This window comes from Hypanus sabinus, chromosome 2 (assembly GCF_030144855.1).
Source record: "Hypanus sabinus isolate sHypSab1 chromosome 2, sHypSab1.hap1, whole genome shotgun sequence".
Taxonomy (NCBI): domain Eukaryota; kingdom Metazoa; phylum Chordata; class Chondrichthyes; order Myliobatiformes; family Dasyatidae; genus Hypanus; species Hypanus sabinus.
Genome location: NC_082707.1, coordinates 73845644 through 73989822, shown reverse-complemented (window position 1 = coordinate 73989822; position 144179 = coordinate 73845644). Strand labels below are relative to the sequence as shown.

Here is a 144179-nt window from a genome sequence, read left to right as displayed (position 1 = left end):
ATGTTTAATAATGTCTAATAGAATTAAAATGCAAGAGTGGCATGTGGTGGTAATCATACTCAGGATTAAATGACATATATGGATTAGTAGTTGATGCCCAATTTCTCAACATAAATGATGTTTGCAATATCTAATCTGGCAGAGCAGCTGGGAACGAGCTGGGCGAGGCTGCAGGAGTTAGATAAGTGGGTGTCTGTCAGGGAAGGGAAGGGAAGTGCTCAGCTTGAGAGCAACCCTGTGACCATCCCCCTCGGTAATCGTTATCTCGTTTTGGATGCTGTTGAGGGGGTGACCTGACAGAGGACGACCACAGTGATCGGATCTCTGGCACTGAGCCTGGTTCTGTGGTGCAGAAGGGAGAGAAGAGGATGAGGAATGCTGTAGTTAAAGGGGATTCTGTAGTGAGAGGAACAGACAGGAGGTTCTGTCAGCCTGATAGAGATAACCGCATGGTGTGTTGCCTCCCAGGTGCCGGGGTACAGGATGTCTCGGACTGGGAGCAGAGTATTCTGAAGGGAGAGGTTGAACAGCCAGAACTCATGGAACACTTTGCTACCAATGACATAGGTAGAAAAAGGGAGGAGGTCCTGAAGAGACAATTCGGGGAGTTGTGTAGGAGGCTGAAAAGCAGGACCTCCAGGGCAGTAATCTTGGGATTGATGCCTGTGCCAGGTGCTAACGAGTGCAAGAATAGCATGATCAGGCATATTGTTGCGTGATTGGTCTGGGGGGCAGGGCCTCCAGTTCCAAGATCATTGGGGCATCTTCTGGGGGAGGTACGACTTGTACAACAAAGACGAGTTACACCTGAACCCAAAGGGGTCCAATATCCCAGCAAGCAGGTCTAATAGCTCTGTTCGGGAGGGTTTAAACTAATTTGACAGAGGGATAAGAACTGGAGTGATAGCGCTGAGAAAGGGGAAAACAGAAATAAACCAAAGGTAGCATGCAACAGAGATGATAGAAAGGACAGATAGGGGATGAGGCATAATCACAGTCAGAGGGATGAGTTACAGGGCAATAGAAGCATGGTGAAGTAACTAATACTGGATGGAAAGTGTTGTATTTGAATACATGCAGCATAAGAAATAAAATGGACGATCTAGAAATTCAGATACAGATTGGCAAGTATGACGTTGTGGCCATCTCTGAAACTTCGCTAAAGGATGGCTGCAATTGGGAGCTGAGCATCCAAGGATGCACAGTGTATCGGAAAGATAGGTTAGTAAGCAGTAAGTTGTGGCCCTGTGTGTAAGAAACAATTTTAAATCATTGGAAATGGATAACATAGGATTAGAAGGTGTAGAGTCTCTCTGGGTTGAGTAAAGAAATGGCAAGGGTAAAAGGACCCTAATGGCAGTTACATACAGGGCTCCAAACAGCAGCCAGGATGTGGATTACAACTTACAGCAGGAGTTAGAAAAGGCATGTCAGAAAGGTAATGTCATAATAATCGTTGAGGATTTTATCATGAAAGTGGATTGCGAAAACCAGGCCAGTACTGGACCTCAAAGGAGAGAATTTGTAGTATGTATAAGGGATGGCTTTTTAGAACAATTTGTCATTGAATCCACCAGGGAATTGGTTGTGTTGGATTGGATGTTGTGCAATGATCTGGAGGTGATAAGAGCACTTAAGTTAGGTTACTAGTTTGGTGCCTTTTATCCACTAGGCCACGCGCCAACACAAGTTGGGAGCTGAGTGTTCAAGGATATATGGTGTATCGCAAAGGTAGATTAGTAGGCAGATGGTGTGGCACTATGTATAAGAAATAATATTAAATCATTAGAAGGGGATGACATGGGATTGGATGGTGTAGAGTCTCTATGGGTTGAGTTAAGAAATGGCAAGGGTAAAAGGACCCTAATGGTAGTATACAGGCCTCCAAATAGCAGCCGGAATGTGGATTACAAATTACAGCAGGAGATAGAAAAGCTGTGTCAGAAGGGCAATGTCATGATAATCATTGGGAATTTTATTATGAATGTGGATTGGGAAAACCATGCCAGTACTAGACCTCAGAAGAGAGAATTTGCAGAATATCTAAGTGATTCCTTTTTAGAACAGCTTGTTGTTGAGCCCAGTAGGGGATCGGCTGAGCTGAAATGGATGTTCTGCAATGATACGGAGGTGATAAGTGAGCTTAAGGTGAAGGAACTCATGGGGAACTGTGATCATAATACGATCCAGTTCACTTTGAAATTTGAGAAGGAGGAACTAAATTTCATTATGTCGGTATTCTGGTTGAATAAAGGAAATTACAATGGCATGAGAAGGGAACAGACCAAGGTTAAATGGAAAAGGACACTGGCAGGAAAGACAGCAGAGCAGCAATGGCTGGAGTTTGTGCTAAAAAATGAGGGAAGTCAAGAAAAATATATTCCAGATAAGAAGAAATTTTGAAAGGGAAGAAGGACACTACCATGGCTGACAAGTGAAGTCAGAGCCAAAGTTAAAGCAAAACAGAGGGCATGCAATAAAGCTAAAGTTATTGGGAAGATAGGGGATTGGGAAGCTTTTAGAAACTTACAGAAGGAAACTAAGAAGGTCATTCAGAAGGAAAAGATGAATTATGTGAGGAAGCTGGAAACTAATATCAAAGAAGATACTAAAAGTTTTTGAAGAATATAAAGGGTAAAAGAGAATTGAGGGTAGATATAGGACCAATACAAAATGACACTGGAGATATGGTAATGAGAGATGCAGAGATGACAGCAGAACCGAATGCATATTTTGCTTCACTCTTCACAGTGGAAGACATCTGCAGTATACCGGACTTTCAAGAGTGTCAGGGAAATGAAGTATGCGCAGTGAAAATTACAACTGAGAAAGTGCTCAGGAAGCTGAATGGTCTGAGGGTGGATAAATCTCCTGGACCTGATGGGTGCAACCTTGGGTTCTGAAGGAAGTAGCTGGAGAGATTGCAGAGGCAATAACAATGATCTTTCAGGAATCAATAGATTCTGGCATTGTACCAGATGACTGGAAAATTGCAAATGTTACACCACTATCAATAGTTGGGAAGCTTTTGGAGTCAATTGTTAGAGATGAGATTAATTATATCTGGAGGCAAGATAGGGCAAAGGCAGTATGGTTTCCTGAAAAGAAAATCCTGCCTGAATAACCTACTGAAATTTGTTTTGAGTATTTGGGTAGACAAAGGAGATGCAGTAGATGTGGGGTATTTCAATTTTCAAAAGGTCTTTCACAAGGTGCCGCACATGAGTCTGCTTAGCAAGGTAACAGCCCATGGAATTACAGGAAATTTATCAGCATAGGTGGACCATTGACTGATCGGCAAAAAACAGAGTGGGAATAAAGGGATCGTATTCTGGCTGGCTGCCCGTGACGAGTGGAGTCCCACAGAGGTCGGTGTTGAGACCGCCGCTTTTTACTATGTATGTCAATGATTTGGACTATGGGATTAATGGATTTGTGGTTAAATTAGATGATGATACAAAGATAGGTGAAAGAGTGGGTTGTGTTGAGGAAACAGAGAGCCTGCAGAGTGACTTAGATAGTTTAGGGGAATGAGCTAAGAAATGGCAAATGAAATACAATGTTAGAAATTGTATGGTCATCCACTTTTGTGAAAGAAATAAATGGGCAGACTATTATTTAGATGGGGAGGGAATTCAAAATGCAGAGATGCAAAGGGACTTGAGAGTCTTTGTGTAGGATATCCTAAAGGTTAACCTCCAGTTTGAGTCGGTGGTGAAGAAGGCAAATGCAATGTTGGCGTTCATTTCTGGAGATATATAATATAAGAGCAGGGATATGATGTTGAGGTTCTATAAGGCACTCGTGAGACCAAACTTGGAGTATTATGTGCCGTTTTAGGTTCCTTATTTTAGAAAGGATATACTGATATTGGAGAGGGATCAGAGAAGATTCATGAGAATGATTCCAGGCATGAAAGGGTTACCATATGAGGAGCGTCTGGCAGCTCCTGTGTTATATTCCCTGGAGTTCAGGAGAATGGATGGAGGGGGGGGGGGATATCATTAAAACATTCTGCATGTCAAAAGGAGATTAGATATGGCAAAGTTATTTCGCATGGTTGGGGAGTCTAGGACAATAGGGCACAACTTCGGGATTGAAGGACATCCATTTAGAGCAGAGATGTGGAGAAATTACTTTGGTCAGAGGGTGGTAAATCTGTATAATTTTTTGCCACAAATGGTTATGGAGGCCAAGTCATTGGGTGTATTTAAGGCAGAGATAGATAGGTTCTTGATTACCCAGGGCATCAAAGGGTATGGGGTGAAAGCAGGGGAGTGGAGATGACTGGATGAATTGGATCAGCCCATAATTGAATGGTAGAGCAGACTTGATAGGCTGAATGGCCCACTTCTGCTCCTATATCTCATGGTCTTTTGGTCTTTTGGCATAGTTTAGAAAGCTGTTGAAGGAAAAGATACTGCTGCCACATTGTTGGTGTTCCTTCCTACACCTTGTGGCACATTGGGTGGCATTTTTTGCTCTTTTTGTAGCATCTGACTGTTTTTTTTATGAGGCCAATTTGCTATCTGAAAGCTCAATGCAGCTCAGGTGGAAAGTGTTGAAAGAGCTGGCCAGATCTGAACTCAGGACCATTTACCTTAAAGTCCAGTGCTGATGCAACTACACCATTGGCCCAGCAATGCAACAGTTAAGTTTGTTGTCTCACAACTGAAGGGACCTGGCTTTGATCCTGACATCAGGTTACTGTGTGGGTGGATGCTCATCCTGTGAACACATAGTATTACGTACCAGCAGCAATAGATTATACATGAAGTCTGGTTTTGATGTTAAAACCATTATCTTTATTAGTAACTGCTTATGATCTAGTAACTTAAACAAGATAAACAAAAGTTAACAGTGTTATGTATATATATATATATGTGTGTGTATAAATATAATTCCCAAACTATTGAGCCTGGGGGAACAAGGCTTAGAGTCTTGAGATGATAAAGTAGGAAAATTCAGTTCATCCATGGAATAAATTATGGGAGAGAGAAATTTGTTATCCAAGGTAAATGTATAGAGAAAGAGATTACATTGAATTTCACAGGTCATTGAAGACCTTGTCCATTGAGTAATTCCAAAGTTCACTTAGATATATCACAAAAGTGACCTGTCACAGGAACATTGTCTTCGAGTGGAACCACACAACATACCCAGGCAAGGGTTAACCCAGGCTTTGAAATTAACCCCACTCACCTTAAATACACACCCTCTGCTATTAAACATTTCAACCCTGGGGAAAGTTACTGACTGTCTATTCTGCCTACGTCCCTCATAATATTATGAGCATCTGTCTGGTTTCCCCTCGGCATCCATCGCTCCAGAGAAAAGAGTCCAAGTTTGTCCAACCTCTCCTGAGAGCACATGCTCTCTAATCCAGGCAGCATCCTGATAAATCTCCTCTGCACACTTTTCAAAATATTAACTTCCTTCCTATGATGGGGCACTTGGAACTGAATGAAAAATTCCTGATGTGGAGTTTTATAACGCTACAGCATAACTTCTTGCCTCTTGAACTCAGTTCCTGAACTAATGAAGGCAAGATGCCGTAGGCCTTCTTTACCACCCTATCAACATGCATCCCCATTTTCAGGGATTGAAACTGAACTGAGATCCATCTGTAAATCAACACTGTGAAGCATCTTGCGATTAACAGTCTACTGTCCCTTTACATTCAATCTGCCAAAGTGCAACCCTCCACATTTGGCTGGGTTATACTCTGTCTGTCATTTCCCTGCCCATATCTGCAACTGATCTAATTCCACTGTATCTGTAGGTAGTCTTCTACGTTGTTTACAACACCAACATTCATATCATTTTACTAACCCACCCATCTATATCTCAATGCAGGTAGTTTATTGATCTGATGTCACAAACAGCAGAGGTCCAAGTACAGATCACTGTGGAACTCAACTAGTCACAGACATCCAGCCATAATAAGGCCCTTCAATTACCACCCTCTGTCCTCTACAGGCAAGAAAATTTTGCATTAAAACAGCCGATTAACCATGGATGTCATGCATCTTAATCTTGGGACTTGGGAGTCCTCATGCAGAATTCCATAAAGGTTAATATGCAGATTGACTCAGTAATGAGGGAGGCAAATACAATGTTAGTGTCCATTTTGAGAGGACTAGAATATGAAAGCATGGATGTAATGTTGAGGCCTTATAAAGCACTGGTGAGGCCTCACTTGGAGTATGGTGAGCAATTTTGGGTTCCTTATCTAAGAATGGATGTGCAGAATTTGGAGAGATTTCAAGGAAGTTCACAAAAATGATTCTGGAATTAAAAGGCTTGTCAAATGAGAAGTGTTTGATGGCACTGGGCTTCAGCTCACTGCAATTCAGAACAATGCTTGATGTCCTCGTTGAAACCTCTCACATGTTTAAAGGTCTCGATACATTGGATTTGGAGAGGACGTTTCCAATGGTGAGAGAGTCTAAGACTAGAGGACACGGCCTCAGGATGGAGAGGTATCATTTACAATGGAGATGAGAAGGAATTTCTTTAATCAGAGAGAGGTAAATCTGTGAAATTAATTGCCACAGAGGTGAAGGTCAAGTCGTTGGGTATACTTAAGTCAGAGGTTGATAGATTCTTGATAACCCAGGGCCTGTCGGGATTCAGGGAGAATGAAAGGGGATAATCTATGCCGAAATGGTGGAGCAGGCTTACTGGTCCAAGTGGCAAAGATATACTGGGTAGGTTAATTGGACCTTGTAAAAAATTGTCCCAATTAAGGTTTAATTGGGGTGGTTGGTGGTTGATGGGCACCACAGCTCGATGGACAGAAAGTGTCTATTCCACACGTTATCTCTAAATAAATTAATATATGTGGTCTAGGTCCAATGTATCATAATACACAAGGCCAAAAGATGAAGAAATGGCTCAATGTACTCTGATTAAATTAACCAGAGCCTGTGTACTGTACAGTATAAATGGACATCTGCCAATGGAAATCACAAGCTTTATGAACAGACTAGCATCTGCTGAATTTTATTCTAAAGGTAGAAATTCTAATTTTGAAAGCCTTTTGTCAATTTTCAATCTGGTTTTTGCAAAATAGAGATTGCAGAAGGTTCAATTTGCAAATATTGGCAACCAATAATGCAGTTACATGACGGTTAATTGGGTGACAGATTTGTACAGCACAGACACACATCCTTCAGCCCACAAAGTCAATGTCAACAAGAACCGAATTACACTGTAACACAGTGAAAATGCTGGAGGAACACAGCAGATCAGGCAGCACCCATGGAAATGAATAAAAAGTTTCTGTCTGAGACCATTCATCAGAAATGGAAAGGAAGGGAGGAGAAGCCAGAGTAAGAAGGCATGAGGGGTGGGGCAGTGGAAGGGGTACAAGCTAGAAAGTGATGGGTGAAGCCAGTTGGATGTAGAAGGGGGGTAAAGTAAGAAGCTGTGAGGTGATAGGTGAGAAAGGTAAAGTGTTGGAGAAAATGGAATTTGTTAGGAGAAGGTAAGTGTCAGGCTGGATATTTGTAGGGAGGGACAAATCCAAGGGAATCACAGAGAGTGGGTGGAGGTAGAGGTAAAGTTGTGTTTGGTGTATGGTCCTGTGTTTGTGTCTGGTGTATGGAAGCTGTGGAGAATGATGTGCTGGAGGTAGAGTCTTATAGGGTGGTAGGAGAGGGCAAGAGGGCCTCTGCCCCTGTTAAGGTGACAGGATGGTGAGGTGAGGGCAGATGTTCAGGAAATGGAGAAGATGAGGATGATTACTCCTGCATTGGTAATTTTGCCACTCCCCTTTCCCTCTTCTTCAATTCACGTCTCCAGCTTCCCTCTTTCATCTTCTCCTAACATTCTCCTGGTGTCCATCCTTCTTCTGATTTTCCCATGGTTTCCTCTCCTCTCCTATTGCATTCCTTCTTCTTCATCCCTTTATTTTTCACACTTATCACCTCCCCAGCTTCTTATTTCATCCATATCCCCCCCCCACCCACCTGGTTTCATTTATCACCCTCTCGCTTGTTCTCCTTCCCCTCTCTCTACCTTCTTATTCTGGTTTCTTCACCCACACTTCCCCATCCTGATGAAGGGCCTCAGCCCAAAACATCAACTGTTTATTCATTCCCATTGATGCTGCCTGACCTGAGTTTCTCCAGCATTGACTGTGTGTTTCTCTGGATGTTCAGCATCTGCAGAATCTCATGTGTTCCCTTCTATACTAATCCCTTTTATCAGCGTTTGGTTCACAAACTTCAGGAATTCAAGTGCTTATCTATTTCTTAACATTCAAGCAATCTGATCTCCAGCAGTCAGGTGGATCAATCCTTCGATTTATTTTTGTTTGGGGAAGAGCAGAATGTACTTCCTCCCCTCCCACTGTGGCAAAGAGATTGGCAAAAATATCTGGCTCTCAAACCAAGGACAAGGAAGTGCTTGCATAGATTAGCAGTGGAGGGCTCCAGGAAAATAGCAGTGCGTGCATAATGCAAAGCACAGAATGACACTAAGGCTGACAAGCGAAGAGCTGGTAAGCAAAGTAAATATAGAATAGGAAAACAAATTGAGCTGAGGCAGAGCTGAGAAGTCACTGGGGTGGATTCACTAAGTTAAATTGTTAAGGCATTTCCAGGAGGCTTAATATTGAGGCAGTTTAAAATAAACAACTTGAATGGGTTGGGAGACTGGATTTCCTCTTTCTGAGTGTGCTTACAGTAAATAGAAAGTGAACCTTTATTATACTTAGAAAAACATAATTGGACCATTTCCTTTCTGATGGGATTGGTCAAACATCCAGATTTCATTGCATTTGTTTGGGACAACCTGCATTTGACTGTTGTAAAGGCTCTGCTGAAAACATTCGACATATTAGTTGAGACTCAGGAACTAGAAATGGAATCAGCCAAAACCCATCATGACCTCAATGACAGTACACTGAAATTTGTACAGATAAATAGAATCATAGAGTCACAGAAAACTACAACACAGAAACAGGCCCTTTGGCCCATCTAGTCTGTTTCAAGCCATTTAAGATGCCCTATTGACCTGCACTGAAAACACAGCCCCCCATACCCAGATCATCACGTACCTATCCAAACTTCTTTTAAATATTGAAATGAAGCTTACATACACCACTTGAACAGTCGGTTCGTTCCACCCGCTCAAGACCCTCTGAGTGATGTTTCCCCTCATGTTCCCCTGAAATGTTCAGCTTTCACCATTAACACATGACCTCTAGTTGAAGTCCCAGCCAACCTCATTGGAAGAAGCCTGGTTACATTTACCCTATCTACACTGCACATAATTTTGTATAACTCTATCAAATCTCCCCTCTGTCTTCTACATTCCTTCTATTCAATCTTTCCTTATTACTCAAGTCCTCCAGAACTGGAAACATCCTTATAAATTTCCTCTGTGCTATTTTAACATTATACACATCTTTCCTGTATGAAGATGACCAAAACTGCACACAATACTCCCATCACAGACAAGAGAAAATCTGCAGATGCTGGAATAGGTTAGACCTAACCAGTTCCCCTCCACCACAACTCTCGTCCGCCTAGCGGAACTTGTCCTCACCCTAAATGATTTTCCGTTGGCTCCTCCCAATTCCTTCAAACAAAAGGGGTAGCCGTGGGCCTGCCTGTTTGTCGGCTACGTGGAACAGTCTATGTTCCAAGCCTACACCGGTGACCGTCCGGCACTTTTCATACGCTACATCGACGACTGGTTGGTGCTGTTTCCTGCACTCGTGCTGAACTTGTCGATTTCATCTACTTTGCTTCTAACTTCCACCCTACACTCAAATTCATCTGGTCCATTTCCAACACTTTCCTTCCCTTCCTCAATCTCACTGTCTCTATCTCCAGAGACAGCTAATCCACTGATGTCTATTACAAACACATGGTCTCTTGCAGCTACCTGGACTACACCTCATCCCACCCTGCTACTTGTAAAAACGCCATTCCTTTTTCTCAAGTCCTCCGTCTCTGCCATATCTGCTTTCAGGATGAGGCTTTTCATTCTAGAACAAAGAAGAAGTCCTCCTTTTTCAAAGAAAAGGGCTTCCCATCCTCCACCATCGACACTGCCCTCAATCGCATCTCTTCCATTTCATGTACGTCTGCTCTTACCCTATCTTCCCAACACCCTACCAGGGACAGGGTTCCTCTTGTCCTCACCTACCACCTAAGCAACATCCACATCCAGCACATAATTCTCTGAATCTTCTGCCATCTTTAATAGGATCCCACCACCAAGCACAACTTTCCCTCCTCTCCCCAACTGCCACAGGGTTCATTCCCTACACGAGCGTTCTGTCCATTTGTCCCTCCCCACTGATCTCCCTCCTGGCACTTATCCTTGAAAGGGGAACAAGTGCTACACATGCCCCTACACCTCCTCCCTTATTACCATTCAGGGGAAGGGGTACTTCACCTGTGAGACTGTTGGGGTCATATACTGTGTTCAGTGCTTCCGGTGTGGACTGCTGTATATCAGTGAGACACAATGTAGATTGGGAAACCCCTTCACCGAGCATCTATGCTCCATTTGCCAGAATAAGAGGGTTTTTTCAGTGGTCACCCATTTTAATTCCACTTCCCATTCCCATTCTGATACGTCCATCCATGGCCTCCTCCACTGTTGGGATAAGACCACACTTAGGTTAAAGAAACAACACCTTAATTTCTGTTTGGGTAGCCTTCAACTTGATGGCATGAACATCGATTTCTCAAAATTCTGGTAATGACCCCCAACACCCCCCACCTTCTCCATTTCCCATCCCCTTTTTCCCCTCTCTCACCTTATTTCCTTTCCCACCCATTGTCAACCTCTGGTGCTCCTTCCCCCTTTTTCTTTCTTCCATGATCTTCTGTCTCTTTTGCCAATCATCTTTCCAGCTCTTTACTTCATCCTTCCCCTCCAGGTCTCACCTGTCACCAGGTGTTTCTCTCTCTCCTCCCACCACCATTTAAATCTACACCTCTGCTGTTTTTCTCTCCAGACCTGCTGAAGGGTTTTGGCCCAAAATGTCGACTGTACTCTTTTCCTAGATGCTGCCTGGCCTGCTGAGTTCTTCCAGCATCTTGTGCGTGTTGCACACAATATTCCACATTAGGCATCACCAATGATGATAACATAACATCCCATCTCCTGTACTGAATAACACACACAAAATGTTTGAGGAACTCACCAGGCATCCCTGCTGGCCTCCTTTACTCAATACTTTGATTTATGAAGGCCTATGTGCCAAAAGCTTTCTTTATGACCCAGTCGATCTGTGACACCACTATCAATGATTTATGGACCCCTATTCCCAAATCCCTTTGTTCTACAGCACTCATCAGTGACCCATTGTTCACTGTGTTAGACCTTCCCTGGTTGATCCCACTGAAGTTCAACACCTTGCACTTGGCTGCATTAAATTCCATCTGCAGTTTTCAATTCAGATTTCCAGCTGGTCCAGATCCAGCTCAAGCTCTGATCATCTTCCTCACTGTCCATCTCACCCGATATCTTGGTGTCATTTCCATATTTGTTGATCCAGTTTACCACATTATCATCCAGATCATTGATATAGATGACAAACATCAATGGACCCAGCACAGATCCCTGCAGCTTACCACAAGTCACAGGTCTCAAGTCAGAGAGGCAGTCATCTACAACCACTCTCTGGCTTCTCCCACAAAGCCTCGTTATAGCTGGAGCTTCAATAAATCATTAATCAATATCGTCTCTCCTCCAGAGGTTTCACCCTGAGGATTTCCAGTGAATAAGTAGAAATACCAAATACTAATTCCACTTTTAATAATTTATGTCTTTAGTTAGTTTCTAATAGTTTATTGTGTTTCTGTCATTTGTCCACACCTGTGTCAACCATGCCTCGTTCTCTGATAGGTATCTTTATCAAGTTCTCTTTCTTTAAAAAATATTTTCATTTTCATCCATCCTAAGCTGGAGGTTTCTAACATTACATCTTTGGGTTGATGAACCTGGGTTACACCAGAAAATTTCCAGAGATGAATGGTGGAGAGCATTTTGAATGGTTGCATCACAGCCTGGTTTGGAGGGTCCAATGTGCAGAATCAAAAGGGGCTTCCAACATCATCATAGGCCAAAGCCTCTCCAACATCAAAGACATCTTCACAAGGCAGTGTCTCAATGCACCATCTATCATTAAGAGTCCTCACCATCCAGGACACGCCACCTTCTCATTACTACCATCAGGGAGGAGATCAGGAGCCTGAAGACACACACTGAATGTTTTTGGAACAACTTTTTCCCATCTGCCATCGATTTCTGACCCGTCCATGAGAACTACTTTACTATTTCTCATTTGCACGATTGATTTATTTTTTATTGCTGCCGTAAAATGTCAAATTCCATGATATATGTCAGTGATAATAAATTTGACTCTGATTAAGATGAAGTTGAAACACAAAATAACAGTAAAACAAAATTTTCAAATTTCATGTCTTTAAATAATTAGATGCAACTATAGATGTCTTATTTTCATCTGCTAGTGCAGTGGATTCTGGTTAATTGGGATATTGGAACCAGTACATATTGGCCGAATTTGCAGTTGCCCAGTTAAAACAGTATGAGAAAGACAGACCACCATTCGACTGAGTAACAAATTATGCATTTAATTGAAATACAGACCAAAGCAAAACTCCTCTAATACCACCACAGTAATATTAAACTGTCTATTAGTTCCCGGTAGTTATGGATGGAGGAATTCATCCAGTGTATATCACTACAGACCCCAACCGACAACCAATGAACAAAATCAGTGCAGACACTTAGTGCAGATAACGGACTATCTTCAATCATTGCGATGTGTAAACTTCCCTGTTTTTTGTGTATTTGGAACACAGGTTTGATTTTCATTCAATGATAATAAGGCTGATTTTCCAAAAAGACAACACTTGACATTCTGTCAATCAATAAAACAGTTATACTTCTTGTTTCTGACATTTTCTTTACCAAAACTGAAATGGGATTCTTGATACGAGGATTCAAACCATTCCTGATTTCCCATCATGTGTAAATGTGTAAAAGACACTAAAGGCCAGGGTTCAGAAATGGGCAATAGATATTTTTCAGACAATGTCAAGTACAAGTCAGCATCTTTAAGTGAAAAATAATGTAATAACAGAAACAGTATTGGATATACTCGGCAGGTCAGGCAACACCTGTGAGGAGAGAAACAATTCACAGTTCAGTTCAATGGTCTTTTATCAGGAACAGAGAGAAACAGTTCAGATGCAGGAAGAGGAAGGGGAGAAAAACAAAAGGGAAGGTATACGATTGGAAAGAGGAAAGATGTAAATTGGAGGAATGATCTAGTTAAAACACAAATGTAGAATAATCTGAAATTATCAAAGAAACTCAGATTATTTACATTTAGAAAGCTGTTATTTGACATCTTGCAAGGTGTGTTGTTCCTTTAGTTTACCGTGCACCTGATAAAGGAATGTAGGAGCCCATGAACAGATCAAAGTACAAAAGGGATGGAGAAGTAACTTGACAAATCATTGGAAGCTACATGCCACATGTGTGGTTCAATGGTTCAATGATTCCAATAAATATCAGAGAATGTAAGCAGAATACAACCTGAAATTCCTACTCTCCACAGGCATCCTCAAAACAGAAGAAAACTCCATGAACAAATGATAGAAAATGAATGGGTGTTTCTCAGAATGGCAGGTGGTGACTAGTGGGGTGCCACAGGGCTCGGTATTGGGACCACAGCTGTTTACAATTTACATCAACGATTTAGATGAAGGCATTGAGAATAACATCAGCAAGTTTGCTGATGATACTAAGCTGGGTGGCAGTGTGACATGTGATGAGGATGTTAAGAGAATTCAGGGTGACTTGGATAGGCTGGGTGAGTGGACAGATACTTGGCAGGTGATGTTTAATGTGAATAAGTGTGAAGTTGTCCACTTTGGGAGTAAGAACAGGAAGGCAGTTTATTATCTGTATGGTGTAGAGTTAGGTAAGGGAGAAATACAAAAAGATCTAGTAGTCCTTGTTCATCAGTCACTGAAGGTGAATGAGCAAGTGCAGCAGGCAGTGAAGAAGGCTAATGAAATGTTGGCCTTTATTACAAAGGGAATTGAGTACAAGAGTAAGGAAATCCTTTTGCATTTGTACAGGGCCTGGTGAGACCACACCTGGAGTATTGTGTACAGTTTTGGTCTCCAGGGTTAAGGAAGGACATCCTGGCTGTAGAGGAAGTGCAGCGTAGATTCACGAGGTTAATTCCTGGGATGTCCGGACTTTCTTATGCAGAGAGGTTAGAGAGACTGGGCTTGTACACGCTGGAATAAGGAGATTGAGAGGGGATCTGATTGCAACATATAAGATTATTAAGGGATCGGACAAGATAGAGGCAGGAAATATGTTCCAGATGCTGGGAGAGTCCAGTACAAGAGGGCATGATTTAAGAATAAGGGGTAGGTCATTTAGGACAGAGTTAAGGAAAATCTTCTTCTCCCAGAGAGTTGTGGGGTTCTGGAATGCACTGCCTCAGAATGACAGCACCCTGAAATCTGTACAGAGAGATGATGACATCAGTTAATACCTGCTGAGTGTTTAAGCCTGTTTCCATTTAAATGCCCAAATTTAGGATAGGTCAGTGACAAAACAGACAGGAGAGGTGATGTTTAAATGAGAGATTTCAGGAGTACTGTGATATAAATCATGGTGGGATTTCCCTGCTGTGAGATTGTGTAGACCTGATGGGCCAAGTGTCTCCTTAATTAAATAGCATCCTGTTTCTACAATAAACTCAAAGACAAGAAAGAAAGCTCTAATAGTCTGATAAACATAAGAGATTCTGCAGATCTAGAAATCCAGAGTAACATGCACAAAATGCTAATGGAATTTCACAGGTTAGGAAGCATCAATAGAGAGGAATAAAGAATCAATATTTCATGCTGAGACCCTTCATCCAACCTTCATAGACCCTTAATCTAATAGTATGAATTAATTTTTATATTTGCAGAAGTGGTGTTGACAAAGTGCTGAAGATTTGTAATCATACCTATAGTAGCTGGTAATGGTTTCTTTATGGAGGGGCTCAGCACAGAGCCACATGCAAATACAGAGAGGGCAAATTATATTAAGTAATTACATAACAAATTACAGTAATGAATTTGGTAATGACAATAAACCATTGAGCTCATCATTGGAATGCGCAGTAATTAGGAGAACGGACAAGTTCATAGCACAAGTGTACGAAGGGAAGATTCAAACTGGGCCCAGAAGAGCTGTGAGACAGCTCGGTACAGCTCCAGAATGTAGCTTTCTGCTTGTTGAGGAAGATCATCTTGCATGTCATCAGATCTGTACTTAACCCAGATCAGGAAGAATATTCCATCACTTTCCTCTGCCTTTCAATTGATAGAGAGATGGTGAACAGAGAGTAAGAGGTGTCATTTGCTGTCAATACCCAATCTCTGATTTTAAAGACAATGTATTTATCTGCTAGTTCAGGTTAAGTTTCTAATTAATGTCCAATATCCCAGGTTGTTGATAGAGAGGCACATTGGCTTTTGAAAGGATTTTACATGGTCAGACTTTACTTCATTGTAAGCCATCATTACCCAGCTCTTGCGGGATTTGAAAGCTTGTGTTCCCCAGACTAATTGTTGTTCAGTAATTCCTGAAAAGGGGGTCAGACCAGTCTGTTCTGTGGGGAGTTGTAAATGAAATTGAACATTATGCTACCAACTGCAAGCATCCCCATTCCAGATCTTATAACAAAGGGCAAAGCATTGATGAAACAACTGAAAGCAAATGGAACCAGGAGAATGCTCTGAAAACCAATTTTTACTGTGATATTGTTGGAGGGATGATGGCCCAGGGCAAAGCTATTCAATTCACAATAACCACCCCCTCTTTCCTTACTGCTGGTGTGGTTGCACCATTTCATTCCAATTGTCCTTACTTTTACTGAGATAACTTGATACTGCACTTGGTGATAAGTTATAGAATTGTAAATATGGTCATTCTCGCCTCCACTCTGGAATTCAGCTCTTTGTCTCTGCCTGGAACATATCTGGATTGCATGTGAAAGGCTTGGCAGAACCACACTAAGCAATAAATGCTGATGAAAAGCATTGTCCATGATACCTTCTTTGCTGGTGTTTGGGAGTATCTGACTTGAAAGTAGTACCTGCACTACCTGGGCTATACCTCTTCCCACCTTGTCACCTGTAAAAATTCCATCTCCTTCTCTCAGTTCCTCCTTCTACACCGGATCTGCTCTCAGGATGAGGCTTTTCATTCCAGAACATAATCAAACATTATTATGCAAAAGTCTTACACACATCTATAATTTATTTTAAAGTTTGGACAAAGGTACAGAGCATTTGAAACTAACTGAGGAGCTAAGAAGCAAAATAGAGATGCAATAAATTCAATATAAAGAAGAAGATGAAGAAGATGGCACCTCTGAAAAATCTATCACATACTCAAGATACTATCTGTACTCAAAATAACAGGAACTCTTTAGATGGAAACAATCTAGTTAATAGACTACACAATTAAATTAATTATAACACGTGCACAATGTGCTAACACTTAGCTAATTAAAAATGAAAACATAATTTGCAACTGGAATATCATCTTCTACCAGTGAGGTGGGGATGAACCACCAAGCTATGAAAAATACACGAGTTTATTAGAAGTAAAAACTATGGTTTCTTTTCACTGACACAATTAAAACATCAACTTTCCTGTTGCATTAATTGAATGAATAGCTTACAAATATTATGTTAAGAAAAGCAACCAATTCCGACAGAGTTGGAGACTGAGAGATCGAGAAAGGGGAGAGAAGAGTCCGAGATGGACCAAGTGAATTTGAGAGCTGGGTGAAAGTTAGAGGCAAAGTCGATGAAATTGACAAGCCCAGCATGGGTGCAGGAAGCAGCACCAATGTAGTCGTTAATGAAGCAAAGGAAAAGTTGGGGAGCAGTACCGGTATAGATTTGGAGCATAGACTGTTCCACATAACCCGCAAAGAGACAGGCATAGCTGGGGCCCATGCAAGTGCCCATAGCTACACCCTTGGTCTGAAGAAAGTGGGAAGAGCCAAAAGAGAAGTTATTAAGTGTGAGTACCAGTTCTGCCAACTGGAGGAGTATGGCTGTGTTGGGCATCTGCTCCTAGAATGAGGCTTTCCGTTCTAGGACATCTCAAATGTCTTCTTTCTTTAAGAACCATGTTTTCCCTTCTGCCGTCATCAATGATGCCCTCACCCGCATCTCCTCCATTTCATAGAACATAGAACATTGCACAGTACATAGAATAGTACAGCACAAGTTGAACAAGTTAGGTCTCTATTCATTGGAGCGTAGAAGGTTGAGGGGGGATTTGATCGAGTTATTTAAAATTTTGAGAGGGATAGATAGAGTTGACGTGAATAGGCTGTTTCCATTGAGAGTAGGGGAGATACAAACGAGAAGACATGATTTGAGAGTTAGGGGGCAGAAGTTTAAGGGAAACACGAGGGGGTATTTCTTTACTCAGAGAGTGATAGCTGTGTGGAATGAGCTTCCTGTGGAAGTAGTAGAGGCCAGTTCAGTAGTGTCATTTAAGGTAAAATTGGATAGGTATATGGACAGGAAAGAAGTGGAAGGTTATGGGCTGAGTGCGGGTAGGTGGGACTAGGTGACATTAAGAGTTTGGCACGGACTGGGAGGGCCGGGATGGCCTGTTTCCGTGCTGTGATTGTTATATGGTTATACGTTATATGGTTATTACAGGCCCTTCGGCCCACAATGTTGTGCCAACCCTCAAACCGTGCCTCCCATATAACCCCCCACCTTAAATTCCTCCATTTCCCACACTTTGGCTCTCACCCTATCCTCCCATCACCACAACAGGGACCATGTTCCCCTTGTCCTCACGTACCTCCCCACCAGCCTCCAGATCCAGCATATTATCCTCTGCAACTTCTGCCACCTTCAACAGGACCACACCACTAAGCACATCTTTCCCTCTTTACCCCTCTCTGCTTTTCACAGGGAGCGTTCCCTCCACGACTGCCTGGTCCACACATCCCTCCCCACAGATTTCCCACCTGGTACTTATCCCTTCAAGCATAAGTGCTACACCTGTCCCTACACCTCCTCTCTTACCACCATTCAGGGCCCCAAACAGTCCTTCCAGGTGAGGCAACGCTTCACTTGTGAGTCTTTTGGGGTAATCTATTGCATCCGGTGCTCCCGGTGCGGCCTCCTCTACATCGGCGAGAGCTGACGCAGGTTGTGGGAGCGCTTTGTTGAGCACCTCAGCTCCATCCGCCACAACACGTTCCCATTCAGATATGTCCATACATGGCCTCCTCTACTGCCATGATGAGGCCAAACTCAGGTTGGAGGAGTATAATATACCGTCTGGGTAGTCTCCAGCCCCTTGGTATGAACATTGAATTCTCCATCTTCCGGTAATTCCCTCCCTCTCCCTTCTCCATCCCACCTCTACTCTGTCTCCTCTTCTAGCTGCCTATCACCTCTCTCATGATTCTGCCTTCTTCTACTACCCATAGTGCTTTCCCTTCACACTCCTTCCACCTCTCCTGCCTATACACTCCCTGCTTCCCCTCCCCCCCTTGACCTTTCCTCTGATTGGTTTTTCACCTTGCACCTCCCCCCTCCCCCCACCTTCTTTATAGGAATCCTGCCCCCTCCTTCTACAGTCCTGACGAAGGGTCTTGGCCCAAAACATTGACTGCTCATTGACTGATCTGCTGATTTCATCCAGCTTTTGTACGTGTTGAAGGCATCTGTCAAAATAAACCAGATTCAAGGCATACTTTCTTTTTGCTGCTACCATCAGGAAGGAGGCAAAGGAGCCTTGGGTCTCAGGCTACCAGGCTCAATGACATTTATTACCACAAGTATCAGGCTCCGAACCGGTGTGGATAACTTCACTCAGAGCAAAACTGAACTGTTCACTGAACACACCTGATTCTCACTTTTCAAGGACCCTAAAACCTACGTTCTCAGTACTATTTGTTTATTTTTTATTATTTGGGTTTTTTGTATTTGCACAGTTTCTCTTTTGCACGTTGGCTGCTTGTTAGTCTTTGTGTGTAGTTTTTCCTTGATTCTATTGTTTTTCTTTGTTTTACTGTAAATAACTGCAAGAAAAAGGACCTCAAGATAGTGACACATAAATACTTAGATTATAAATGTACTTTGAACTTTGATCTTTACAGTGCATGGTGGTACAAGAGGTATTGCATGCTGTACCATTATTGAGGTAGGGTTAGGGTTGTGCAATTTACTTCAAGAATCAACTGGTTGTAGGAAAGTCCTTGAAGCTGGTGTTGTGAGACTTCGTGCTTCTGTGACCCCTTCACAATGATAACGGTTGGAAAAGTGCATGTTCCATATGGTGGGTTCTTGTTGATCGATGAGGCAGCATCTCATGTGGATGTTTCAGTGGTGGGGAGGGTTGCGCTAACATTGGCAGGTACTCGCGCTGAGCATCACGGACACAGTCTGGACACACGCTACCACTTATAGAGGGATGAAAGGCCTATCACCCAGTAGTTAGTGGTGTTGATGGTCACTTAATTGTTTATAAACATATGAATATGAAGCCTTTGACACCTTATCTAAATCATTGGGCATGGGTGAGTCAGCTGTCAAGTCAAGTCGATTTTTATTGTCATTTCGACCATAACTGCAGGTACAGTACACAGTTAAAATGAGACAACGTTTTTCAGGACCATGGTGCTACATGAAACAATACAAAAACTACACTGAACTACGTAAATTAACACAAAAAAACTACACTAGACTACAGACCTACCCAAGACTGCATAAAGTGTACAAAATAGTGCAGGCATTACAATAAATAATAAACAAGACAATAGGCACAGTAGAGGGTGGTAATTTGGTGTCAGTCCAGACTCTGGGTATTGAGGAGTCTGATAGCTTGGGGGAAGAAACTGTTACATAGTCTGGTCGTGAGAGCCCGAATGCTTCGGTACCTTTTCCCATACGGCAGGAGGGAGAAGAGTTTGTAAGAGGCATGCACGGGGTCCTTCATAATGCTGTTCGCTTTGCAGATGCAGCGTGTGATGTAAATGTCTGTAATGGCAGGAAGAGATACCCCGATGATCTTCTCAGCTGACATCACTGTCCGAGATGGTGCAATTTCCGAACCAGGCAGTGATGCAGCTGCTCAGGATGCTCTCAATACAACCTCTGTAGAATGTGGTGAGGATGGGGGGGGGGGGGGGGAGGGTGGAAAAAGGAATTTCCTCAGGCTTCACAGAAAGTAAAGATGCTGCTGGGCTTTCTTTGCTATGGAGCTCGTATTAGGGTTAGGGTTAGATTGAGATTCTCAGCTGAGATTCTCCACCAGGTGAACACCAAGAAATATGGTGCTCTTAATGATCACTACTGAGGAGCCGTCGATGGTCAGTGGGGAGTGGTTGCTCCATGCCCTCCTGAAGTCAACAATCATCTCTTTTGTCTTGTTCACACTCTGAGACAGGTTGTTGGCTGTGCACCAATCCGTTAGCCACTGCACCTCCTCTCTGTATGCTGACTCATCATTCTTGCTGATGAGACCCACCATGGTCGTGTCATCAGCGAACTTGATGATATGGTTCGAGCTGTGTGTTGCAGTACTGTCATGGGTCAGCAGAGTGAACAGCAGTGGACTGAGCACACAGTCCTGGGGCCCCCCCGTGCTCAGTGTGATTGTGTTGCCTTTTTTGTGGAGGTGGCGTCTAAACCTACCCACCCCCGTTTTCTCTGGTGAAAACATCAGAACACGAAGAAAGTTTTTTTTTATGTCGGGCTTTACTATGAGGGACTCAGACAGCTGGTCGTTGCGATTCATGGAAAAAACAGCAACAATTGGGAATTTTGATGTGATCAAATTGCTGATGGCCTTATCTTCATACAAGGCAGGACAAACTTCTTCATTCCTCTTTGACATTTAGCAGCTGATGTTGCTTAACTTAGTTTTCAATAACCCCACCCTGCACTGGGTCACTTCAATTTACTAGCTCTTGAGTAATTAACTTTGCTTTATTTCACTGCAGCTAGTAATCATAGATAACAAATTAGATGCCTTTCACCCATGCTCACACATAGAAATTTAGCACAATGATGCCCAATCCAACCACCTTGGAAATATTTTTAATTGTCGTACACTTTTTCAAGTATGTAAACAAGAGGTTTCCTTAAAATGTGTTTTGCATTTCCCATAACCCATCATATGGATTTACTTTCAGTTTTGTTTTCCAAGAACTGCCGATGAATTACAGCAACTGGGTTTGGCTTGTTGTGCATGCAAAATTGCGCAATTCAGCTCCTTAACCCTTTCACTGCACTCCAGGAGACAAGTTTGATCAGCACGACAAATATTTTCTTCTCATTTCCTACTTCACGTACTCCTTTTTAAAAAAAAATCAGCACAGTAAACTCATAGCATCTTAAATATATATGGTGTGGAGGTAGGTGCTTTAACCCATCGGGTACTGTCAACTATCAAACAGCTATTAACACTAATCTTATTCTAATCTCTTTTCATTCTACCCATAGTCCCTCTCACCAGAAGAGTTAGAAATGTACTCACCAAATACTTTGACCTATAACTTTCTGAATAAATAAGTATACTCACTTTGCCCTGTTTTCTGTCCTTGCTCGTATGAAGGTGGTTTACCTATTTATGCAAGTACTTCTCTGACAATAGATGTGTAACAGCCTAATGTAACATTGTATGGAAATGCAAGATAACACTGATGCAGACATGTTTTATACATTTAACAAGGTACTTTATTAATGCACCAGAGTTAGTCAGTTTTTCAATGTTCGTCATCAGCCGGGTCATACTATCCGTGAACTCCCTGTTTGTTGCCTCCATACGCTTCAGTATTTGATTTTTTTTCAGTTTTAAGTCCTCCTGCGCAAGAGCCAACAGCCGTCTGTCTTTTGGCAACTTCCTTTTAAGATTTTCTAGTCTACAACTGCACAAATGCGGACTTACACAGTAAGATTCGATACCAAACTTGTCGCTTGTTTTCTGTGGATGTGCCCTGTGCATGCCTAGTAGGAGAAAATTCGCCCAAATACCCATTTTAATGTAGACGGAGGTATTTTCAAAAACGCTTGGTGTGGATGCCTATCATTTTTACACTAAACCAGTGTTTTCAAAATTATCCAGTCTAGTGTGGACATAGCCCAAGAACCATCCTGGCCAGTTACAGAAACAGATCAATCCAACACCTTTCAGCATTCAGTCACCTACCAGAGATGGAAGGACATAGTTTATAAAAATGGGATTTGGATATAACTGAACTTCATTTACAAAGAAGATACTCTTAACATAAAATGTGTTTTATTAGGTAACAAAGTTGTCAATTTTCATATGGTTCTAATCAGAAAAAGATAATAGGCTCCAGTGAAATTTCAGCAACATCAATTTGCATCTATTATTTAAACATTCTGGAAAGGAAAATTAATTGTGGTTCCTACATAGATGAATGAACATTGGTCAATTTATTATTGACCATCTTTAGAAAGCAAACAAAGTAGGAAGGGTAGTCAATTTGAAGAGAGGATTTTTTTTAAAGTAACCATATTATGCTGTGTTCAATTTAACTGATTAAAAATTCAAAATGGAAATCATTCAATTCATTTCAAGTTTAATTGTCATTCAACCATACATGAATACAGCCAAACGAAGCAGCATTGCTCCAGGGTCAAGGTGCAAAACACAGTTCCAACGGTCTCACACACACATCAAAGTCCCCTTAGCACATATAAGATATATATATATATATACACACACACATAAGATATAATTCCACGCAGCTCCACACCCCCTCCACCAATAAATCGGTGAATCGAACACGCGGCATTTCATGCTAACAATGCCCAAAAGGGTCTTGCAGTCACAAGAAAAGCGAGCAAGATGGTCACTCACTGTTAGACTGCACATCTCCTTCGACTCAGGCAGCGGCACAATGCACAGCTCCTTCATCTTCTCCCCCTGTGAGCAACTCACTGATGGGGTAGGCCTGCAGTACTTTAAATTCCTAATGTTCAGCAGGATCATGTGATGCGTAAAAATGCACAATTGATACAAGTTCTTCAAATATTGTAAAGATTTAACATCAAATAATCAAAATGATACTTCATATGCTATTGAATAAACATGATCTTATTAATTATAAGCCAATCATTCACAGTGAATTCTTTTGGCTGTAGAAGTAACAAAATAAGCAATATTTTCCTTTGCATTGTTTCTCAAAATATTTGCATTGAACCTGATCTTAATGTGCAACCAACTATACGACATAAAAATGAAAAATGCTTTTCATTTCTATAGGAACAGATGTGTCATTGCAAGTCATTATAATGCCAGAAGTGTATTTAGTTAAGTGTAGTCACTGTTACTGCTTGGTAGATAGCAAGAATGAGATGTAAGACAGATTTTAATGACTTGTTGGCTGACAGTGAGGAAGTGATGAAAGTCAGCAATGTTCAGGAGGCTCATTTTAAAGTGAAGTCGGATATCTTGGGGGGGTTGTAAGGCAGGAGGAGGTTACAGAAAGAGGACAAGATCATTGAAAAGATTTGAAAATGATGAAAGCTTCAAAGTTAAGGAACTTAATTGCAATGTAACTGATGGGAATAATGCTGGTGCAAGTTGGGACATCGGCATCAGAGGCTTCATTGAGTACAAATTTACAGAGAGAAGAAGGTTGCAATCAAGTGTTCAGTATAACAGTGAATCTCACACATCACAAAGACATGGATCATAGGCAGAGGCAGAAATGTGTCATGTTACAGTTGTGGAAGTAGGTGACGGAAATGGTGGCATAGAGATATGAGATCTGAAAATCAACTCGAATCAGGCATAACAGCAAAGTTGCAAATTATCCAGTTTAGACACTGTTAGGGAGAAGCTTAGAGTGAGTGGCAAGGATCTGATGTCTCTGCTGGGGCTGAAGATTTTTGATTCAATATTTGAGCTGAGGATGAACGTTCAGATTAGAATGTCAAACAAAAGGTCCAACAATTTAAAGAGGACAAAAGTTTTGGAGGAGTGATAGCAGGTTAAAACCAAATTATATCAATATACAGGTGGAATCTTGTGCCACGTTTTCTATGGAATGTATTCTTTGAGAAGGATTTCGATTCCACTTCGGGATTGAAGTTTGCCTTGGTGCAATTGGTTTAGCACAGAGATCACCCCACGAGTTTGATTTTTTTGCCTGGCATACTTTCTTCAGCTCCAGACAGATAAAGCAAAATTCAACTTGACACCTTGAACAGATAATGTTTTTACATCCCGTTTGGTTGTGTTCGAGCAGCTTACCACATGTTGGGCAGGCTCGAATAGAAGGGCAATTCTTCACTACAGTACCTAAGAGGTTGACTAATGGACAACTGCGTAGTGTGTCCAGTTCCAAATTGGTGCACCCTTCATTATCACATCGGTCAGAACGTGGGACACGTCCCTTCCATGGTTTCAGGCACTGCCAACAGAACTCGTAAACATTCCCCTTTTCTGCAGTACAGATAGTGCAGCGGACACTCAAGTTACTCAGGACTGTGCGTTCAACAAATGTTCCACATCCAGGACACTGTGGATAAAAGATAAGCAAAAAAAATTGGCAAAATTAATTACTTCACACTGATAACCCTTATAATGCATGACCGAAATAAATATGCTTCAAATGTTATAGGCTGCTGTGACTAACTTTACCACAAAATGATCAAACTTTCTTTAATTTCTGATGAAGTCTGCTTCTTTACTTGGAATTTGCATTTGTAATCTTCCTAGGTTAGAGCTTAAATCTTTCCCCCATATCCTGCTAAACTGTGGGGCTCAGGAGTAGATTACAATTTTTAAAAATGCAATTTAGCTAATTAGAGAAATTTGTTTGTGATAAGAATATTGAGCATAGGAGCAAAATAAATTTGCTATTTCATAGAAATTTAGTTTCTAAATTGTTCATATATGGTTTCTACTCACAGAATGTAGACATGGACACATGTTTGATATGTAAGTCTATTGCATCAATTTGGACATGCTAATCAAAGAGGTAACTCACAATTAAATATTCATTATATGCTGACAACAAAGTATTTTCTATGAAGCAAATGTAGTGCAGACACAAACATTGAAACACACACTTTGTCAGACTTACTGATTTGTATTCACAGTACTCAGCTGCAGCCAGTACAGCAACTGTTTCCTCAAAATGCAGCTGCTCCTCTCTGGTCAGTACGGCCAGCTTGCGAACTTCATGGTAGGGCCATTCCTGTCCACATGCCTGTCCATCAGCTTTCACCGCTGGGCAGTGGAATTTGTACTGACCCTGTAATTTCAAATTTTATTAAAATTTAATGGTTTAAGTTGCCTTAGATAATGAGAATGGCAGAAATAACTTAGTCATTTTACCCAACTCCTCATTGCCATGTGCTCTCTCTTAAATCACTGCCTGAGCCCAGGAGTGTTGAACACTGATGTCCAATCCAGTGCAAGGAAGATTCACCACATTGTTTATTCCTCATGAAGAGAGACTAAGTTAACTATGTTTGTATTTACTGGAGCTTAGAAAAATGAGAAGGGATCGAAGTCACAATCAGGTTGAGTTGGTTGAAGGTAAACTTTTTTAAAGTTACACTCTCGACACCACCTGCACCCAAAATATTTTTACCAAATAGAGTGTGGTCAGGTACTTCTTGGTGGAGACACTAAAGATTATTACATTCTCTCTCACATCTTTGCAAAAGATTCTCCTGATAAAATGTAAAATCAAAATAATTATTGAAAATAAACCAGCAGTGTTGATCTATTTACAATTTTATAGTTATATGGCACTTTGAAGTTCTCAAATCTCAATTTCTTACCCGATCCAGAAGGCTTCAACACCATGCAGTCAGAGAGTTTGAATCTACTGCGTGTTTGTAGGACATTACTGCCCGCAAAATATTGGGATCATAGTCTCCTGAAATAACAAGTGATGCAGTCATTTCATCTTATGGAAATGGTGAGTCGCCAAGTATTTGCATCTAAATTCCAGTCAGAAAATGAAAAATAACTGAATCCACAGACTGCTATATTTCTTGGAAATCTAAATACGAAAATAGCCATGAGAAGCAAAAGCCATAATGGATTATTCTTTTAAGTATTCTTTCTACTAATGCCCCTATTCTATTCAGTAGTACCTTCCAATTGTATAGAATAACTATAAATATTGTCAAGGAAAAGACGCAATTGAGACTCATTTCCCAGAATATTGATTTCCATCCACCTGTATGTTTCACATATTGGCTGACAGCTGTGAGTGAATCAGATTGAAATGCCTGAAATAGGCTTGACAGAATAGGATTGGAATATCCTTCACAGTGGTCCTGGAGAAACAGGGATTTAAATGTTAATGGTCTTGAGTAATGGAAATACTAACTGAGCACCTTTATTCATTTCCTTGATGCTGGGACACATCAACAGTGATGTAACCTGGGGTCATTGTGTGCTTCGGGTCTTTCGATAGCAGACTCTCACCCAGGTGACCCAGCCAGGGTTGATCAGGCCCTGGCTTCTATCCCAATGGCACTGGTCCACCGGTCACACCTCCTGATCCAAAGCCTCCTGGAGGTTTGTTCAGCAGACACTGTGATGGTCCTGATGGTTCTTTTCATTGCAGCCCCCATAATTCCAAAGACAGAGTAAGTTCTGCCCAGCAAATGGCCAGCAAAATCTTTCCACCCCAACTCTACAGGCTCACATCATTCCCTTCAACCCTGCCTCTGGTACTGCTCTCCTAGCCCTTGGTATTTGACTTTCTTCGGTTCAAATGCCTCCTCATTCTGGTCTTCCCAAGGAATTGTCAGTTCCACCATTCATTGTTAAATCATATCGGAGATGATAATACAGACAGTTAAATGGACTGTTTTATTTGCAAAGTGCCTGGCTCCACCCCAATTCAGGTATTGGCTGTCCCAATGGAACAGTTCATTTTTCTCCATGTCTGTGTCCAGGGCGCCATGAATTGTGACCCATTTCTCCCACATCAGTACCTGAGCCAACCAATCAACTCCAGGTTCAAACTAAGGAATTGTTATACATATAGTGAGGCTTCTTTAGAACTTTTGCTCATGCGTGCAAGGAAGAGTATTTAGATCCCAATATACACTGTCCCTTATTACCACTACATGCACTTTCACTCTCGCATTCTCCTGTACATATGGACGACTGCTGACAGTATTTAGACAGGTTTTAGATATTGAAAGCTGGAGGTTCAGTGACCACAAAATCTTAGTGCACTATGAAACAAAAATGATCATATTCAATCCATGACCCTGTTTATTCCAGATTAGAAATTTGCATATGATTTGAATCTAGCAGTAAATTCAACTGTTTCAATCTTCCAAACTACTTCTGGCAATAAAAAAATTGTATTTATATTTACCTGTGATTTCACCTTTTCCTTTCACAAATTTTAGAGTGTGATCACTTTCATCGTAACTTTTCTCGTTCATTTCTTGTACAGTTGTCATCTTCCGAGCTGCGGAGCTGAAACTTTCTGTAATAGAACCCTCTCTGGAAAGTCCCTTCACCAACAACCCCGGAATAAGGCAACTACAACTATCAATCACATGATACTGCACTTTGGTACTTCATGTTTACTTGCAGGATGTAAGGCATACCCCTTCAGGAAAGGAAACTGCTCTGAATACATTAACACATTCCTTTCCACGTGGTAATGTTTACAGCCAATTCTTCACACTGTTCAGGGATGGGTTATGATTTTATGTAGGAGTTCTGCTTCCATGGGTGACACTGGTGACATGCACATCTTTGCTTGACATTAATTACACCAGGAATGTGCGTCAATTGATGTTACAGGTGCTCCCAAAAAGGGCCAATGGGGATTTTAGTAACCTGTGATGTTAAAAGAATGACAATGTTATGTAGGTCAAGGACCTGAAGGGCAACCTGCCCAGGGCAGTTACTGTTCATGTCCTTCTGCATCATAGCAATGAACCAGGAGGTTGGTACCTCCAAATCCCTTTGGGGACTTGTTGTCATGCATTGTGAATATTGTAACCATGCAGGGGTTTCTAATGGAGGAGATAAGTGTTATGCCCAACATTAAGAATGCCAGTTATTTGAACTTTTCTGCCTCTTTATGTTGCTGACATGTTGATACAGCTCCAGCCATCCACCCAAGTATTTCTCCAGCTTCCAGTCTCAAATAATCTAGTGCAAAGCCCTGGATAAGATTTCTACTAGGCAGTGAGGTGCTTTATTTTAGCAATTTTCTGTAAGAGCAGTGTGCCCTGCTGGAAAGAGTGTTTTGGCTTTGGCTAAAGATAAGTAGCCATATTGTCCTGTTTAGGAATGTTGTGTCAGTCACTTGGGACTGTCGGATGTGAAAGAAAGTTTTAGAGATCTGGGCAGAAGAGTTTTCTGAAACACAGTAGTCTGGTTTGTGGTCTTTTGGTGGGAGGTGCGCAGAGAAGAGCACCGGGGGAGACATCTAGAGGATCCAATCTCAAGGGGAGACCCAATGACAAGGAGCACTTCAAGAGGCGCAGGATTCCAAGAATGGAAGTTCTACCTGCAGCTGGGAAAGAAAAAATCAGCGCAATGAGTAAAGAGATACATCGCTGACCACTCCAGAATGAGCTCCAATGTTTATGTGGACTTTGGACTGGTTTAACTGTAATGGGTCCTTTCACTTTCTTTTCTTTTTCCTGTTAATTGTTCGATGAAGCTGAAATTGGTAAATCTATTGGTGCTCTTGGAGCATTATAAGAGGGCTTCAACAGATAGAGTACCAACTAGTCAGCTCTGTCCTGCTATCACAATCACAGATTTCAATAGGCAGCCAATGTTTTGCTCAATAGCAACGGGCAACTGTCAACTGCATGAGATTTTGTAATAGATGGTGCCCCAAGACCAAAGGAAACAGATCTGTTTCTTTATTTTTGCTGGCAACACAAACTAACAAGTTGTGAATACTGGCCCATTATCAGCTCCAATCAGATTGGTAGTAAAGTGGAAACTCAAGAGACTGCAGATGCTGATATCTACAGCAAAAATAAAAACAGCTGAAAGTAAGACACATCCTTTCTGAATTCATTTCCACATTTCAGATGCTGCCAAGTACAACTCCTATGCTACTTTCACCCTGCAGAAAAGTTTTCCAAAGGTATTCCAGTTTCACCCTACACTGCAAAGACATGTTGGTGAAGGGGTTCATTAGTTACTGTAAATTATCCAACATCATGTGAAGGGTAAGAGAATTGGAGTGGAGATAATGAGCATGTGAGAGAAAGTATGTCATATATGGGGAAACGTATATCAATGGGTTTACTCTGATAGCTGCCATAGACTCAATGAGACAAATAACCTCCTTCTAAATTGTTAAGAAAACAAATACCTTTTGGCACCATAAAGTCAGTGATATACATTTGAAGTATAGTGTTTATGTGAGAATTACAGCTGCCAACAAGGAAGGGTCTCACCTGCAAAGAGCATTGTGATAGTGACAGGATAATTATTATGTTCAGATTCATATTGTTATAAAAATTCCTTTATAAGCATTTAATTTCTCTCATTGCTCATTATAACAAACAGAAGTCTGTTTACAATTAATTGAGTTCAAATTTCTCGGTTCAGAAAGTCAGGAGGCAGGGGATCCAAGGGGACATTGCTTTGTGGATCCAGAACCAGCTTACCCACAGAAGGTGAAGGGTGAGTTGTAGGTTATTTGATTTCTGCATGGAGGTTGGTGACCAGTGGTGTTCTACAGGGATCTGTTCTGGGACCCCTTCTCTTAGTGATTTTTATAAATGACCTGGATGAAGAAGTAGAAGGGCGGGTTAGTAAGTTTGCAGATGACACAAGAGTTAGGCCTGTTGTGGATAGTCTGGAGGGGTGTCAGTGATTACACCAGGACTTCGATAGGATGCCGAACTGAGCAGAGGAGTGGCAGATGGAATTCAACCCAGATAAGTGTGAAGTTGTTCATTTTGGAAGGTCAAATTTGAAAGCAGAATATGATATTAATGGTAAGACTCTTGGTAGTGTGGGGTATCAGAAAGATCTTGGGGTCCATGTCCATAGGACACTCAAAGCTGCTGCATAGTTTGACAGTGTTGTTAAGAAGCGACATAGTGCGTTAGCATTCATTAACCATGGTATTGAGTTCAAGAGCCATGAGGTAATGTTACAGGTATATAAGACCTTGGTCAGACCCCACTTGGAGTACCCTTTTCCGTTCTGGTCACGTCACTACAGGAAGGATGTGGATGCTATAGAAAGAGTGCTGAAGAGATTTACAAAGAATTTGTCTGGATTGGAGAGCATGCCTCATGGGAATAAGTTGAGTGAACTTGGCCTTTTCTCTTGGAGTGACAGAGGATAGAGGTGACCTGATAGAGGTGTATAAGATAATGAGGGGCTTAGAATGTGTGGATAGCCAAAGGTTTTTTCCCAGGGCTGAAATGGCTAAAACAAGGGGGAATAGTTTTAAGCTGCTTGGAAGTAGATACAGAGGAGATGTCAGGGGTAGATTTTTCACACAGAGTGGTGGGTTTGTGGAATGCACTGCCAGTGACGGTGGTAGAGGCAGATACAATTGGGTCTGTTAAGAGACTCTTAAATAGGTACATGGAGCTTAGAAAAATAGAGGGCTATGCAGCAGGGAAATTCTAAGCTGTTTCTGGAGTAGGTTACATGGTTGGCACAACGTTGTGGGCTGGAAGACCTGTAATGACATGTAGATGTCTATGTTCTATCTGAACAGTTCACTGATGTTAGATTACATCCAGATCAGTGATAGTGGGAAATATGCAGTGGAAATCAGTTTGCTCACCACAGATACAAAAGGCACCCAAAAACATTACTTTTGCATCCTTCCTTGGGCTATTTATTTTTTATTTTGAGATATGGCATGGTGACAGGCCATTCTAGCCCATCGAGCCAGTGCTGACCAATTAACCTATTAACCCATACATCTTTGGAATGTGGGACCAGCCGAAGTAAATCATGTGGTCACGGGGAGAATGTATAAATTCCTTACAGACCACAGGAACTGAACCTGGGTCACCGGCACTGTAATAGCATTACACTAACTGCTGCACAACAGGGTGGGTTTTCTGAGGCCTTGACCCTGGATGTGTGTGCTGCATGTGGCAAGCAAATACCAGAAACCATTCGCTACACGGCTCAAACCTGATAAATTTAAACCACTGATTAAACCCTCAGAGCTGGATAGATTGGGGAAGATGCATGTAAAACCTATGCCATCAGCACATACAGAGATCAGTTTTATAGTGCTTATTGTCCACCACTGGATCCAGTTCTGCCTTTTGAATGCCACTCAACCTGACTGGCATGTTGCATCCAGAATTGCTGAACTCCATGGGAATTACACTTAAATCAAATATTACATTTTGCCTGGGTTGCCCTTCTGTTTTTTTTTGCATATATACTTTCCTCTGATGGAGCCCTTCTATAGTTCTATAGTGAATTATTTATCTATTAATGAAGTTATCTGTTTGTCTATTAGATTTGATCAAATTCATTTCCTGAATATTATGGTGAAATGATCTGCGCTTTTAGAAGGTGAAATGATTGTGTTTTCTGTTGCCACTGGCTTATGTTGATTAATGTACATTGAACCCGAAAGAAACCTTTAATGATTTCTATCATATTATGCAACACCTAAATCCATTAATTTCACTAGCTGCTGTCCAATTAAATATAATCTATAATAATTTTGCAAGGATACATTGAGAAGCAATTTACATGTGCTACATGTACATGTGATAGTTTTAGGCATATTTATTAGCAATGAGGTAAAAGCATGACGTCAATTTGCAAAGGCACATTATGTAAACTTTAAGTTATCATTTTCAATAATGGAAAGCGTTACAAAGATACATTTATTTTCAAAACAATGAAACAACTGCTGGAACATCATCAGGAATTTTCTTGCAATAACATAAATTTATGTTTATTACTTTGTGTAGATTTTCCCAGGAAAGCAAATACCATTTATGTATTTATTTATTGAGCTGCAGCATTGAATAGACCCTTCAAACCACTCTGCCCAGCAATCCCCAGACTTAGTCTGAGTTTAATCACAGGTCAATTTACAATGACCAATTAACCTACCAACATGTACATCTTTGACAGGTGGGAGGAAACCCATGCGATCATGGAGAGAATGTAAAAAATTCTTAGAGGCAGCAGTAGAAATTGAACCTGGGAATCCTGTAAAGCATTGTGCTAACCACTACAATACCATGTTGCACCAATAGACTGTAGACTGAAAGAGCCAGTTCTTGTACAGTTTTCGAATAAGGAAACTAAATAAAATTGATGGATTACACACACCTTGTAATTATCCTGGGCATAAAGTACAAACAGAGTTAATTTAAAGTATTTTTAAAAGAAAAAGCTGGTAAAGATATGACGCCTGTTCTTGGATTTTCATTCTGCCATTGTAGCATCAAGGTAAATATTCGCATTGCTGGAAGAGTGGCAGATCTGGTGTTGGCTCCAGCATTCTACGCATTCTTGGCATTATCTCTCTCCTCCAGGAAGATGCAGCACCATCATTATTGTGGATTTATCCTTGAGTTTGTAATCAGAGAATGTTTTATTATCTTCCAGTTGATCATTTGCAAAGAGAAGACGGAGATCACTGCCTGAACTAAACAAAAAAGAAAAGAGAAAAACAAACATAACTCCATCCGTGAAGATACAAGAGACGGCAGATGTTGAATTTCATCCCAAAATGTCAACTATCTATTTCTCTCCACTGATGCTGCCTGGCTCACTGAGTTCCTCCACAACTGCAGCCATCTTAAATACAAATATTAGGCAATTGTTTTAAATTTTAAAATTAAATAGTGCATTTAATGCTGAATTCCCTAAGTTAAACAAAGTCTGAGGTGTTCAGTAACACTCTAATCCAGTTCTGATTTAATACACTCAAGTGCAGATTTATGACAGTTAGGGGAAACTAGAGTGCAAATTTCAGTCAATGTAGTCTGACCTATTTTAATACTATTATTTTCAAAAGTGCACGTGTGGGACCTATAGTAATGTGAAGCATATTAATGGACACTGGATACCCCCCTTATTTTCTTATAGGATGGTTATATTATTTTTATTGCTTTGGTTTGTTATTTTGTTTATTACAATTTGATTAACGCTCAGTTGCACTAGCAACGGTAATATTATAGTAGGTTAATTGATGGTCATGAGGAGCAAAGCTTATACAGGCACCTGGGGCAGCTGAGGGGTCTTGGGGGACGGCAGTGCGCATGTGATAGGCTATTCGAGAATGGCCCCGCACCATGTTTGGTAAGCCTATGTGTTTGTGTTCTGGTATTTCCAGAAAGGTAAATAAAGATGTTATTTTAAACTTCTACACGCCTGGAGGTCCCTTTTGTGTCCAAGTGTGCAACACATGCTTTGGTCTTGTTACACTATCTCCTCAGATATCTGATAGGACAATTACATCTTTCAGCATTTCTTTGTTTAACTGTGCTCACCAATAACATACAAAGGAAGTAGTTCTATGACTGTGTCTACACTTAGATGTTGAAGGTAGAGCAGATAAAGTCTTCTGTTCTTGAGCTTGGAGTTTGAGTGTTCTAAGTTCAAAGTAAATATATTCTCAAAGTACAAATATGTAACTATATACTATCTTGAGATATGTTTTCTCTCAGGTATTTACCAGAAAATAAAGAAATACAGTAGAATTTATGGAAAAAACTATAAATAACAAAGATTGACAAACATCCTTCCCTCACCAGTAAGCTAGAAGCCACAAGAAAAATTCAAGAGCAATTGAGATACAGCACAGTCTAGCAGGCTGCTTGACTCACCAAGTCTTTACTACGTATCCAGCACCTATTTTTACACTAATCCTACCCTCATCCATGATATTCTTTCTGCATTCCCTTCAGTTCACACAAGATTCTATTGCTCACTGCAGCAGTACCGTTTTTGGAATGTTTCTGAAGAGAGTACAGTAACAGAGCTGTGACTGGAGTAAACTGCAGAAGTAAATGAGAACAAAGAATGCAGTGTGAGCCAGCAATTTATAGAGTATGGTTTCAGGGAAACCCGGTTACTTCAGTGACAAATAGAAACTGTCATGTTTTTACAATGCTGAACATTCTGCAGCCAGACTTTGTAACTAGTATTATTGTTCACACGATCAGGATTTTTACAAGAAAAATTGTGTTAGAAACCCTGATAAGGAATAAAAATACTAGTGCTGACATGCAGAAAATCACACAAAATAGTTCTACTCCGAGATTAGCTGATCTTTAATACTTTTTTAAAGAGTATGAATACATTTCTAACTTCCTGATTATATACCATTTTTGTGTGGCAATTTTTCCAGCAGTTTCTGTTTTAATGTCAGAACCTTCATCTCATTGAATTATTTTTCTGAATGTGAAATATCAATGGTGGTTGTTTCTACTCTAAGCCCCTTCACTAATATCTGATAGATTTTCCCCATTTTGTTCTTGCAAGTGTGTTTCAAGTTTTCGTTCTCTGTAGTCCTCCGAGCTTCTGGAAACAAATGTAATTAAGTTTCACGTTCAGTTTTGGAGGGTTTATGACATCACAACATTGAGCAATTTCTAGAGCAAACAATTGTAAATATCTTTCAATTTTTAATCCATAGTTTATTAACATGTAAAGCTGAATGCTTTGACATATAAGAATCGCAAAACATGTATGATTTTATCATGCTCAGTGGCCACTTTAATAGGTACACCAGTGTGCCAGCTCGTCAATGCAGATCACCCGGTCACAGGGCAGCAACTCAATGTACAAACGCAGGCAGATCTGGTCAAGAAGGTCAGTTGTTGTTCAGACCAAACATCAGAATGGGAAAGAAATATGATCTGTTACTTTGACCGTGGAATGCTTGTCGGCGCTAGATGGGGTGATTTACAGATAGTACCTAATAAAGTGGCCACTGAGGCAAAAAAGAAATGTCTCTCTCTAGAATCAATTTTTCTCCAAGTTACAGCCAACTCTGGACTGTTTTAAAGTAGAAATTATAGCTTACAGATTTTGTGTATTTGGAACAAACGACAACCCACAAGTGGAAAGACATTGGAAGACTTTAACTGAGTGATCAATTTTCTTCATGTGACCTGATTCTTGTAATTGTGGCATTGGTGTAACCGTGCCTGAACAATTCAAAAGTGCCCTCATTAGCTGGAAAGGGTAAATAATTGGTTTCTTCCCAAAGTTTAGGTTTTGAGATATTTCTTGTCTAGAATTATGTAATGGTCAAATATCACCTAAGGGTGATTATGTTTCATCTGCTGCAGTGACAGTCCAACCCTGGTAACTGATTGTCAATTCTGGGATCTAAAGTTGTTAGCACCTTTGAGATCTCAGCGCCAAGACTCAGCCATTGAAAATGCTACCCTATTCTCTGCTAAGTACAGGAAGACATTTTCTTGACCTTGTTATCAGGGAAACAATTTTTGAATTTGTCAGGAAAGAGCTCAAGAATGCACTTTAGAAGAGCTTGAAGAGAAAGTGAGAAGGCCTTAATGATTAGGATTAAGAAAAATGCCAAAGCATTTTCCATGTATGTGAACAACGGGAGGATGTCTAGAATGACAGTAGAAAATCCATATACACACCACATCAACTGATGTTCCTTCGTCAATTTGCTTTGCACTTCCTCAATGAATTCAATCAGATTTATGAGGTATTATCTGTCCATCACAAAGCCATGCTAACCATCTCTAACCAGATGATGCTTCTCCAAATGCTTGTAAATCCTGACTCTAAGAATTCTTACGGAAACTTTGCCCACCGATGATGTAACTCACACTGGTCTACGTATAATTCCCAGGGTTATGCAAAGGCATATCATTTGCTATCCTCCAGTCTTTTGGTTCTCTTCCTGTTACCAAAGAAGATGCAAAAATCACCAAGATGCAGCAACCTCTTTCCTCACTTCCTGTCGTAATGTGTGATATATCCCATCCAGCCTTAGGGACATCTATCCCAATGTTTTTCAAAAATTTGATGTCAATATATACTGGCCTATCAGCCTGTTCTACATTGACCTCACATTTATTAAGATCCCTCTTGTAGTGTGTGTTTCTATTTCTTTTAGAACAATGACTCCCCTTAGCACTATGTGTGATCTGTTGTCTACACATGCACATTGTTCTCTCTCTCTCTATTTTATTTAATTGTTTTTAATTGTTATTTAATTGTTTTCATTTAATTGTTACGTAGTTGCACAGGCACAACAATTTGGCAATGAGTATGAACCTGAAAGTCAGTAAATACCATGAACTGCACCAATAGTTACAGGACGAAACAGTGAGAAGAAAGAGTTAAACAGTACAGAGAAACCCATCATGGGTGGTAACAAAGGGACGCGTGAGTAACACTGCACAGTACACAGTGAAAGATGCAACTAGCAAATTTAAAGTGAAAATAACATGGTGATGGCTTCAGTCCGGAAAGTTGATGAATTTGATAGTGCTAATGAATGCTGTGAGTCGTGTATCGAGAGAGTGGAACTGCATTGTTATGTGAACAGCCCCCATACTTGACTTAATAGATCCTAGGATGTACAGCTTCTTACACAGCCTGAAAAGCCAGCAAACAAGACATTTAATGAAATTGTTACATTTTTATAAAGTCACTTGAGCCGTATGCCACTTGGAATAGATTCAGATTCAGTTTATTGTCATTTATAAACCACAAATGCAATGCAGTTAAAAAATGAGACAACATTCCCCCAGAATGATATCACAAAAGCATATGACAAAACAGACTACAACAGAAAATCCACGTAACGTTTGGCAATCCCCAATCCAGAGTCCGGAGAAGCTGCTGTGTATTAATATTGCGCTACCGTCTAGCGCGTTCCCTGGAAAGGAGCTCCAAATCCACCAGACAAAAACAAGACCAAAAACTAAAGCTACAAGACCTGCACAAAACCACATAGTTACAACAGTGCAAACAATAGCATAATTGATGAAAAAACAGACTATGGGCACAGTAAAAATAGTCCAAGATGTTAAAGGACTATTAGTTCAAAAGAAATCACCACAGTTTCCACAAGTCCCCAGGGTCCCGACAGACTCGCCATCCCACGCCGGCGGCAGAAGGGAATACCCCCGCTATGGGCTTCCAAGGCGCCGTCTGACTCAGCCTCGCAGACGCAGCATACAATGGAAGCTCTGTTGAAACCAGCCTCACAGATGCAGCACACACCAAAAGTGACCTGAGTCTGTCGAAAGGACTCCGAGTCCGTCGAACCTCCGAGCCGACGACCATCCCCTCCGACACAGCTTCTCCGAGCACCATCCTCTGCCGAGCATACTAAGATGGCCCCACCAATGGCCATCGGCAACGTGACCCCGAGGACTGGGGGCCTGTTCTTCCCAGCAGAGTCCCGGACCTCTCAGTAGCAGCAGCAACGAAGAAGGTCTTCCTGGAATTTCCCGATGTTTTTCCATGCTTCCACATCTGTTTTCAATCGATTATGATTGTGCATGGCACCCCACTTCACAAATAACAGATAATCAGTTCCGGAGTGGCCGCTGCAAGCTGCGTCACTCCGCCATCTTGGATCTTGGATAATCTCAGACAGATTTCAATTTTACAAGAGGAACCAAAGGATAGAAGCATTTCTGAATACACTACAAAACTGTGCAAGCTCTACCATTACTGTGACTTCAGAGCTGGACTTTCTGATGGATTAAGGGACAGGCTTGTATGTGGCAAGGATGTGGCCTGGATGGGGAGCATGCCTTAGGAGAATAGGTTGAGTGAACTCGGCCTTTTCTCCTTGGAGCGATGAAGGATGAGAGGTGACCTGATAGAGGTGTACAAGATGATGAGAGGCATTGATCATATGAATAGCCGGAGGCTTTTTCCCAGGACTCAAATGGCTAACACTAGAGGATGCAGGTTTAAGGTGCTTGGTACCAAGGAGATGTCAAGGGTAAGTTTTTTAAGCAGAGAGTTGTGAGTGCATGGAATGGACTGCTGGCGACGGTGGTGGAGGTGGATACAATAGGGTCTCTTAAGAGTCTCCTAGATAAGTGCATGGAGTTTAGAAAAATAGAGGGTTAAGGGTAACCCTAGGTAATTTCTAAGGTAAGAACATGTTTGACTCAGCTTTGTGGGCCGAAGGGCCTGTATTGTGCTGTAGATTTTCTATGTTTCTATGTACGACTCAAAAGAGGCTACTGGTAAGAAGAGACCTCCCCATGGAATAGGCATCGAACATTGCAATATCACTCGAGACTACAGCAAAGGATGCAGCAGAACAACAGAAAAAAAAGTTTATAATGTGGAATGTACAAAACTTCCCTGAATAGTGTAAAAAGCCCAAAATGTTATTGATGTGGCAAATCATCCCATGATGCAAATGACTGTTGGTTCAAAGGAAAAGTTTGCAGAAAGTGTCACAGACAAGGTCACATTGAGAGAGTGTGCAAGGCAATTGCACAACCGAGTGAAAAGTTCCAAACACAAAACGAAGCAAATGCATAAATGCATAAATGAAAAACAGAATCAGAAAACACAGAGTCTGTGAAATGTCAGCTGCCATGCCTAGAACTGCATAGTATTACTGAAGCAGCTCACGAAATCAAATGGATCACATTAGATGTATCTAGTGTAAAACTGAAAATGGATCTGAATCAGAGTCAGCTTTGTCCATAATTTCAGAGGCTGACTACAACAGACTGTTCTCTAAGATACCTTAGAGAAGACGTCAGTGATGCTAAATCCCTACACAGGTTGTACAGTATCTCCCAAAGACAAACTGAAGGTGAATGTGACATATGGAGGCCAAACAGTCCAGTTAGAAATTTATGTATTGAAAAGTGGAGGGCCAGCACTTTTCAGATGTGAATGGTGGAGAAAAATCCAACAAGACCAGCACCCAATCCTGAAGAGAGAATTCAGGGAAAAGCAGGACCTTAGGGTATTAATCTCAGGACTGCTGCCTGTGCCACGTGCTATCAACAGCAAAAGTAACATGATCAGGCGTATTACTGTGTGGCTGAGAGACTGGTGCGGAGACAGGGTTTCAGATTCCTGGATAATTGGGGCCACTTCTCGGGATGTACGACCTATACAAAAATGACGGGTTACACCTGAACCCAAAGGGGTCCAATATCCTAGCGGGCACATTCATTAGAGCTGTTGGGGGGGCTTAAATTAATTTGACAGGGGGGTGGGAACTAAAGTGATAGGGCTGAGGAAGGGGAAAACAGAAATAAATCAAAGATAAAGTGCAAAAGAGATTAGAGAAAGAACAGGCAGGAGATGAGGATTAATCAAAGCCAGTGGCATGAGTTACAGGACAATAGAGGCGTAGTGCAAGTAAAACAGAAAGCAACAAATACTGGACTGAGAGTGTTGTATTTGAATGCACACAGCATAAGGAATAAAATGTATGATCTTGAAATTCAGCTACAAATTGGCAATTATGATGTTGTGGCCACCTCTGAAACTTGGCTAAAGAAGGCTGTCATTGGGATCTGAATGTCCAGGGATATACAGTTTATTGGAAAGATAGGTGAGTAGGCAGAGGGGGTGGTTTGGCTCTGTATATAAGAAATCATATTAAATGATTGGAAAGAGATGACATAGGATTGAAAGGTATAGAGTCTCGATAGGTTGAGTAAAGAAATGGCAAGGGTAAAAGGACCCTAATGGCAGTTGTATACAGGTCTCCAAACAGCAGCCAGGATGTGGATTACAAATTACAGCAGGAAATTGAAAATGTGTGTCAGAAATGCAATGTCATGATAATCATTGGGGATTTTGACATGAAAGTGGATTGGGAAAAATCAGGACAGTACTGGACCTCAAGAGAGAATTTGTAGAATGTCTGATGGATAGCTTTTTAGATCAACTTGTTGTTGAACCCAGTAGGGGATCGGCTGGCTGGACTGGCTGTTGTGCAATGATCCGGAGGTAATAGAGGAACAGGTCAAGGTTGACTGGAAAGGGACATTTGGAGGAAAGGTAGCAGAGCAGCAATGGTTGGAGTTTCTGTGAAAAATGAGGGAAGTACAAGACAGATATATTCCAACAAACAACAAAAAAATTTCAAAGGGAAGAAAGACACTAGAGCTGACAAGTGAAGTCAGAGCCAAAGTAAAAGCAAAAGAGAGGGCATACAAGGAAGCCAGAGCTGGTGGGAAGATAAAGGATCGAAGACCTTTTAAAATCTTGCAGAAGGAAACTAAGAGTGGTCATTCAGAAGGAAAAGATTAATTATGACAGGAAGCTGGCAACTAATATCAAAGAAGATACCAAAAGCTTTTTAAGTATATAATGGGTAAAAGAGAGTTGAGGGTCAATATAGGACCAATACAAAATGATGCTGGAGATATTGTCATGAGAGATGCAGAGATGGCAGAGGAACTGAGTGTGTATTTTGCATCAGTCTAATGGTGGATAAATCTCCTGGACCTGATAGAAAGCACCCTTAGATTCTGAAGGAAGGAGCTAGAGGGATTGCGGAGTCATTAACGATGATCTTTCTAGAATTGATAGATTCTTGCATTGTACTGGATGACTGGAAAATTACAAATGTTACTCCGCTATTTAAGAAGGGAGGGAGGCAGCAGAAAGGAAACTGTAGACCTGTTAGCCTGACATCAGTGGTTGGGAAGCTGTTGGAATCGATAGTTAGGGATGAGATTACGGAGTACTTGAAGGTACATGACAAGATAGGCCAAAGCCAGCATGGTTTCCTGAAAGAAAAATCCTGCCTGACTAACCTACTGTAATTTTTTGAGGAAATTACAAGCAGAGTAGACAAAGGAGACATGGTGAACTTGGATTTTCAGAAGGCCTTTGACAAGGTACCACATATGAGGCTGCTTAGCAAGATAAGAGCCCAGAGAAGTTGCTAGCCTGGGTAAACCATTGGCAGGTCGGCAGAAACCAGTGAGTGGGAATAAAGGGATCATGTTCTGGTTGGCTGCCAGTTACTAGTGGAGTTCCACAGGGGTCGATATTGGGACCGCTGCTTTTATAGAGGTGCATAAGATGATGAGAGGTATTGATGGTGTGGATAGTCAGAGGCTTCTTCCCAGCTGAAGTAGCACAGTTTTGAGGTGCTTGGATGGGAATGTCTAGGGCAGGGTTTTTAAGCAGAGAGTGTTAGTGTGTGAAACCTGCTACTGACAATTGTGGCGGAGGTGGATACAATGGGGTCTTTTAAGAGATCCTTGAATGGGTACATGAAGCTTAGAAAAATAGAGGGTGATGAGTAACCCTAGGTGATTTGTACAATAAGTACATGTTCAGAACAGCATTGTGGGCCAAAGAGCCTGTATTGTGCTGTAGGTTGTCTATGTTTCTATGTAAATGTCAGAAAAACCAGGAAGTTTATTGTGGACTTCAGTTAGGGGAAGTTAGGAGAACACATATTAGGAACAGGAAGAGGTCAATAACTTTACTGGGTGTTTTTTATAGGCTGCCTAATAGTAACAGGAATATTAAGGAAAACAGGGAAACAGATCCTGGAAAAGTATAATAATAACAGAGTTGTCATGATGGGAGATTTTAATTTCCCAAATATCAATTGGCATCTCCCTAAAGCAAGGGGTTGAGATGGGGTAGAGTTTGTTAGGTGTGTTCAAGAAGGTTTCTTGACACAATAGGTAGATAAGCCTAACAGAGGAGAGACTGTACTTGATCTGGTATTGGGAAATGAACCTGGTCAGGTGTCAGGTCTCTCAGTGGGAGAGCGTTTTGGAGATAGTGATCATAATTCTATCTCCTTTACAATAACATTGGAGAGGGATAGGAACAGACAAGTTAGAAAAGCGTTTAATTGGAGTAAGGGGGATTATGAGACTATCAGGCAGGAAATTGGAAGCTTAAATTGGGAACGGTTGTTCTCAGGGAAAAGTACGGAAGAAAACTGGCAAATGTTCAGGGGATATTTATGTTGGGGTTCTGTGTGGGTACATTCCAATGAGACAGAGAAATTATGGTAGGGTATAGGAACCATGGCGTACAAAGGCTGTAAAAATTCTAGTCCAGAATGTTAGGTATCCGTGGGTACCTTGTACCTGTAAAGTGATCATGATGCAATTGAATGCTATGCTGGACATGAGGTAATGGTCTTGTGATGGGGGAGTGATGTCATTTTCCCGCCAGTAAGAGTTCATGTGATAGTTTTTTTCAAACGGGTATAAAAGAAGAACCCCTCCCTGTGATGGGGCAGTTCATGGTTGAAATCGCTAGTGACTCCATGTTGCTGTGTATTCCGATGTTATGACGCAGTTTCATTTAAAAGTGGTGTTTTACTTTCTGCCTTAAGTCCCAAAGGTTATTGCCGGCAGTTTCACTATAATACTGCCAGTTTGGTCAGTGGAGAGTGAAGATTCATTGGAGTTTGGAAATCCCGAAGGATAGGGAAAGTTGGTGTCGATGGTTAACCAGATTCGACCTTTTACTCTTCGTACGAAGAATTAGTAACGAGTATCCATGATAACTCCTGTTCTGCCAGAAGAGCAGGGAGTTGGATACAAAGTTTTGCCAAAGAAAAGTCAGTGCTTTTAAGCTGTTTTATTTCCTTTGATTGTAAATCCTCCAGGGAATAACATACTTCGTTTGGGATCAGCAGTAACTCCACTAAAGAGAATTTACATCATTTCCAGAAGTCTCACCTTTAACTGACTGTGTAAGCATTTGGACTTACGCATTACTACTTCCAAGAACTGTTTTTGCATTAATGCTTTAAGAACTGTTTCACATTCTTGCTTTAAGAACTATTTGAGCTGCCGCACAGCAGCCGACTTCCGGTTAAGTTAGTTGTTTGTTTACTTTTGGGGTATTTTTTTAGCAGTGTTTAGTAAATGTTTTATTTGTTATGAAAAAACCTGTCTCAATCATATATTCATTGTTGCTGGATTGTAACAAGAAGAAAAGAAAAGCTTATAAAAGGTTCAGAGAGCTAGATAATGTTAGAGATCTAGAAGATTATAAGGCTAACAGGAAGGAGCTTAAGAAGTAAATTAGGAGAGCCAGAAGGGGCCATGAGAAGGTCTTAGTGGGTAGGATTAAGGAAAACCCCAAGGCATTCTACAAGTATGTGAAGAGCAAGAGGATAAGACGTGAAAGAATAGGACCTATCAAGTGTGACAGTAGGAACGTGTGCATGGAACCAGAGGAACTAGCAGAGGTACTTAATGAATATTTACTTCAGTATTCACTATGGAAAAGGATCTTTGTAATTGTAGTGGACGGTACAGCTGGAGCCTGTAGATATTAAGAAAGAGGATGTGCTGGAGCTTTTGAAAAGCATCAAATTGAGTAAGTCACCGGGACCAGATGAGATGTAGCCCAGACTACTGTGGGAGGTGAGGGAGGAGATTGCTGAGCCTCTGGCGATGATCTGTGCATCATCAATGGGGACAGCAGAAGTTCCTGAGGGTTGGAGGGTTGCAGCTGTTGTTCCCTTATTCAGAAAAGGGAGTAGACATAGCCTAGGAAGTTATAGACCAGTGAGTATTACCTCAGTGGTTGGTAAGTTGATGGAGAAGATCCTGAGAAGCAGGATTTATGAACATTTGGAGAGGTATAATATGATTAGGAATAGTCAGCATGGCTTTGTCAAGGGCAGATCGTGCCTTACGAGCCTGATTGAATTTTTTGAGAATGTGACTAAATGCGTTGATGAAGGAAGAGCAGTGTATATGGATTTCAGCAAGGCTTTTGATAAGGTACCCCATGCAAGGTTTATTGAGAAAGTAAGGAGGCATGGGATCCAAGGGGACATTGCTTTGTGGATCGAGAACTGGCTTGCCCACAGAAGGCAAAGAGTGGTTGTAGATGGGTCATATTCTGCATGGAAGCTGATGAGGGATGGGTTAGTAAATTTGCTGATGATGCAAAGGTTGGGGGTGTTGTGGTTAGTGTGGACGGCTGTCAGAGGTTACAGCGGGACATTGATAGGATGCAAAACTGGGCTGTGAAGTGACAGATGGAGTTCAACTCAGATAAGTATGAAGTGGCTCATTTTGGTAGGTCAAATATGATAGCAGAATATAGTATTAATGGTAAGACTCTTGGCAGTGTGGAGGATCAGAGGGATCTTTGGGTCCGAGTCCATAGGATGCTCAAAGCAGCTGCGCAGGTTGACTCTGTGGTTAAGAAGGCATATGGTGTATTGGTCTTCATCAATCATGGAATTGAATTTAGGAGCTGAGAGGTAATGTTGCAGCTATTTAGGACCCTGGTCAGACCCCACTTGGAGTACTGTGCTCAGTTCTGGTCGCCTCACTACATGAAGGATGTGGAAACCATAAAAAGGGTGCAGAGGAGATTTACAAGGATGTTGCCTGGATTGGGGAGCATGCCTTATGAAAACAGGATGAGTAAACTTGTCCTTTTTTCCTTGGAGCGGCAGAGGATGAGAGGTGACCTGAGAGAGTTGTATCAGATGATGAGAGGGATTGATTGTGCGGATAGTCAAAGGCTTTTTCCCATGGCTGAAATGGTTGACACAAGAGGACACAGGTTTAAAGGGCTGGGGAAAAGTACAGAGGAAATGTCAAGGGTAAGTTTTTTATGCAGAGGGTGGTGAGTGCGTGGAACAGGCTGCCAGCAACGGTGGTGTAGGCGGATACGACAGGGTCTTTTAAAAGACTTTTGGATAGCTACATGGAACTTAGAATAATAGATGGCCATGGGTAACCTTAGTAATTTCTAAGGTAGGGGCATGTTCGGCACAACTTTGTGGGCCGAAGGGACTGGATTGTGCTGTAGGTTTTCCATGTTTCAATGTTTCTATATCAGTCTTCAGCGTCAGAATGAAAATGGTGAGCAACTTCCAGTTCCTGAACATCACCATCTCAGAGGATCTATACTGGGCCCAACACATTGATACAATCATGAAGAAGGCTGCAGAGTTTGAGGAGATTTGTTATGTCACCAAAGCCTTTATCAAATTTCTACATATGTACTGGGGAAAGCATTCTGACTGGTTGCATTGTCACCTGGTGTGGAGGCTCCAAGGTGCAGGATGGAAAGGGGCTGCAGAGGGTTATAAACTCAGCCAGCTCCATCACGGACACAAGCCTCCCACCATCATGGACATCTTCAAAAGGTGGTGCTTCACAAAGGTGCCATCCATCGTTCGGGACTCTTACCATTTAGAAGATGTCCTCTTCTCATTGCTACAATCAGAGTGGTGGTACAAGGGCCTGAAGACCACACTCAAAGCCTTAGATGCACCTTCTAGACAAACCAATCCTCAAAGAGGGATCAGAAGTGGAGAAAGTTAGCACTCTCAAGTTCCTAGGTGTCAGTATCTCTGAGGACCTAACCAGGACACTACGTATTGATACAGCTATCAAGAAGGCAAGCCAGCGGCTATATCTCCTTAGCAGTTTGAGGAGATTTGGTTTGTCAACGAAAGCACTCAAACTTCCACCAATGTACTATGAAGAGCATTCTGATTGGCTGCATCACCATCTGATATGGGTATAGGGAATGGTCGGATTCTGCACAAGATCAAAATAAGTTGCATCAACTAGGAAAATTAGTCAGCTCCATCATGGGTACCAGTCTTTGTAGTATCCAAGACATCTAAAAGGAGTGGTGCCCGAGGAAGGTGGAATCCATTATTAACAATCACCCCACCCAGGACATGCCCTGTTCACACTGTTACCATCAGGAAGGAGGTACTGAAGCCAGAAGTCACACACTCAGTGATTCAGGAACAGCTTCTTCCCCTTTGCCATCTGATTTCTAGATTGACATTGAACCCAGGAGCACTGCCTCACTACTTTTTAATTTCTGGAATTTTTTATGACTTATTTTAAAGTAACTATTAAATAGACATATACATATGGTAATTCAGTTTTTTCACAATATTTATTTATCATGTATTTCATTGTACTGCTGCTGTAAAACAACTATTTTCACAAGTATCAGTGATAATTAACCTGATTCTGATTCATGAGAGCAATGATTCCAGTGTCACAGGGAGAACGATGGCCGGTCACTTGCTCCTTGTGCCACACTCCTGTGAAGCTGAACAAGAGCAGCCAATCAGTGTTGTTGCCCAGGTATCATATTCACGTGGTGTTCATCCCTTAAGGATATTTATTGTACAACTTAATCAAACCAATGAGGAATCTGTATTTTTGAGCACAATTTATAAAGTATCAGTTTTCTTGTATTAAATTCCAACTGATGGATCACAGGCTCAGTTCTCATCTTGTAGATTTATCAGGTCACCATGGTTAACTCATTGAAGTGTTTAAAATGCGCACAATCCATGGATGAAGACACTGTTTTCCTGGATATACCTTTATCTGTTTGCTCAGCTAATGCTCTAATGAAGTTTGATTTAATGATAAGTTAAAAAGTACAAGGAAAATAAGGTAAACATTTCTTAAAAATTAGAGTGGTTGATTACCTTCCTGCAGTGAGTTTAACATCACATTTTTCATTTTGATTCCACGAAGATGAGTCTGGACAATTTGCAAATTAACTCTTCATTGTTTCACAATAATAATTCACAAAAATTGATGTTTAAAATAGTGTCAAATCTTTAGACTTCTAGTTTTGTAAATTCAAAAAGGATGGGATTGTTTACATGAGCAACTTTGGATGCCATGAGAGTGTAGCCGTTTGTGTGATGCTAATACAGCCCAGGACGTTTTCATTTCTGGTGCCGTTCTGTAAGTGTTGATATGCTCTCCCCATGGATTGTGTGGTTATTCCCTAGCTGCTCCTTGTTTCTCCCACAGTCTAAAGATCTATGGGGTAGTAGGTTACTTGCTCATTGTAAATTGTCCTGTGATTAAGTTATGGTTAATTGGGATTGTGGGATGGCCTACTCTGCACTGTAGTGCTAACTAACTAACTAACTGACTAATCACCTGCATTTTTGTTACCACAAAACATAAAATATTAATCCTAAAGGAAGAGAGTAGATTTATTTTAATAAGTTAAGGATACCTTATCTCTTTTGACCACAGAAAGATCTTGCATATTCATTCTTTTTTAAATTCATTTTTGACAAAGTGTTGAGAAATCAGTTGGCTAGCTTTGTTAACAAATTGGCAACTTGATGGTATCACCTTGACTGCATTCCAGCATAGAACCTACCCTGGTGAGTAGTGGCTGAATTGGAGTTTCCCAGTCATTATGGTGGAAAATCTAATCACTGACCTGCAGCAGTTTAGACTTGGGACAAACCTAAATATATCGAGTTACATTTTAAAGAAAAGGGACATCTCTGAGAGTTAGTATAAGCACGAATAATGGCCAATTTAAATATTTTGTAACATTTAATTATTTTAATAAGTTAGAATTAATTTCTAAAATAATTACTTCTCGTAATAGGATTTCTTGTTTATTAATAGTTTTTAACTGTAACTTGCTGTGAAATTCAATGTAGTTTCACACATTGAATTTCATACATCGAAGTTTTCAGATAACAATTGTGCCTCACCTGGGCCTTGTACAGGTCACCTTCAAGAAGGGAGGCCAACCATCTCATCTTGATATACAGTGGTATTGCCATTGACTAATTGCCTATTATTAATATATTTCTCCATGGATTGTCATCTTGCCATGGTGGAGAAACTTGTGTGGTCCTAAGGACCTGAGAGCGATGCTGTCTTGAGCTATGCTCCTGGTAGGGTCACCCATGGTGGTAAGGTCAAGGGTGAGGTCCCTGACAAAGAACAATCCAAACAAGACCTCAACGGTGGAACAGGCGGATGAAGACACTTCGAACTTGATGGCTGTGAAGGCGGATGAAGGCTGCAAAAAAACCATCAGCTCCAATCGTCATCGTTTCCATGCCACTGGGATCAGTTGGTTGATTTGTGAAATATTGTGTGCTTCTTGGAGTGCAACATCAAGTACAAGTTAAACAAATACATGCACAGGCGTCTTCACTCTGTACCACGGAATGAAGACCATCATCCTCCACTTTAAGGGATAGCCACGATGACAGCGATTGTTAATATACTAGGTTTTAGCATTGAGTAGTGAGTATATTTGTGCAGTACCTACCAGTCACAGCATGCATTGAAGCCAATACAACAGCTGACTAATTGTTTGAGAATTGGGACACCACGGTGGTGTAACGGTTAGTGCAACCCTACTACAGCTCGGGCATCAGAATTTGGAGTTCAGTTCTGATTCCATCTGTAAGATATTTGTACATCCTTCCTGTGAGCCTGTGGGATTCCTCCGGGTGCTCCGGTTCCTTCACATCCCAAAGGCATTCTGGGTAGTAGGTTAACTGGTCATGGTAAATTATCCTCTGGTCAGGCGAGGGTTAAACAGGTGGGTTGCCTGGTGGTGCAGCTCATTGGGCCGGAGGGGCCTGTTTCGAGCTGTATCTCTAAACAAAATGAACATGATCTGGTACCTTTTCTCTATCCTGTTCCTTTCTTCTTAAAGGAAAAGAGTCTTGAACAGTTTTTGAAGGAGGAAAGAATGGAAGGTGACAACAAATGTTATTGTAACAACTGTGATATGAAGACTGAAACATCATCAGTAAGTATTCCAATCAGTATTTCTGTAATTCTTCATGCTGCAAATCAGAGGATCAACAGAAGCAGCTGAATGGTAAAAATAATATTTTTTCATGGACAAATCATCTCCTTGAACCTTTCTGTAATGCCAGATGTCAGTGCAATGTCTTCACTGGTGAGACGTGTCAAGTACATACAATGTGGAATTCCATATGAAATGTATTCACATGAGGATTTACAACATGGAGAGTGAATGGCTGCAACATTTGAAATGTATAGCAAAGAGATCTGCTAATCTTCAGCTTTGTATTGATGAAACAGGAAAAGTAAAACTCATCTCTACCTTACATTTTTCAGAGATACTATTTTAAGCACTTGCCACAAATCCTTACATTTCAACTGAAACGCTTTGAATTTGAATACAACTACATTGCATTTCAGAAATTTATAGATTGCATTACTGTTCCCCCGGTTTGGAATTTACAAGATCTCAAGTAACATTTTTGTCATTAGTAACAATACTTTAGTATAAAATAATATTGAATTTTAAATTGTGATGCATTCCACAATGTAGTAATTTGCATAATTCATTTTCAGTATGATTAACTCAGCAACCCCAGCGGATTAAAAAGTATTAAACATAAAGTACACTGCAGATGCTATGGTCAAATCAACACGTACAAACAAGCTGGATGAACTCAGCAGGTCGGGCAGCATCCGTGGAAACGAGCAGTCAATATTTCAGGCCGAGACCCTTCATCAGGACTGAAGAAGGAGGGGACAGGGGCCCTATAAAGAATGTGGGGGGAAGGGGAAGGTGCAAGTGAAAAACCAATCAGAGGAAAGATCAAGGGGTGGGGGAGGGAAAGCAGGGAGGGGATAGGCAGGAGAGGTGAAGAAGGAATCCAAGGGGAAAGCACGATGGGTAGTAGAAGAAGGCAGAATCATGAGAGAGGTGATAGGCAACCAGAAGAACCTCTCCTGTCTATCCAATGTATTGTTTCTGTTGACGTCAGTGGTTGGACGGGTCTCTGTTCTCATCTAAGGGTACCTTCAGTGACAAAGTTGAAAATTTTCCCTGGTATTAATTTTATACCTTAATTAAAGTTTGCTTTTATTTACAGGATGGTCCTAATGAGTGGTGTCTAAGATTAACAGTGAACAGGGTAAGACATGCATATAAATGTTTTCATGTTGTAGGAATTTGTGGCTCACTTGGAGTGTAGTTTCTCAATTAGGTGGAGATTGCATCCACATCTTTAGTTGCCACAGTGCCACACGATGGCATAAATCCCTGTGCAAGATTAGGAGGAGAAAGGATATGGTAATTTTTTCCATACAAAAACATCTGTTGTTCAATATTTGGAGATGTAGCCTCGATTGTAGCATTCTGGGGGCAGCTATGCTTCAAGTGTTTGATCACAACAAACTACAATGTGAACCAGTGTTTGTACAGGGCTTGACAAACAGGGAGTCTTGTAGTCGGAAGTCTTCACCATCCCCACTATCAGCAGCAGTAAGGTATCATGATGACATTATTCATTTTAGCAGGTTGGTTATTAGCAGAAACATACTGAGGTAGTCTGCACATTGAATGATACCTAAGACCTGTGGTGAACTACATATACCTGTCTGGACACGCCCGCTGCTGACTGCTCCTGTGGCCCCTCCCACAGATCCAGGTATAAAGGTGGTTGAGGTCTGAGCCCAGCCTCTCTGTCTTAATGATGTAGTATGGTGGTCAACCACTGCTTGTTCTTTCTTCCAGTCAATAAAAGCCGATATCTCGCCTTCACGTCTCAGAGAGAGTTATTGATGGTGCATCAAGACCAAAGTCAATTGCACAATTTCTGACTACTGCCCTGTGACATATTATAATAATTAGAGTCATAGAAAAGGGCAGCACATAAACATGCCCTTCAACCCATCTACTCAATGTCAAAACCATTTAAGCTGCCAACTCCCATTGACCATGGCCCTCCCCTACCCCTACCATGCATGTATATATCCAGACTTGCCTTAAACATTGAAATTGGGCTCATCTGCACCAGTTGTGCTGGCAGTTCATTCCACGTGCTCACAACCTTCTGTGTGAAACGTTTGCCCTCAGTTTCCCTTAAACTTTCACCATTTCACCCTTGACCTCTGCCTGTAACAGAGTGAAAACAACTTTCCTGCCTCTATCTTATCTCGGGATTACTTCAGTGGTTGGTAAGTTGATGGAGAAGATCCTGAAAGGCAGGATTTATGAACATTTGGAGAGGTATAATATGATTAGGAATAATCAGCATGGCTTTGTCAAGGGCAGGTTGTGCCTTATGAGCCTGATTGAATTTTATGAGGATGTGACTAAACACATTGATGAAGAAAGAGCAGTAGATGTAGTGTATATGGATTTCAGCAAAGCATTTGATAAGGTACCCCATGCAAGGCTTATTGAGAAAAGTAAGGAGGCATGGGATCCAAGGGGAAATTGCTTTGCGGATCCAGAACTGGTTTGCCCACAGAAGACAAAGAGTGGTTGTAGACGGGTCATGGAGGTCAGTGACCAGTGGCGTGCCTCAAGGATCTGTTCTGGGACCCTTACTCTTCATGATTTTTATAAATGACTTGGATAAAGAAGTGGAGGGATGGGTTAGTAAATTTACTGATGACACAAAGATTGGATGTGTTGTGGATAGTGTGGAGGGTTGTCAGAGGTTACATCGGGACATTGATAGGATGCAAAACTGGGCTGAGAAGTCGTAGATGGAGTTCAACCCAGGTAAGTGTAAGGTCTTTTTTTTTGGGTTGATCAAATATGATGACAGAATATAGTATTAATAGTAACACTCTGGTGTGGAGGATCAGAGAGATCTTGGTGTCCATGACCACAGGACACTCAAAGCTGCTGCGCAGGTTGACTCTGTGGTTAAAAAAACAAACAGCGCAATCGTGGGGTTTAGCTTAGGAGCAGAGAGGTAATGTTGCAGCTTTTTAGGACCCTGGTCAGACCCCACTTGGAGTACTGTGCTCAGTTCTGGTCGCCTCACTATAGGAAAGATGTGGAAATGGGGATGGAGAGAGGTTCCGGAGTATTGCACAGTTGCAAATATTGTTCCTTTATTCAAGAAAGGAAGTAGACATAGCCCAGGAAGTTATAGACCAGTGAGTCTTACCTCAGTGGTTGGTAAGTTGATGGAGAAGATCCTGAAAGGCAGGATTTATGAACATTTGGAGAGGTATAATATGATTAGGAATAATCAGCATGGCTTTGTCAAGGGCAGGTCATGCCTTACAAGCCTGATTGAATTTTCTGAGGATGTGACTTTGATTAAAGGTAGAGATGTATATGTAGTGTACATGGATTTCAACAAGATATTTGAAGAGGTACCCCATGCAAGGCTTACTGAGAAAGCAAGGATGCATGGGATCCAAGGGGACATTGCTTTGTGGATCCAGAATTGGCTTGCCCACAGAAGGCAAAGAGTGGTTGTAGATGGGTCACATTCTGCATGGAGGTTGGTGACCAGTGATGTACCTCAGTGTTCTGTTCTGGAACCCCTACTCTTCGTGATTTTTATAAATGACCTGGATGAGGAAGTGGAGGGATGGGTTAATAAATTTGCTTATAACATCAAGGTTGAGGGTGTTCTGAATAGTGTGGATGGCTGTCAAAGGTTACAGCTGGACATTGATAGGATGCAAAACTGTATTGAGAAGTGGCAGATGGAGTTCAACCCAGATAAGTCTGAGGTGGTTCATTTTAGTAGGTCAAATATGATGGCAGAATATAGCATTAATGGTAAGACTCATGGCACTGTGGAGGATCAGAGGGATCTTGGTGTCCGAGGCCACTCAAAGCTGCTGTGCAGGTTGACTCTGTGGTTATGACTACAATTGATGCATTGGCCTTCATCAATCATGGGATTGAGTTTAAGAGCTGAGCGGAATGTTGCAGCTGTATAGGACCCTGGTCGGATCCCACTTGGAGTACTGTGCTTAATTCTGGTCGCCTCTCTACAGAAAGGACCTGGAAACCAGAGAAAGGGTGCAGAGGCAGATTACAAGGATGTTGCCTGGATTGGGGAGCATGCCTTATGAGAAACGGTTGAGTGAACTTGGCCTTTTCTCCTTGGAGCGATGGAAGGTGAGAGGTGACCTGTTAAAGATGTACAAGATAATGAAAGCCATTGATCATGTGGATAGTCAGAGGTTTTCTACCCAGGGTTGAAATCGCTAGTTTTGGGGTACTTGGAACTAGGTACAGAGGCAACGTCAGGGTTAAGTTTTTTACACTGAGTGTGGTGAGTTCATGGAATGGGCTGCTGCTGCTGGCTGTGGAGGCAGAAACAATAGGGTCTTTTAAGAGACTCCTGGACTGCTACAGGGAGCTTAGAAAAATAAAGGGCTCTGTGTAAAGCCTAGGTAGTTCTCAGGTAAGGACATGTTCGACACAGCGTTGTGGGCTGAATGGCCTATTGTCATGGTCCCCACCATTAATTCTCCATTTTACCATAAATTCTCTTTGATTGTGCCATTATCCTCACCGTTAATTCCTCATATTCTCCTAATTCCCTTTTCTCCGTGTTCTCTGGGCTCGATTGCAGCACCTGATTCTCCTGCAAACCTGCAGCATAAAACCTTTGGCTTTGCATCCACTCATTGCCAGATCGTTGATTCAGCCTGTATGGCTGTTCATATTCTCGGCCACTTAGAATTGTGTATTCCAAGTTTTGCTTCCGCACTGTTTGCCTGTGTTAACCCTGTCTCTTGGGAGCTTAGACTTGTGTATTCTAAGGTTAGTCTCTGTGCTGTTTGCCTGTGTTAACCCTGTGTCTCAGCCGCCTAGTATTGTGATTTCTAAGTTTTGTTTCAGCACTGTTGTTTGCTGGTGTAAACTCAGTCTCTTCATGTTAATAGGAGCATTGTATGCTGCCCATCTTCCCATTCATTCTCCCACCTGCTGTTCTCCACAAGCCACACTCACACCCTGGTCTGCATCCCTGTTCTGCCTTGTTCCACCGCTCGCCAACACCCTTCGTCAGCTTGGTGGTAAAACGCTGCGTTCCCACTGTAGTGACTCGAGTTCCATCCCCAGTCAAGCCTCAATCACTCCTTGGCTTTCCTCTGCCCAATCCTCACTCCCCGGCCTTCCCTGTAACTGTTAATAAACACTCTTTAGATTACTCTACCTCTATGTCTGTGTCCTGCATATGGGTTCACCTGCAACAGAATGATCTGGACAGACATGGACGCAGCGGACACAAACACCATCCTACAAGCCCTTGCCAGCCAGAGTTCCCTACTGGGACAGCACGACGAACTCCTCTGGGACGTCATAGAGAGCCTCACGTACCAGAGCCTGAGCACAAAGTCAATGATTATCAAAGGAAATTAGAAAAAGAGGAATGTTGTTTCATTTTCACTGTGTACTGCACCAGCAGTTTATGGTCCAAATAACAATAGATTTGACTGAACAAGAGGCGCAATTTGGAAGAGGAGGGTTCTATGTTAAAGGAGCAATGAAGATTGGAAGAAAGTGACTCAGAATGCCCAGGTATCAAATGAGAAAATTGTGCAATTAAAAATTCACGTTCCCGGCTGCTTAGGATTGTGTATTCTAAGTTTTACTTCTGAACCGAGGTTCACCTGTGTAACTCCATCCCTCCATGTCAAGGTAAGTATTGACTGCTGCCTGCCTTTCTGTTTGCCGTTCAGCTCCAGCAACGCTCCATGTCAGGAAATCAACTATCTCCTGTGATTTTAAAAAGGCGTAAAAAAAGAGAAGCAACTCCAGAATGCAAAAGAACAACATAAAACTCATGCTTCCCAGATCCACACGCATTCATCCCATGTTTCACATCTCCTAACTGAAACCTGTGTCTCTCAGCCAGTTGTGCCCTCCTGCCAAACCCCCTCCACCCGCTCAGGTCGGTGACAGTCAGGCTAGCCTGGTGGTTGAGGGGGAGGGTACTGTCGCAGTCCTGACCTTTAATTTCCCATTCTCTCCTAATTCACTTTAATTGTGTCACAGTCCAGACTGTTAATTCCTCATATTCTCCTAAATCCCTTTTCCCTGTGTTCTCCTGGGCTCGATTGCAGCATCTGATTCTCATCTAAACCTACAGCATAAAATAGCCGGCTTTACATCCACTCATCGTCAAATCGTTGATTACGTTCTTGGCTGCTTAGAATTGTGTATTCTAAGTTTTGGTCTCCGTTCTGCTTGCCAGTATTAACTCTGTGTCTCGGCCACCTAGTATTGTGATTTCTAAGTTTTGTTTCCGCACTGTTGTTTGCCAGTGTTAACTCTTTCTCTCCGTGTCAATAGGAGCGTTGCATCTGCTTGTCTTCCCATTCATCCTTCCACCTGCTGTTCTCCTCAAGCCACACTCATACCCTGGTCTGCATCCCTGCTCTGCCTCGTTCCTCCACCTGCCTACACTCTAATTGGCTCAGTGGTTAAACACCGTGTTCCCACTGTAGTGACCTGGGTTCGATCCCCGGTCAAGCCTCGCTCACTCCTTGGCTTTCCTCTGCCTAGTCCTCGCTCCCCAGCCTTCCCTGTAACAAGAAGTAAACACTCTTTAGATTACTGTACCTCCCTGTCTGTGTCCTGCATTTGGGTTCACCCGTTCTCAGCAACACCTAAATTGTGCTGTAGGTTTTCTATGTTTTCATCTATCCAGATGACGCACTTGTGTCTTTTTCACTTGCTGCCACCTTACTGGCCAAAATTCACTCGCGTTCAAGTTAATCTGAAGGACTGGAAATTAAATATTGATCTGAATGGAGATGGGCTTTAGGGAAAGCAGTAACACTTGTCATAACTCATTGCCTTTTTAACAAATCATAATGCGTGAGATACATTGATCTCAATAAACATGTCCCTCTGCTAATCTTCACCAGTGATTATAATCACTCCACATTGTGCCCATCTGCTACACATTGTGCCTTCATCTGCTACACTTTTAAAGAGCCTTGCACCTTATTTTAATCTTTCCATCCACATGTTAGAGCAAAAAACACTTGTCTTAACATTCAGGGTTCAATAGGTACATTTAATGTCAGAGAAATGTATACAATATTCATCGGGCAATTCCTTTTCTTTGCAAACACACATGAACACAGAAAGTGCCCCAAAGAATGAATGACAGTTAAAAGTTAGAACCACAAACTACCCCCCAGCTTCCCCCTTCCACACAAAAGCAACAGCAAGGCAATGACTTCCCCCCTACCCCACCACAGGGGCCAAAATGTCTGCATGTGTTCCTGTCAGCTCACTTTCTACACTTTCACGTATGTGGTTATTGAAAGGGATCGCAAGTTCCTGCTCTTTATGACTTGCTCATCTACCTATCCCATCTCTTCCCACCCACTCTTCTGAGTCCACTGGCATGTTTTCCTTTTACTGGAAGAGGTGTAATATCTCCCTTTACCTTCTCCTCCCTCACCAACACACCAGGGCACAAACAGCCCTTTCTGGTGAGCAAGATGTTCACCTCAAATCAAATCAAATCAAGTTTAATTATCATTCAGACCACACATGGACACAGTTGAATGAGACAGCTTGTGGGGCACAGGTGCATAGCATTCATTCAAAATAACCAGAGAGAGAAAAAAACACACACATCATTACGCAAGAAAACACATGTATAGTCCAAGTCCTTGAGCGACATTCAAATTGATGGTACAGCTCCCGGCAATCCAGTTTGTCATTCCACTGGTCGAACACTGGGGGGCAACACTGATGGGAGAGACTGGCTCCCACCTGAGCACAGACTCCACGCTGCACCACCTCACTCGGCCTGCAGCAGTAGGCAAGCCCACTTGAGGTCTTGTCCTCACTACAACCGTGGTTCTGCTGCTGCCTAGTTGCGTGTCTCACCACCAACAAGGGAAACAGGCCTGCGGCATCTCACACTATCAACGTCCAACAGGGACTTGTGATTGCAAGGGAACTGTCCAGGACAGTCACCCATGGTTACGCTGCACATGACTTTTGCACACCTACTTCAATGCTTTGAGTAGCAGGTGGCAACATGGTCTGCACCCGGGTCAGCTTCTCAGGACCTTTGCCCAGCCAAGTGCCGGCCAGTTTCCCCTTCCACCCGAGGGACTTTCGCTTTCCCTAACACCCAAGGGGCTTTCACGTCCTCTTCCGAGGAACGCCGTCTTCCCCTTCCGCTTGAGGGGTGTTCACATCCCCTTCTACACGAGAGGTGTTTGCTTCCCCTTCCACGGGAGGGGCGCGCATCTTCCCCTTGAATCGGAGAGCCAATGTCTTCGCTAACTTCCTGCTGGGCTTCAGCTTCTCCATCATGAGGCTGAATACTGGGTTTCCCGTTTCCGACTCGTCCACTGGTTCCTTTTGACCCTCCAGCTGGCGGCTCTGAAAAACGAACAAATCACTGATGCGGTAGACCTGCATTGTCCTTGGAGTGCAGTGTGGTCTTACATTCACAGAGAAACACTTTTTAAAAAGAACGGTGCATCTTTGGTTGGCCCCAGCAGGCCTCTCCATTTGAACATGCTGCCACCTTACTGGAAGTCACTTTGACGACACCTTTTCCAGCCTGTCTACTGCAGTCAGTGTTTCTCATGTGGCTTGCTCTACTCTGGAGAAACCAGGCATAGACTAAGAGATGCAAGAGCCATCTTCAGCTTCTATTTGCTTAACATTTTAGTTCTGCTTCCTACTGCCACACTATTCTGTCTGTCCTCAGCCTCCACCATTGTCTCTATAGAGAGGAAGAATATCAAATTGGAGGAAAATCATCTGATACTATGCTTATGTGATGAGCAGATTACGGAATCTGGAACAATGATAGGAGCGGTAAGTTTTCCTACTGCAGGTAACCACACTATGGTGCTCTTCCCTCACACACACTCACTTCTCCACTCAGTTTTCTTCCTGCGTTGATCCCATTTCCAGATCCCTCCTCCCTCCCCTTCCCTCACAGTTGCATCTGCCCTTCACCCCTCCCTGTCTGTTTCCACCTCTTACCTATCAGCCTCTGACCCTCCCTTTTACTACTAGATACCAGCAATCTTCCTCTTCCCTCAGTGCTGATACATGATCTTGACCCAAAATATTGACTTTTACCATTTGCCTCCACATATGTGGTTTGAGTTGCCGTTTTCTGCTGGAATTCTGTTTGGATGTTCCAGATTCCAGTACTTGCATTCTCTTGTCTTTTTTTAAAGAGATGATGAGAACATGCCGGAAGCTCGTTTTGAAGTGAATGAAGACCCAAGTGATGTATAATCCTTTGGTTCATTTTCAGACAGATTCTATGAAGAGCAGTGTTAGAAAACTGGAGGGTTATGGAGCCTGAAGACAGTGGCTTCAGTCTTCCCAATATATAGTCAGGACAGCATGGTAGCACAACGCTTTACCATACAGGTGAATCGGATTCCTGGAGATCTCCTGGAGTCCAAGAGATCTCAGATTGAGTCCTCAGTATTCTTAAGTGGGAGGGTGAACACCCAGAAATCGTGGTCTATTAGGTACCAATGACATGGGTTGGATGTGTGACGAGGTTCTGCAAAGGGAGTTCAGGGAGTTAGGTGCTACATTAAAGGGCAGGACCTCCAGAGCTGTGATCTCAGGATTGCTACCTGTGTCACATGCTAGTGAGGTTAGAACCAGCAAGATTATTCAGTTTAATACATGGCTAAGGAGTTGGTGAAGGAGAGCGGGCATAAGATTTTTGGATCATTGGGCTCTGTTTCAGGGAAGGTGGGACTTGTACAGAGGGAATGGTTTGCACCTTAACTGGAGGGGACTAATATCGTAGTTGGAAGGTTTGTTAATGCTTATGGTGGGTTTTAAACCAGAGTTGGAGGAGAACCAGAGTGCTAGAACAGATAGTGGAGAAGTTGTGGAGGCAGATGTTGGTAAGACTGCAGATGAAGTTAGGAATCAAAATATTGAACATGGCAACAAAATCAGAAAGGATGAATACAGGACTGAAGTTGTATCTGAATGCGTGCAGTATACAGAATAAAGTAGATGAACTTGCAGCACAGCTACAGACTGGCAGGTATGATGTCGTAGGCATCAGTGAATCATGGCTGAAAGATTAGAACTGGGAACTCAATGTCCAATGATACACTTTGTATCGAAAGGATAGGCAGGAAGGCAGAGGGGATGACTTTGTTGAGTTGGTTAAAAAATGAAATCAAATCATTAGAAAGAGGTGACATAGGGTTAGAAGGTGATGAATCTTTGTAAACAGAGCTAAGTGTAACACCCTGGATAAGATTATTACCGCAATGCTGTAGGTATTACTTTTTAGCAGTTCTATAAGAGTTTGTTCTGTTTTTAGTATGTTCAGATTTGAGCTAACGATAAGGGGTTATGTTGTTAAATTAAGGAACGTTGTGTCTGCCAATCTGGATGGTGGAAATGGGAGAAGGTTCTGGAGAAAACTGGGTGGAGAAGTCTTTTGATGGTCACTGGTATGGGTCGAGGTCTTTTTGGTGGAAGCTGGGAGAAGACAAGAGGGAAGATGTCTGGGGATGCTGTCCCTGTTGCACAAGGTGCTTTGTGCAGATGAATGGCTTCAAGCAGGAAGGACTAACGCTGCCGTGGGGGAGCCCGTCTGTTCAAGCAACATTCGGAAGGTGGAGTGTACTTTCACCCTAACCCTGGGTCCAGAGTGAGAGTCAAAGACAACTTCAAGACGAGCTCCAACACATGTGAACATTTGGACTGGGTTAACTGTAATGAACATTTTATTGTATTTTATTTTTTTACTGTTTGATAATGTTGAAATTTGGAAATATACTTTCTTTACAATTATATGCAGTGTGCAATCTGTAATTTCCTTCCAACTGCTAATTGCATGGGGCAGTATTTACACAGTATTCACACAGTTCAGGGTTCAGGTGATTGAGTCAACCCAAATTCCCGGTTTTGGTGGGACCCAAGTCATACCGACCAAGATGCATGGGGTTTGAAAAAAAAAGGCAGTTTTCTCACTACTTTGTCAAGTGGTTGTCCGTGAGGGGCAAACAAGTCGTGTGTCTAGAGAAGTCCAGTAAAAAGGGGGTTCAACAGGAACTGCGAGTGTAAAAAGACCCTAACGTGAGTTGTAGAGAAAATCCAAACAGTTGCAATGATGTGGCCTACAAATTACAATGGGAGGTAGAAAATGAATGCCAAATTTTCAAAGGGAAGAAGGACACTACCGTAGCTGACAAGTGAAGTCAGAGACAAAGTAAAAGCAAAAGAGAGGACATACAAAGAAGTCAGAGCTAGTGGGAAGATAGAGGATTGGGGAGCTTTTAAAAACTTGCAGAAGCAAATTAAGAAGGTTGTTGAGAAGGAAAAAATGAAAGAGTAAAACAGAGTCAAGGGTAGATATATGACCAATACAAAATAACGCTGGAGATACTGGAATGAGGGATGTCGAGATGGCAGAGAAACTGATTACGTACTTTGCATTAGTCTTCACACTGGAAGATGTCTGCAGTATACCGGACATTCAAGAGCGCTAAGAAAGTGAAGTTTGTGCAGTGAAAATTACAACTGAGAAGGTGCTCAGGAAGCTTAATGGTCTGAGGGTGGATAAATATCCTGGACCTGATGGAGTGCACCTTCGGGTTCGAAGGAAGTAGCTGGAGAGATTGCAGAGGCATTAACGATGACCTTTCAAGATTTGGTAAATTCTGACATTGTACCAGATGACTGGAAAATTAAAAATGTTACATTGCTATTTAAGAAGGGTGGGAGGCAGCAAGAAGGAAACTATAGACCTGTAAGCCTGACATCAGTGGCTGGGAAGTTGTTGGAATCAATTCTTAGAGATGAGATTCCAAAATACCTGGAGGCACATGACAAGATAGGCCAAAGTCAGAATGCTTTCCTGGAAGGAAAATTCTGCCTGAAAAACGTACTGCAATTGTTTCAGGAAATTACAAGCAGGGTAATTTACAAGGAGATTACAGGGAAATTACAAAGTACAAGGAGGTGAAGTAGACATGGTATACTTGGATTTTCAGAAGGCCTTTGACAAGGTGCCACACATGATGCTGCTTAGCCAGATAAGAGCCCATGGAATTACAGGGAAGTTACTAGCATGGGTGGGGCATTGGCTGGTTGGCAAAAAAAACAGAGTGGGAATAAAGGGTTCCTATTCTGGCTAGCTGCTAGTTACGAGTGGAGTTCCACAGGGGTCGGTGTTGGGACTGCTGCTTTTAACTATGTATGTCAATGGTTTGGACTATGGTTTTAATAGATTTTTGGCTAAATTTGGCGATTACAAAGATAGGTGGAGGAGCAGGTAGGTTGAGGAAACAGAGAGCCTGCAGAGAGGCTTAGACGGTTTAGGGAAATGGACAAAGAAGTGGCAAATGAAATACAATGCTGGGAAGTATATGGTCATGCACTTTGGTGGAAGAAATGAACGGGCAGACTATTATTTAGACGGGGAGAGAATTCAAAATGCAGAGACGCAAAGGGACTTGGGAGTCCTTGTGCAAGATACCCTAAAGGTTAACCTCCAGGTTGAGTCAGTTGTAAAGAAGTCAAATGTAATGTTGGCATTCATTTCTAGAGGCATAGAAAATAAGAGCAGGAATGTAATTTTGAGTCTCTCATGAGACCACACTTGGAGTATTGTGTGCAGTTTTGGGCTTCCTATTTTAGAAAGGATATACTAACATTGGAGAGGGTTCAGTGAAGATTGACAAGAATGATTCCAGGAATGAAAGGGTTACTTCTGCTCTTATAATTTATGGTCCTAACTGAAAGGTCTGAAGGTCGATAAGTCCTGGACCAGATGTTGGACACCCCAGTTTACTGAAAGAGGTGGCTGAAGATATTGTGGGGACATGAGTAATAATCTTTCAAGAATCATGGAATTCTGGAATGGTTCAGAAAACTGGAAAATTGCAAATGTTGTTCAGCTCTTCAAGAACAGAGAGAGGCAAAAGAAAGGAAACTATAGGACAGTTAGTCTGGCCTCAGTGGTTGGGAAGATGTTGGTGTCGATTATTAAAGTTGAGGTCTCAGTTTAACTCTCACACATGATAAAATCGGTCATAGCCAGCATGGTTTCTTCAAGTGAGAATCTTGCCTGACAAATTATTGGAATTATTTGAAGAAATAACAAGCAGGATAGAGAAAGGAGAATTGTTTGATGTGTCCTTGGAATTTCAGAAAGCCTTTGACATTGTCACACGTGAGGCTGCTTAACAAGCTACAAGCTCATGGCATTACAGGAATAATTCTAGCATGGATAAAGCAGTGACTGACTGGCAGGGGGCAAAGAGTGGGACTGAAGGGAGCATTTTCTGGATGGCTGCTGGTGGCTAGTGGTATTCCACAGGGGTCTGTATTGGGACAGATTTTTCTTTTACATTATATGTCAAAAAACTGAGGTGTAAAGGGAATTGTAAAGGGAATTGATTCCCTAAAGGTTAATTTGCAGGTCGAGTCCTTGGTGAGGAATGCAAATGTGATTTTGCATTCATTTCAAGTAGACTAGAATATGAAAGCAAGGATGTAACGTTGAGACTTTATAAAACACTGGTGAGGCATCACTTGGAGTATTATGTGCAGGTTTGGAACACTTAACTTTGAAAGGATGTGCTGAAACTGGACAGGGTTCAAGGGATGTTCACAAAAATAATTGAATGGCATGTCATATGAAGAGCATTCGCTGGCTTTGAGCCTACATTCTCTGGAATTAAGAAGAATGAGGGATGACCTAATTGAAACGTTTCAAATTTTGAAACACCTTAATAGAGTAGATATGGAGAGGATGCTTCCTCTGGTGGGAGAGTCAAAGACCAGAGGACATGGCCACAGAATAGAGGGGCACCTTTTTAAAATGGAGATGAGGAGGAATTTCTTTAACTAGAGAGTGGTGAATCTATGGAATTCATTAGCATCAAAGTACCTGGGGAAAATCAACACCTCAGGGCTTGAAGACATCAAGATGTCCAAAATTTATTTAATATTCTATATTATGCATCACAAGTAGCATGAGCTAAGAAAATTCTATTATCTTGATTTTGACAACACTAAAATCTGTTTGTCACCAGCATCACAAATATAATGCTTCAATAGAATGGAAAGTAGCATTACTGTACAAAATAAGAATAATATTACCTTATTATGTATCCACATAAGTATTAAAAGAGAATGAGGGAAGCAGACATTGTCCAATTAACACAGGAGATGCTGCAGATGCTGGCAACCCAGAGCAACACACAAAATGATGGTGGAACTCAGGTCAGGCAGCATCTATGGAGGGGAATAAACAGTCTTGGCCTGAATTGTTGACTGTTTATTCCCCTCCACAGATGCTGCCTGACCTCCTGAATTCCTCCAGCATTTTGTATGTTGTTCTATCCAATCAATTAAAAAAAAGTTAGAAATTCTTTAGGTTTATCCTGAGGTGGACAACTCATGGTTCATCAAAATGCATGAAAAAGCAAGAAAACAAAATGATGTTACAATACTATATTCAACAGAATTTATAAACCCATTGCATGGTAGTATGCAAGTGAATGATAAATTTATTACCAGTGAATTCTACAAATCATCATACCTGCATCGATCAGTCTGTACATAAGCACGTAAGCAGTTTCGGAACTGGAAAATATTAAACAATTTAGATTTAAAAAAAAGATGAGAGCATACAATTTGTCTTCTACCAATATGGATCAATTTGTACATTGTTACTACCAGTTTTTATAATTTCCCAGTTTTTGGCCCTTCTATCTAGTTTGTAGGTCAATTTAAATACACTTAAAAATTTCTACTTCACTAGACAAGTTGTCACATTATGAATATATCTAATGGACAATATGGAACTGCAAGTCCTTTTGAGTGATTTATTTCAAGTGTAGTGTCTTTTCAGAAGTAATGTAACAATACTCAAAGGACAAAACTCCAAGGCAGAGTACAAATTAAATGGCAGGATACTGGGTAGTGTGGAGGAACAGAGGAATCGGGGGTACAAGTCCACAGATCCCTGAAAGTTGCCTCACAGGTAGATAGGGTAGTTAAGAAAGCTTATGGTGTGTTGGCCTTCATAAGTTAAGGGATAGAGCTTAAGAGTCGCGAGGTAGTGATGCAGCTCTATAAAACTCTGGTTAGGCCACACTTGGAGTATTGTGTCCAGTTCTGGTCGCCTCACTATAGGAAGGATGAGGAAGCATTGGAAAGGGTACAGAGGGGATTTACCAGGATGCTGCCTGGTTTAGAGAGTATGCATTATGATCAGAGATGAAGGGAGCTAGGGCTTTACTCTTTGTAGAGAAGGAGGATGAGAGGAGACATGATAGAGGTATACAAGAAATTAAGAGGACAGCCAGCGCCTCTTCCCAGGGCACCACTGCTCAATTAAAGAGGACATGGCTTTAAGGTAAGGGGTGGGAAGTTCAAGGGGGATATTAGAGGAAAGTTTTTCAATGGGAGTGGTTGGTGCGTGGAATGCATTGCCTGAGTCAGTGGTGCAGGCAAATACACTAGTGAAATTTAAGAGACTACTAGACAGGTAAATGGAGGAATTTAAGGTGGGGGGTTATACAGGAGGCAGAAATTAAGGGTCATCACAACATTGTGGGCCGAAGGGCCTGAACTATGATGTACTATTCTATGTTAATACTCATTAACTATAACATTTTTGCACAATAGATTATGCATTAAATAAATGTGGTTATTACCATGGATTGAAATTGTTTTCCTTAACGAAATGTCATGACGAATAAATATTCATTGACAACATGCAAAAAAAAATCAAAATGTTACTGTCAGGAAGTTATATGACACAAATTCAAATCTAAAATCACTCACACAATGAATATAATGATTATTCAGAAACAATCAACTATAAATTCAGTGAAATAATGGCCTGTCTCAGTTCTGAGTAAGTTTATCTGAGAGCTTTTCTCAATCCTATACATTCTTTGTGAGAGGGAAAGACATAAAAATGACCGTTTTTTATATTTCTCCCTCCAGAATTGCACACTCTCTCAACGTTGATCTATATAATGATTTTTACATTATTTCTGGATCTAATTCTGGGAACCCTCCACCTCACAGCATTGAGAAACAGGTACAGAGACGAAGCAGGTGTCCCAGCACTCTCTCAGGGGCAATGACAATGCCATTCTACAAATGAATAAAGAAAAAGCCACTGTCTGGTAGCTCACATGATCAGTCTGATGTGTTTAATGTTAATCCTGTAATACTATAAATGTTTACATTTGATCTCCAAAACAAGCTGGCATGATTATCAAGAGCTAAGTAAATAAAAGTTCCACGAGGAAATCTGCAGATGTTGGAAATTCAAGCATCACCATCTCCAAAGGGATCCTACTACCAAGCACATCATTCCCTCCCCCCCCCCCCCGCTTTCCTCAGGGATTGCTCCCTACGCGACTCCCTTGTCCATTCGTCCCCCCCATCCCTTCCCACCGATCTCCCTCCTGGCACTTATCCTTGTAAGCAGAACAAGTGTTATAACTTCCCTTACACTTCCTCCCTCACCACCATTCAGGGCCCCAGACAGTCCTTCCAGGTGAGGCGACACTTCACCTGTGAGTCGGCTGGTGTGGTATACTGCGTCTGGTGCTCCCGGTGTGGCCTTTTATATATTGCTGAGACCCAATGCAGACTGGGAGACCATTTCACTGAACACCTATGCTCGGTCCGCCAGAGAAAACAGGATCACCCAGTGGCCACACATTTTAATTCAACGTCCCATTCCCATTCTGATATGTCTATCCATGGCCTTATCTACTGTCAAGATGAAGCCACATTCAGGTTGGAGGAACAACACCTTATATACCGGTTGGGTAGCCTCTAACCTGATGGCATGAACATTGACTTTTCTAACTTCCGTTAATGCCCCTCCTTCCCTCTTACCCCATCCCTGATATATTTAGTTTCCCCCCCTCCTTTTTTTCTCTTTCTGCCCATCACTCTGCCTGTTCTCCATCTCCGTCTGGTGCTCCCCTCCCCCTTTCTTTCTCCCTAGGCCTCCCGTCCCATGATCCTTTCCCTTCTCCAGCTCTGTATCCCTTTTGCCAATCACTTTCCAGCTCTCAGCTTCACCCCACCCCCTTCGGTCTTCTCCTATCATTCTGCATTTTCCCTTCCCCCTCCGACTTTCAAATCTCTTACTATCTTTCCTTTCAGTTAATCCTGACGAAGGATCTCGGCCCGAAATGTCGACAGTGCTTCTCCCTATAGATGCTGCCTGGCCTGCTGTGTTCCACCAGCATTTTGTGTGTTAAATAAAGTTCCAGCTCAGCTCCTACAGTGACCTCATACTGTATGACTGAAATGATTGACCTCCAATAACATAATCATCTCCCTTTGTGCGATGTACAATGTTGCTTTAGAAAACTTTTCAATCTGTTCTTAATTTTTACCTTTTTAACATTTTCATCATTAAAATTGTACCAGTCACCAGATTCTGATTTGATTAGGATGACTAATCGTATGACTAGGATGATTAACCTCCAACAATATACTCATGTCTCTTTGTGTGAGGTATAATGCTGCTTTTGAAGTAACTTAATTTCATTCCAGAACACAAACTGAGAAAATACCATAGAATAGAAACACAGCCAGACCATGTGCTAACTTTCCCTTGACTAGTGAATTAGAAAACTTTTCATTCTGTTCCTAAAATTTTTACCTTTATAACATCTTCATCATTAAAATTGTACCAGTCATCAGAGCCTGATTTGATTTCAGCATAATAGTGGCCACTTCCATAGTGTCCTCTGTGGTGCCATATTGCAAACAATTCATACTTTTTCTCCTAAAGCAGAGAAAGGCAACAGAAAGGTATCATTAATTTTACTTTTCTTTGCACTGGCCAGTCATTTGCATTTACACCTCTGATAAACTGACCAAACTGAGTTAAATTTGATGCTCTGGTCATTTCTGGTCAAAAAAGACCTCTTTAGCACAATGCAGAGCATGGCCAATATCTGTAAGCATTTTGGAAAATAGGCTAGTTTTCTGAGAGCACTGGCCAAAATTCTGCGAAAAGGTGAAACTGAATACAGAAAATGTTGTGAATACTCAGCAGCTCAGTCAGCATCTGAAGAAAGAGAAACAGAGTCAATGTTTCAAATCAAGATGTTTTATTGACCTGAAATATTAAACCTGTTTCCCTTCCCACAGCTGTTTCATAACCTGTTGAATATTTTCAGTTTTTTCAATAATTATTTCAGATCTGTGGTACTTAGTTTTTGGATTTTTGCTGAAGGATACTCAGAAGAAATGTAATTTTTCCTTGACAGATTATTTTATTTCCAGACACATATTTCTGCAACTTTTAACTTGAAGTTCAACATAAATTTTTATGTACCTTTGGCTTTATCCATGTACAAGATCATGTAATTGTCTTAGCCTGAAAATATTTGATCTAAAGTGAAAATAGAACGATATTATGCTCTGAAAATAGCAAAACAAATCCTTGTTTGCTCAGACTTGGAATCACAGACACCTGGTTTCAGAATCAAATCTCAAAGAGAAAGAGCTGTGAGACAGCAGCAGAGCAGCTGCCTCACAGCCCCAGTGACATTGGTGGGTAAGTGGCTTAAAACTACTCAAATTTGTTGAATTGATCCGGCCTGGATGGATTTCAGTGGCCTGGTGACAGTGGGAGAAAGGATCAATTGTAGCAGGAACTGTGAGTGGTTTATTAAAGAAAAGGTAGAAGAGGACTTCTTCATGTTCAGTATTTGCTGTTTCTTTACCTCTTGTGCTGTCAAAACTTGCTGATCCACTTCCTGATTCACTTCTTGTGATTGAAGAGATGCTTGTTCATCTTTTGCAACGTCCACATGGGAATAATTCTCTGCATCATTCACCTATGAGAGAGCATGAAAGAAAGAAACTGGGATATTAATATTTCAATAATTGGGCAGAGTCCCTGAACAGGGATGTCCTGCTCACTCACAGTTTATCTCAGGGAAATTCATTTGCCTGTGTGCAGTGCTCCAGGGTTCTGATATATTCCATGTTCCAATGCACTCAGTACATTGTTTACTCTGACCAGCACATGGTTCTCACATGTACACCTGTCAGCAGTATCAACAGAACTCTATGAACTACATAGAAGTACAGAAGGGATAAGCGGAATGGCCAGTGGCAGGAGTAGAAACATCAGGCTTTGGCTCAAAAGAGGCTTTGGCTCGGGAGAGGTGTTGGCTCTATGTAAATCGTTTATTAAGTTTCCATTTTGTTTTTTTTCTCTTATTGTACCAATTAAATGGCTGTGGTTTGTTCTTCGTGCCAGATGTTGGAGAACTGGGAGACCCAGAGTCACCCGGGGAACTACATCTGCGTGAAGTGCATCTGGCTGCAGCTCCTTGAAGACCATGTTAGGGATCTGGAGCAGCAACTGGATGACCTTTGGCTTGTGCGGGAGAGTGAGGAGATAATCGATCAAAGCTACAGGGACGTAGTCATCCTGTAGTTGCAGGAGGTGAGTGTCTTGGTGACTGTCAGGAAAAATTGAAATAGGCAGTTAGAGCAGAGCACACCTGTGGCCATTGCTGTCAAACAGAAGTATACCGCTTTGGATACTCACGTGGGGGATGACCTTCTGGAAGAATGCCACAGAGACCGGGTTACAGGCACTGTGCATCGGTCCGTGGTGCAGAAGGGAAAAAGAGCGAAGAAGAGAGCGGTAGTGATAGAGGACTCAATAGTGAAGGGGACAGACAGGAGATTGTGTAGACGTGAACGGGACACCCGGATGGTATGCAGCCTCCCAGATGCCAGGGTCAGGGATATCTCTGAGATATCTCCACAACATTTTGGAGAGCAGCCAAAGGGGACCAATATTCTGGTGCGCAGGTTTGTTCGAGCTGTTGGGAAGGGTTTGTACTAATTTTGCAGGGGGAAGGGACGGATGGTAAAAAAAAGTTAAGATAAGCATGAAGTCTGACTGTCAGGAAGGGCAGGCAGGTGATGGGACTAAGTTGCAGCCAATAGGCTGAGTATCAAAACATTAGGAAAATAGAATCAGAAAAGATAGTAAACACGGTACCGAAGTTGTTGTATCTAAATGCATATAGTATGAAGTGGATGAACTTGTTCTAATTTTACGGATTACCAGGTGTGATGTAGCCATCACAGAATTGTGGGTGGATGAAGGATGGTTATAGTTGGGAGCTGAATGTCCTAGGTTACATGTTACATCAGAGGGATAGGAAAGTTAGCAGAGGGGGTGGAGTGGCTCTACTGGTAAAGAATGGCATAAAATCAGTAGAACGATGTGACAAATGATCGGAAGCTGTTGAATCCTTGTGGGTTGAGTGAAGAAATGTCAAGGGGAAAAAAAACTTTATAAGCAGTTATATACAGGCCTTCCAACAGTGGCTGGGATGTGGACCACAGGTTACAACAGGATATAGGAAAAGGCAAGTAAAAAGGGCAATTTCATGGCAGTCATGGGAGATTTTAACATGCAGGTTAGTTGGGAAAAATCAGGTTCGTAATGGATCTCAAGACAGCGAATACAACAGACTTCTATTGAATGCATACGAGATGGCTTTTTAGAGCAATTTTTTGCTAAGCCTAACACGGGATCGGCTATACTGGATTTGCTGTTATGTAATGAACCAGAGGCAATTAGAGAACTTAATGTGAAAGAACCCAATAGGAACCAGTGATCACAATAAAACAGAGTTCAACTTGACATTTGATAGGGAGAAAGTAAAGTCTGATGAAGCAGTATTTCCGTGAGTAAGTAAAATTATATGGTATGAGAGGAGTTCACCAATGTAAATTGGAAGGAACTGCTGGTGCGCATTTTTGGGAAAAATGAGGAAGGTCCAGGTCATATTCTTTCCAAAAATGAAAAAAATTCTCAAACAGCAAAATAGTTGTGGAGTAGATGAGAAAGAATAAAATTGTTATTGGTGAAGGAGTTAATGGTGAAGGAGTGCATGGCCAATATGAAGAGTAAAATTATGCATTTTTTTTAATTGATGCAGCCCGAATGGATTTCAGTGGCTTGGTGACATTGGCAGAAATGAACAATTGTGGGAGGCACTGTGAGCAGTTTATTAAAGAAAAGGTAGTAGAGATCATGTTCATGTTGAAAATTTGCTATTTCCTTACCTCGTGTCCTGTTGAAACATGCTGTAGGTGATCTAAAGGAGAGAACGAATAGAACACATCAGAAGAGTTTATGAATATCCCCACGTGGTCAGTCATGTTTCTTGCAGCAGGTGCCCGAGCCCACCAGCCATGCTGATGCTTTGTGCCCTCAGCTTCCAACGTACCTTGACGGGTCACGGAATTTCTTCCTTCAATGTCCACAGAAATTTCCCGATTCACTTCTTGATCTTGAACAGGTGTTTCATCTTCTTTTCCATCATCCACATGGGAATCTTTCTGGGCATTAACCTCCTGTATGAGAGTGAGATAGTAAGAAAGTAAAATAGTGGGACAAAGAACATTTGACGTTTCGGGCTGAGATCCTTTGGCAGGACTGCACCGAACTGTTAACTGCATTATTTTTCCCATAGGTGCTGCCTGGCCTGATGACTCCCTCCAGCATTTTGTGCGTGTTGCTTGGATTTCCAGCATCTGCAGATATTCATGTTTGACAGAGCCTTTTTCTGAGAAAGCATCCCAAAAAGTTTCAGAAGATATGAGGGGAGAGGGCAATATTTCTCTGAGTTGTGGAGTTCTCAAAAAAAATGAAACATTTCTGGCAATTTTTAAAGGTGAAAGAATATATGGCCAATACGAAGAGTAAAATTATGCAATTTATTTTCATTGATCCTGCGCGAATTTTTGGGAAAAGTGAGGGAGGTGCAGGTCATATGTTTTTCAAAAATGAAAAAAAATCTCAAACGGCAAAATAGTTGTGGAGTAGATGAGAAAGAATAAAACATTTCACACAGTTGTTAATGGTGAAGGAGTGCATGGCCAATATCAAGAGTAAAATTATGCATTTTTTTAATTGATGCAGCCCGAATGGATTTCAGTGGCTTGATGACAGTGGCAGAAATGAACAATTGTGGGAGGCACCGTGAGCAGTTTATTAAAGAAAAGGTAGTAGAGATGATGTTCATGTTGAAAATTTGCTATTTCCTTACCTCGTGTCCCGTTGAAACATGCTGTGGGTGATCTAAAGGAGAGAACAAATAGAACACATCAGAAGAGTTTATGAATATCCCCACGTGGTCAGTCATGTTTCTTGCAGAAGGTGCCCGAGCCCACCAGCCATGCTGATGCTTTGTGCCCGCAGCTTCCAACGTACCTTGACGGGTCACAGAATTTCTTCCTTCAATGTCCACGGAAATTTCCCGATTCACTTCTTGATCTTGAACAAGTGTTTCATCTTCTTTTCCATCATCCACATGGGAATCTTTCTGGGCATTAACCTCCTGTATGAGAGTGAGATAGTAAGAAAGTAAAATAGTGGGACAAAGAACATTTGACGTTTCGGGCTGAGATCCTTTGGCAGGACTGCACCGAACTGTTAACTGTATTATTTTTCCCAAAGGTGCTGCCTGGCCTGATGACTCCCTCCAGCATTTTGTGCGTGTTGCTTGGATTTCCAGCATCTGCAGATTTTCATGTTTGACAGAGCCTTTTTCTGAGAAAGCATCCCAAAAAGTTTCAGAAGATATGAGGGGAGAGGGTAATATTTCTCTGAGTTGTGGAGTTCTCAAGAAAAAATGAAACATTTCTGGCAATTTTTAAAGGTGAAAGAGTATATGGCCAATACGAAGAGTAAAATTATGCAATTTATTTTCATTGATCCTGCGCGCATTTTTGGGAAAAGTGAGGGAGGTGCAGGTCATATGTTTATCAAAAATGAAAAAAAATCTCAAACGGCAAAATAGTTGTGGAGTAGATGAGAAAGAATAAAACATTTCACACAGTTGTTAATGGTGAAGGAGTGCATGGCCAATATCAAGAGTAAAATTATGCATTTTTTTTAATTGATGCAGCCCGAATGGATTTCAGTGGTTTGATGACATTGGCAGAAATGAACAATTGTGGGAGGCACTGTGAGCAGTTTATTAAAGAAAAGGTAGTAGAGATCATGTTCATGTTGAAAATTTGCTATTTCCTTACCTCGTGTCCTGTTGAAACATGCTGTGGGTGTTCTAAAGGAGAGAACAAATAGAACACATCAGAAGAGTTTATGAATATCCCCACGTGGTCAGTCATGTTTCTTGCAGAAGGTGCCCGAGCCCACCAGCCATGCTGATGCTTTGTGCCCGCAGCTTCCAACGTACCTTGACGGGTCACAGAATTTCTTCCTTCAATGTCCACGGAAATTTCCCGATTCACTTCTTGATCTTGAACAGGTGTTTCATGTTCTTTTCCATCATCCACATGGGAATCTTTCTGGGCATTAACCTCCTGTATGAGAGTGAGATAGTAAGTAAGTAAAATAGTGGGACAAAGAACATTTGACGTTTCGGGCTGAGATCCTTTGGCAGGACTGTACCGAACTGTTAACTGTATTATTTTTCTCATAGGTGCTGCCTGGCCTGATGACTCCCTCCAGCATTTTGTGCGTGTTGCTTGGATTTCCAGCATCTGCAGATTTTCATGTTTGACAGAGCCTTTTTCTGAGAACGCATCCCAAAAAGTTTCAGAAGATATGAGGGGAGAGGGTAATATTTCTCTGAGTTGTGGAGTTCTCAAGAAAAAATGAAACATTTCTGGCAATTTTTAAAGGTGAAAGAGTATATGGCCAATACGAAGAGTAAAATTATGCAATTTATTTTCATTGATCCTGCGCGCATTTTTGGGAAAAGTGAGGGAGGTGCAGGTCATATGTTTTTCAAAAATGAAAAAAAATCTCAAACGGCAAAATAGTTGTGGAGTAGATGAGAAAGAATAAAACATTTCACACAGTTGTTAATGGTGAAGGAGTGCATGGCCAATATCAAGAGTAAAATTATGCATTTTTTTTAATTGATGCAGCCCGAATGGATTTCAGTGGCTTGATGACAGTGGCAGAAATGAACAATTGTGGGAGGCACTGTGAGCAGTTTATTAAAGAAAAGGTTGTAGAGATCATGTTCATGTCGAAAATTTGCTATTTCCTTACCTCGTGTCCTTTTGAAACATGCTGTGGGTGATCTAAATGAGAGAACGAATAGAACACATCAGAAGAGTTTATGAATATCCCCACGTGGTCAGTCATGTTTCTTGCAGAAGGTGCCCGAGCCCACCAGCCATGCTGATGCTTTGTGCCCGCAGCTTCCAACGTACCTTGACGTGTCACAGAATTTCTTCCTTCAATGTCCACGGAAATTTCCCGATTCACTTCTTGATCTTGAACAGGTGTTTCATCTTCTTTTCCATCATCCACATGGGAATCTTTCTGGGCATTAACCTCCTGTATGAGAGTGAGATAGTAAGAAAGTAAAATAGTGGGACAAAGAACATTTGACGTTTCGGGCTGAGATCCTTTGGCAGGACTGCACCGAACTGTTAACTGTATTATTTTTCCCATAGGTGCTGCCTGGCCTGATGACTCCCTCCAGCATTTTGTGCGTGTTGCTTGGATTTCCAGCATCTGCAGATTTTCATGTTTGACAGAGCCTTTTTCTGAGAAAGCATCCCAAAAAGTTTCAGAAGATATGAGGGGAGAGGGTAATATTTCTCTGAGTTGTGGAGTTCTCAAGAAAAAATGAAACATTTCTGGCAATTTTTAAAGGTGAAAGAGTAGATGGCCAATACGAAGAGTAAAATTATGCAATTTATTTTCATTGATCCTGCGCTCATTTTTGGGAAAAGTGAGGGAGGTGCAGGTCATATGTTTTTCAAAAATGAAAAAAAATCTCAAACGGCAAAATAGTTGTGGAGTAGATGAGAAAGAATAAAACATTTCTCACAGTTGTTAATGGTGAAGGAGTGCATGGCCAATATCAAGAGTAAAATTATGCATTTTTTTTAATTGATGCAGCCCGAATGGATTTCAGAGGCTTGATGACAGTGGCAGAAATGAACAATTGTGGGAGGCACTGTGAGCAGTTTATTAAAGAAAAGGTAGTAGAGATGATGTTCATGTTGAAAATTTGCTATTTCCTTACCTCGTGTCCTGTTGAAACATGCTGTAGGTGATCTAAAGGAGAGAACGAATAGAACACATCAGAAGAGTTTATGAATATCCCCACGTGGTCAGTCATGTTTCTTGCAGCAGGTGCCCGAGCCCACCAGCCATGCTGATGCTTTGTGCCCGCAGCTTCCAACGTACCTTGACGGGTCACAGAATTTCTTCCTTCAATGTCCACGGAAATTTCCCGATTCACTTCTTGATCTTGAACAGGTGTTTCATCTTCTTTTCCATCATCCACATGGGAATCTTTCTGGGCATTAACCTCCTGTATGAGAGTGAGATAGTAAGAAAGTAAAATAGTGGGACAAAGAACATTTGACGTTTCGGGCTGAGATCCTTTGGCAGGACTGCACCGAACTGTTAACTGTATTATTTTTCCCATAGGTGCTGCCTGGCCTGATGACTCCCTCCAGCATTTTGTGCGTGTTGCTTGGATTTCCAGCATCTGCAGATTTTCATGTTTGACAGAGCCTTTTTCTGAGAAAGCATCCCAAAAAGTTTCAGAAGATATGAGGGGAGAGGGTAATATTTCTCTGAGTTGTGGAGTTCTCAAGAAAAAATGAAACATTTCTGGCAATTTTTAAAGGTGAAAGAGTAGATGGCCAATACGAAGAGTAAAATTATGCAATTTATTTTCATTGATCCTGCGCGCATTTTTGGGAAAAGTGAGGGAGGTGCAGGTCATATGTTTTTCAAAAATGAAAAAAAATCTCAAACGGCAAAATAGTTGTGGAGTAGATGAGAAAGAATAAAACATTTCACACAGTTGTTAATGGTGAAGGAGTGCATGGCCAATATCAAGAGTAAAATTATGCATTTTTTTTAATTGATGCAGCCCGAATGGATTTCAGTGGCTTGATGACAGTGGCAGAAATGAACAATTGTGGGAGGCACTGTGAGCAGTTTATTAAAGAAAAGGTAGTAGTGATGATGTTCATGTTGAAAATTTGCTATTTCCTTACCTCGTGTCCTGTTGAAACATGCTGTAGGTGATCTAAAGGAGAGAACGAATAGAACACATCAGAAGAGTTTATGAATATCCCCACGTGGTCAGTCATGTTTCTTGCAGCAGGTGCCCGAGCCCACCAGCCATGCTGATTCTTTGTGCCCGCAGCTTCCAACGTACCTTGACGGGTCACAGAATTTCTTCCTTCAATGTCCACGGAAATTTCCCGATTCACTTCTTGATCTTGAACAGGTGTTTCATCTTCTTTTCCATCATCCACATGGGAATCTTTCTGGGCATTAACCTCCTGTATGAGAGTGAGATAGTAAGAAAGTAAAATAGTGGGACAAAGAACATTTGACGTTTCGGGCTGAGATCCTTTGGCAGGACTGCACCGAACTGTTAACTGTATTATTTTTCCCATAGGTGCTGCCTGGCCTGATGACTCCCTCCAGCATTTTGTGCGTGTTGCTTGGATTTCCAGCATCTGCAGATTTTCATGTTTGACAGAGCCTTTTTCTGAGAAAGCATCCCAAAAAGTTTCAGAAGATATGAGGGGAGAGGGTAATATTTCTCTGAGTTGTGGAGTTCTCAAGAAAAAATGAAACATTTCTGGCAATTTTTAAAGGTGAAAGAGTATATGGCCAATACGAAGAGTAAAATTATGCAATTTATTTTCATTGATCCTGCGCTCATTTTTGGGAAAAGTGAGGGAGGTGCAGGTCATATGTTTTTCAAAAATGAAAAAAAATCTCAAACGGCAAAATAGTTGTGGAGTAGATGAGAAAGAATAAAACATTTCACACAGTTGTTAATGGTGAAGGAGTGCATGGCCAATATCAAGAGTAAAATTATGCATTTTTTTTAATTGATGCAGCCCGAATGGATTTCAGTGGCTTGATGACAGTGGCAGAAATGAACAATTGTGGGAGGCACTGTGAGCAGTTTATTAAAGAAAAGGTAGTAGAGATCATGTTCATGTTAAAAATTTGCTATTTCCTTACCTCGTGTCCTGTTGAAACATGCTGTAGGTGATCTAAAGGAGAGAACGAATAGAACACATCAGAAGAGTTTATGAATATCCCCACGTGGTCAGTCATGTTTCTTGCAGAAGGTGCCCGAGCCCACCAGCCATGCTGATGCTTTGTGCCCGCAGCTTCCAACGTACCTTGACGGGTCACAGAATTTCTTCCTTCAATGTCCACGGAAATTTCCCGATTCACTTCTTGATCTTGAACAGGTGTTTCATCTTCTTTTCCATCATCCACATGGGAATCTTTCTGGGCATTAACCTCCTGTATGAGAGTGAGATAGTAAGAAAGTAAAATAGTGGGACAAAGAACATTTGACGTTTCGGGCTGAGATCCTTTGGCAGGACTGCACCGAACTGTTAACTGTATTATTTTTCCCAAAGGTGCTGCCTGGCCTGATGACTCCCTCCAGCATTTTGTGCGTGTTGCTTGGATTTCCAGCATCTGCAGATTTTCATGTTTGACAGAGCCTTTTTCTGAGAAAGCATCCCAAAAAGTTTCAGAAGATATGAGGGGAGAGGGTAATATTTCTCTGAGTTGTGGAGTTCTCAAGAAAAAATGAAACATTTCTGGCAATTTTTAAAGGTGAAAGAGTAGATGGCCAATACGAAGAGTAAAATTATGCAATTTATTTTCATTGATCCTGCGCGCATTTTTGGGAAAAGTGAGGGAGGTGCAGGTCATATGTTTTTCAAAAATGAAAAAAAATCTCAAACGGCAAAATAGTTGTGGAGTAGATGAGAAAGAATAACACATTTCACACAGTTGTTAATGGTGAAGGAGTGCATGGCCAATATCAAGAGTAAAATTATGCATTTTTTTTAATTGATGCAGCCCGAATGGATTTCAGTGGCTTGATGACATTGGCAGAAATGAACAATTGTGGGAGGCACTGTGAGCAGTTTATTAAAGAAAAGGTAGTAGAGATGATGTTCATGTTGAAAATTTGCTATTTCCTTACCTCGTGTCCTGTTGAAACATGCTGTAGGTGATCTAAAGGAGAGAACGAATAGAACACATCAGAAGAGTTTATGAATATCCCCACGTGGTCAGTCATGTTTCTTGCAGCAGGTGCCCGAGCCCACCAGCCATGCTGATGCTTTGTGCCCGCAGCTTCCAACGTACCTTGACGGGTCACAGAATTTCTTCCTTCAATGTCCATGGAAATTTCCCGATTCACTTCTTGATCTTGAACAGGTGTTTCATCTTCTTTTCCATCATCCACATGGGAATCTTTCTGGGCATTAACCTCCTGTATGAGAGTGAGATAGTAAGAAAGTAAAATAGTGGGACAAAGAACATTTGACGTTTCGGGCTGAGATCCTTTGGCAGGACTGCACCGAACTGTTAACTGTATTATTTTTCCCAAAGGTGCTGCCTGGCCTGATGACTCCCTCCAGCATTTTGTGCGTGTTGCTTGGATTTCCAGCATCTGCAGATTTTCATGTTTGACAGAGCCTTTTTCTGAGAAAGCATCCCAAAAAGTTTCAGAAGATATGAGGGGAGAGGGTAATATTTCTCTGATTTGTGGAGTTCTCAAGAAAAAATGAAACATTTCTGGCAATTTTTAAAGGTGAAAGAGTAGATGGCCAATACGAAGAGTAAAATTATGCAATTTATTTTCATTGATCCTGCGCGCATTTTTGGGAAAAGTGAGGGAGGTGCAGGTCATATGTTTTTCAAAAATGAAAAAAAATCTCAAACGGCAAAATAGTTGTGGAGTAGATGAGAAAGAATAAAACATTTCACACAGTTGTTAATGGTGAAGGAGTGCATGGCCAATATCAAGAGTAAAATTATGCATTTTTTTTAATTGATGCAGCCCGAATGGATTTCAGTGGCTTGATGACATTGGCAGAAATGAACAATTGTGGGAGGCACTGTGAGCAGTTTATTAAAGAAAAGGTAGTAGAGATGATGTTCATGTTGAAAATTTGCTATTTCCTTACCTCGTGTCCTGTTGAAACATGCTGTAGGTGATCTAAAGGAGAGAACGAATAGAACACATCAGAAGAGTTTATGAATATCCCCACGTGGTCAGTCATGTTTCTTGCAGCAGGTGCCCGAGCCCACCAGCCATGCTGATGCTTTGTGCCCGCAGCTTCCAACGTACCTTGACGGGTCACAGAATTTCTTCCTTCAATGTCCACGGAAATTTCCCGATTCACTTCTTGATCTTGAACAGGTGTTTCATCTTCTTTTCCATCATCCACATGGGAATCTTTCTGGGCATTAACCTCCTGTATGAGAGTGAGATAGTAAGAAAGTAAAATAGTGGGACAAAGAACATTTGACGTTTCGGGCTGAGATCCTTTGGCAGGACTGCACCGAACTGTTAACTGTATTATTTTTCCCATAGGTGCTGCCTGGCCTGATGACTCCCTCCAGCATTTTGTGCGTGTTGCTTGGATTTCCAGCATCTGCAGATTTTCATGTTTGACAGAGCCTTTTTCTGAGAAAGCATCCCAAAATGTTTCAGAAGATATGAGGGGAGAGAGTAATATTTCTCTGAGTTGTGGAGTTCTCAAGAAAAAATGAAACATTTCTGGCAATTTTTAAAGGTGAAAGAGTAGATGGCCAATACGAAGAGTAAAATTATGCAATTTATTTTCATTGATCCTGTGCGCATTTTTGGGAAAAGTGAGGGAGGTGCAGGTCATATGTTTTTCAAAAATGAAAAAAAATCTCAAACGGCAAAATAGTTGTGGAGTAGATGAGAAAGAATAAAACATTTCACACAGTTGTTAATGGTGAAGGAGTGCATGGCCAATATCAAGAGTAAAATTATGCATTTTTTTTAATTGATGCAGCCCGAATGGATTTCAGTGGCTTGATGACAGTGGCAGAAATGAACAATTGTGGGAGGCACTGTGAGCAGTTTATTAAAGAAAAGGTAGTAGAGATCATGTTCATGTTAAAAATTTGCTATTTCCTTACCTCGTGTCCTGTTGAAACATGCTGTAGGTGATCTAAAGGAGAGAACGAATAGAACACATCAGAAGAGTTTATGAATATCCCCACGTGGTCAGTCATGTTTCTTGCAGAAGGTGCCCGAGCCCACCAGCCATGCTGATGCTTTGTGCCCGCAGCTTCCAACGTACCTTGACGGGTCACAGAATTTCTTCCTTCAATGTCCACGGAAATTTCCCGATTCACTTCTTGATCTTGAACAGGTGTTTCATCTTCTTTTCCATCATCCACATGGGAATCTTTCTGGGCATTAACCTCCTGTATGAGAGTGAGATAGTAAGAAAGTAAAATAGTGGGACAAAGAACATTTGACGTTTCGGGCTGAGATCCTTTGGCAGGACTGCACCGAACTGTTAACTGTATTATTTTTCCCATAGGTGCTGCCTGGCCTGATGACTCCCTCCAGCATTTTGTGCGTGTTGCTTGGATTTCCAGCATCTGCAGATTTTCATGTTTGACAGAGCCTTTTTCTGAGAAAGCATCCCAAAAAGTTTCAGAAGATATGAGGGGAGAGAGTAATATTTCTCTGAGTTGTGGAGTTCTCAAGAAAAAATGAAACATTTCTGGCAATTTTTAAAGGTGAAAGAGTAGATGGCCAATACGAAGAGTAAAATTATGCAATTTATTTTCATTGATCCTGCGCGCATTTTTGGGAAAAGTGAGGGAGGTGCAGGTCATATGTTTTTCAAAAATGAAAAAAAATCTCAAACGGCAAAATAGTTGTGGAGTAGATGAGAAAGAATAAAACATTTCACACAGTTGTTAATGGTGAAGGAGTGCATGGCCAATATCAAGAGTAAAATTATGCATTTTTTTTAATTGATGCAGCCCGAATGGATTTCAGTGGCTTGATGACATTGGCAGAAATGAACAATTGTGGGAGGCACTGTGAGCAGTTTATTAAAGAAAAGGTAGTAGAGATGATGTTCATGTTGAAAATTTGCTATTTCCTTACCTCGTGTCCTGTTGAAACATGCTGTAGGTGATCTAAAGGAGAGAACGAATAGAACACATCAGAAGAGTTTATGAATATCCCCACGTGGTCAGTCATGTTTCTTGCAGCAGGTGCCCGAGCCCACCAGCCATGCTGATGCTTTGTGCCCGCAGCTTCCAACGTACCTTGACGGGTCACAGAATTTCTTCCTTCAATGTCCACGGAAATTTCCCGATTCACTTCTTGATCTTGAACAGGTGTTTCATCTTCTTTTCCATCATCCACATGGGAATCTTTCTGGGCATTAACCTCCTGTATGAGAGTGAGATAGTAAGAAAGTAAAATAGTGGGACAAAGAACATTTGACGTTTCGGGCTGAGATCCTTTGGCAGGACTGCACCGAACTGTTAACTGTATTATTTTTCCCATAGGTGCTGCCTGGCCTGATGACTCCCTCCAGCATTTTGTGCGTGTTGCTTGGATTTCCAGCATCTGCAGATTTTCATGTTTGACAGAGCCTTTTTCTGAGAAAGCATCCCAAAATGTTTCAGAAGATATGAGGGGAGAGAGTAATATTTCTCTGAGTTGTGGAGTTCTCAAGAAAAAATGAAACATTTCTGGCAATTTTTAAAGGTGAAAGAGTAGATGGCCAATACGAAGAGTAAAATTATGCAATTTATTTTCATTGATCCTGTGCGCATTTTTGGGAAAAGTGAGGGAGGTGCAGGTCATATGTTTTTCAAAAATGAAAAAAAATCTCAAACGGCAAAATAGTTGTGGAGTAGATGAGAAAGAATAAAACATTTCACACAGTTGTTAATGGTGAAGGAGTGCATGGCCAATATCAAGAGTAAAATTATGCATTTTTTTTAATTGATGCAGCCCGAATGGATTTCAGTGGCTTGATGACAGTGGCAGAAATGAACAATTGTGGGAGGCACTGTGAGCAGTTTATTAAAGAAAAGGTAGTAGAGATCATGTTCATGTTAAAAATTTGCTATTTCCTTACCTCGTGTCCTGTTGAAACATGCTGTAGGTGATCTAAAGGAGAGAACGAATAGAACACATCAGAAGAGTTTATGAATATCCCCACGTGGTCAGTCATGTTTCTTGCAGAAGGTGCCCGAGCCCACCAGCCATGCTGATGCTTTGTGCCCGCAGCTTCCAACGTACCTTGACGGGTCACAGAATTTCTTCCTTCAATGTCCACGGAAATTTCCCGATTCACTTCTTGATCTTGAACAGGTGTTTCATCTTCTTTTCCATCATCCACATGGGAATCTTTCTGGGCATTAACCTCCTGTATGAGAGTGAGATAGTAAGAAAGTAAAATAGTGGGACAAAGAACATTTGACGTTTCGGGCTGAGATCCTTTGGCAGGACTGCACCGAACTGTTAACTGTATTATTTTTCCCATAGGTGCTGCCTGGCCTGATGACTCCCTCCAGCATTTTGTGCGTGTTGCTTGGATTTCCAGCATCTGCAGATTTTCATGTTTGACAGAGCCTTTTTCTGAGAAAGCATCCCAAAAAGTTTCAGAAGATATGAGGGGAGAGAGTAATATTTCTCTGAGTTGTGGAGTTCTCAAGAAAAAATGAAACATTTCTGGCAATTTTTAAAGGTGAAAGAGTAGATGGCCAATACGAAGAGTAAAATTATGCAATTTATTTTCATTGATCCTGTGCGCATTTTTGGGAAAAGTGAGGGAGGTGCAGGTCATATGTTTTTCAAAAATGAAAAAAAATCTCAAACGGCAAAATAGTTGTGGAGTAGATGAGAAAGAATAAAACATTTCACACAGTTGTTAATGGTGAAGGAGTGCATGGCCAATATCAAGAGTAAAATTATGCATTTTTTTTAATTGATGCAGCCCGAATGGATTTCAGTGGCTTGATGACAGTGGCAGAAATGAACAATTGTGGGAGGCACTGTGAGCAGTTTATTAAAGAAAAGGTAGTAGAGATCATGTTCATGTTAAAAATTTGCTATTTCCTTACCTCGTGTCCTGTTGAAACATGCTGTAGGTGATCTAAAGGAGAGAACGAATAGAACACATCAGAAGAGTTTATGAATATCCCCACGTGGTCAGTCATGTTTCTTGCAGCAGGTGCCCGAGCCCACCAGCCATGCTGATGCTTTGTGCCCGCAGCTTCCAACGTACCTTGACGGGTCACAGAATTTCTTCCTTCAATGTCCACGGAAATTTCCCGATTCACTTCTTGATCTTGAACAAGTGTTTCATCTTCTTTTCCATCATCCACATGGGAATCTTTCTGGGCATTAACCTCCTGTATGAGAGTGAGATAGTAAGAAAGTAAAATAGTGGGACAAAGAACATTTGACGTTTCGGGCTGAGATCCTTTGGCAGGACTGCACCGAACTGTTAACTGTATTATTTTTCCCAAAGGTGCTGCCTGGCCTGATGACTCCCTCCAGCATTTTGTGCGTGTTGCTTGGATTTCCAGCATCTGCAGATTTTCATGTTTGACAGAGCCTTTTTCTGAGAAAGCATCCCAAAAAGTTTCAGAAGATATGAGGGGAGAGGGTAATATTTCTCTGAGTTGTGGAGTTCTCAAGAAAAAATGAAACATTTCTGGCAATTTTTAAAGGTGAAAGAGTATATGGCCAATACGAAGAGTAAAATTATGCAATTTATTTTCATTGATCCTGCGCTCATTTTTGGGAAAAGTGAGGGAGGTGCAGGTCATATGTTTTTCAAAAATGAAAAAAAATCTCAAACGGCAAAATAGTTGTGGAGTAGATGAGAAAGAATAAAACATTTCACACAGTTGTTAATGGTGAAGGAGTGCATGGCCAATATCAAGAGTAAAATTATGCATTTTTTTTAATTGATGCAGCCCGAATGGATTTCAGTGGCTTGATGACAGTGGCAGAAATGAACAATTGTGGGAGGCACTGTGAGCAGTTTATTAAAGAAAAGGTAGTAGAGATGATGTTCATGTTGAAAATTTGCTATTTCCTTACCTCGTGTCCTGTTGAAACATGCTGTAGGTAATCTAAAGGAGAGAACGAATAGAACACATCAGAAGAGTTTATGAATATCCCCACGTGGTCAGTCATGTTTCTTGCAGCAGGTGCCCGAGCCCACCAGCCATGCTGATGCTTTGTGCCCGCAGCTTCCAACGTACCTTGACGTGTCACAGAATTTCTTCCTTCAATGTCCACGGAAATTTCCCGATTCACTTCTTGATCTTGAACAGGTGTTTCATCTTCTTTTCCATCATCCACATGGGAATCTTTCTGGGCATTAACCTCCTGTATGAGAGTGAGATAGTAAGAAAGTAAAATAGTGGGACAAAGAACATTTGACGTTTCGGGCTGAGATCCTTTGGCAGGACTGCACCGAACTGTTAACTGTATTATTTTTCCCATAGGTGCTGCCTGGCCTGATGACTCCCTCCAGCATTTTGTGCGTGTTGCTTGGATTTCCAGCATCTGCAGATTTTCATGTTTGACAGAGCCTTTTTCTGAGAAAGCATCCCAAAAAGTTTCAGAAGATATGAGGGGAGAGGGTAATATTTCTCTGAGTTGTGGAGTTCTCAAGAAAAAATGAAACATTTCTGGCAATTTTTAAAGGTGAAAGAGTATATGGCCAATACGAAGAGTAAAATTATGCAATTTATTTTCATTGATCCTGCGCGCATTTTTGGGAAAAGTGAGGGAGGTGCAGGTCATATGTTTTTCAAAAATGAAAAAAAATCTCAAACGGCAAAATAGTTGTGGAGTAGATGAGAAAGAATAAAACATTTCACACAGTTGTTAATGGTGAAGGAGTGCATGGCCAATATCAAGAGTAAAATTATGCATTTTTGTTTTAATTGATTCAGCCTGGATGGACTTTAGAGCCTTGGTGATTGTGGTAGAAAGAATCAATTGTAGCAGGAACTTTCAGTATTTATTAAAGTAAAATCCAGGAATCTGAGATGCACAGGGACTTGGGAGTCATTGTGCAGAATACCCTAAAGGTTAGCTTGCAGGTTGAGTCAGTGGTGAGGAAGGCAAATGCCATGTTATCATTCATTTCAAGAGGTCTAGAATACAACAACAAGGATGTGATGCTGAGGCTTTACAAGGCACTGGTGAGGCCTCATCATGAGTATTGTGAACAGCTTTGGGCCCCTCATCTTAGAAAAGATGTGTTGGCATTGGAGAGGGTCCAAGGCGGTTCACAAGGATGATTCCAGGAATGAAAGGGTTATCATATGAGGAATTATTGATGGTCCTGGGTCTGTACTCACTGGAATTCAGAAGGATGAGTGGTTGGGGGGTGGGGGGATCTCATTTAAGCCTTTTGAATGTTGAAAGGCCTAGAAAGAGTGGATGTGGAAAGGATATTTCCCATTGTGGGATAGTCTGGGACAAGAGGACACAGCCTCAGGATAGAGGGGCACCCTTTCAAAACAGAGATACAGAGAAATTTCTTTGCCACATGCAGCTGTGGAGGCCAGGTTGTTGGTTCTATTTAAGGCAGGGATTGAAAGCTTTTCATTAGACAAAGGTTATGGGGAGAAGACCGGGAACTGGGGTTGAGGAGGAGAAGAAAAAAGGATCCGCCATGATTGAATGGCGGAGCAGACTCGATAGGCCAGATGGCCAAATTCTGCTCCTATGTCTTATGGTCTTCTCAACATAAGTCAATAATTGCCCAATATTCTATTATAGTAGTTGGTTAGTGTTTTACCAACTGGAAATTTTTTCATGTTATCACAAAAACATGTTGTAGCCATTGAGGTTGAAGTGATCCCACACACCCCGCTCATGGACTGCTTATCCTCTTCCCATCAGGGAGAAGGCAACTTAACATCCATGCCAGGACCAGACTCAGAAACCTTTACTTTCCCCATGAAGCAAGGCTGGTCAACACCTCCACCCACTCACCAGTGCTTCCACACCTCCCACCACCACTACTGTATCATTTCCTGTCAGTCACCTCACGTACAGACACTCTTGTGCCTCGTGTCACTTGATGGACATACAATCAATTTATGTGAACGATTTCGCCAGTGTACTTATATTTATTGTGCTTTTTATTATATTTTTTATCTTGCTGTGTTTTATTTGTGCTGTATCAGATCTGGAGTAATAATTATTTGTTCTTCTTTACACTTGTGTAGTGGAAGTAAGATTAAATAATCATGAATCTTGAATCTTTATGGTACAAATGTGAATAAATGCTAACACTTGAAAAATAGTTGAAAAAGAACACAAATGCCGAAGCCTGATCTAGATGAGGAAAGCTTCTTTTTCTGCAATCTGATGTTGAAGTCCAATGTAAAATGCACAAAATTTGAATGAGCACTGAATTAAATGTCTAATGTAGAAACAGCATTACTGGAAAGTGTCAACATACTGCTTCTGAGGAAAGTTTAACTGTTAACTTCTATAAAAGTGCAGAATATTAGTTGTCTAACTGAGACATTGAGTTTCTGAACAGCATCTGCTGTTCATTTTGGGTAATCTGATCTGCATCAGTCCACATTCTAATATACTCCAAGTTCCAACACATCCAACAAATCAATGTTCTGCAGATTCCAAACCACAAAACCCACACCATAATTGCCCACCGACACTGTTTCATTTCCTGTTGGCTTGTCACAATCAAAAAGTGAGGGCATGCTTAAAATTTCCTGAAAGTCTTTCTGTGCTTTCTATGTTTAATGATCAAATATACCTTAATTACCCTATTAAGTAAAGCAGTTTTATTTCATACTAACACAAGGGTTGAAATGTGAATAAAGATTAATCCAGAATCAGGTTGGAACTCAGCAACTCAGGAACGTGGGTTCCCTTCAGGTTAAATGTCACTTATTCCTTGAAGCAGAGCTAACACTTTTGGAATTTGAAAGAACATCTCATTAATTATCTAATCTATCAATCAATGCTTCTGATGAAGCATCTCAAAAATGTTTCAGAAAGTGGGAGGTGGGGAATGCTGTTAACTTTGGCAATCATGTTAATGACATTATCTTTGCCTGGCCCTTTAAACATCCCTTCTGTTTTTCATTTCCAGTGATATCAGTATTAATAGTAATCACACATGGCATTTCAATTTTAAAGAAAGCTTTTGACACATTGGCCTTCATAAGTCAAAGTACTGAGTACAGGAAATGGGATGTCATGTTGAAGCTGTGTAAGATGTTGGTGAGTCCTAATTTGGAGTATTCTGTGCAGTTTTGGTCACCTACCAACAGGAAAGAAGTAAATAAGGTAGGAAGAGTGCAGAGGAAAATTTACAAGGATGCTAATTGGTCTGGAGAAGCTGAGATATAAGGAATGATTGAATAGGTTAGGACTTTATTCCTTAGAACATTGAAGATTGAGAAGAGATTTGATACAGGCATACAAGCTAACGAGGGGTCTAGAATGAATAACTGCAAGCAGGCTTTTTCCACTGAGGTTGGGTGGGACCACAACCAGAGGTCATGGGTTTAGGGTGAATGGTGAAAAGTTTAAGGGGAATATGAGGTGAACCTTCTTCACTCAGAGGGTCATGAGAGTGTGGAATGAGCTCCAGCACAAGTGGTGCAGGCGTTCTCAATTTCAACAGTTAAGCGAAGTTTGGATCGGTACATGGATGGTAGGAGTAGGGGAGGGGTGTGGGAAGGCCATGGTCCTGGCGCAGGTTGATGGGGATAGGCAGTTTAAGTGATTTCAGGATGGACTAGATAGGGCAAAGGGCTTCTTTCTGTGCTATACTTTTCCATTACTGTTTTTTTACAGCAGAGCTAGAAGGTCAGTGGACAGTAGACATATACTGTCATTCAATGTGAAAACTCCCTCAGTATTTTTCTGCTATTAACTGATCAGCTGAAATGAATAATGTCATCATGATACCTTACTGCTGCTGACAGTGGTGATGGTGAAGACTTCCTACCACAAGGTTCCTATTTGCCGAGCTCTGTACAAACACTGGTTCACATTGCAGCTTGTTGTGATCAAACACATGAAGCATAGCTGCCCCCAGAATGCTACAACTGAGTCTATGTTTCCAAATATTGAACAATAGATGTTTTTGTATGGAAAAGATTACCCTATCCTCTCTCCTCCCATTCTTGCACAGGGATTTAGGACATCCCGTGGCACTGTGGCAACCAAAGATGTGCATGTAATCCCCATCTAACTGAGAAAATACTCTCAAAGTGAGCCACAAATTCCTACAACATAAATACATTTATATGCATGTCTTACCCTGTTCACTGTAAATTTCAGACACCATTCATTGTGAACATCCTGAAAATAAAAATAAACCTCAATTAAGGTATATAATTAATGTGATTGTAAATACCAGTGGAGATTTTCAACTTTGTCACTGAACGTAACCTCAGATGAGAGCATCATGTGCCAGATGTATTGGTTCTGTTAACTTCAGTGGTTGGACGGGTGCAACCAATGATCTCACATGGCAAATGCTATGAAATCACAGTTAGATGTGTTTGTAAGAGTCTTGTCAACACAAGACAGACTGACGAGATCAAACATTGAAACCACACAATCTATCAGTGTCACAGTTCTGTTCTTTCTCACCTCTTATACAAATCACATGGTTTTAGATAGAATGAAGAGTATGAGCATTGTGTTGCTCAGGTATCATAAATATGGAAGCCAGGCAAAATAGACCTGAGTAGATACAATATCTAGCGCTGGATGTATCAGAGCCATACATACTGCATAAGCCCAGTTCTATTTCCAACCTCAAACACAGTGAATATTCAGAGAAAAATCAAAACACTCCAAACTCTAACTCTGAGAAAAAGTTGAAGCTTATTTGTTTTAAATATTTGATACATCAAATTTTAAAATCTAAAAAAAACAAAAATAGCAAGAAGTGGAAGAAACAACAGTAACTGGCTGAGAGATACTGTCAACAATGAAGTGGGGAAAATAAAAAATAAAACTGTACTACAAAGAACTACCAATAGTTACTGCCAACCATAATCTGGAGCTCCGACAGAACAATGCTTTTTAATCCCCTGGGGTTGCTGAGGCAGACAGACAGACAGACATACTTTATTAATCCCGAGGGAAATTGGGTTCTGTTACAGCCGCACCAACCAAGAATAGTGAAGAAATATGGCAATATAAAACCGTAAATAATTAAATAATAATAAGTTAATCATGCCAAGTGGAAATAAGTCCAGGACCAGCCTATTGGCTCAGGGTGTCTGACACTCCGAGGGAGGAGTTGTAAAGTTTGATGGCCACAGGCAGGAATGACTTCCTATGACGCTCAGTGTTACATCTCAGTGGAATGAGTCTCTGGCTGAATGTACTCCTGTGCCTAACCAGTACATTATGGAGTGGATGGGAGACATTGTCCAAGATGGCATGCAACTTGGACAGCATCCTCTTTTCAGACACCACAGTCAGAGAGTCCAGTTCCACCCCCCCACAACATCACTGGCCTTACGAATGAGTTTGTTGATTCTGTTGGTGTCTGCTACCCTCAGCCTGCTGCCCCAGCACACAACAGCAAACGTGATAGCACTGGCCACCACAGCCTCATAGAACATTCTCAGCGTCATCCGGCAGATGTTAAAGGACCTCAGCCTCCTCAGGAAATAGAGGCGACTCTGACCTTTCTTGTAGACAGCCTCAGTGTTCTTTGACCAGTCCAGTTTACTGTCTATTTGTATCCCCAGGTAATCCTCCACCATGTCCACACTGAGCCCTTGGATGGAAACAGGGGTCACCGGTGCCTTAGCCCTCCTCAGGTCCACCACCAGCTCCTTAGTCTTTCTCACATTAAGCTGCAGATGATTCTGCTCGCACCATGTGACAAAGTTTCCCACCTTAGCCCTGTACTCAGCCTCATCTTCCTTGCTGATACATCCAACTATGGCAGAGTAATCAGAAAACTTCTGAAGATGGCAAGACTCTGTGCAGTAGTTGAAGTCTGAGGTGTAGATGGTGAAGAGAAAGGGAGACAGGACAGTCCCCTGTGGAGCCCCAGTGCTGCTGACCACCCTGTCTGACTCACAGTGTTGCAAGCGCACGTACTGTGGTCTGCCAGTCAGGTAATCAATAATCCATGACACCAGGGAAGCATCCACCTGCATCACTGTCAGCTTCTCACCCAGCAGAGCAGGGAGGATGGTGTTGAACGCACTGAAGAAGTCAAAAAACATGACCCTCACAGTGCTCGCTGGCTTGTCCAAGTGGGCGTAGACATTGTTCAGCAGGTAGATGATGGCATCCTCCACTCCTAGTCGGGGCTGATAGGCGAACTGGAGGGGGTCTAAGTGTGGCCTAACCATAGGCTGGACCTGCTCTAGAACAAAGTCTCTTCAGGGTCTTGATGATGTGGGATGTCAATGTCACCGGTCTGTAGTCATTGCAGCCACTGGGGCACGGCGTCTTCGGTACAGGAACGAAGCAGGACGTCTTCCACAGCACAGGAAATCTCTACAGACTCAGGCTCAGGTTGAAGACATGGTGAAGTACTCCACATAGCTGGGGGTCACAGGCTCTGAGCACCCTGGGGCTGACACCATCCGGGCCTGCAGCCTTGCTTGGATGGAGACGTTTCAGCTGTCTTCTCACCTGTTCAGCTGTGAAGCCCACTGTGGTGGTTTCAGGTGAGGGAGGGGCATAGCCATGAGAGAGTTAATCATACTAAAAATGAATCATGCAAGTTACAACATTCTGGAATGCACCACAATTTAAAATTCAATATTATTTTAAACTGCAATATTGTTACTAATGACAAAAATGTTACCTGAGATCTTGTAAATTTCAAATCAGGTGGAAAGGTAATGCAATCTGTAATTTTCTGAAATGCCATGTAGTTGTAATCAAATTCAAAGCGTTTCAGTTGAAATGTAAGGATTTGTGGCAAGTGCTTAAAATAGTATCTCTGAAAAATGTAAGGTAGAAATGAGTTTTACTTTTCCTGTTTCATCAATGCAAAGCTGAAGATTAGCAGATCTCTTTGCTATACATTTCAAATGTTGCAGCCATTCACTCTCCATGTTGTAAATCCTCATGTGAATACATTTCATATGGAATTCCACATTGTATGTACTTGACACGTCTCACCAGTGAAGACATTGCACTGACATCTGGCAGTACAGAAAGGTTCAAGGAAATGATTTGTCCAGGAAAAAATATTATTTTTACCATTCAGCTGCTTCTGTTGCTCCTCTGATTTGCAGCATGAAGAATTACAGAAATACCAGGATGACTGATTGGAATACTTACTGATGATGTTTCAGTCTTCATCTCACAGATGTTACAATAACATTTGTTGTCACCTTCCATTCTTTCCTCCTTCAAAAACTGTTTAAGACTCTTTTCCTTTAAGAAGAAAGGAACAAAATAGAGAAAAGGTACCAGATCATGTCCATTTTGTTTAGAGAAACAGCTCGAAACAGGCCCCTCCTGCCCAATGAGCTGCACCACCAGGCAACCCACCTGTTTAACCCTGGCCTGACCAGAGGATAATTTACCATGACCAGTTAACCGAATACCCAGAATGCCTTTGGGATGTGAAGGAAACCAGAGCACCCAGAGGAATCCCACAGGCTCACAGGAAGGATGTACAAATATCTTACGGCTGGAATCAGAACTGAAATCCAAATTCTGCCACCTGAGCTGCAGTAGGGTCGCCATGGTGTCGCAATTCTAAAACATTTAGTCCCCTGTAGTATGGGCTTCAATGCATGCTGTAACTGGCAATTACTGAACAAATAGACCTTCTACTCAATGCTAAAACCTACTATATTAATAATAGACAAATTGTCAATGGCAATACCACTGGAGATTAAGACGAGATGGTTGGCCTCTCTTGTTGGAGGTGACCAATACAAGCCCCACATGTGGCACAATTCTTAGCTGTAAACTTAACATAGTAGGCTGCTAAATGTGTGAAAATACTTTGAATTTCACAGACAGTTACAGTTAAAAACTATTAGTCAACAAGAAATCTATTACAACTAATCATTTTAGAAATTAATCATAAATTATTAAAAGTTAAAATATTTAAAAATTTAAAGTTGACAATTAATCATGCTTATATAACTCTCAGAGATCTCCCTTTTTACTAAAACGTAACTCTCTATCTTTAGGCTTGTCTGAAGTCTAACCCGGTGCAGGTCAGTGATCAGCTTTTCCATCATACCTGGTGGGGAAACTCCAGTTCAGACACTACTCTCCAGGATTGGTTCTACGCTGGAATGCAGTCAAGGTGATACCATCAACTTGCCAAATTGTAGACAAAACTACCAAACTGATTTCTCAATATTTTGCCAAAACTGAATTTAAAAAAGAATGAATATGCAAGATCTTCCTGAAGTCAAAAGAGATGAGATGTCCTTAAATTATTTGATAATTTACTCTCTCCCTTTTGGATTATGTATTTTATGTTTTGAGATAAGAAACAATACAGGTGGTCAGTCAGTTAGTTAATTAGCAATACAGTGTGGAGTCGGCCTCTCTGGCCCTTCAAGCCACACTGACCCAGCAAACCCACAACCCCAATTAACCCCAGCTTCATCACAGGACAATTTACAATGAGCAATTAACCTACTACCCCGTACAATAGAGACTGTGGGAGTCAAAGGAGAAAACCCATGCAATCCATGGGGAGAATGTAAAAACTCTTATAGAATGGCGTCGAAAATTCACTCCAAACACAAGAACATCCTGGGTTGTAAGAGCATCGCACAAACTGCCACTCTATCATGGCTTCCAAAGTTCCTCATGTTAACAATCCCATCCTTCTTGAATTTACAAAAATATAAGTCTAAAGATTTGACACTGTTTTACACATCAGTTATTGCGAATTATCATTGTGAAACAATGGATAGTTAATTTGTAAATTGTCCAGATTCATCTTCATGAACCAACATAAAATGTGATGTCAAACTCACTGCAGGAAAGTAATCAATTGCTCTAATGTTTAAAAAAGTTTAACTTATTTTCCTCATTTTTTTTAAACTTACCATGGAATCAAACTTTTTTGCAGCATTAGCCGAGCAAACAGATAGAGGTATATCCAGGAAAACTGTGTCTTCATCCATGGATTTTGTGCATTTTAAACACCTCAATGAGTTAACCATGGTGACTTGATAAATCTACAAGACATAACTCAATGAGAACTCAGCCTGTGATCCATCAGTTAGAACTTAGTACAAGAACACTGATACTTTATAAATTGCTCTCAAAAATTCTGATTCCTCATTTGTTTGATTAAGGTGTACAATAAATATCCTTAAGGGATGAACACCACGTGAATATGATACCTGGGCAAGAACACTAATTGGCTGCTCTTGTTTAGCTTCAAATGGAGTGTGGCACAAGGAGGAAGTGATCGGCCATCGTTCTCCCTCTGACACTGGAATCATTGCTTTCATGAATCAGAATCAGGTTAATTATCACTGATACTTGTGAAATTTGCTGTTTTAGGCAGCAGTATAGTACAAGCTGCAAAAATTCCCATAATGTACAATAAATACATTCCTAAGGTTGTCATAGTAGGGTTGGCAGTGGGGATAAGCTCCCACTGCCTATAAAGTGTTCCAGATGGCATGCGACTCTAACAGACTCTGAAAACCTAGTCCAACTCTTGCCCTTCACATAGACTGGGCAGACCAGTTTCTACTGACAAGAGAAGGGGCAAAGGTGGGCCACTAGCACCTGCTTAGGGCAGGTGGAGCTAATCAGCCTTGGACAGCAGTCCGCCTTGGAGACGAAGATTCTGTTTTTAAAACTCTGCTGCCTTGTGGCCGTACCCACTAATGGGAAAGGCTTCGGGAGTAAACCCCGAGGAAGAAATCAGGAGCCGGGGTCCTTAAGGCAGTTTGATGTTGTTTACAACTTCACCCTGACAACCTCTGTGACGACACGATCCCAAGCTGAATCGGGGCTTGCCCTTCCCTTGGACTACATCAGTGATGTAGAGAGGGGATCCCGCTACATGGGCAACAGCAAGTTCCTCAAATCTTCCCGCCCAGGCTTGCACCCTGGAGAGGACGCAGTCCACCAGAGATGCAAACCCATGAACCCCTGGGACTGACAACTGCCTACTGTGTACGATAAATAAATGAACTGTAGAAAAGAGCAATTGTGAAGTTGTGATCATGAGTTTACTGGTTGTTCAGAAATCTGATGGGAGAGGGGAATCAGAATCAGATTTAATATCACTGGCATATGCCATGAAATTTGTTCACTTTTCAGCAACAGAACAAAGAAATACATGATAAATAAATATGGTGAAAATAATCTGAATTACAGTACATATATCATTAATGATGGATGCCACCTTCCTAACGTGCTCCTTGAAGGCGTCTTGGATACTACAGAAGCTAACACTCTTGATGTTCTAACTTTCTGCAATATATTTTGATCTTGTGCAGTGGCGCCCCACCCCATCAGATGATGATGCAGCCAGTCTGAATGCATTTGTAATTTTCCACTGTTTTAGTTGAGAAACCAAAGCTCCTCAAACTCCGAAGGAAATATAGCTGCTGCTTGCCTTCTTTATACCTGCATCAATGTTTTGTGTTCTGGCTAGGTCTCAGAGATACTGACACCCAGGAACTTGAAATTGCTCACTCTCTCCACTTCTGATCCCTCTTGAGGATTGTTTTTTCTAGAAGGTGCATCTAAAGCTCTGAGTGTGAGTCTCCAGGCTCTTGTGCCTCCTCCCCATGTCCTAGATGGTGAGAGTCCTGAATAATGGAGGCTGCCTTCATGAAGCACCACTTTTTGAAGATGTCCACGATGGAGGGATGCTTGTGCCCATGATGGAGCTGGCTGAGTTTACAACCCTCTCCAGCCCCTTTCCATCCTGCACCTTGGAGCCTCCACACCAGGTGGTAATGGAACCAGTGAGAATGCTTTCCCCAGTACATATGTAGAAATTTGCTAGAGGCTTTGATGACATATCAGACATCCTCAAACTCTGCAGCCTTCTTCATGATTGTATCAATGTGTTGGTCCCGGTATAGATCCTCTGAGATGCTGGAGTTCAGGAACTTGAAGCCACTCACCCTTTTCACTTCTGACGCTGAGATGTGTTCTCCTAACTTCCCTTTCCTGAAGTCCACAATAAATTTCCTGGTCTTTCTGACATTAAGTCCAAGATTGTTGTTGCTACACCACTCAACCAGCCTATACCAGGCTCTATCTCACTCCCATAATCTTATTGCCATCTGAGATTCTGCCAACAATAGGTGTGTCATCAGTGAATTTATAGATGGTGATTGAGCTGTGGCTAGCCACACCCTATTCTCTAAAGAATTCATGGCCTATCAATACTTACAGACTTGAAACATTGTCTAATGTGAGAATTTACCTTGGTTCAATCATGGCGGTGCAACGCAGCACACAGCGGCCACTCCAGGAATGAATATCTGTTATCTGCAAGTAGGGGCCGTGTACAATCCTGATTTGATGGAGACAGACGTGTGAAGCACGGAGGAACATCTGGTGGAACTTTTGAAATGCCTGTTTCACTGCCGCTGCTACTGTGCTATTGGAGAAATCCCCAGGAGGAAAGCCCTGAATCCTCGGCTTTGCCTGTTGCTTGGCAGCCGGTGCCGGGGTCGGAGCGCTCGGCAGAGATGGTGCTCGGTGCTTAGTGTCAGAGGCTCAAAGTTTTCGGACGGACTCGGGAGTTGGCTGTGGTCGGGGCTCCCAAAGTGCTGTATCGGCAAGCTGTGGCGCTGGAGGTTCATGGCAGGAAGAGTTTTTCTTCCTTTTACCGTCTGTGTGAGATGATGGGCTGTCGGGACTTTGAGACCTTTCTTTTAAACTGTGCCATGGACTGCTCTTTGTCAGATTACAGTATTGCTTTGCACTGTTGAAACTATGTGTTATAATTATGGGGTCTTTGTCAGTCTTTTATCAATTATGGTATTGTCTGCACTGTTGAAACTATATGTTAACTATAACTGTATGTAACTATATGGTTTTGTGTAGGTCTTGTAGCTTAGTTTTGTCTGATGGGTTTGTAGTTCCTTTCCGGGGAACGTGATATTGATACGCAGCAGCTTCTCCGGACTCTGGATTGGGGATTACTGAATGTTATGTAGTTTTTCTTGTGTGGTCTGTTTTGTGTTTTTTTGTGATATCATTCCAGAGAATGTTGTCTCATTTTTTAACTGCATTGTGTTTATGGTTTATAAATGACAATAAACTGAATCTGAATCTGAATCTGAAACGTACAGCTGCCTTATAAAGATGTCTGATGGGATAAATATTGGTGTTTTTTCAGGAGTACAGCATAAGACATTGAATTAATGTGGTGAAGAGGAGCATTATTTTTCATCAGGAACACAACAAAAGTGATCAAAGGTGATAAAGGTATAGTGATAGATAATGATCAATCAATTACCTGTGTTTCCTTCCTCCATCTTTCTCAGCACTTTTTAGCGACAGAACATTTCACTGTGCAAAGGTGGTGTGGTTAACCTTGAGGACTGTCAGACACTCTGTGTCCATTGTGTGTGCTTGAGATCAAAATTTGTGCTGACTGAAGGAGAGGAGGTCATAAGGGTGGGTGACTCACTGCAAGGTCAGTGCATGAATCGTCATAACCACAGGCTCTGGCAGAGTAAGACCAGATCAGTGAATAAATTGTAACAATGGCAGAAAGGCATCAATAAGAACCAGTTTTTGAGTGCAATACAAATCGTTCATTGGACACAGAGTCATACAGCACTGAGACAGGCCCTTCAGCCCAATCGATCCATGCTGACCGATATGTCCATTCAAGCGAAACCAATTTGCAAGTATTTGGCCAACATACTTCTAAACCTTTCCATCTACTTGTCCCACCATCTTTTCAAGGCTGTTATTGTAGATGACTCAATCATTTGGCTTCACATCTTACCTGGGATTTTAAAACATTCAAAAATGATTTACAGTATGTCCTAGACTATGGAAGAATGGGTGATCAACTGAAGATCAAGCAAACAGTTGAAGGGACATTTAAGGAAGCAGGTTGTAAAGAATGACAGGTACTGGTATAGAAATAATGCTAGAGGAGGAAAAAGGAAAATGAAGAAGTACAGATTGAATTACAGGTAAACCGAGGCACATTTTAAAAGCAAATCGATTATCAGTATCACAGCAGATCAATTTTACCTTCAGAATATTATGCTCCTGATCCATTTTGCTACTCAGCACATTCACCAGACTGCGAAAACATTCCTCTATATCTCTCTGTTTGTAAACTTCACAGAATGGTTTAAAAAAATGTTAAAGTCAGCACTCAAGTTCAAATCATATAGTTGCTTATATTAGCATTGATTTCCCAGTTAATTTTCTATGATTATTAATTTTATAATGTATATTGCAGATGTATGAATTTGAAATAATAAATTGAAAATGATAGAGGCATTCGGCGGGTCAAACAGCCTCCATGGAGAGAGAAAAGTAGAGCCAATGTTTCAGGTTGACAACCTTCCGTCAGATTTTGATGATAAATCATCAACTTGAAATACTTGCTATGTATTTGCAGAAATCCTTTCAGTACATCAAGTCTGCACCAACCACCCATTTATTTAAATCCCATTTTATGTATTTATTTGTTCAGTGACTCCCTCACTGAGTGTCTGAACAACAATTATTGCATTATGTACCACTGGTAAATTTCTGGTTTACGGGCATCCTGGCCGAACTCCTTGTGTACATCCTCCCTTCCTCCCTTCCACCACTTTCTGTCTGGATTTGCTGAAGCCCAGCAGGAAACGTCTGGGACTAATGGTAATTCCGTCACTCAGACTGGAGATGTTATACTGATCTCACCTTTTGCTTAATACCCAACTCAGCCAGCTAACAGTTGCAAATCTCAATAAATGCCATAAGAAATTCTGCAGTTTAAATTTTAAAATAAATATTGCAATGGGATTTGAACCCAGCTCTCTGGATGGTGAGACCAGATTTCTGGTAACTTAACCTCTGTGCCACCCTATTATTTCAACCCTGATGAGTAACTGGAACTCCAAGTTAATTTACACATATACTCGCTGAGCATATGGAGTTTGAAACAATTTTTAGTTCATCGAATTGCCTTTCATTTGTGAGTCCACAAAACTGACCCCAACTAAGGAAGAGTTCAATCATAAATATATCAAGCAGCAGAATGCTATGGATTTGAGAAACTTTCTTTGAATCAGTAAACTGGCATGCTGCTATCTGATAAAAGCATGAATGTGTCTATTGCTTACCATTCAACTCCAATTGGGAGGTCAACTGTTCTGTGCTCAAGGACCATTCTTTCCCATCTGATAATCGTTCAAACAGGGAACGCAACTGACAAATTAATAAATCTTGTCCATTGTAACTGCAAAAAATATGAAACAGTGAAATTTTACATCGCTTAAAACCTCTGAGAGGGTCAGCAACTTTAAACTCCGCAGTGCTATCATTTCCGTGGACCTGTCCTGGGCCCAGCATTTCAGTGCAACTATGAAGAGAGCATGGCAGCACCTCTACGAAGATTGAGGATGACATCTAAAACTCTAGCCAACCTCTGTAGCTGTGCAGTGGAGAGTTTATTGACTGGCTGCATCATGGCCTGGTATGGAAACACCAATGCCATTGCACTGAAAATCCAATAAAAATATAGAGGATTCAACCCAGTCCATCACAGGTAAAGCCCTCCTTGCCAGTGAGCACATCTACATGGAGTTCTGTCACAGGGAAGCTGCATCCATGATCAGGAACCCCCACACCCAGGACATGCTCTCTGATCCTGTTGCCATCAGGAAGATACAGGAATGCAAGGACTCACACAGCCAGGTTCAGGAACAGTTATTACCCTTCAACCATCATCTCTGGAACCAGAGGATAACTTCACTCATCTTCACTCGCCCATCACTGAACTGTACCCACAACCTCTTGAATCACTTTCAAGGAGTCCATACTTATCAAATATTTATTAATTTTCTTTTTTCTATTTTCTTTTGAATTTGTATTGGTTGTGCCTTTTGCACACTGGTTGACAGCCCTGTTGCGTGCAGTCTTTAACTGGTTACATTATGGTTATTGAATTTATTGAGTATACCTGCAAGAAAATAAATCAGGGTTGTATCTGGTGACATACATGTATACTGGTCATAAATTTACTTTGATCCATATTACGTGCTACCCAATTGATAAAAATAGCCAATTATTTTAATGTGATTTTCCCTTTACAAATTGACGATGATGATTTTACCAGTGTCTTCCGAAAAATCATTGAACTCAGAAATTTTTCCCCAATACTGTGGCCACCACAAATATCAATTTGATGCACATTTTAATTTTGAAATGTCCCTATACCTACAGAATAAATATTACTTTCCTATGTCCTCCATTATTTTTATAATTGAGTTAATCAATCATGACTGAATAATCAATAAGCAATAAAAACTGCTGTTGCTGTAAACTGTGAACTCCCATTTGCCTCCCCTAACTATTTCCGGCATGTTCTGTACTTGTCTTACTCTTGAATAAAAGTACTGAACTTACAGGTATCACCATTACATTCCTTCCCCTGGTACTCCCTTACTTACAGTTATCTGGGATGCATTCCCCATTCCAAATATATGTTCATCACCAACTTTTAAGTTCTAAGCTTTTTAACAATCTGGATATTTATTTTTCCCAAAACACAGTGTACTCCAGTGTAGAAATGGCATCTTTGGTCTAACTGGTCTGTGTTGACCAAGTTTCACATCTAAGCTAGTTCCATTTGCCTTTGTTTGGCTAATATCCCTCTAAATGTTTCTTACTGAAGTACCTTTATACACACTATTTCCATATAAAATAGAGTAGTCATTATGCAATGCTCAATCCTACCTGGTAATGCATTCTTTAACTTCCTGGGTCATGAACCATGTTTGAAGTAATGTGTTCAGGTAACACGTGGCTCCCTGATTTTTCAATCCAACAAAATGTTTACCTGTAATAAAACAATGAAGAAAATGGAAAAGTTGTTTAATACCCAAATAACATCAGTTCTGTTTCAGGTGGTTCTTTATAACAATCCTCACAATGTAAGAAAGTATAGCAAAAAGCTTTATGATAAACAGGGAAATTTCAAAACCGCACACACAGAATGCTGGAGGAATTCAGCAGGACAGGCAGTATCTGTGGAAGAGTTCTGCTGAAAGGTCTCAGCCTGAAATCATTGCTCAGATTTCCAACATCTGCAGATTTCTCTTGTTTGTGAAAGAACAAAGTATAATTGGGTAAAAGAAGATGATATACATTTTATTGCAGATTGCTTGAGATGAAGCTCAGAGTAGGCCCTGCCGACCCTTCGAACTGCTCAGCCCAGCAACCCCCAAATTAACCCTAACCCAATCAGATGACAATTTACCATCACCAATTAACTTACCAACTGCTGTGTGAGAGTATTAGAGATTCTCTGCCAGCAACTGAAGCAGATCCAAAGAGAAGAGATACTAAACAGTAGTTTGGAAACAGAAAGATGCCACATTTTTGAGAATTATTCAGAGAATGTCAAGTGCCAAGAGTGCAAAGGTTGAATAAATGACTACCAGGTTAAAACAGTGGAAGGAGCAGTTCGAAGTTCAGTGTTACACAAATACAAAAACTCTTGCGGAGCATGGAAGAGGGGCAGAGGGAGATCATTTGAGAGCTTTCGAAATAACGCCCTACACCTACAACATGAATGTGGTTTAACTACTGATCGCGTTCTTTTAACTTCTTCGTCCAGCACTGAATGCTGATCCTTGAGTTGTGACATGCCATTCCACTTCGAATTGACTCCTCACCCTCGCCCGTCGCCCCCCCCCCGCAACTCCACACGGGGCTGCTGCTTTCATCGCCCTACCTGAGTTACCTGGGTTACTGTCCATCATTTTCCTGCGGTCTGTAAAACAGTACCAATAAAATTAAGTTATAAAGTCACTACGTACGAGAGAGAGAGAGAGAAAAAAACTGTCCTGCAACGCATTATGCTTAAATTCAGTCAGAGAATTCATCAACACTGAAAGATTTGTCTTTACAGTAACACATATATGATTAAGGGTGATTTACTCTTCATACTTTGATAGCCGATGGACTTTAGGAACCAGTTCACCAAAGAGAGCATGACACGTATCCAACAGTAATCCCAACGCTGGAGTCACAGAAAGTTCTGCAACTAATTACGAAGGACATGATCACGAATAACTTGTCGAAAGCTGCAGCAGTGATTCGAGTTATTGGAGTTATTTCTACCAATAATGCCTTTTTGTCACTTGTCAGCGTCTTCTATATGTATGTGTGTGTGTATATATATATATAATAACACTTTCTGTTTCACTTTCTCTGAACCAGGGGCGGTCTCTACAGAGCGGAAAAAAATAAGGAAATTATAGGTTTAGTATACTGTGGCGCCCACTTGTGCTCATTACAAGCAAGGTGTACAGAGCAATGCGTATTGCTTTATAGACGATTGTCGCCGGATCTTTCAGGTGGGATTTAAAACCAATTTCTTTTGATTTGGATTTCGGGAGCGGGGACCCCATCGATTATGCCCTGGACCCAGTAGTATTGGCCATCTAATTCCGTGTGTGAGAGCGGAGGATGACTTTAATCCACCCCACCTGCCTTTGAGTGCATCTATTTACACAAAACTTAATGCAGTTACGCAAGTCTTTTTATTCCTGGGCCTCTTGCAAGTGCTAGCAGCCGAGTTGTAACGAGAAGGAAGTTAAGCGATTCGGACAGGAAACTCATTGGCCGATAGGACATTGCTGACAACTGGCAGGGGTGAGACAACCTCCCCAGAGAGCTGAAAACTTGGCAGACCGCAAATGGCGCACGTACGGTCAGGCGACCAAGGTTGATTATGCACAAAAACACCGGGCTGGTGGGCTGAAGTCCTGGGTCAATTGTGACAACTCATTAAGTTTGTTCAGAAGTTTGCAGATCCTCAGTAAATTTCACTCTCGATCAAATCAGGAGAGTACCAAACATGGAATCGGATTTTGAGAAGGTCCCGACCATTCAGCCAGTGGCAAAGTTTCCCACCCTATGAATCTGAGGTGGTGCTGAAAATAAGAGATGATATCACAACATCAGCTGAAAACAAGACTTTTTTGTGCTGAATGTTGTATTTGTTCTTCTGGATGGAATAACTCACTGACTCAGAAGGTGCTGTTGAAGTAACTTAATGAGAAGCCCAGATAAATGAGATTTCTTGGAATCATATCACTCAGAAACAGGCCTCTTGCCCATGTCATCCATGTTGATCATGGTGCCTACCTGTACTTATTTTTTTTGTAATTTTTTTAATTGGTTTATCATCAAACAAACATTTCCATAAGCTGTATTTCAGACATTGTACATATATATCATATAATCATATATATCACAAATCTCCACAAAGTATTTATCTGAGGTATACATTTATAGAAAAGAGTGGAGAGAAAAAACGAGCAAAAGGAAAGAGCTATGTACAAGTAGGGAGTGATCTCTTTTTTACAACAGATTCATTGCTTTGTGAGAATAAAATCAGGCCTATGAGGCATTATGTAGTTAAACCATTTTTCCCAGTATGAATCAAATGGTTCCAGCTTATGATTAACAGATGCTGTTATCTTCTCCATTTTGTAAATGTCCATTGTAATTTCCATCCATGTATTTTAAGTTGGGCTCTCCTGTGATAACCATTTCCTAGTAAGTGTCTTTTTACCAGCCACCAACAGTATATTCATTAAATATTTATCTCTTTTCATTTGTCCATGTTAGGTCTGTATTCCCCAATGCCTTTTCTGTCCAAGCAGCTTGTCCAAATGATTTTTTGTTTTGTAATTGAATCGGCCTCTATTTCTCCCTCCAAAATCAGAGACAGTTTTATTTTCACTGATATGTTATGGCATTTGCTGTTTTGTTTCAGCAGTATAGTGCAAGATGTGAACAATCACTACAGTCACAATAACTGAAGAGATCCTGCACAGTGAGTATAGGAAGTTAGAGAAGAGGCTGAAGAGCAGGACCTCCAAAGTAGTCATCTCTGGATTACTCCCGGTGCCACATGTTAGTCAGGGCAGGAATAGGATGGACAGTGTGAAATGTGTGTATTTTAATGCTAGGTGTATTATGGGTAAAGGGGATGAACTTTTAGCATGGATCAGTACATGGAACTGTGGTGTTGTGGCCATTATAGAGACTTGGTCAAGAGATGGAAAGGAATGTGTGCTTAATCTCCCAGTGTTTCAATGCTTTAGGAAAGATAGAGAGGGATATAAAAGAGGAGGGGGAGCTGCATGACTAATCAGGAACAGTATCATAGCTGAACTCAGAGGGGACATAAAGGAGGGTCCATCCATTGAGCGGAAATGGGTAGAATTTAAAAGTATAGGAGTCACTCTGATGGGATTGTACTCCAGACCCACAATAGTCACTGGGATATTGAGGAACAGATGTGCAGGCAGGTTTATATGCAGGAAGGATGTCGAGCCTTTGGAGAGAGTGCGGAAGAGGTTTACCAGGATATTGCCTGGATTTGAGGGCATGTGCTACCACAAGAGGTTGAACAAATTTGGGTTGTTTTCTCGGGCATGGCAGAGGATGAGCTGAGATCTGATAGAGATTTACAAGATTGAGGGAGGCATAGATGGAGTAGATGGACAGTAACTTTTTCCTAGGATTGAAATGTCTGAAACAGAGGTTATGCATTTAAGGTGAGAGGGAGTAATTTCAAAGCCTCCTTCGAGCTTAAGTCTGACAGTACCTGCGACAAACCTGCTTGCAGTATACTGCTCCCACTGTCGATTGGGCTGCCAGAATGAGGCTGAACACCGCAAAGCACACCTTTTAAATGAGCGCCGCCAATCTGTGAGAAACCTCCTCACTGTGTGCTAGTCACTGATCGCAGCTAGTCAAAATACTCTCATAAAACTGCTGGAATGTTTGGGACACACCAAATCTTAATGCAGCACATCTGTCCACATGCTTTCTTCATGATTGTATCAAAGTGTTGGGCCCAGGATCGATCCACTGAGGAGCTGAAGCCCAGCAATTTGAAGCTGCTCATCTTTTCCACCACTGAGCCCGCAATGAGGACCAAAATGTGATTTCCAGATTCCCATTCCTGAAGTTTATAATCACTTGTTTGATCTAACTGATACTGTGCAAGGTTATTGTTGTGGCACCTCTCGACCTCCTGATCTGTCTCTCTCCTGTATATCTCCTCATCACCAGCTGCCAGTTAACCATCACAATGTATATATATAAAAAATTCATCAGATTCTCTTTAATTTTCTTTTCTTTCTCCTTAAGACTCTGCACTTGAGCAGCAGACTCCCCTACTGTTGTAAAACAATTCTGGTTACCAATTCCCATCTGTGCTCCTCATAATTCTATAAACCTCTACAAGATCAGCCCCCCACCTCCTAAGTTCATGTGGGAATTAACCCAACCTCTCCTTTTTCCCATTAGAACGACAGCCCTCCATTTCAGGCAACATTTGATGAAGACACAAGAGACCGCAGTTGCTGGAATCTGGAACAACAAATAGTCTGATCAGTGGCCCGAGCAGCATTGGTGGGAGGAAAGGATGTGGTGCTTAGATATGGCATTCAGCCTCCAGTGGACCCAGGTTCAGACTCGGACATGCAGGCATTGGGATTTCAGCTACCCCAGTGGACTCTGGTCTCAACGATTTCTGAAGCCAACAGGTCATCAGAACTCATTCTTACCATCTACATGGAATCCCAACTCTGGAACATGGTGACAACTGGCCAGGCTGGGGGTCGGGTGGTTCTACCAGCCTTTATCCACACTAGCCTATTGGTCCAACATCTGGCTGGACATTCCAGCCCAAACCGTGGATGCCCCAAATTCACATCCCTGGCTTTTGAATGTGTAACAGGGACTTCAGATTCTAGCCTGTCATCCAATTACCCCACATCTCTGTCTGTAAGCATGAACCAGATCTCACTTTCCACTCTGTCCTCATTGACCCAAAAAGAAATAAGCAACTTCAACAGAGATCACAGTTTGCTGCCACCTTATGCCCCTTAGCCGATATATCAAAATGGCACTTCCCTCTGGCAGATTGATCCACATAGCCACCATGCACCGTGCAAAATGGACCTGTCTCTCGGATCCCCTTTAGATCTTTCTCCTGTCACCTTTTACACAGAAGACTACTGTTTCCTCTATCTAGGTCTCTGATAACTTTAAAAATCTCTGCAAGGTCATCTCTCAGCCTCCTTTGAACCTGGGAGACAGTTCCCAGCTTATCAAATCCCTATTTCTAACTCAAGCTCTCTGGTCTAGGCAACATTTCTATGTATATTTTCTGCTAATCTTAATGACATATTTCTTATACATTATCAAACAGAACTGAACACAATAGTTCAAGTGTAGACAAACCAAAGATTTGTCCAGCTGTATGTCACGGGGAGGGGACAAGGGTGCTGGGAGAGGACCCACAAGCAGGACACAAACACATATTTCTTAAGTTCAATAAAATAGCATTTATTACTCGCGACACAGAAAAATCGGGAAATCAAGGAGGAAAAAGAGGAACACGAACCTCGGATAGGGGACTAGGGACTTGGATGGCGGCGGACCTGGGACTTGGAAACGGGGAACTGGGATCGCTGCGGCCATAACTTGGACAGCGGGAATGTGGATAGCTGCAGACCTTGGACTTGGATAATGGAACATGGACAGCCGTGGACCTTGGACTTGGACTGTGGGAACGTTGACAGCTGCGGAACTTGAACTAAGAGACTGGGACCTTGATTCACTGCGGCCAGAAACTTGGACACCACGGATTGCTGCAGCCAGATACGTGGACACCAAAACACAGGACAAGGAACCTTGAGCCAAGACTCCTCCTTCAGATCAGGCATAAGCCGGGACTCTTCTTCGGGGGATAGACACAGACACTGGGCATGAACATCAAGCCGGAACTCCGCCTTCAACTCAGGCACCGAGCTGGGACTCTTCGAGGGTAGACACAAACAAGGGGCATGAACATTGAGTAAGGACTCCACCTTCATCTCACCCCTGGCAGATTGACCTTGCCCAGACCCACTCTTCATGCCTTCTTCATGCCTGTCTACTCATATTGCCACATTCTGAGAACTCTTGTACCTGCACCTCTAGGTTTCTCTGTTCTACAACATTCTCCAAGGGCCTATCATTTACTGTGCAGGTCCAGCCACATTATACCCAACCAAAATACAACACTTCACGTTTGTCTGTGTTAAATTCTGTCATTCATTCGCATGCCAACATTTCCAGTTGATCTTGGTTCTTTTGCATATTTAGACAACATTCTTCACAATACAATATCACTAAGTTTAATAACATTTTCAAACTTTCTAATCATGCCACTTCTATTCTCTTCCAAATCGTTAGAATATCCGATGAACTTTAAAAGATCCTGCATTAAAACTTGGAGCATAGCATTGATAAGTTACCAAATCTGATAAGCAATGGTCCACTGCCACCTCCCACCAAGACAATTTTGTATTCAGGCAGAAGCCTCAAACTCCAGAAGATCAGCTCCAAGGCCAGAACTTGTTGAGTAACATATTTTATTGTTCATAATGTTGAAGTTCAGGTGACTGTCATATGCACAAGTACATGTATGCACATGCCTACTTGCAACTGCACAGTCACATAAAATCAGAGACAAAATTTTCACAAGTAAAGCATTTTAATCATAAATGATACAACACAATCCAGGATAAAGTTCAGTTTACAAAAAGACGATTGCTGTACCAAGGGTTCAATGTGGTCATGTCATCGCTGCACGGAGTTTTCAATTACATTTTATGCTTTCAATATTTCACCTGAAACTTTAAACGTACCCGTCATCTGAAGCAGCTGAAAAATCCTTCTCTTTGTGATTCATGTACAGATAACTTGACAATTGGTTTGGTATTGTCATATTTAGCAGGATACAGTGAAATGTCTTTGTTTTGCATGCCATCCAGACAGGTAATTCTAAACATCAGTACATAGAGGTGATACAAAAAGAGGAAAAACAAACTGCAGAATGTAGTTTCACAGTTACAGGAAGAGTGTAGACAGGTGGACAAGGAACAAAAGGGCAACAATGCCCATGTAGACTAAAAGATAAGCAGTTCATCATTATTATAGAAGATGTATCACAGGGCACAAAATATCCAGTAAACAGGATGAAATTGTTCACATTTCCTGCTCTCTTTGACCACTGTTGCCCACCCAGAATTGTTTACACGATATTTAGGCCCCTTTGCTCCTTTTTCCTCCATATCCTTTTTTGTCATTTTATCAATCACCCATCTGCTAATTCTCCATGGATGCCGTGCCAGAACCAGCCTTGCTTGGGTTCTCCAGCACTGCGTTGGGGAACTGACACTCAGATCCGAAACAAGATGAGAGCTGGAGTAGAATCTGAGACATCAATCATTTCAGTCCAGGAAGTTAAGATCCAAATTGGCCCATTCTTGTCAAATCGCCAGTTATCAGACACGTTGGAACACAATGCTCGCTGCCATTGAAGGACAGGAAAGGCTTTGAACAAAAACTAAATCAAGATTGATGTCATAAAATTGAATAGGAAAATGGTTCAATAGTTTGATTTAATAGCAGGGAATATATATGTAAACAACCCAGAATTCTTGCTGTCACAGACATCCACAAAAACAGAAGAGAACCCCAAAGAATGAATGGCAGTAAAACGTTAGAACCCAAAGCTCCCTCTCCCCCTCCCATGCACAAACAGCAGCAGAACATTCCCCCCCCCCCCCAACGTATTTCAGCAGGAAGCATCAGCACCCACCACCCACCAGACAAGCAATTACAAAGCCCCAAAGAGAGACCATGATCTGCTGTCCAACAAAAACTAATCATTGGCCAGACAATCCGACATGCCACAGGCTCACTCGCTCCATAACAAGGGGCAGAGAAGTGTCAACCTCTCTGAAAATGTGTCAACGGTTGAAAGTAAACACCAAGAATATTCTAATTATGACATAAAACCACATATTGTAATAACTAGGCCAGAATATACACGAGAAAAAAACCCAGAGCATACTGAATGAACAATCTCTCTGATTTCGTTGACTGTTCATTCTCTTCCATGGATGCTGCCTGATTCACTGCATTCCTCCAACCCACCTTACACCCCGTCCCCGTATGGGTCCAGGTTCCACCCTCTGCGCTCTCTTTCGTCTCTTCTACACCAAGTGTTCAAATGAAGCAGTTTCTCCTTACAAACGTCAAAGTGTAAACAGAATGTTGCCGGTCAAGCAACCCACACAAAATGCTGGAGGAACTCGGCAGGCCAGGCAGCATCTATGGAAAGGAGTGGTCCAGATCCTTCATCAGAATATAAACCAAATCTACTTCTGAAAGCACTAACTTGTATACAGTGCACACATTAAAGCCACGAAGGCGTCTTATGCTTCTGAATGCGAACACAGATCACCCCAGTTCAATTCTTCTTCCGAGTGCATTGTAAATCTTGTATTCTGTTTCTCCTCCAGGTAGCCGTGTTATGATGAATATTGTCGATTTGTCCCTGATCTGGTAATGTGAGAATGATTTCTCGTTTTCCAGTTGCTTGTCACTAAAAATGAGGCGCAGATCATCTACACTCTCAACACCTTAAAAATAGAGAAATTGAGAAAAGAGAACCTGATTAATAAAGGCGTTAAAATTAAACATTTTCAAGTCCAGAAATTACTCGAGAAACTGAATTCAAAGTAAAGGAAACAATTCTGCCTCGATCGGCGAAGCTGCATGGAATATCTAGATGCCCATTGTCAACTTCGTGGTTAGACTATCTAACCAATTTTCATCTCAGAAAACAATATGATATGTTATTCAAGTACCTAATAAAATGGCCTTTTCGTTATCAGCAATTTTTTAAACGTAACGATCTTCAACGCATTAAATTCAGCTTCCGACTCCGAGACATCAACCATAATTCTTTCGCCTTTCAAACCAATAACGCACACTTGATAGATCTTTCCCATTTTGCTCTCAGTAACTTCGTTTGCTGCTGCGGTACCCGTGAAGGTCTGTTTAAGTGAGTTAAATTTAAATTCACTTGCTTTACGGAACTCTGGCTGAAAGGTTGGGCTGTTCGATGTTCTGTGAACCGACTAGGGGACCGAAGTTAGCAAGTCAATGTCAGAAGAGGGCATAATGTTGGGATATCTCTGGGAGAGGTGGGTATAAAACCGGGCCAACTTTCCTGAGGACCGTATTTTTAACAGAACAACAAGAAGTGAGTGGAAATAAAATGGTAAACACGAGGAAAAGGGAAGATTTCACCGGTGCAAACAATATTTCGGAGACAAATTGCACCGGAAAGGAAGTTAACGGAATAAACCGTCTCCTTTTCGAGGGAGTGGTCAGAGGGTTTACATTTCACTGCAATTGTTTGGCGTAACCCACAATCGTAGTTCATGATCTACACAAACTCCCCGGTTGTGAAGGAGCATCGAATATGAGCAGCTGCGGAGGAATGAGCCGCGATTCCACTGACAACAGACTGAAATTTGTTAAGCGACCGGACGAGATCACAGGTAAAATATGCATCACACCAAGAGTAAAATAAGGACTGACCCCCAACGCTGAGTTTGGGTGGGCAAACTCACTCCAGTGTCTTGTGTACAAGTTGTTGCCGTCACAGATTTCCGATGCCGCTCGAAGCTGAAAGTTTACACGCGTTTCTACGTGGGGAGAATCCGGACCGAGACCCCGGCGCGGCGGCCGCTGAATGTCCACTGGTCTTTGGCTGTTGGAGGACCCAGGGTGGAAAAGGATCTCAGGCTCAGACCAGAGCCGGTTAGGTCGGCTTGGATCGTGAGTGTCGGTGTGTTTAGAGAGCTTTCAATAATACTGCAACGTGTTTCTGATATATTAGGGCTATGTTTGTTTTGCCATGCAATAAAATCGTTACCTCAAATCCCCACTCACATCTACTGGCGGCAATCTTACAACCATTTGTTTATTAAGAACCTATCTAAATTTGCCTTAAAATGTTCACTTCAATAATCAGATCTAATTTATTTGAACCATTTGAATTTATTTCATCTAAGCAAATACTTTTTAAAGAAAGCACTGTTCAAGAATTTGTGGTCGGTGTATACTTAAATCCTTAAAGAAATTCTGTAGTAAATCCAACAAAATGTTCTATTGCAGGAGATGATGACCCGAACGTTTACAGAGTGGAAATGTCCTGTGGACACGCTATGGATCCCATTTCACTCACGGAATGGTGTCGGATCCGTATCAGCGAGGTGGGTATCACAAACAATCCTTTCTGTTATATCTCATGCTCACTCCACTTTTTAAATGGGAATGCTTTACAATATTTGTTCAATTTCTATTCCAGGGTCATTTCAAGTTCCACTGCCCTGCAGTAATAGATGACACAGATGAAGGCTGTGGAAAGGAATGGTCCTACGTGGAGGTGCGCAGAAAAGCATTGCTCTCTGTTGAGGAACGACAGGATTTTGAAGAGAAACTTGCCACTCTCGCCGCTTCAAGTTACTGTGAATACAAACAGGTAAAGCAGGACCGGATTTCTCTCTCCTCTCCCCCCACCTTTCAAATCCACTCCTCAGGTTTTTTTCTCCACACTGTACTCTTTTCCATAGATGCCGCCTGGCCTGCTGAGTTCCTCCTTTTGTGTGTGTTGCTCGGATTTCCAGCACCTGCAGATTTTCTCTTGTTTGTTTTTACCTGATCAACATGCTTAAAATTATATGGAGATTTGAAATGATGAATGTAGAGAAGAAACGTTCTCTTGTGGAAGAATACAATTTTAGATATCTTAATACAGAGCTTTCATGAAGAAACCCCATCAGGAATTCAAGAGAAACTAGGGAACATACATAGTAACTGAGATCAATTGCAAAGAAGGTGAGGAAGGTGGATGAGTGCATGAAGAAATAACGATACACTGAGGGGTTGACATGAAATAAACTGACAAGCTTTATATGTGGAAATGAAAAAAACACTCCGTGTTTCAGGCTGAGACCTTTCTTCAGAAGTGGAAAAGGAGGGGGAAGACACCAGAATAAAAACGTGAGGAGGAGGGAATGAGGAGTACCTTGACTCCATTCTATCTCACTTGGTTCAGTCCCATCCCACTGAGGTCCACAACTCATCACATGCTCCAGGTCTCTTCAACAACTTTCAATTCCCAGGCCCCAAGCACCTCATTTTTGCAATGGACTTCTATACACTCTATCCCCCATCAAGAAGGCCTTAAATCTTCCTGCAAAAAGAGGACCCAACCATTTATCCTGTACTACCACCCTCCTCTGTCTGACAGAACTGGTCCTCACCTTCAACAATTTCTCCTTTGGCTCCTCCCAATCTCTCGAAACTCAAGGTGTAACCATGGGCAACTGCATGGGTCACAGCTATGCCTGCCTTTTCATTGGCTCTGTAGAATAGTCCATATCGCAAGCCCTCCCTGGTAATGTTCCCCAATGTTCCCTGTGATACTCTGATCACTAATTTGGTGCTTCTTATAGCACTCATGATGAGCTCGTCAATTTCATCAACGTTGCCTCCAACTTCCAACCTATACTTAAGTTCACTTGGTTCTTTTATGACAGCTCTCTCCCTTTTTCGATCTCTCTTTCTCCATCCCTGGAGAGAAACGTTTGTAAACCTACCAGTTCCAACAGCTATCTTGACTACACCTCTTCTCACCCCGTCTCCTGTAAAAATGTTATACTGTTTTTTCAGTTCCTTCACTTCCACTGTATTTGTCCCAGGATGAGGCTTTCCTTTCCAGAATGTCAGAGGTGTTCTCCTTCTTCAAACAACTGCGTCTCCCTTCCTTCATCATTGATACTGCGGTCACCTGCATCTCTTCCGTTTCCAGACACCCATTTCATAACAGAGACAGAGTTCCTCTTGCCCTCACCTATCATTCTCTGCAACCCAGAACCTTCAATACTACCATCATACACACCTTTACCTCCAACCCCATTCTCTGCTTTGTCCAGTCTAACCTCCCCTCTGATCTTGCTCCTGGCATGCGACAAAAATGTGACGCATCCTTGGTCTCATTCACTTAATCCTTTACCTCCATTCAGGGCCCCAAACAGTCCTACTAGGTGAGACAACATGTCACCTGTGAATCTGTCGGAGTCGTCTATTGTATTCAATGATCCTGATGTGGCTTTTTCTGCATTGGTGAGAACCGATGGAAATTGGGTGACACTTTGTTATGTACCTCTTCTCCACCACCAAAAACAGAATATCCCCATGGTCAAACACTTTAATTCCTATCCCCATTGCTGTTCTGACATGTTAGTCCATGGCCTCCTCTTTTGTCATGATGAGGCTACTCAGTATGGAGGAGCAACATCACATGTTCCATCTCGGTAGCCTCCAACTTGATTTCATGAACTTTGATTTCTCCTGATGGTAATTTTTTCCCTCCTCCTTCTCTTTCCATTCCCCACTCCTACACCTTACCTCTTCTCTTCACCTGCCTATCACTTCCTCCAGGTGCCCACTCCTACTTCCCTTTCTCCCATGATCCACTCTCCTCTCCCATCAGATTCATTCTTCTCCAGCCCTTCACCTTTGCCATCCACCTGGCTTCACCTATCACCATCTGGCTCATCCTCCTTCCCCTCTCCCAGCTTCTTATTGTGGCGACTTCCCCTTCATTTCCAGCCCCGAAGAAGAGTCTGAACTGGAAGTGTTGACTGTTAATTCATTTCCATAGATGCTGCTTGAGCTGCTGAGTTTCTCCAGCATTTTGCATGTGTTGCTTGGAAGTCCTACGTCTGTAGACAGAACTGGCTTTGCTTGGGTTCTCCAGCGCTACGTTGGGGAACTGACACTCAGATCCAAAACAAGATGAAAGCTGGAGTAGAATCTGGTACTTCAATCATTTCAGTCCAGGATGTCAAGATTAGGTGCAAATTAATCCTATTGGCCCAATCTTGTCAAATCGCCAGTTGCTGGACACATTGGAACACTGTACTCACTGCTATTGAAGGAAAGGGAAGATTTTGCACAAAAAAAATCAAGATTGTTGTCATAAAATTGAATAGGAACATGGTTCAATGGTCCCATTTAATATCATAGAATATGGGAAACAACCTGAAATTTTTGCTCTTCATAGACATCCACTAAAACACAAGCTTTATATGTGGAGAATTCACACCCAGGTATTGGCTCGCTTCTGTACTGTTAATTCTGTAACATGATTATCACCAATAGTTCTGCACAGGTTTGTCAGCATTTTTTTTTATTGGTGCTCGTAAACGTGAAAGTCCCAGACTTACTGATTGCCAATTCCTCACTCATGTTCTAACAATGGATTCTGCATGAATTATTTCAGAATTAGCTTGTGGAATTCTTCAGTAAGTAGATTAGAAAAATAGTCCTCTGACACTGCATCAAGTTAGACAAGATACAGGATTCATGATCTTTTCCATGGAAATTGTTGGTAAGAAAGATGTCATTACATAACTTCAATTATTTGCAGTTGTCCCTCACTGGCCATGGCACAGACAGCAATCCACAGATTACTACAGAGGAGGTCCTGCTTTTCAGCTTTCTACCTAGCTCCCTAAATTCTCTGTTCCGGAATTCCTCCTTTTCCTATTAATGTTATTGGTGTCAATCTGTATCAACACTGCTTACACTCCCCCTGTAGAAAAATGAAAAATGAGGGCCAATAAACTAGCCAATAATATGAAGTAAGACACATGAACATTTTTCAGTTATATAAAAAATAAGGAGGTGAAAGTTGATTTTGAACCACTTGAAAATGATACTGGGGAGGTGTTAATAGGGGACAACGAAAATGAGGATATACTTAATGAGAACTTTGCACTAGTCTTCATTGTGGAAATCACTAGCAGTGTGCCAGAGGTCCGTGAGTGAGTCCCATTGGAATGCCATGAATCTGAACTAGCCCTGACTCTAGCACCCAGGAGGCAACATACCTTTTGTGTGTGTCTATTGCATTCAAAAAACCTCAGGTCTACTCCTCTAACTATGGAATCCACATTCAATACTGCAGTCTTCTTCTCTCTGTCCCTTCTGAGCTGCAGCACCAGATGCCCCTTTCTTAGTTTGTTGGAAATAAGACATATTCCATTCCTTACTTTATAACAGGAAATATTTAGAGGGATATGGACCAAACATCTCTGTCTGGTATTATGGGGGCTGGGTGTGCTACTGCACAGGATTAAAAGAAAGTGCAGGAGGTTGTGAAGTTAGTCAGTTCCATCATGAGCACTAGACTCTGTAGCATCCAGAATATCTGACAAGAGCAATGCCTCAGAAAGGATCCATTACTAAGGATCCCCATCACCCAGAACATGCCCTCATCTCGTTGTTACCAACAGGAGCCTGAAGACACACACTCAACAATCCAGGAAAAGCTTCTTCCCCTCTGCCATCTGATTTTTGAATAGACATTGAACCCATAAACTCTACCTCACTACTTTGTTATTTTTATTTCTACCCTATTTAGTTAATTTAATGATTTAACATATATATTTATTGTAATTCAAAGTTTTCTCTCTGTTATTATGTATTGCATTGTGCTGCTGCCACAAAGACAACAAATTTCCTGACCTATGCTGGTGATATTTGCCCTGATTCTGATTCTGAAATGAGATCAGTTTAGATGGATGGCTTGGTTTGCATGGAGCTGTTTGACCAAAGGGCCAGCTTTGAATCTATGACTCTATGACTCAAAGATGTGATTCCACTGTAAATCAATGAAAGGGGAAACACAGTCTCACTCAGTGATTGTGGTATAAATCCATATGACCAAGGAATAAATCATCAGATGAATATCACTCTAAAAATCTCTCAATGTATTTAGTACTTAGCTAACTATATATTGTTACTGCAATAATGTCTAAATTACAGTAAACTTTTGTTTTTGTGGAACATCAAAAATTATCAATATAGTAGATGCCATAACATTCATTTTAAAGAAGCACATTTAAAAGCTAAGATTACATTATTATATACAGCGGATTATCAGAAGTGTATGTCCTTAATTACTAATTTTATCATCTGTCTTTTTTTAGTGTCCTAGGTGTGGGAGTAACGTGGAACGGAAAGATGAGATGAACGTATCAGTGATTTGTTCAGTCTGCTCGGCCAACAATGGAACCCCATTTGAATTTTGCTGGCAATGTATGAACAAGTGGAAAGGCCCTGCTCCACGCTCTGATAAATGTGACAATGAAGGATGCATTAATATACAGCTGGAAACCTTGAAAAATTGTGACACAAAAACTTTACCTTACAGCAATATTCAAGATTGCCCTAAAATCCGTGCTTGTCCCACTTGTGGTTTGCTTATAGAACATCAAGATATGTGCAAATATGTCATGTGCATCAGATGCCATGTGCAATTTTGCTTTGCCTGCCTTAACACAATGGCAATTTGCAGTAAATCTTCTAAGTATTCTCTTCATTGTGCTATACCTGTAGCCACAAGGCAAACAAGTATTCCAATGTGGAATTGTATTGAAAATCAGACCTCCAATCCCACTTCAGATTCCTATTCATTTGGCAGTCCAAGTCCCACTCCAAATCTCACTCTAAATTATTTTCTAAATCGTATTCAAAATCCCACTCAAAATTCTGTACAGAGTCCAACTTTAAATTCCTCTTTAAATTCTAATAGCCATCCCAAGGATGAGAGTTGTATAGTTCTATGACTAAACAATCTGGATCAGAGATTGCTGAAGGTACAAAAAATGCAGAGCAGTCAGTTAAACATTGTTAGAGTGTGTTATCTAAATTGCTTGACACTTTGTACTCTTGTGATGGATTGTTTCATTCATTGTTCCCATGGTGATGTGATCTGAGAATCCATAAGTAGAATAAATAATTGTCATTTCACCTTCCCTAAAACATCCAGCCCTGCCTTAAAGTGGATTAATGCATTATGCTTATATACAGTTTAAGTTTATGATAATCATGTTTCCTCATTTTACTGCAATATTCTGTGTATAATATGAGGAAAATATGATTGATTTCCTTTGTGTTTACAATGTCTTCTGCAAGTACATAGAACATAGATATCTACAGCACATTACAGACCCTTTGGCTCACAATGTTGTGCTGACCATGTAACCTACTCGAGAAACTGCCTAGAGTTTCCCTACCACAGAGCCCTCTCATTTTTCTAAGCTCTATGTATCTATCTAAGAGTGTCTTAAAAGATCCTATTGTATCCACCTCAACCACTGTTGCCAGCAGTGGATTCCACACACCCACCAATCTCTGTGTGAAAAACTTACCCCTGACACCCCTTTTGTACCTACTTCCAAGCACCTTAAAACTATGCCCCCTCGTGTTAGACTGTTCAGCCCTGGGAAAAATCCTCTGGATATCCACACGATGAATGCCTCTCATCATTTTATCAGGTCACCTCTCATCCTCCGTCACTTCAAGGAGAAAATGCCAAGTTCACTCATCCTATTTTCATAAGGCATGCTCTCTAATCCAGGCAAAATCCCTGTAAATCCCCTCCACACTCTTTCTATACTATCCACATCCTTCCTGTAGCGAAATGACCAGAACTGAACTCAATACTCGGTAAGTGGGATCTAACTAAGATCTTATATAGCTATAACATTACGTCACAGCTCTTGAACTCAACTCCACAGTTGATGAAGATCATCACACCGTATGCTTTCTTTACGTTACTGTAAATGTGTGCTGCAGTTTGAGTGTCCTGTGGACACGGACCCCAAGATCTTGCATATCCCCACAGCCAAGTGTCTTACCATTAATATTAAATTCTGTCTTCAAATTTGACCTACCAAAATGAACTACTTCACACTTAGCTGGGCTGAACTCCATCTGCCATTTCTCAGCCCAGTTCTGCATCCTATCGATGTCCCACTGGAATGTCTGACAGGCTTCCAGATGATCCACAATGCCCCCAATCTTTGTGTCATCAGCAAATTTACTAACTCATCCTCCTACTTCCTCATCCAGGCCCTTTAGAAAGAGGAGCAGTCCCAGAACAGATCCCTGCAGAGCACCACTGGTCACTGACCTCCATCCAGAATATGAAACATCTACAACCACCCTTTGCCTTCTGTGGACAAGCCAATTCTCGATCTACGAAGTACTTCCTGGACATAGAGTTATTCTACCTTCTTGCATTATTAAGTTTAAAAGTATTAACATGTGAAATGCATCAATATTCATATATCCAAAAATAGGCTGGTGCATTAAGTAGTGTGTCATCTTGAGTTGAAATATTATTAACATATTTTCAACTGTTTAATGATTTGATAAAATAAAATTTTTGTTCAGCAAAATTGTGCAAAAAGCAATTTGGCGCGACTATATTTAAATTAATAAATGGAAACAGAAACTAAAATAAGTTGTTCAAATCACAAAATGCAGCCCAAACCCTCTGACATGTCACCCACTGACATCCATCAGATGTTTAATCCACAATAAAGTACTTGCAATGAGTCTCTATAATATAAACTCTTCACTATTTGGAAAAATGTTGGTTACTCACTGAGAAACACACCATCACAGGAGACGGAGAGCTTATCCTTCAGTGGTGGATACAGTCTTCAGGCATAGGTTGAAGACGTGAAGGGAAAAATCTAACAAACACCTGAAGAGCAACTTCTTCATGCAGAAGGAGGTGAGTGTATGAAACCTGTTGCCAGAGAAATTACTTGATGAATGAGTTGGGTGAAATGGCCTGTTCCGATGCTGAATTACTCTTTCGCTCCATGACTGTTGCCCTTTAAAGTGGTTTAAAAATGTACTGTATGTATTTAAGTGTGCTGTTCATATGTTTAGTAATTCTACACACTAAAATCATCCTACTATAATACAATTAACAGATAATAAGGATAGTAGAAGATAGTTTATAGTTATAACATTACTAAAGCTCATATCACTGCTAAGATATATCTAAGAGCTGTTTCTAATATTTACATCATTTTAATCAGTGGTGATCCTAATGCAAACCTGCTACCCATATAGTTGTATGGCTAACATTTGTAATGATAGCATTCCTACTTCCTTCTGCTGTACTGCACACATCAACTTGTATTGGCACATAGTTAAGTGGTTAAGGCGTTCATCTAGTGATCTGAAGGATCTGAAGGTCTAGTGACGACACCGGTGCCAAGCTGTATGGATCCTAAAGTCCTTCCCTTGGACAACATTGGTGGCGTGAAGAAGGGAGTTTTGCAGCATGGGCAACAGCCGGTCTTCCATAGAGCCTTGCCCAGGCTTGCAACCTTTCAAAGGCACAAATCCTTGGTCTATCAAGACTAACGAAGGTCTTCCTACACATTAACTTTCTTTCATCTGTATCTCCAGTCATTGAACTAGACCTTTTGCAGGCCATCTGACATGTACACCAACAGTTTTTTGAAGAGGTTTGAAGGTTGGCTGTCCAGTCTCAAGATGATGTATGTGGAAACTCTCTGAGAAAAATCGGGTGAGGTGCATTGCCAATTTTTGTACTTGAATTCTTCACAGCTTGCTCTTGTTGTAGCTACATTGGGTAGGGTGACATCTAATGCACAGATGTCAGTCAGGGTGAATGGGGGACCCCAGGGAGACAGGGAACCAGAGCTCGACAAACCCAGACAAGGCCTTATATACTGCAATTGTGGTAAGCTGTCTTTACTCCTGTACTCATATCTTTTCTCAATAAATCCCAACATTTATCTTCCTAATTACTTGTTTCACCTGCATGTTGGCTTTGATTGACTTCAGTGTAAAACACCTGGGATCCTTTAAGCGTCAACATTATTCAATCTCTAACATTTCAAACACTTTACTTTTCTGTATTGTGCCTGTCTCCTCAGTCAGTTTGTCGTTATCCTACTGAAACACCTTTTCATCCTCCTTCAGATTCTTCATCCAACCCAGTTACGTCTTGTCAGTAAACCTAGAAATACAACATTTGATCCTCTAAGTCAAAGTGTTGCTGTAGCACCTGAATCGTTGAATGCCAAGTGCTGATCCCTGCTGTAACTGATCAGACACAGCCTGATCACCTGAGATGGACTTTCATTCCTGCTCCACTATTCAATCATGGTCTGATCCAATTCTTCCAGTCATCCACACTCCCCTGCTTTCTCTCCATACCCTTTGATGTCCTGGCTAATCAAGAACCTTTCTACCTCTACCTTAAATGCACCCAATGACTTGGCCACCACAGCCGCTCATGCGAACAAATTCCACAGATGTACCCACCCTCTGACTAACGTAATTTCTCCATATCTCTCTTCTAAATGGACATCCTTCAATCCTGAAGACATGCCCTCCTGTCCTAGACTCCCCTACCATGGGAAATACCTTTGCCATATCTAATCTGTTTAGGCCTTTCAACATTCAGAATGTTTCAATGAGATCCCCCCTCATTCTCCTGAATTCTAGTGAATACATCTGCATCATAGAACCAGGCTCAGTGCCTGACGAACAAGGAAAATGCTGGGACCTATAATGAAGGATGCAATAACAGAACAGAACAAAATAATCGGATTGAGAAGGTTTGTGAATAAGGTCATATCTGATCATTTTAGTAGAGTTTTTGAGTATCTGACTGGAGAATAGATCATGGGAATCCAGCAGGCATCATGTTTTGCCTTTCAATAAGACCCATAGAAGACCTTGTCTAGACAGTTGGAGTTAGGTGTAATATTCCCACCAGTGGCTGTGGAGGCCAAGTCATTTGGTGCATTTAAGGCAGAGATAGGAAGGTTCTTGATTAGCCAGGGCATCATGGGGTATGGGGAGAAAGAGGGGAGTGGGGATGAGTGGAAGAATTGGATCAGTCCATGATTGGATGGCAGAGCAGATTTGATGGGACGAATGGCCTACTTCTGCTCCTATATCTTGTGGTTTTGTGGTCTTATGACGTAGTTTAGAAAGCTGTTGAAGGAAAAAATAATGTGGCCAAATTGCTGTTGTCATTCCTTTCTACACCTTGTGGCACGTTGGGTGGTATTTTTGCTGTTTCTGTAACATTTGACTGTTTTTGTTTATGAGGCCAAGATGCTAGCTAAATACTTAACCCAGTTCAGGTGGAAAGTGTTGAAAGAACTGGATGGATTTGAACTCAGGACCCTTCGCCTTGAAGTCCAGTGCCAATGGAACTACAGCATTGTTGAAGTTTTATAAAGCATTGGTGAGGCCTCACTTAGAGTATTGTGAGTGATTTTGAGCTCCATATCTACAAACTCCATTTCCAGAAAAGTTGGGATATTTTCCAAAATGCAATAAAACAAAAATCTGTGATATGTTAATTCATGTGAACACTTATTTAATTGACAAAAGTAGAAAGAAAAGATTATCAATAATTTTACTGACCGACTTAATTGTATTTTGTAAATATACACAAATTTAGAATTTGATGGCTGCAACACACTCAACAAAAGTTGGGACAGAGTTAAAATATGATTGAAAAGTACATAGAATATTCCAGTAACACCAGTTTGGAAGACTCCACTTTAAGCAGGCTAATTGGTAGCAGGTGAGGTATCATGACTGGGTATAAAAGTAGCGTCCATCAAAGGCTCAGTCTTTACAAGCAAGGATGGGTCGTGGCTCACCCCTTTGTGCCAAAATTCATCAGAGAATGGTTAGTCAGTTCAAAAGAAACATTTCCCAACGCAAGATTGCAGAGAATTTAGGACTTTCAACATCTACAGTACATAATATTGTGAAAAGATTCAGAGAATTCAGAGACGTATCAGTGCGTAAAGGGCAAGGTTGGAAACCACTGTTGAATGCGTGAGATCTTCGAGCCCTCAGGCGGCACTGCCTAAGAAACCATCATGCTACTGTGACAATTATAGCCACTTGGGCTCGGCAGTACTTAGGAAAACCATTGTCACTTAACACAGTCCGTTGCTGCATCCAGAAATGCAACTTCAAACTGTATTACTGTCAGGGTCCGGTCCGGTCCAGTCCGTAATCTGCGTTTTGGGTCTCAATCCAGTCCGAGGGCTCCGGATTCCGGGTCCTGAAGTTGTCCCTCCTGTCACCCTTGATCCAGTTAGGACCCTCCTGGCTCAAGGAGGCACACCTGTGACTCATTGAGCTGCAGGTGCTTATGAGGGGCCTTGGGACTGGGACTAGGGGGGTGGTCGTTTTGTTCTGTTTCCTGATCTCTGCTGGCTCCAAACTCTTCTCTGCATTCTGTTATCCTGCCCGGGCTCAGATCTACTCCTCATCATGCTTCTCTGCCCCGTACCAGTACTGACAGGTTGGTCCTCTCCCCCACCCTTCTTCCCATGCGCTGGTCCCGCTCCTCCGCTCGTTTGTGTTGTTCGCGTGGTTGCACTGTCTGCCGGCCTTTCCCAATTTTCCTGTTATCCAATTTTCCTGTTTCCCAATTTTCCTGCAGGACTGCTGTGTTGGTCACCCTGGACTTATGCTCGCTCCTACCCCTTGCCTCCTTTGAGCAGGCTCGGCCGCCCTGCCACTGCCCGATGGAGGTTCTGCCCTGTCCTCCTTTTCCGCCCGAACCCCAGGATCGTGCCCCGCACCTGCCTAGGGGTCTGCGTTGTGCCCAGGCCCCCGGTGTTTCCATCTGCGAGGCGACCCTACCCAGGACAAATGCAGCCTGCCCAGGGAGGGCTCTCCGCCAGCCTGTCTGGCCACCTAGATCTGTCTGCCTGCCTGCCTGAACCCTGGGAGCCCGTCTACCTGAACTCAAACTCCAGGAGCCCGCTCTGCTCTGCCTGCCTGACACTCTATGACCTGAACCCCAGCTCTACCCTTAAATGCCATGGCATTCCCATCCTGTCCTTCCCCTAGTACTTCAGTGTCTGCATCCTGCGTTTGGGTCCATCCAGCCGCGTTCCTGACAAATACGCAAGACATACATTAACTCTATGCAGAAACGCTGGTGAGTTCTCTGGGCCCAAGCTCCTCTCAGATGGACCAAAAGACTATGGAACCGTGCGCTGTGGTCAGATGAGTCCACATTTCAGCTAGTTTTCGGAAAAAACGGGCGTCAAGTTCTCCGTGCCAAAGATGAAAACGACCATCCCGATTGTTATCAGCAAAAGGTGCACAAGCCAGCATCTGTGATGGTATGGGGGTGCATCAGTGCCCACAGCATGGGTGAGTTGCATGTATGTGAAGGTATCATTGACTCTGAGTTGTATATTAGGATTTTAGAGAGACATATGTTGCCATCAAAGCGACGTCTCTTCCCAGGACATCCATGCTTATTTCAGCAGGACAGTGCCAGACCACATTCTGCACAGGTTACAACACTATGGCTTTGTAGACAGAAAGTGCATGTGCTCGACTGGCCTGCTGCCAGTCCAGATCTATCTCCTATTGAAAATGTATGGCGCATCATGAAGAGGAGAATCAGACAACGGAGACCACGGACTGTTGAGCAGCTGAAGTCTTATATCAAGCAAGAATGGACAAAATTTCCAATTGCAAATCTACTACAATTAGTATCCTCCGTTCCAAAATGATTAAAATGTGTTAGTAAAAGGAAAGGTGATGTAACACAATGGTAAACATGCCTCTGTCCCAACTTTTGTTGAGTGTGTTGCAGCCATCGAATTCTTAATTTGTGTATATTTACAAAATACAATTAAGTTGGTCAGTAAAACGATTGAAAATCTTTTCTTTGTACTTTTGTCAGTTAAATAAAGGTTCACGTGAATTAACATATCACAGATTTTTGTTTTTATTGCAATTTGGAAAATATCCCAACTTTGCTGGAAATGGGATTTGTACGAAAGCATGTGTGGACATCGGAGAGATTTCAAGGTAGTTCATAAAAATGATTCCGGGATTGGAAGGCTTGTCATACGAGAAGTGTTTGATGGCACTGGGCTTCTGGAATTCAGAATGATTGATGTCCTCTTTGAAACCTCTCACATGTTTAAAGGTCTCGATACAGTGGATATGCAGAGGATGCTTCCAATGGTGAGAGAGTCTGAAACCAGAGGACATGGCCTCAGAATAGAGAGGAGTCCTTTTAGAATAGAGGTGAGAAGGAATTCCTTTAATCAGAGAGTGGTGAATCTGTGAAATTAATTGCCACAGGTGTGAAGGTCAAGTCGCTGAGTATACTTAAGACAGATGTTGATAGATTCTTGATTACTCAGGGCCTGACGGGATGCAGGGAGAAAGAAAATGGATAATCCATGCTGAAATGGTGGAGCAGGCTTACTGGGCCAAGTGGCAAAGACATACTGGGTAGGTTAATTGGACCTTGTAAAAATTGTCCCAATTAGGGTTTAATTGGGGTGGTTAGTGGCTGATGGGCACCACAGCTCGATGGACGGAAAGTGTCTGTTCCACACTTCATCTCTAAATAAGTTAATAAGTGTGGTCTAGGACCCACTGTATCATAATGCACAAGGCCAAAAGATGAACAAATGGCTGAATGTACTCCAATTAAATTAACCAGAGCCTGTGTACTGTACAGTATAAATGGTCATTTGCCAATGGAAATCAAAAGTTTTGTGAACAGACTAGCATCTGCTGAATTTTATTGTAGAGGTAGAAATTCTAATTTTGAAAGGCTTTTGTCAATTTTCAATCCGGTTTTCACAATATAGGGATTTCAGAAGGTCCAATTTGACAAATATTGACAACCAATAATGCAGTTACATGACGGTTAATTGGGTGACAGATTCATACAGCACAGACACACATCCTTCAGCACACAAAGTCAATGTCAACAAGGACTGAATTGCACTGTAACACAGTGAAAATGCTGGAGGAACTCAGCAGATCAGGCAGCATCTATGGAAATAAATAAAAAGTCAACGTTTCTGGCCGAGACGGTGACGGGAAGGTGGGGTGAGGGCAGATGCTCAGAAACTGGAGGTGTGGGTGATTTCTCCCACACTGGTAATTTTGCCACTCCCCCTTCCGTCTACTTCAATTTGCAACTCCAGCCTCCCTCTTCCATCTTCTCCTAACATTCTCCTGGTGTCCATCCTCCTTTGATTTGCCCATGACTCCCTCTCCTCTCCTATTACATTCTTTCTTCTTCGTCCTTTTATTTTTTTACACTTATCACCTCCCAGCTTCACCCATACTTTCCTGTCCTGATGAAGGGCTTCAGCCCAAAACATCAACTGTTTATTCATTCCCATTGACGCTGCCTGACCTGAGTTTCTCCAGCATTGACTGTGTGTTTTTCTGGATGTTCAGCATCTGCAGAATCTCATGTGTTCTCAATTATACTAATCTCTTTTATCAACATTTGGTTGACAAACTTTGGTAATTCAAGTGCTTGTTTTTAACATTCAGTCAATCTGATCTCCAGCAGTCAGGTGGATCAATCCTTTGATTTATTTTTTGTTTGAGGAAGAGAAGAATGCCTCTCCCCCACTCCCACTGTGGCAAACTGATTGCCAAAAATACCTGGCTCTCAAACCAAGGACAAGGAAGTGCTTGAATAGGTTAGCAGTGAAGGGACCTAGTAAAATAGGAGTGAATGCATAATGCAAAGCACAGAATGACACCAAGGTTGACAAACGACGACCTAGTAAGAGGATGGGAAAACAGAGCTGAGAAGTCACTGAGGAGAGAACTGAGTTGTTAAGGAAAATTGATAAGCGACATCCGGGAGGAAATGATTAACATTGAGACATTTTAAAGTAAGCAACTTTAATGTTTGGGGGAAGGGGATTTCCTCTCTCTAAATGTGCTTACAGTAAATAAAAAGAGAGCATTTACCAGACTTAGAAAACCACAATCAGACCACCACTGTTCTGATGGGATCGGCCAGGCATACACATTTCATTGCATTTGTTTGGCACATCTACAACTGAATGTTGTTAAAGTTCTGCTGAAACCTTTCGACATATTAGTTGAGACTCAGGACATAGAAACAGGATCAGCCAGAAACCACCATGACCGCAATGACAGTACACAGAAGCTTGACAAAGAAATAGAGTCATAGGGTCATAGAAATGTATAGCACAGAAACAGGCCCTTTGGCCCATTTAATTTGTGCTGAACTATTTAAGCCGCCTTGTCCCATCAACCTGCATTGGAACTACTACGCTCCATACCCCTACCATCAATGTACCTATCCAAACTTCTCTTAAACATTAATATCAAGCTCACATGCACCACTTGCACTGCCAGTTCGTTCCACACGCTCAAGACCATCTGAGTGAAGTCTCCCCTAAGTTTCCTGTTACGGCAGCCATAGATCACAGACACAGATCTTAATGTTACACAAATATATTTTCAATACCTAACCAAAATACAGACAATTAAAACAATCGCTCTCCTAACCAAAAATTAACAGGGCAATGCTTTTTAGCTCACAAACTGTGGAGGTCTGGAAACAGTTCTTCCCAAGTCTTACTCAAACAGAGTCCTAGGATAGCAATCCAGAAGTTTCCAGAATCCATGGGAACAGGTACAGGTGTCTGTGAGGAAGGGTTCATAAATCCATATTAAGATGACACAAGGTGACGATCACAGAAATTTCCAGAGGAAAGGTGAACATCACGTGACACACTGGATCCATGCAGGGATAACGAGGTGACAGTCACAGAAAATTCCAGAAGTTGAGTCCATGTAGGGATAACAAAGTGACGCCTAAGTTCCAAAATCCACGTAGGGATATCACAAGGTGACGGTCATGGAATATTCCTTAACACAAGCGATCAGCACATAACACACCCAAATCCATGTATGGATTAACAAAAAGTGGTTGCCACAGAATACTCCAGAAATCCGAGTATGGATCATACAAAGTGACAGTCACGTATCCAATATGGACTGTGTGCCGCAAATTATCACAGTCTTCTGGGCACGGAGAAATACTGGGAACGCCCAATGCTGTAGTGTACTCTTCAACTAACTCAACTCAACTCACTCTCTCGCTGGTAACTCACAGTCCGCTGTTTAGCTGCCGAAATTTTCAGAAACCTCCCCAATTAAATAGGAAAAGCCTACACTTGTTTGTTAAGTGACGCCATCCACCCAGCTCACCCAGGCACACCTGAAATGACGCTTACGGTTAATCCAAGCAACATTGACATCTAACACCTCCCCCCAAGAAGGGAAATTTTAATCTGTTAGAGTAAAATTTTTAGCTACAAATTACAATGTGGAACAATACATATACAATTACCATATCTCACAGTACAGAACAACATAACATACTGCAGGGGCATATATAAATAATGGTTTGCATTCAATCCCAATATTTTCCAAGTAACTCAACACATTCAAGAGGCAATACAAGATATTATGTACAATAATCATCTCACTTCATTATCCAAAGTACATTGCAAGCTTAACACCTAGAAGGACTATCTGCAGTTATATTATCTCTGCCTTTAATGTGAGTTATGATGATATCATACTCTTATAAAATCAAACTCCAATTCAACAACCTCCTATTTTTGTTTTTCATCTTACTCAGGAACACCAATGGATTATGATCTGTATATACAATGTGGTTTCTGAGCTGTACAGATGTAAACATCAAAATGCTGCAAAGCCAAAACAAGTGACAATAATTCCTTCTTGATTGTGGAATAATTTCTTTGATGCTTATTGAATTTCTTTGAAAAATAAGGTACAGGATGGTCAATATCATCCTGGTCACCTCTTTGTTGCTCCTGCAGCATCGTCACTGGCATCCACTGCTATGGAAAATGGCTTTGTAAAGTCAGGTGACCTGAGCACAGGTTGATGACACAAGATGGCCTTCAGTTTGTCAAATGCCTTCTGGCAAGGTTCTGTACAAACACAATTCTTACTCTTCTTCAGGATGTTAGTCAATGGAAGGGCAATATCAGCAAAGTTCTTACAGAACTTGTGATAATATCCTATCATTCCCAGAAATCTTCTCAGAGCCTTCCTACCAGTTTGAATTGGGAAACTCAGAGATAGCCTGAACAGAAGCCAATCTGCCCTGACCTACAACATAACCAAGATAGCTTACAGAGGCAAGGCCAAAATCGCTGTTAGATAAGTTTGGTCTTTGAGAGCCTTTCAAACAGCTTTTCTACTGCAGAAATATGGGCTTTCCATGTGTCATTTCCTGTGACCAAGTCATCAATATAGGCATCTGTGTGTTTTAACCCTTGGATTACAGAGTTAATCATTCTCTGGAATGTTCCCGGAGCATTTTTCATTCCAAATGGAAGAACATTGTATTCATACAACACAGAAGGTGTTACAAATGCAGAAATTTCTCTACCTTTATCTGTTAATGGAACACACCAATACCCTTTTAACAGATTTATTTTTGTATGAAACTTAGTTTTTCCAACCTTGTCTACACAATCATCTACTCTGGGGACTGGATAAGCATCCATTTTTCTTATAGCATTCACCTTTCTGTAATCAGAGCAAAACGTATCTGGTTTAGGTACCATGACGCAAGAAGAACTCCAATCTGAAGTAGAATGCCTAATAATACCATTTTCTAACATATACTCAATTTCTTGAGTTTACATTTTTCAAAATTCATGCAATATGGATGTTGTTTTATAGGTTTGGCATCATCAATATCTACATCGTGTGAGGCCACTGTTGTTCTTTTTGGAACATCAGGGAACAAAGCCCGAAATTTCATGATCAACTGCGTCATTTGCTGCTGCTGCTGTGGTTGTAAATGGGCCAGTTTTTTATCAAGGTTTTCTAAAATGGTGAATTTGGCAATCCAGCCAGAACAATGTTTGGTTTAAAATGGGCCTCAGAAGGATCATCTAGAAAATCTTCAGAGAGCCCAGATCTGTCCTGATTCACTGCAGCCACTACAACCACAGTTGACATTTCATAGTACGGCTTAAGCATGTTAGTGTGACAGAGCTGTATTGGCCTCCTTCTATCTGGAATTTTAACAACATAATCCTAATCATTGACCTTCGACACAATTTCATAGGTACCATGGAATCTGGCCTGCAGAGGATTTGTCTGCACAGGGAAAACAATGAGCACCTTATCTCCTGGCTTAAATGTCCTAGCTCTGGCTCTCTTTTCATACCAGGTCTTCATTTTACTCTGAGCAGATTTTAAATTCTCCCTAGTTGGGTTGCAAGCCCTCTGCGATCTGTCCTTGAAGTTTATAACATAGTCCAACAAATTTATATGCAGGTCATTGTTGGTCTATTGCTTCGTCAACAATGCCAAAGGACCTTGAACCTGGTGCCCAAACACAAGGGGCTTAAGCCTAGGAACTCTTGTACCGACTCCCTTACTGAAAATAGAAACAAGTGAACTCCCTCATCACAATCCTTCTCATTTTCAAAACAGAATGTCCTAATCATGGTTTTGAGGGTAGCATGGAATCTTTCTAAGGCCCCTTGGGATTCTGGATGGTATGCAGAAGATGTAATCTGTTTGGCTCCCAGTTCATAAATTACCTGCTGGAATAACACTGATAGAAAATTACTTCCTTGATTGGACTGGATTTCTTTTGGCAAACCAAATAGGGTGAAAAGTTTTATGACAGCCTTCAACACAGTTGGCGCTTTGGTATTCCTGAGAGGTGTGGCTTCTGGATATCTAGATGCTGTACACATAATGGTTAGCAATACTGATAGCCAGCTCTAGTCTTTGGAAATGGGCCAGCAGAGTCCACTATAACTTTAGAAAAGGGTTCACCAAATGCAGGAACGGGCTGTAGTGGAGTCACTAGTGTGACCTAATAAGATTTACCCACAACCTGACAAGTGTAACAAGTTTGGCAAAACATCACAACATCTTTCCTCAAACCAGGCCAGAAGAATTGTTTCAAAACCTTGTCTGCAGTTTTATTCACACATAGATGGTCACCCAAGGCATACTATGGGCCAAGGCTAAAATCTTATTCCTATAGGCCTTGGGAACGACAACCTGGTGAACAATTGTCTATTCTTCACTTGCAGGGATATCAGGTGGTCTCCACTTTCTCATTAACACTACATCCCTGAAATAGTACCCAAATGGTGCTTTTTCAATCTCATCAACTGAGAGAGCTCTATCTCGCAATGCGGCAATCTCAGGGTCTCTTGTCTGTTCCACAATAAACTCCTTCCTGGACAGAGACACATCTTTATAGTCAGACCTGATACAAGGATCCTGGTCAAACAATGAAGGAAGGAAAACCATTGACAGGTCATCAAAACCTAAGTCCTGTTTTGGGCTATCATGAGGAGCGGGACCATTCTGCACAAGACCATCTGCATTGGCAAACTTCTTGGCCATACCTTGAGTTACTGTGCGGGATGGATAAATGTTAGGATCCACCTTTGGATCATCAGTGACTGGCTTAGTCATTAACTGACAGCAGGGACAACTTTGCCACCTGCTAGATCATTCCCTAACAACAAAAAACACCTTTCACCAGCAAACTGGGTCATATTCCTATCTTAATAAGTCCTGATCTAAGTCTGACTTCAAAATTACCTTTTGCCGAGGTACAAAAACAATGTCACCCCCAATGCCTTGAATAAGATTCACTTCACCAGTGGCAGTCTTATCACAAAACTCTAGAACATTGTCCAACAAGAGTGATTGAGAAACCCCAGTATCTCAAAGAATTTTCACTGGCACAGGGGGTGACTCTTCCTTCGCTGAATCCGATCCCTCTGACACAAAAGGGCTGAATTCTTTCCTAACTAAGTCAGACTTCTCAGCCTTTGACAGAGCTTCATCAGGATATCCAGAACCCTATAGGTTCACAGGTGTTTCAAAGCATTGAACATCTGGAACTGCCTCCTTTCCTTCTCTTCCTCAGGAGGAGACAATCAGCCATAACATGACAAGGTTTCTCACAATAGTGACAAATAGGACCAGAATGTTTCTCCTTTGGCTGCTTTCCTTCATCTTTACCTTTGTCACTATTCTCAGATTTGACCTGGTTTACCCTGATTATCCATGCTATTCTTCTGGAAGGTCTTATTTGGGGCAAACTTAGACTTGTGGGTTAGAGCAAAGTCATCTGCTAACTTAGTAGCATCTTGCAAAGTTGCAGCATCCTTCTCATCCAAATATGTCTTTGTATCGTTATGATGAACCTTTTAAACTCTTAAAATCAACTCTTTCATCATTCACATTTTTAGATGTGCATCATCTTTCAAAATACATAGTCTAGTGTAGTTTTCTTTTTTGTTTCATGTAACAAAATGGTCCTGGAGGAATGTTGTTTCATTTTTACTGTGTACTGTACCAACAGTTATGGTTGAAATGACAAGTAAAAGTGGCTTGTCTTTGACTTGACTTCGCATAAGTAAACTCCACATGAGTCTGGCTCACAGATTTTCTCAAATTCCTAAACCTTTGCCTATAGGCCTCTGGAACCAGTTCATAGGCTTTAAGCACTGCCTGTCTTATTGTCTCATAGTCAGCTGCATCTTCAATGGATAGGGCAGAATAAGCCTGCGGAGCCTTGCCTTTAATTACACTCTGCAACATGAGAGGCCAATACTCTTTTTGCCACTTAAGGCTCTGAGCAACTTTATCAAAATGCTGAAAGTATTTATCAACCTCAGCCTCATCAAATGGAAGGACCAATCTAACTTCCCGACCGGCAAAAACCTACCATTAAAGCCAGAAACTTGATTCCTGATCTTTATCTTCTCCAACTCAAACTGCCTTTGATTTTCTCTTTCCCCAGCTTCTACCTGTCTTTGTCTTTTTCTTTCCACAGCTTCTAATATAAGTTTCTCTATCTTTAGTTTTTCCAGCTGTAACTGGAACTCAGTGTCAGCTGGTCTACTTTAAGTAAACAGATCTAACACCTCCTCTGCAAACATATCCTCATCTACATAGTGCTGAACTATTTTCCTCTGTATCTCTGCCTTCCTCATAACCTGCTTTACCGTAATAAGTTTTAACTTACTAGCAATGCCCAACAACTCTGTCTTTTTGGCTTTCTGTAATTCGTCAAGGGTTGGCCTATCATTTATCCATGTCCATTTCTGCTGGTTTTCACACACAAGTGAATCAGAAGAGGAGTGATCAATCAAATCAATTATCAATCAATCAATCTATAAGCTCCATTAAGGGCAGATCCCAGATGAGCCCCCAAATTATGTTACGTGCCAGCAGCTGGAGATCACAGACACAGTTTTTAATGTTAAATAAATATATTTTAAATACCTACCCAAAATATAGACAATTAAAGCAATTGCTTCCCTAACCAAAAAATAATAGTGCAATGCATTTTAGCTCACAAACTGTGGAGGTCTGGAAACAGTTCTTCCCAAGTCTTACTTAAGCAGAGTCCTAGGATGTCAATCCAGAAGGTTCTAGAATCCATGGGAACAGGTACAGGTGTTTATGAGGAAGGGTTCTTAAATCCACATTAAGATGACGCAAGATGACGATCACAGAAAATTCCAGAGGACAGGTGAACATCACGTGACACACTGGATCCACGCAGGAATAACATGGTGACAGTCACAGAAAATTCTAGATGTCGAGTCCACACAGGGATAACAAAGTGATGCCTAAGTTCCAAAATCCACGTAGGGATATCAAAAGGGGACGGTTACGGAATATTCCTTAACACAAGCGGTTGGCACGTAACACACCCGAAACCATGTATGGATTAACAAAAAGCGGTCGCAACAGAATACTTCAGAAATCCAAGTATAGATTATACAAAGTGACAGTCATGTATCCAATATGCTCTGTGTGCCACAAATTATCACAATCTTCTGGGCATGGAGAAATATTGGGAACATCCATTGCTGTAGTGAACTCTTCAACAAACTCAACTCAACTCACTCTCTCACTGGTATCTCACAGTCCATTGCATCGTTTAGCTGCTGAAATTTTCAGAAACCTCCCCAAATGAGTAGAGAAAGCCGACAATCATTTGTTATATGACGCCATCCACCCGCCTCACCCAGGCGCACCTAAAATGATGCTTACGGTTAATCCAAGCAATGTTGACATGTAATATTCCCCTGAATCTTTTCACCTTTCACCAGTAACTCATAAACTCCAGTTGTAGTCCCACACAACCTCAGTGGACAAAGCTTGGTTGCATTTACCCTATTAATACCCCTCATAATTTTGTATAACTCTATCAAAATTCCCCTCAGCCCTAACCTATTTAATCTGTCCTTATAACTCAGGTCCTCCAGGCTCAGCAATATCCTTATAAATTTCCTCTGTTCTATTTTAAACTCATTTACATCTTTCCTGTAGGTAGCTGTCAGTACCTCCAGTTGAACTTTGTCTTTTGCTGTGTTTCCACGTGCTCCTGTCCCTGCTCCTGTCCCTGCTCCTGCTCTACTTCAGCACCTGTATTACTGAGTGCTCCATCTCACATCTGTTTCTCATTATTACCCATTTTGCTGCCACATCTGTCTCATTGTGCTCCACCTATCATCTGCCTCTCTGTTTTTTTGCTCAGTGTATTTAGTCCTGAGTTTTCACCTGTTGCCAGATTGTGCCAGTGAATTTTCCTGAGCTGTTTCAGCGTTCATATCTATATTCTGTCTGAATATCGACTCTGCCTGTTTCCCGATTCTGGTTTTTGGATTTCTCTGAATGTTTTGATCTCTGCCTGAACTTTGATGCTGACTTTGTTTGCACCTCCGGATTTGTTACTCAATTAATATCACTGTGTGCACAGTAATGGGTCTGTGATTGGATCCCTGCTCCAGTGCTCTGACAGTACAATCTGGCCAGAATGGATCCAGCAGACCCTGATCATCTGAGAGCTGCCCTGGAACAACAGGCAGTGATGTTGGGGAGGCACCAGATCCAACTGAAGTATGTGTTCAGGGCAATGGAGTCACCTTCTGCCAGAGTAGCCGATCTTGTGGCCCAGACTCAGTCACTCCAGCTGTCCTAGAGCGCCCATCAACATTCTGCGACTGCACCTCCTGCCCTGCCCTCCGCGTCTTCATATGCCCATCCCGTCCAAGCGCCCCATTTGCCTCCTCCAGAAAATGTACTCAGGTGAGCCCACTCTTTTCTTTCCCAGTGCACCCTCCTTTTTGAATTGCACCAACAACATTTCTGATTGATCGAGCCAAGGTAGCCTGCATCATCACCCAACTGTCCGGTTGTGCGTGAGAGCAGGGAACAGCCATCTGGGAGGAAGGCTCCTCTTTCTGCAGTATGTTTGCAGCTATTCTCTGAAGAGATGAGAAAAGTCTTTCATCACTCCAAACATGGGAGGGAGGCTGCCCCTGAAATGCTGCCCATGCACCAGGAGCGCAGATCTGTGTCAGATTACGCCATAGAATTCCGGACCCTAGCCACCTCCAGTGGCTGGAACTCTGAGTCACTGTATGACACCTTGCTGAATGGCCTCTCTGAAGTCATCAAAGAGATGACTTTCACCTGGGATCTTTCTACCATGTTTGAAGCCCTGGTGGATTTGGCCATCCGTATTGATGTTAGCCTTCAGTAGTGCCACAGAGGGAAGAGTTCAGGAGGGTCCCTGGGGGCATGAGGTGAGTTCCAAGCACCTCATCAGTCTACATTGCCTTGCTGTTTGCCCCCATCTACAACTGGCTAACATCATCCATGTCACGGTCTTAGTGAGTCTCAGTTTATCCAGCAACCATCATGAACAGTTACCCTTTGTGTTACTGACTCTCCTCAAGCTCCTATTGTCCTGAGCCATCCCTGGTTAGTTAAACTCAACCCTCACACTGACTGGCTCAGTCGCAAGGTTGTAGGCTGGAACACATTCTGTCAATCCCACTGCCTCTGCCATGCTCAGATCCCACCTCCCCCACCCCCCGAGGAATTTCCAGACCTTAGTGCCATCCCTCCTGAATACATGGACCTCAAGGCTGTGTTTATCAAGTCCCGGGCCACTTCCCTGCTGCCTCATCATCCATATGATAGCGCCATTGACCTCTTGCCTGGCAGATCTTTGCCTGAACTTTGACATCGACTTTGTTTGCACCTTGGGATTTGTTACTCAATTAATATCACTGTGTGCACAGTACTGGGTCTGCAATTGGGTCCTGCTCTGGCTTTCTGACAGTAAATGACCAAACCTGCAGATAATACTCCAAATTAGGCCCCACCAACATCTCATACAGCTTCTGTACTCGATACTTTGATTTATGAAGGCCAATTTCCAAAAGCTTTCTTTATGACCCAGTCTATATGTGATACCACTATCAAAGAATTATGGACCCCTATTCCCAAATCCCTTTGTTCTACAGCACTCCTCAGTGCCCTATTGTTCACTGTGTTAGACCTTCCCTGGTTGATCCCTCTGAAGTGCAACACCTTGTACTTGTCTGCATTAAATTCCATCTGCAGTTTTCAATCCAATTTTCCAGCTGGTCCAGATCCAGCTGCAAGCTCTGATCATCTTCCTCACTACCCACTACACCCACAATCTTGGTGTCATCTGCATATTTGCTGATCCAGTTTACCACATCATCATCCAGGCCATTGCCATTGATGACAATGGATCCAGCACTGATCCCTGCAGCTCACCACAAGTCACAGGCCTCAAGTTAGAAAGGCAACCATCTCCGACCACTCTCTGGCTTCTCCCAAAAAGCCAATGTCTAATCCAATTTGTTATCTCAATTTGAATTCCTAGCTGGCTGAGTGGTGTACTAACAACAATCAACAATGTCAAGCATTAAATGTGGACTTCAGGAAGGGAAAATGGTTGAATACACATCAGTGCTCATTCAGCTCTCAGCAGTGGAAAAGGTGAGCGGTTTCAAAGGCGTCAACTTCTAAAAGGATCTATTCTGGAATCAACACATTGATGCAATCACGAAGGACGCATGCCAGTGTCTACACACACAAAATGATGCAGAAACTCACCATGAAATGCTGTAGGGCTGATGAAGGGTCTCAGATTGAAATGTTGACTGCTTGGCCTGCTAAGTTCCTCCAGCATTTTGTGTGTGCTGCTTTGGAATTCCAGCCTCAGCAGATTTTCTCATGCCTGTGATGCCAGTGGCAATATGCGTAAGGTGTTTGAGGAGATATATTATGTCACCAGCTTTTCTTATCTTGTGTCACTGTTCACTCCACTATTTTTGAGAACAATCAAATTATGAAGCACTACACTAGTTGCTAGTGGCTATCAAAAACTCTCGGTATAGAAAGGCAGCAGTGAATAGAAAACACACACTTCTGGAGTTAAGTTTTGTTTATTAAAAAATAACGATTTATACAAAACATTTACATGAATAAGAACAATTCAAAATTCCAAAGTTCTGTTTTAGGTTTCAAATCCCAAATGTCAATGAAAACCTAATTCCTTTTTACTTAGAATCAGTGAGGTTTATTAGAATTACCATTATTACTTCAATTTATCTAACTAATTATCTAATACTATTCCCTTTTAAAAAGTTTACAGACTAACATTTTCATTTTTTATTTATCCCTAGTTAGTTAGGAAGCTAATTGAATTCCTATTCTTAAGTATTATGTTTACCCTCAGTTTCAGGTTGAGGTCAGTTTGTCCATAAATTCAAACTCAATCCAGAAATATATATATGATATACAGCTTAACTCCTTTCGTGACAAATTCACCAACATCACAACTTTTTAACAAGGTAAATCTCAATCAGTGACATATGAAATGACTTTGCAAAAATAACCAGTTCTTCCAGAAAATAAAATTCAGATCATTCGAATGAGAAATAAACTTGTACATCCAACTGTATTGACTCTTCTACATCTTGAAACATTTCATTCCCGCGCTGGTTCTTCGATCTTAGGTGGCTCATGATCTTGCTTCTTGGTGTTTTGGATGAAATACTGTGTCATCCATAAAAAGTTGATTCATAATACTTACACAACAGAAATAAAACCTAACCTGTATACAATAAGATTACAGTCCGTAAGCACGTATATGCATTCTATTTTCAATTTCAAAATTTCTTAATGTCACATTGTCATTTCCAAACATTTCTCAGTTGCAACACTATAGAACATATTTCACACACACAGATTATATACTCAGAACAGTAAAAGTGTTTAACTCACCAAACCCCTTGGTATGATTTAACATTACTAATTCCTAGTTACACAGTAGAGATCTTGGACACTACTCTCTGCCAGTATCATCCCACTATGGCTGGTGCTCATGATAGTCATAGCTTCAATTAACGTTTTATGGATATTGTCTCTCACCAGGGGTTTCACCCTGAGGATTTCCAGCAAATAAGCAGATAAACCAAATACTAATTCCACTTTTAACAGTTTAAATCTTCAGTTAGTTTCTAATAGTTTATTGTGTTTCTGTGGTTTGTCCACGGCTGCGTAAGCCACACTCATTCTCATGTTGCTATTTTTTTCAAGTTCTTTGTTTTAATTAAGTAAACCTCATTTTAATCCCACTGTAGGAGGAAATTTCTAACATTGCATCTTTGGCTTTAATTAACCTGGGTTCACCAGCAAATTTCTACAGTTATATGGTGGAGAGCATTCTGAATAGTTGCATCACAGTCTGGGATGGAGGGTCCAATGCACAGACTCAAAAGTAGCTGCCAACACAATCATAGGCCAAAGCCTCTCCAACATCAAGAACATCTTCAAAAGGCAGTGTCTCACTGCACCATCTGTCATTAAGAGCCTTCACTATCCAGGACATGCCACCTTCTCATTACTACCATCAGAGAGGAGGTCCGGAGACTAAAGATACGTGGTCAATGCTTTTGGAACAGCTTCTTCCCATCTGCCATGAGATTTGTGACCAGTCCATGAGAACTTCCTTACTAATTCTCTTTTGCATGATTGATTTATGTTTTATTGCTGCCTTAAGACAAAACATTTCATGATACATGTCAGCGATAATAAATTTGACTCTGAATAAAATGAGGCTGAAAGAGAAGATAACACTGAAGCAAAATTCCCATATGACAACTTTTTCAAATAATTAGATACAACTACAGATGTATTATATTGATCTGCAAATACAGAGGATTCTGGCTAATTGAGACATGGGAACCGGTACATTTTGGCTGAATTAACTGCAGCCCCAACCAGCCAAAACCTCATGGAAACAGAACGGTATAAAAAAGACAAATCACCATTCAACTGAGTAACTAATTATGCACTTAAATGAAATTCAGAACAAACCAGAACACCACTAATACCACTACAGTAATATAAAACTGTATTTGTAGTTATGAATGGAGGAATTCATTCATTGTACACCACCACATACCTCCAACTGACTGCAAATGAACAAAATCAGTGCAGACACTTAGTGAGGTAATAGACTGCCTTCAAACAATGCATTAGAAGATTGCACGCACCAAATCTTCACCTCCACAGCAACATTCAAGATGTCTGTCCACATCCCGAAACTCTCCGCAGCTCCCAACCTTGAGAAGAAAAATGGTTTCCCTTTCATACCTGGCAGTCTCCAGCATCTCCAAGCTGGAATGCTTGAAACCACAGTGAGCAAAACAATCCTGAACTTTCCCACCGCTCACCACCTACCAACCATCAGTGACAAAACAAGTCAGTTCCTGAACAACAACACATCAGACGATGTCACTCAAAACTGCTTGCTCCTAGCACTCAGTGGTCTCCAATGGTCTCAGCAGATGCACACGACTGACACCAGTCAGGACCCATTCAGCAACAGTCTCCTGTCCCAAGTAAGCAGCATACTGTCCCAAACAAATGAAGGGATTCTCTGCTGCTCTCCTGCCCAGCTTCTCCTCCTCAAGAGTTGTCACATATAAGTGGCCACCCAATTAACCAGAATCCTCTGTGTATGATTGATCTGATCTGGAATCCTGCCCTCCAGGTGTGTAAACTTCCTTGTTTTTTTGTGTGTTTGGAGCACAGGTTTGATTTTCATTAAATGATAATAAGACTGATTTTACTAAAAGACTACACTTGACATTCTGCCAATTAACAAAACTGTTATAGTTCTTGTTTCTGACTTGTTCTTTACCATAGCTGAAAAGGGATTCTTCATAAGAGGACTAAATCCTTTTATTGCTTTCTCATCATAGGTAAATGTGTAATAGACACTAAAAGCCAGGTGTCAGATATGGGCAATACATATTTTTCAGAAGATTTCAAATACAAGTAGGTATCTTTTAGTGAATATTAATGTAATAATGAAAGCAGTATTGGATATAGTCAGGCAGCACCTGTGAAGAGAGAAACAATTCACAGTTCAGTTCAATGGTCTTTTATCAGGATCAGGAACAAAGAGAAACAAATTGGCATACAGAAAGAGGATATAGCAGGCTATATTTGAATGTTCTGAAGTCTCTGCTGCAAATTTTCAACATATTAGTTGAGACTCAGCAAACAGTAAAGGAAGACTGAACCAGCCAGTATGTGCCATGACCCCAATCACAGCACTCTGAAATTTGTACAGAGAAGTGATGATATCACAGGTAAAACCACCACCAGTGAATACCTGTTGAGGATTTAAGCTAGTTTCCATCTGAATGCCCAAATTTAGCATCGGTCAGTGGCAAAACAGTCAGGAGAGGTGATGGTTAAGTGAGATAGTTCAGTACTGGAGCGATATAAATCATGGTGGGATTTCCCTGCTGTGAGCATGTGTTGACCGGATGGGCCAAGTGACTCCTTAATTAAAGAGCATCCTGTTTCCACAATAAACTCAGAGACAGGATGGAAAGCTGCAATAGTCTGATAAACATAAGAGATTCTGAGATGCTAGAAATCCAGAGTAACATGCACAAAATGTTAATGGAATCCGACAGGTCAGGAAGCATCAATGGAAAGGAATAAAGAGTCAACATTTCATGCCAAGACCCTTCATCCAACCTTCATAGACACTTAATCTAATCGTATAAATAAATTAATTTTTATATTGCAGAAACTGTGTTGACAAAGTGCTGAAGTTTTGTAATCATACCTGGAGTAGTTGGTAATGGTTTCTTTATGGAGGGGTAAAAGATTTTTCTGAAGTTTTTCTGGGGGTCAGCACAGAGCCACATGCAATTACAGAAGGGGGCAAATTATATTAATTATTTACATTACAAATTACAGTAAAAATTACAGTAGTGACAATAAACCATTGAGCTCATCGTTGGAATGTGCAATGAAAGGGAGAAAGTACACATTCATAGCACAATTGTACAAAGGAAAGATTCAAACTGGGCCCAGAAGAGCTGTGAGACAGCTCGGTACAGCTCCAGAATGTAGCTTTCTGCTTGTTGAGGAAGATCATCTTGCAGGTCATCAGATCTATACTTAACCCAGATCAGGGAGAATATTCCATCACTTTCCTTTGCCTTTCAATTGATAGAGAGATGATGAACAGAGAGTCAGAGGTGTCATTTGCTGACAATTCCCAATCTCTGATTTTAAAGACAAAGTATTTATCTGCTAGTACAGGTCAAGTTTCTAATGAATGTCCAATATCCCAGGTTGTTGATGGAGAGACACATTGGTCTTTGAAAGGATTTTACATGATCAGACTCTACTTCATGTCAAACCATTGTTACCCAGCTCTTGCGTGGTTTGAAAGCTTGTGTGCCCCAGACTAACTGTTGTTCAGCAATTCCTGCAAAGGGGGACAGACCAGTCTGTTCTGTGGGGAGTTGTAAATGAAATTGAACATTATGCTATCAACTACAAGCATCCCCAATCCAGATCTTATAATGAAGGGCCATTGATGAAAATTCTGAAGGCAAGTGGAACCAGGAGATTACTCTGAAAGCCAGTTTCTACTGTGATATTGTTTGGAGGGCAGATGGTCCAGGGCAAAGCTATTCATTCACAATAACCACCCCCTCTTTCTTCAGGTTTGGTGTGGTTGCACCGTTTCATTCCAGTTGTCCTTACTTTTACTGAGACAAGCTGACACCTTACTTGGTCATAAGTTATGTAAGTCTAACTGTGGTCATTCTCACCTCCACTCTGGAATTCAGCTCTCTGTATATGCCTGGAACATATCTAGACTGCACATGAATGACTTGACAGAATCACAGTAAGCAATAAGAGCTAATTATAAGCACTGTCTATGATACCTTCTTTGCTGGTGATTGGGAGTATCAGACTTGAAAGTAACAAAGCGATCGAGTACTTCCCTGTATGAGAATAAACTCTTCTCGGGCTTCCAGCCGGGTGCAGATATCGACTATAACTACTATTTCAATGACAAGCTCTGCCATCTTCATCAGGGATGATGCCTGATCATGTCTAATCCGGTGCTATTATATTCCTGTAGTCTGTCCCTCCTGATGGGTTAGTCCGTATCCAATTAACTTTCCACTCTCCCACCTTGTTTACAATCAAATTCCAGTTCTTACAAAGAGCGAGACCTTCATTTTTGTTAAAATTATTTTCCTCTAGTTTTGTCACAATGGTTTCCATTGTCAGGCAGTCCCAAAAGCCATTGTCACAGCACAGTAATTTTCTGCTGTCAAAATCAATCCTACATCCATTGTGAATGCAGTATTCTGCTACCAGCAATTTCTCCAGGTAACCAAAAAAGAAACACCTCTTGTGCTACTTGATGCAGGTTTCCTCTCTGTGTTCCTGGACAGTCAGGAGGGATGAACAACAGGGTATAAATGCCACTAGACTACACATGCCCTGGCATCATCCCTGATGAAGATGGCAGAATTTGTCATCGCAACTTCAGTTATAATTGATACCTGTACCCTATTGGAACCTGACAAGAATTTATTCGTAGACTTGAAAGTAGTTTGCTGGATTGGATTTGCATTTTCATTTGTCAACCTGACAAACCTGGACAATGTTCACACCTGGACAACATTCCCACTTGGATGATGTTCACACCTGGATAATAATTAAATGATTGAAATTTACTTATTTTGGTCAGTACAAACTTAACAAAAAGCATCACTTACAACGATGATTTTGTAGGACAAAATTACAACAAAAAACATAGATATTGGTTAAAACAGATCGAAAGGGTGTAGGCTGAAGCTACAACTTATTACACCTGCCCCTCTTACTTATACAACAATATATTTGGCATCAATCATCACATGAAAAGCAAAAAAACATTCATAATCTTTCAACAGAAAGTCCAATTCCACATATAATTTATTTACATTACTCTCATTCATTTTAACTCATGTATTTTATATTTGTTTATTAAATAATTTTTAAATAATTTTTAAACTTGTTAAATGTAGTACCTGTTTTTAAATTCTTACTACTAATGATTTTTAACATTTGTTCTTACCTTTTGTTTTTGAAATATACATGTTCCTCTCAAATCATGTTGACTTCCTCTCATCTTAAACAACCTTTGGATACTTTGTGGAAGCTTTCCATTTTTCTACTTTATACATAATTTGTATTATTTAAAAATCTACAAAATCTCTGAATTTTTAACTGTTTAGTTGACTAAATAGGTGATTGGTTGGCTCATAATAACTTGTCTTATTTACAATTCGTATAACTTTATTTTGTAGTAGAAAAATTGAATTTGTATTTGTTTTGTATGGGACTATAAGTGAACAGTATAATGTATACAAAGATTCCTGATTTGAGAAATCTTGTGCTTTGTACAGTATTGCAATCGATTTTGACAGTTTTGCTTCGACATAATTTATTTGTGGTTTCCTGCTTAATTTACTATCTATTATAATGCAATAGAATCAAAGGAAAACCACACAAGCATCCAACGTGCAAAAGACAAACTGCAAATACAAAAAAACCCTAATAACAATAATAATAATAATAATAATAATAATAATAATAATAATAATAATAACAACAATAATAAATAGGTAGATAGATAATACCGAGAACATAGGTTCCAGGGTCCTTAAAAATGAGTCCGCAGCTGTGTTCAATGAACAGTTCAGTGTTGCTCTGTGAAGTTATCCACGCTGGTTCAGGAGCCTGATAGTTGAGGGTAATAACTATCCCTGAGCCTGGTAGCCTGGGACCCAAGGCTCCTTCGCCTCCTTCCTGATGGCAGCAGCAAAAAGAGTCTATGCCACTGATTGTTTCTTACTTTGACTGATGCCTTGTTTTGCTCTATTCTTTTTCTGAACTGTCTTGTATAACTTACAGTACTGCACAAAAAAACTTAGCCATGTTTACAGACCAGGGTGAATCTTCAAATTACTGCTTGAAATTTCCAATTTACGTTAAGAACTGAAGACTATTTCTTGCTTGAATTATTATCTGCTATGTTAACATAATTCAGAATACTCCTAATGGAAAGGCATCAAGCTTGTTGCAATCAGTCATTTTAATATAATTTTATATGATATTCATTCAATTAATTTTGCAACACTAAAATTGCAGTTTCATTTGTGTCAGTAAAAAGAAACCATAATTTGGATTTTTAACAAATTCGTGTATGTTTCACAGTATGGTGATTTGTCCTCACCTACTGGTAGAAGAAGATATACCAATTCCATATACGTTTTCATTTTTAATTGGCTAAGTGATAGCACATTATACATGTGATATAGTTGTTTTAATTGTGTTGTCTATTAACTAGATTATTTCCATCTGACAAATTTCTGTTATCTGGTATAAATGAGATACAGTTTTCAGAAGCGCTACCTTCTTCATCTCCTATATATTGTATCCGTTGAATCTCTCTTTGCTTTTCAGATCCTCACTCAGTTTCAAATGCTCTCTATCCCTTTGATTAAGTTTTAAAATAAATGCTCATGATGAATCAATGAACTAAAGTTTCTCGCTCATTCTTGAACTCCTAAAGGAACCAAGAGATCGAAAATTATGGAGATCTGACAAGTCTACCAAGGACTGAACCACATTACCATTTACAAATCTGTGCAAAATCCTTACACATTTCAAATATATTTTATGTATATATAGGCAAAAGGCATAAAGTTAAAGATGACACATTTCTTTAATATTTTAAGCAAGATTACATTTTTATTTCCATCTTTTACAGTTACAAAATAACAAAAAGGGAACAGGGCCCGAAGCAAAATTTTGGGCACACTGCATGGTCAGTATTTAGTAACACCCCCTTTGGCAAGTATCACAGCTTGTAAATGCTTTCTGTAGCCAGCTAAGAGTCTTTCAATTCTTGTTTGGGGGATTTTCGCCCATTCTTCCTTGCAAAAGACTTCTAGTTCTGTGAGATTCTTGGGTCATCTTACATGCACTGCTCTTTTGAGGTCTATCCACAGATTTTTGATGATGTTGAGCTTGGGGGACTGTGAGAGCCATGACAAAACCTTCAGCTTGCGCCTCTTGAGGTAGTCCATTGTATATTTTGAGGTACATTTGGGATCATTATCCTGTTGTAGAAGCCATCTTCTTTTAATCTTCAGCTTTTTTACAGATGGTGTGATGTTTGCTTCCAGAATTTGCTGGTATTTAATTGAATTTGTTCTTCCCTCTACCAGTGAAATGTTCTCTATGCCACTGGCTACCACACAAGTCCAAAGCATGATCAATCTACCCCTGTGTTTAACAGTTGGAGAGGTGTTCTTTTCATGAAATTCTGCACCCTATTTTCTCCAAATATACTTTTGCTCATTGCAGCCAAAAAGTTCAATTTTAACTTTATCAGTCCACAAGACTTGTTTCCAAAATGCATCAGGCTTGTTTAGATGTTCCTTTGCAAGCTTCTGTTGCTGAATTTTGTGGTGAGGATGCAGGAAAGGTTTTCTTCTGATGACTGTTCTGTGAAGGTCATATTTGTGCAGGTGTCGTTGCACAGTAGAACAGTGCACCACCACTCCAGAGTCTGCTAAATCTTCTTGAAGGTTTTTTGCAGTCAAACGGGGGTTTTGATTCACCTTTCTAGCAATCCTTTGAGTAGTTCCCTCAGAAAGTTTTCTTGGTCTTCCAGACCTCAATTTGACCTCCACCATCCCTGTTAACTGCCATTTCTTAATTATGTTATGAACTGAGAAAACACTTTGCTATCTTCTTATAGCCTTCTCCTGCTTTGTGGGCATCATTTATTTTAATTTTCAGAGTGCTAGGCAGCTGCTTAGAGGAGTCCATGTCTACTGATTGTTGGGACAAGGTTTGAGGAGTCAGGGTATTTATAAAGCTTTGAAATTTGCATCACCTGGCCTTTCCTATTGATGACTGTGAACAAGCCATAGTCCTAACAAGCTAATTAAGGTCTGAGACCTTGGTAAAAGTTATCTGAGAGCTCAAATCTCTTGGGGTGCCCAAACTTTTGCATGGTCCTCCTTTCCTTTTTTTCAATCTAAAATTGTACAAAACAAAAATAATACACTAATCTTGATTAACATGGTGAAAAGAATGTTTCATCTTTAACTTTGTGACTTTTGGAGATCAGTTAGCAATGATCTTTGAATCCTCTTTGGCTACAGGGAAGTGCCAGAGGACTGGAGAATGGCAAATGTAGTTCCCTTGTTTAAAAAAGGTAATAGGGAGAAACATGGGAACTATAGACCGGTGAGTCTTATGTTGGTGGTCTGCAAACTATTGGAAAAGATTCTTAAGGATAGGATCTATGAGCATTTGGAGAAGTACAGTCTACTCATGGATAGTCAACATGGCTTTGTGAAGGGAAGTTCATGCCTCATAAGCCTGATTGAGCTTTTTGAAGAGATAACAAAAGAAATTGATGAGGGTAGGGCAGTGGATGTGGTCTACATGGACTTTAGCAAATCACTTGACAAGGTCGCTCACGAGAGACTCATCCAGAAAGTCATGAGGCATGGGATAAATGCTTGGATAAAAAATTGTCTTAAAGGAAGAAAGCAGAGGGTAGTTGTGGAAGGAAAGTATTCTGCCTGGGGGCCGGTGACTAGTGGAGTGCTGCAGGGATCTGTCCTGGGACCCCTGCTATTCGTGATTTTTATAAATGACCTGGATGTAGAGGTGGAAGGATGGGTGAGTAAATTTGCGGATGACACGAAGATTGGAGGAGTTGTGGATGGAGCTGTAGGTTGTTGAAGGTTACAAGAGGATATAGACAGGCTGCAGAGTTGGGCAGAAAAATGGCAGATGGAGTTCAATCTTGACAAGTGTGAGGTGATGCATTTTGGAAGGACAAACCAGAGGACTGAGAACAGAATTAATGGTCAGTTACTTAAGAGTGTGGATGAACAAAGGGACCTTGGGGTTCAAATCCAATCATCCCTCAAGGTTGCTGCACAGGTTGATAGGGTAGTTAAGAAGGCCTATGGGTTGCTAGGCTTCATTAACAGGGGGATTGAGTTCGAGAGTAGAGAGGTCATGTTGCAACACTACAAATCTCTGGTGAGACCGCACTTAGAATATTGTGTTCAATTCTGGTCACCTCATTATAGGAAGGATGTGGAAGCTTTGGAGAGGGTGCAGAGGAGATATACTAGAATGTTGCCTGGTTTGGAGAACAAGTCATATGAAGCAAGGTTAGCAGAGCTGGGACTTTTCTCTTTGGAGCGTCGAAGAATGAAAGGAGATTTGATAGATGTCTACAAGATTATGAGAGGCATTGATAGGGTGGATAGTCAGTACCTGTTCCCCAGGGCACCAATAGCAAACACCAGAGGGCATAGGTACAAAATTAAGGGAGGGAAGTTTAGGGCAGTCATCAAGGGCAAGTTTTTTTTACACAAAGAGTTGTGAGTGCCTGGAATGACTTGCCAGGGATGGTGGTGGAGACTAAAACATTAGGGGTATTTAAGGACCTCTTGGACAGGCACATGGATGAAAGAAAAATAGAGGGTTATGGGGTAGTGTGGGTTTAGTAACTTTTTTAAGGATTATATGGGTCAGCACAACATGGAGGGCTGAATGGCCTGTACTGTGCTGTAGTGTTCTATGGTTCTATGGTTGTAGTTCATCTTTTGCTCACTTAACGATTCATGGTAACAGAAATTTTGACCAGGGGTGCCCAAACTTTTGCATACCACTGTATATACACAC

At 41.4% G+C, this 144179-nt stretch overlaps 2 protein-coding genes and 2 pseudogenes across 2 annotated transcripts; 1 reads left to right on the top strand and 3 right to left on the bottom strand.

Moving 5' to 3' along the window:
• Positions 1 to 22064: 22064 nt before the first annotated feature.
• LOC132404940 (uncharacterized) lies at positions 22065 to 27568 on the bottom strand (annotated as a pseudogene).
• A 4266-nt stretch (positions 27569 to 31834) lies between these two features.
• LOC132404948 (uncharacterized) lies at positions 31835 to 34586 on the bottom strand (annotated as a pseudogene).
• Positions 34587 to 55579: 20993 nt separating this feature from the next.
• LOC132379929 (uncharacterized) lies at positions 55580 to 99718 on the bottom strand. The gene is made up of 42 exons (XM_059948293.1): positions 99510 to 99718; positions 99304 to 99342; positions 98304 to 98406; positions 96689 to 96804; positions 95604 to 95692; positions 91457 to 91588; positions 89715 to 89810; positions 89233 to 89370; positions 86706 to 86747; positions 82646 to 82772; positions 82482 to 82513; positions 81658 to 81784; positions 81494 to 81525; positions 80670 to 80796; positions 80506 to 80537; positions 79682 to 79808; positions 79518 to 79549; positions 78694 to 78820; positions 78530 to 78561; positions 77706 to 77832; positions 77542 to 77573; positions 76718 to 76844; positions 76554 to 76585; positions 75730 to 75856; positions 75566 to 75597; positions 74742 to 74868; positions 74578 to 74609; positions 73754 to 73880; positions 73590 to 73621; positions 72766 to 72892; positions 72602 to 72633; positions 71778 to 71904; positions 71614 to 71645; positions 70790 to 70916; positions 70626 to 70657; positions 69804 to 69930; positions 69640 to 69671; positions 67266 to 67379; positions 66194 to 66319; positions 64212 to 64231; positions 63092 to 63135; positions 55580 to 56919 (listed from the first exon to the last, which is right to left on the bottom strand). The coding sequence occupies exons 1-42, from the start codon at positions 99562 to 99564 to the stop codon at positions 56594 to 56596; spliced, it is 3666 nt and encodes a 1221-aa protein (XP_059804276.1). The 5' UTR covers positions 99565 to 99718; the 3' UTR covers positions 55580 to 56593.
• An 8034-nt stretch (positions 99719 to 107752) lies between these two features.
• On the top strand, positions 107753 to 114259 carry LOC132404932 (uncharacterized protein DDB_G0292642-like). The gene is made up of 4 exons (XM_059989555.1): positions 107753 to 107998; positions 108618 to 108715; positions 108811 to 108984; positions 113504 to 114259. The coding sequence occupies exons 1-4, from the start codon at positions 107920 to 107922 to the stop codon at positions 114140 to 114142; spliced, it is 990 nt and encodes a 329-aa protein (XP_059845538.1). The 5' UTR covers positions 107753 to 107919; the 3' UTR covers positions 114143 to 114259.
• The last annotated feature ends 29920 nt before the right edge of the window (positions 114260 to 144179 follow it).

Excerpts from the sequence above, each read along its gene's own strand:
- LOC132379929 (XM_059948293.1), bottom strand. The coding sequence starts at position 99,564 with ATGCTCTCTTTGGTGAACTGGTTCCTAAAGTCCATCGGCTATCAAAGT. Across the intron at positions 78,821-79,517 it reads ATGTTTCAACAGGACACGAG|GAGGTTAATGCCCAGAAAGA; the intron begins GTAAGGAAATAG and ends ACTCTCATACAG. Across the intron at positions 78,562-78,693 it reads AAATTCTGTGACCCGTCAAG|ATCACCTACAGCATGTTTCA; the intron begins GTACGTTGGAAG and ends TCTCTCCTTTAG.
- LOC132404932 (XM_059989555.1), top strand. The coding sequence starts at position 107,920 with ATGAGCAGCTGCGGAGGAATGAGCCGCGATTCCACTGACAACAGACTG. Across the intron at positions 107,999-108,617 it reads GCGACCGGACGAGATCACAG|GAGATGATGACCCGAACGTT; the intron begins GTAAAATATGCA and ends GTTCTATTGCAG. Across the intron at positions 108,985-113,503 it reads GTTACTGTGAATACAAACAG|TGTCCTAGGTGTGGGAGTAA; the intron begins GTAAAGCAGGAC and ends GTCTTTTTTTAG.